The sequence below is a fragment of the Pantherophis guttatus genome, chromosome 5 (genome assembly GCF_059756535.1).
Source record: "Pantherophis guttatus breed Tessera chromosome 5, ASM5975653v1, whole genome shotgun sequence".
Classification (NCBI taxonomy): domain Eukaryota; kingdom Metazoa; phylum Chordata; class Lepidosauria; order Squamata; family Colubridae; genus Pantherophis; species Pantherophis guttatus.
In genome coordinates this window covers 49,243,440-49,387,618 of record NC_142067.1, presented here as the reverse complement: position 1 = coordinate 49,387,618, position 144,179 = coordinate 49,243,440, and the positions used below count along the sequence as shown (strand labels likewise).

Here is a 144,179-nt window from a genome sequence, read left to right as displayed (position 1 = left end):
ATATGTTGCACATGTTCAGAATCCAGTTTATGCTGGTGTTTATGTGTACTGATTTTTTTTTTTCCAGTATGCATTAATCACACCTCATAGTTATCTGGTGATGATCTGGTATCAGTAGTTAGTGTTTATAACTTTATACCCTTTATCTCTTTATCACTTGAGCAGCTGCTAAGTACCTTTCAGTGAGAGATACTATCCTGGTTTGGGTTCAACTATCCTTCCTCTCCAGATTGCAATTTTCAAAGTACTTCTAAGAAACATGTTTTAAGTAACATAATCACATAGTATGTTGTATAAAGATTTAAATTATGAAACATTATCTCAGAAAGAGAGATTACGTTTGCTTGTTTTATTGTTCTATTTTGCTGGAAGAATTTTGGTAGAAGAGGTCCATAGTACAAATTGTATTTTACTCATGGAATGCATGGGGTGAACAAGACAACAATTGAACAGGCACCTAGGTGGTTTAAAAATGAGAATAATTAAGAGACTAAAAATGAAGACATATGAAAAAAAGATTACAGGTCTAGACATGTTTTATCTTGTGAAGAGAATATTAAGAAGGAATATGAGAGCATATTTCTAATATATAAAAAGATGTCAGAAGCAGGTTAACACCTATGCCCTAGCATTCTATAGTGTTGGACACAGAATAATAGACTTAAATTATAGGAAGGCAGATTCCAATTAAATGTTAACAAAAAAACTTCCTAACAATAAGAGAATTTCAACAACGAAGCTAATTATCAAAAGAATGAGTAGGTTCCCCTTCACTGGATCTGTACAAGCACAAACTACACAGCCATCAGTCAGGGGTTATTTAATTTAGAGTTCTTCATTGAACTCTGTAGCTTAAATTCCTCCATTCAAAATTATGATTCTATGATTTTATGTTATGAACTAAATAAACTATATACACTTAATATACTAAACTTTATTGAACAATGTTTCAATTTTAGATGGTGTTTTCCCATAAAGTTTCAGACCATCTATGTAAAGCAGGTAAGTAGCTTAGTAGATTTTTTTTTTGATGTTTCTAGCCATGACCTGACTTTTTCACTGCAATGACCATTGCATAGATTGCATAGATGGTGATAGTAAGTCTGCTTGAAATACTCCTCTCTTGATATTAACCTTTACAGATCTATCACCATTGACCAGCAAATGTGTCTTCCATTGTGTCATTATCACCAAGCTATATTCAAGTTGGTCTTCCTTCTCTTGTGGTTTTCCAAAATCTTCTTGTCAGTTAGGAGCTGATCTTTTGTTCTTCTGCAGTTTCCTTTCTGCTCAGGTGGAAAGAGCTTGGTTTGAACTAGATGCTGTTGGACTGAATCAGCTAACACACCATTTAGCAATTTGAACATTGCTGGTAATCAGGCAATTGGTCTGGAGTTGCCCGATGATGCCCGTTTTGTGGATATTTCATTATCAGGTAGGCTTTGTCAGATGTTAACCAATTTTCAATTTCACTTCCTTGCGGTATGTTGTTAAACTGCTTGGCAATGAATGACTGCAGACCAATCAGATATTTCAACCAAAAACCATGTAGTTCATCTTCACCTAGTGCTGACCAATTCCTGATCTTCCTTGCCCTTTTTTCTATCATTTCTGCTGTTATTACAAGTTCTTTTATTTCAGCTTCTTTTTTTTCCTTATCCATCTCCTTTATCCAAGCTGCATTCTTGTGGTATTTCTTTGAGTTGTCCCATAGCTGTGCCCAGAACTGCACTGTTTATTCTTTGTTAAGTGTTGACTGGTTCACTACAGTGTTTTCACTGATGGATTGGTAGAAATGTTTCTGGTTCAACTGAAATTTGAGATTCTGCCTATAGTGTGCAATTTGAGTTTCATATCTGATTGTCTTCTTTGCTATGGCTGTTATTTGCTGCTTTATTATTCCCAGTGCTTCCTTAATCTTCTTTTCTTCTAAGTGGTATTTGTGGATTAGATATTCTGTTGATTTTGTATTGTTCTAAATGCTCATTTATTCTTTGTTTCAATTCCTGTTCGTTTTTATTAGAAAGCTTTGTTCTTTCTGAGAATAAAAGAGAGGAGTCAGTGCCTGGTTTGGGAATAAAAATGATTCAAAAGCTATGCTGATTTCTCTACTCCCAACTCCCCCAGGTTTGCATCTACAATTACAGCGACTTCTGGCAAGGTTTTGATTTCTTTGCCCTGTGTAGACCTCTGCAGTTCTTCCAATTCTACATTGTGTGTGTTTTGTTTTGTATTGTAAATAAATGTTGATCTGATAACCTCTGTTCTGCTATTTTTGATTCTGGATGTTGTTCTTTCCAGAACTGGTGCATTCTTTTCAGATATCCTATACTTGTTGGACTTCAGTTTTATTTGATTTCAGCCTTTATATATTTGTGGCAGATAAACAATTTTTCTTTCAATAGTCAGGCAGCTGCTGACCCTGGTTGCTCAGCCATCATCCTGAATGTAGTCCATTTATCACCTGTTGTCCAGAAATTCCAACACTTAGCACGATCCTTGTTGACAATGACCAATCTAATATAGTTTTTTTAAAAAAAATTACATCTCACCATATTGTTTATGGAAGAGATTCTTCTTCTGGCTCTTCTAATGAGGAGGAGTCTACTATGGTTGAACTTCTGGTATGATTCTCATCTTCCTCAGAGATGGCAGATAAATAGAAGAAAGTTTGGGGAAACATAGGTAAATTCTTCTTGCTGGATCCAGGTTAATTATCCCAACCTCTAAATGTCAGATTTTGGCCTAGAGATGGAATGGCGTCATATCCAGAATTCCAGTTTGAATGAGAGAAGGCATAAAAATGAAAGGTGTAAAGAAGAAACAAAAGTCTTTGGAACCAGAAGTATGTATGTGTGTGGGGAGAGCTGAAGGTAAAAGATAGGAGCAGGTATAAAAAAGAGAAAATATAAGGTTTTATAAAGGATTATGGACCATTCATTGTAGCACAAATGGAAGTTTCATCTGTAATGGAATTACCTACTAGTTTTCAGATGAATAATAGCTTTGGTGACCAAGAGGAAGGAACTAAATTGAATACTTAGCCAAAAAGAAATAAGCCGTAAAAGGAAAGAAATTGCTGCATGAAATTTTCTACAATTACAGTGAACATTTTTACAAAAAGGGAAGGGCAGTTATTTTGGTTTACAGGATACTGCTGTAAATTACTACAACTTTCAAGAACTGCTAATACAATAGTTTAAGAATTCTGTAATGATTATGCATTATACTAGTGATATGTCTGTATGCTATTTCTTAATTATTTAAGTAAAAATCACAAAAACTCAGTATCAAATCCTGACATACATACCAGTGGTGGGTTGCTACTGGTTCACACTGGATCGGGTGAACCGGTAGCGGCAGCGGGAAGCTCCACCCACCCACCTGGATGCTTCTACGCATGCACAGAAGTTCCGTGTGCACGCAAGCACAAGCATGCATGAACGAACCAGGAGCAACGGGATTTGGAACCCGGCCCTGATACATACAACAGGCTATATTAATTAAATAATTTAATGCTTCTTCTCTTGTTATCATTTTATATTTATTATGCAGTATTGTATCTATAACTTTCCATTATATTCCTTTTGGATTTAAGAAGAGGTTTTTAAAGAATAAACTAAATATGTAAATCCTACAAATCTGAAACTGTACACCAAGAGCCACATATTTCCCATTTATAGAAACAGAACTTTGACTTTGGAATTGTGAATAATTAATGTCAGATTTCCCCTTCCAATCTAATAATGTGGAAATGACTAAAAAGAAGAATCAGCAAGGAGTGGGATCATATGACATAGCATGAGAAATATTGAAGAGATAATGGTAATAACATCAATAATGAACAACCAATGTAAAAAGCTTAGCAACTAGAATCCATCTAATTATTTTCTCTGCCATTGGAAGATAATAAAGAGAAGAGAAAGGAAGACAAGAGTAACATTGACCTTTCTTGCCTCAGCCTTGCCAGCCTTCAAGCCTTACTTTTGAAGTGCTCAGCATTTAAAATGGGGTTTCTCTGTAAATAAGTAGTACAATCACAATAGCTCTAGTAATGCGTTCTTTAGGATTAGCAGAATTCTATTGTCTCCAAAGAAAGCATATTTTAGCTCAATAATTGCCTGCAAAGTAAATCTCCAAGTGATAGCAAGTCCCATATAGACAATATTGTAGTCTGCGAGGTGACTAAAACATTAGTGTCTATGAAGAGCTCCCATTCTAGAAACAACACATTTTTCTTTATTCAAGACAAAAATCTAAATTGCAGATTGTTTACCCACAGTATATATTTAACCTGTATACAATCTACATGAGGAACAGGGCTAACCAGGGCTTCTGGTTTGGTTTTTTTTATAAGATCTTTCCTTGTTGTTTATTGTTCCAGGAGAACAAATAAGGGGCAATTCAATTAATTGTCTGCCTTAATTTTATTTTGTCTAGATACCAAAGATAATCCCAGAGCATGTAAATTTAATCACATGAACTGTTGTTCTGGTTATTATCACTAGAATATGAAACTAATTTTAATTAGTTATTCATGATGTTTAAGATAGCTATTCCTTACAAATTGTCCAAATGAGGAGTGGATGGGAAGACAATAAAGAATTTAATTCTGAAAAACAAAAACAACAAACTTGAGAAAACCTTTTCTTCCTAGTCATACATTTTGTTTTTCTTCCAGGCAAATCATGGTGAATTTAAGTTGGAATTCTATCATGTATCATTGTCTTTTCAAAATTAGTTTTCTGTTTAGATTTCTCTCTTCATCTCATTACCGATCACAATATATAGTTAGAAGAGAAGAGCAAAAATAACTAGCAAATCTTTCAGCAAGTTGAATAAAGACTGATTAATAGTGGCAAGAATATTTTCATAAAATACTTCAACACTTGCTGAATGTCTAACAACAACTTATAACTTTTAGCCACCTTGTCTAATTGTAAAGGTATTAAGAATTCTATTTAAGTGTGGAATACTATAACAAAAAATGTTGGAAGGTATAAAATAATCTCATAAAATTAGGTATAGAACACTGGACCAAGTTTTGATTTTCTTCTGGCTTTTAAATAACAAATCTACTTCAAAGTTATTGAGCAATTATCAAGAGCATTGTTACCTAAATATTATTTCACAGAATAAACTTATTTGGGACTTGCATCACAAAACACCTTTTTAAAAGACATATTTGTTTTACAATTAACACATCATATTTCTAATGCTGTTAAGTGTTTAAATTCTTTTCTTTAATTCCATTCCAGGCCTTGTTCTTATGGGCTTTCTATAACATGTAGGTATGGAATCCAAAGATAAACCTTACAATAATGGCAACATGTCACAGAAAAAAAGGATTGTGATTTGTTATTCAAACTCTGTTTGAATTTGTTCCATGATTATTTAGGAAACATAAAGCTCCTACATTTCCCAGAATTCCTTGTAATGAATCATGTTACTTGGGAATATTTTGAGTTGCAATACTACTGGAGGGACATAGTTTACTACAACCTCTCTTACTTAAAGAGAAGTCTGGATAGTTTCTTCCATCTAATTCAATGCTGCAGAACTTTTTTGTTTTCTGTTAGCTGTTTTATAGTATAATTCTAATATTGCTGTCTTAGGTATAGAATTGTTTTGCACTGAAATAGAGTTGCATTATGTGTCATAGATGTCTTTTCATATAAACTTCCATGATTTATTTATGGACAGGAACTTATCTTTCTTCTTATTTTTTTATATTCCCAGGCTATAATTAAAATACTGAAGATAAAAACTTAAGTTTTGTTAGTGTACAGTGTACATCTATTCTAATGGGAAGAAAAATATTTCACATCCTAAAATCGTATGCAAACGTTTCATCCAGTTCAAATCTCCTGTAATTCCGCATCAGTTTAAATCATCAGGATCTGCAATAAATTACTAAATGTAATATGCATTTGATCCTGAATGAAATTGGCTGATTAGAGGGAACAAATATTTTATCTTCCCCATGGTGGCATCTGCAAGAGATAGCAAAAGAGGATTATAGTGATACACACAATATTATATTACAATGCAAGCCAAACCTGAACAGGGGAAGAACAGTAAAGAAAAGTACAGATTATCAAGTTTTGATTGTGTCTTGGCTTTGGATACCAAAATTATATGTTTCTTCAATTGGTACCAGATCCATTTCTTTTGGTAATGAATTAATTCAGTGACAAGATTTGTTAGCTCTGCAGAGAACTTGAACTTCCTTTCCAAGAGAAAAAGCTATTAAGTGGAATGTTATATTATTAATGTGTTTATGCCATGTCTGGTATATTTATTGTAAGACCATTAATGAAACTGCCATGAATAATCAGGCAGATTTATAGAACATGGATGCTGTTTACAACTGGATTATTGTGCAGCTGTGGAAATACTATATTTTACTACTATATATTTGGAATATATTTAACTATTTTTTACCATTTCATAAAACAGCACAGTTCTGAAGACCAATGGCTTTGGATTTTTAATATCTCTTTGTTTTTCTTAAAATAATCTTATCAGTTTTTATCAATGTATAATCTGCTTCAATAATTATATAGAAACATTATGATGAGACATATTTAAGCTTTTCAGAATATAGCCAAGATATACAGACCATTAAAACAAAGTTACTTAAGGATATATATGATTACCAACTTAAGAAAATGTTTCTTTGGCTACATATAACTATAACAAGTATAATAAACATGCCAAACATAGTCCAAAACCATAACAGTAAAACACATAGTCAGGGAATCCATCACATATCAAAACTCACAGGATGAACACATCAACATGCAGCCAATGGGAACAATCGGGTCTTCACAACCTTTCAATAGACTAGCAGTATCAGACCTAGTCAAATTTGGTGAAAGATGTCTGCAGGGAAGATACTAAAATGGAGATGATATGCCTCATAGAAATGTAGGAGACATATTCTAATGGAATGTGTAGATTACCTTGGGGAATGAGGGGAAGAGGTGTTGCCTAGGAAACAATCAGACAAGAGAGGCAGGAGCTCTCAGAGGCTTAATGGTCAGAGAAAGAAATTAAGGAAGGATTTGTCCTAATGGATCAAGAAGTTAAAAGTGGCAGCTGGGACTTTGTATTTCAAGACTTGCAAAATTCTGCTAATGTAGTCTTACAATAAAGTAAAATTAGGTCATCTAGTATGTTTTCTGTCTGGTTTACTGTGGGGTGGGGTTGGTGGGCTGATACAAATACAGTAAGTAATAAAGCTGAGTTTATTAGGTTTATAATAAATGGGTTTATTAGATTTTATTATAAACCTGGCTTGGGTAGTGGTTAGGGTGCCACCTTTTGATCACCATTGCTGTTATTTTGTCATGCTGCTGTTGTAGTCAGTCTGTGAAATTTTATTGCAGCAGCTTACTAGATCCACTGTTTTTTCATCTTCTTTGCAGAGGCAGCATTTTGTCTCTGTTGTTTTCTTCTCAATTCTTGTTTTGTAAGCATTTGTTTCTTAAGGCTTGGTATTGTACATTTAGAATTAGCCCATCTCTTTCTTGGACTTTCAATAATCCTGTACCTACTGGCCCATTGTTGCCTAGTTAGCAAATAAGTCCTGTAGCTGAGCCTTGTAGTCCTTTTGTTACCAGATGTTCAAGAACTCCAATACTTAGCACAATCCTGTTGATTTGGATGATGATCAATCCAATATGGCTTCTGTAAATTACATCTCACCACATTATTTACGGGAAAGTTACTATTTGCCTGGCTCCTCCTCTGATGAGACCTGACCAATAAGGTTGAACTTCTGGCATAGGTGTTATCTTCCTCAGAGCACACAAGCCCCACAACCAAATCAAAGTAGTGCCTTATTAGGGTTATTAATATTATCTATATCATTTTCATTACCACTATCATTACTAATTTTACATATGTAGCCTAACCAGCCAGATTTATAATCTGAAATTCCTAGAATAAATACACAATTTTAACAGCATTTGTGTGGTATAAAATTCAAGTAATTAAAAAGTGAATTAAGTTAATTAAAAAATATCTCATCAATGATGTGAAAGTATAGTGAACTATACCTCATCGTTAGATCTATTCATCTGCTATCCATATATTTCTCTCCAATTTTATTGCAAAAAGTTACTCAGCACAGACTTCACTTAAGAGCGTATGTTCCCAGAATGTTCCCAAGGTAAAGAAAAGGAGTATCGCTGATCCTTTATTTCCCATGCTGGATATCCTGGGTTTAATCCCTGCTGTGTTCAATTTGAATAACTGATACACAGTATAGAGAATATTGAACTAAGTGATTTAGTATGTTTGCTTCCCATGTTCATACTCTTTATTTCCCTAAAAGTCTATAATGTGAGAAAGTTTATGAAAAAGAGATACTGAATAAAAACTCTAATTAAATCTTAAGATTGATGGTTTGTGTTTTTTTTTAATGGAATGTAACACTTAACAGAAAAACACACGATAAAAATGCAATAGCACATGCTATGTTCACAAATTGCAATCATTTCTAATCTCTTGATTATCAGATTTCATTTTTTAAAAATAATCCCTTTCACTAATTCTGGGTATGGTGTACAAGGCAGCCAGATTAAAGAATCAAACAAATGATTAAAAAATGAATACATATTTTTAAACCTCTTTCTCTTAATGATAGCACAACCATAAATGATCAAATTTATCTAAATGTTATATTTGCACATGATCGTAATCTTTGTCCACAGATTCTCTTTTTGTTGTATTAATTAGGTTTCTATATCATCTGTCACACCAAGAATAAATTAGCATATTTATATCACAGTTTATAATCACAGGAATTTTATTAAGTAAAACTAGTGGATAAATTAAAGTCACCCTAGAAACTTACCTGAGGATGGAATGTAATCTTAAAATGCAGGACAGAATCACAGAAACAGAACTCATTAACGTTTCTTTCAACGTGCCCCATGGAAAGATAGACAGACAGACAGAGACAGACAGACAGACACATACTGTATACAGATACACATATATCTACTGTACTATATTTATTTGAAATATGTATATTTATAATTTATAAGTATATAAATTATATATCTAAGAGCATAGAAATCAGGGTCTTATGATTTATCTAAAATATATTCTCCCCCTCCCTCCCCCATCCCCCCCTCTCACACACACACGAAAAAGAAAAAAATCATATTCAGAAACAGAATCAATTGTTATTTTAGACCTCCAGATTTATTGAAAACTTTGTTTTTGCTAATGTTTAAATGTTCTAGTCCCTAATTTAAAATATTGCTTAGTGAATTGCTGTGATCTCTGCTTGGGTTTCCATTTAATTAAAATGAATCTATTGATCCAGAATCTAATTAATTCCCTGCTTGGCTAATTAACTGGTTAACTAATTGTCTGACTGATATACACTTATTGCCTATTAAATTGCTTATCCAGGTCTCTTCTTACCTTATTTAGTAGTTACCTCATTGGACCATTGATTCTCTTGATGATCATTTGGTTTATGTATTATTGAATTGATTTTCCACAAACCTAATTGGTTAATTTTGTATGGGTTTATTCCACTGCCTATCACTAACTCAGCCATTATGGGCACTAAAAGGTACATATTGTACATTAATTTGGCATTTCCCATTAATTACATATTTATTGCCTTTTTGTCTTCATTTGCCTACTCATCTAATCTATTGTCTATGTAAATATTTGTTTTCCTTAGCAATGCCTAAAAAAAGGAATAATTATTCTTTCACACTATTAAAATTTCCATTGGCCTTAATTAAAAAAAACCCTATGAAATCTACTATCAAACCAATGAAAACTACTATACTCCATATTTATTGGCTTGAGTATGGCAATTAAATGAAAAGTATAGTCTCTGCTTGAATCAAGCATGTAGAACAGAATATATGCCTGCTTCTGGTTCTCATGTGATTTATTTCTACTGAATTTTTATACAAAGACAACAAGAAGAGGGAGATGGGTGGTTTAGAAAGGTGAAAAATTGATAAAGCAAATTTAAAAAACAAACATGAAAAGAAGAGAAATGGGGAATATATACCTCACTGATAAAGAAATAAAGGGAGATTAGAATAGATCTATTTCAAGCTATTTAGCTCTCATCAGCTAGCCATACCCTTACTTGGATTTGAATTGTTGAAGTGTTTTCGATAGGAAAACAATATATATATATATATATATATATATATATATATATATATATATATATATGGTAGAAAAGTAATATTATTGCAATATATTTATCAATATTCAACTAGGTAGGATAATATATGTATATGTGTTTGTATCTTTTTGTTAATGCACATTTTAATGTCTTGTTTGGTTTTTGTTTCTATAGAAAACCTTTTTGAGTTTTACATTTTAACTTTGAATAAAAATAAAATTCTTATATTAAAAAAGAACAATATTGCTCAGTCTTTATGTCAATCAATATTCAGTCAAATAGAGAAAATACATATAATGAAACCAGAGTAGTACTCTCTTTCCATTCCAGAAGAATGAACTTTTTTGCTATAACCAGACTCAGTAAATCCATAATTCATAATATAATGATAACCGCAGGTGTTTGTCACATACAATCAATTTCACATCTTTAAACTCTAATATTATTTTCAAAATCATATTACACATTTATGGACATTAAACTGAAACATGATGGTGAGTGTCTCACCATCATGTTTTACTTTCATCAATTGAAGCTGATAATCTCAACCTTAAAAAAAAAAATCTCTGGTGTGACCAATAAATATAAAAGCTATGTTTTTCTATTGTGTTTCTCCGAAAATAAGACAAGGTCTTATTTTCTTTTGGGCTTCAAAATAAGCACTTGGGCTTATTTTTGGGGAGATCTTACTTTTTTAAAGTGCTACCGCTGGCTCCGCTCTTTCCGTCATGCTGTCTGCTCCCCAGAAGCAGCAATGGAAAGGAAAGAGATGGGGGGGGAGGAGGGAAAGAAGTGATCCCAGCTGCCTTGCAGGAGGCTTGCATAGTCACACCTGCAGCAGATGGAGGCAGAGGCATGGGGGAGGCAGGTAATCCAGACACTCTGTGGTGTTGCTTGTTGGGTGCAGCTGCAGGCAAGCCAAGAGACAGAGGGACAGAGTGGGCAGTGGGTTAGGATTGCTTCTGCCTCCACCTGCTGCCAGTGCCTCCTGCAAGCGCCCCTTGGGGAAAAAGGAAAGTGGCTGGCCGCGGAGCTACCAGCTTTGGGAAGCAGCCCAGTCAGGCAAAAGTCTGTGCTCCATTGCCCCTCAGCTGTGGACCCTAGCCAGGAAGATGGAGGGCAGAGCTGTGTGCTGCACCCGCAAAAACTTTCCCACCTCCCACCAGGTTAACATGTAACTCCTCGCCTTGCCTCAAATCTTTCTACATCATTCCTATTAAAAACAAAACAGAACAAAAGTAAATCAACAACAAATATACCCAGTGTTTAAGTTGCTTGATTTAAGTAAGTAATTGAGCAAGTAATTTTCTTTTGGAATAACATGTCTTTTTCATTAGATTTTATAACATGTTAAGACAAACAAGCAAGCAAAAACCCCTGCCATACATAGAAACCAATGTATTCTCATTTAACTGTTCTGTACATTTTTTAAAATGTAAAGAAAAAAAATATAAATGTCTCATATAAAAATAAACAAAACACAAGCAAAAGAATGGAAAGGGAAGATTGAAAGCAATCAAAAGAAAAATGCAAAGAAAAATATCCAAAAAACAATTTAAAAACTAAACAAAACCTGAAACTTCCAGATGAAATGTACCAAAATGCAGAACAGGACTTTCCCCTATAAGCAATGATAACTAATCTGTAATGCAAATATATTGTATATAATGGTAAATTACTTTTTTTCTTGGAATGATCTCAAATAAAAAAAAATATTAAGAAAAAAAAGGAGGGAAAAGAGAAAAAAAGATTTTCTTTTTCAACAAGTTGTCAACCTAGTTTATCTAACAGCTTCCATTCCGAAAGATGGCAATTTGTCAAAATTATTACCTTATTACATTCCATTATAAACATCCTACTTGCTAAGATACATGTATAATTTTATACTATAGATCAAAAAAAGAAGACTTCCTGTCTGGTTTCCGTCGCCACCAGACGGTCCTCCGTGACCGCCAGCCCCGTTGCCTGTAAAGAGCATTTTTATATCTGAAAGGCGGCTCGAAAAACTCCATTTCCTGATGGAAATGTGAGTCAGAGCAGGCGAGGGTAGGTAGAGCCCTCTGCGAAGTCCCCAGAGGTTTTTTTTTTGCTCTTGGGGATGAGCAGAGCGGGGCTCCCTATTTTCCCTCGCCGATGCTCTGGGCTTCGGGAGGACTCTGCTTTTTTTTTTGCAGAGCTAGGCGCCGGGACTGGATCAATTAATAAAATAACAGATGGTTTAATTGAAGAGAGCGAGATTTGTACCTGGGACCCTAATCGCAAGTATTTTTAATGATTTTACAAGTGTTTCTATTTGAACGGAAAAAATAAGTTTAAAATGGCGACTGCTGAGGCTTGAGAAAGCCGAAAGTGAAAGTCCTTCCGTAATAAGCTACACAGTAGCGAAATATACAGTGCCGGCTAGACTAGAAGGAAAATATCCATTTTAAGTTTTTTTTTTCTTGGAGATCTGTATTTGATCTTGTTTGGGGAAAAATTTTCTTTTTAAAAAAAGAGTTTTTTTGTGTGGCAGGATGGCGTTAAAGTTAATGAAGCCTGACAGACAAGCAGTGGGGGGGGGGGGTGCTCCCCCATCCACAATTATCTGAACAAGCTCTGAGCCTACAGACTTTGCAGAATGTTTTTAATTTAAAAGAATTTCTTCAGGAGGAAATGGCAAAATATTATGAGACTGTGAACCAGAAATTTGAAAAATTAAGGCAGGAAATTAAAGAAATGATACAACTAAAGTATGATAATCTGCAACGAAAGATTGTAACAGTGACTAATGCTTTTTCAGAAGTTGTTATAAAGATGGATACAAATATCAAATTATTAGAGTCTAAAATGGAGGAAGTTGATGATAAGATTTATAATTTGGACAATAAAATACAAAGAATTGAAAATGATGTGATAAATATTCAAGACAATAGTTTAGAAGTAAAGTCTAAAAAGGAAGCTGGTCACGAGACTTACAATGCAGAAGATATAAAGCAAGGGATTGAAAGAGAAGTTGTAACAATGCAATACAGGCTCACAGAATTTGCGGTCAGAATGAGAGGGTTACAGGAAAATAACAGAGATGATCTAAGAAAAATATCTGCTCAAGTTCTGGCTGGGATTTTAAAGGTTCATCCTGAGGAGGTATCTTGTAAAATTGACAAGGCCTATAGAGTAAATTCTTGGATTGCAAAGCAAAGGCAACTGCCTAGAGATGTTGTGATTTACTTTACAGATAAAGAAATAAGAAATGATATTGTGCAAAAATCCTTTAATTCTACTCCACAACTGTATGGGAGAAAAATCCGGATATATAAAGAACTGCTGCCTAAGATGTTAAAAGATAGAAAGAAATTTGGACTCTTGGTGACTGAGCTAAAAAAACAAAATATTTTATTCAGGTGGGATGTTCCAGTGGGTATAATATATCTCAATATTATATCAGTTAAAGATATAATATCAGTTATATCAAATATAATATCAGAAAGATATCAGTTAAATACTGTTGAAAAAGCGGAAGAATTTTACTACAAGGTCCTTAAAAAGCAAAATCAACAAGAGATAGAAATTCAAGAAAAGCAGAAGGAGATGCAAGTAATGAAGAAACAACAAGTTACAGAGGTCTCTACAGATGAGCCGCTTTTGGATTCTCTTTCAGAGGTCTCAGCTGGACTACTTAATACAAGAGAGGCGGTTCAGGATTCTAATGTAACGACTTATCAAGTCACAAACCAGCATGGAAATCAATCAGTTGATATACAATTTATAGAACCAGAAAGATTTAAGCCACAAAAGCAAAACCAACAAGATCAAGTTATAGAACAGCATGAAAAACAAATAGTCGATATACAATTTACAGAAAGGAATTCAGGATGGAGATCCAACCCACAAAAAGTCAAGAAAAGAAGAAGCAGGTCTCACAAAAACAAAAACTTTTAAACTAAACAACAGTGTAATGCCAGTTATTTAAGAGATGATTGAATATATGAAAAGATAATTGGCAAAGTATTGGTTTATTTTATCCTGAGGAGAGTGACAGACCTCTGCAGTGCTGTACTTTTGGGATGTGAAAAGGACCTTAAATTGAATGGATTGGAACTATCTTTTTTTTTCGGATTCTTTGATAAATATACTACGTTTATGCTGAGTTACAAGGCAAGAGAGTCATGGGATTGGGGCACGCAGAAGATCTGGTTGTTACCCTATTACGGTGGTTGGAATTAATAATTTGGATAAAAGACACCTCTACAGGCACTATATGGAATACAAATATAAAGTCACTCGGGTGGTGGTGGTTGTTTTTTTTTAATATGAAGATATTTGCTATTGATGGGGGCAGATGGTAATTGAAGATACCGAACATACTGTTGGAATTAGGATGTGATGTTACCCTAACATGGGTGATGGAGTTTACAATCCAGCTGAAAGACATTACAGAAGATATTATATGGATTACAAGCCTAAAGTCTTTCTAAGAGGATTTTATTTACATAAGGGAATATTTTTTAGGGGAGTGGGCAGAAGAATAAAGATATTAAGATTTATTAAGTATGGTAGTCTTGTAGGAAAGTGGGTGGAGACAGGTTAGTTTATTGATTGTTTAGTTTAAGAAAAGGGATATTATGTTTAAATATGAATATATGTAAAAGATTTGAGTTAAGAGATATAACGATGAGGGTGAAGGAAATGGGTAGACTATGAACTGAATAAATGTTAAATTAGGATTTATTATATAGTTTTATAGCGGAAGGCTGTTTTGAAATGTTAGATTAATATACATAAAAATTTGATTTATTATTATGCTAAATTAGGAGTTATTATATAATGTTATAGTAGAATGTCATTTTGAAATGTATAGTATAAGGGGGATATGATAATTTTATTAGAAATAAAGGGTCAGTATATGGGGATGGAGTAAGGGGATGGTAAAGTATTATATAATCTGTTATGAATTTGGGTTTTATTATGAAGAAGTCATAGGGGGAGGGGAGGGGGAGGGGGGGTTAGGGAGGAGGGGGAAAAAAGGGGGAAAAATTGTATTTGAAAAACTTTTTCAATAAAAAAAAAGAAGAAGAAGAAAGGAAGAAAATACAAGCATTTGTGCTGAGTGGAAATGAAAGCTAAACCATAAACACATTTGATTTCAAATGTATAGCCTGGCTTTAGTTAGAGAGAAATTATGTGTAAAATTTCTCTATAAGAATGTCTAGGGACTGCAATTGTACAGCATTAAAATATATGTCAAAACTGAACATTATTTTTATAACGAGATCCTGTTAATGGGTCACTTTATCTCTTATTGATTTTTCAGATGCATGGTATACTATTTATTAGCATTTTCAAGCAAATTGAAAATACTAATAAAGGTTTCGGATCATACACTAAGATTTTAATCTGCATAAAGCCAATCATTCATGAGCCCTGGTGGCACAGTGGTTAGAATGCAGCATTGCAGGCAAACTCTGCCCACAGTCTGGAGTTCGATCCTGACAGGGCTCGAGTTTGACTCAGACTTCCATGGTCAGTAAAATGAGGAGCCAGATTGTTGGGGACAATATGCTGACACTGTAAACTGTCCAGAGAGTGCTGTAAAGCACTATGGGGTAGTGTATAAATCTAAGTCCTATCACTGTTGCTATTGCTATCATTCAAACAGGTTATAAATCTGGAAAAGACGGATGATAGTGCTAAGGCCTTTTACAGGAGTAAGCAAGTCCACATAATTTTATTTGTTATTTTCTCTTTCTCTGTTATTTACTCTTGTCCTGAAGTTTGATTAGTCCATCCAACAAAGCATTCTTCCTCAAAGGAAGAGAGCATCTTGTTTTTCCTATGATCTAGATTTTGGACCTATAGTTAATAATGTGAAAAGGACACAAGGCAATAAACAAAGACAGCTAGAGGCAGCTGGAGTTTTCCAGTTTCCATTTAAACATTAAATCAGTCAAAAGATTAGTAGATAGCCCTTAACTTGGGAAAGAATCAGGCTTGTAAAACAATCTGTCACCATACCAGCTGTTTCATAATATAAAGGCTGCCAACAAGAAGATGTTTGTCAAACAGGACAAGACAGAATATGTAAGTGGTTTAAGAATGCAAACATATATTCAATAGTACCTGAAATAAATAAAATGTATATCTATCTATCTATCTATCTATCTATCTATCTATCTATCTATCTATCTATCTATCTATCTATCTATCCATCCATCCATCCATCCATCCATCCATCTATCTATCTATCAAAATATAATACCCAGAGTCTTTGAGAAAAAGAAACATGGCTGGAAGTATCATATACACATAGCCAAACATGTCTAGGTAAGTTTCCTTGAAGTTGCCTTCATTTTGTGTTTCTACGCCAGGAAATAATGCTCCTTAATTGTATGAGTGTAAAGTTTGATTTCCTCCATTATTTTGGCATCTTTAAGGGACAGATGCAGGGTATATAAAATCTTTGAAGTTTTATTACCCCTGACCTTCTAGGAAAGTCATGTGACTAACAGTCACTGGGAATAAAGGTAATAAAGGCAGAATAGGCATTGGTAATGAGGATAGCTAATTTCATGTCAGTATAATTTCTGCTGGGTGGACAACAGCTTAACTCAATAGTGGTAAAAAAAATCCATTTAGGTTTTAATCTCATCACAAAATTACCTTTCTCTTTCCTGCACAGCAAGGGTTGCCTTAATGTTTACCTGTGTTTTTCTTCTTTCTATGATGTGAATGAAAGCACTTGCAGGATTCAGTAAACTATCACATCTCTGTATACTTTTGCAAATGCCACATTTTTTTCTTGCATAAGAAAGAGAAGGGAAGTTTTCTAAGATTAAAAAGATGTATAAGAGGCTTGAGCACTTCCAAGTGTTAAACATCAGCAGCTTAAGATCCAATTTATCACATGAATCCCTAGGAAAGCTTTGTTTGTATATTAATCTGATCTTCTTAAATATTCTTGAAGTTGATGCAGTAAAGTATTAGCTGTAGATATTTATGTATTTCAGCACGACTTGAAGTAATTATGTTGAGTGTGATTATTTAGAAGCTTAGTTAATTTTTATTGGCCACGGCCTTTGTCCTAGGTCACATTCTGGAATCAAAATGCAATATTACCTCAGTTGAAACCAATCCTATGAAAAAAAATCTTGCTGTACCTCTCATAATTATATTGTCCCATACTTTTAATATGTCCTAATCACAATGGTATGACATGACATGATTTGAAATATTATGGAGGTTTCACACAAATTAAACAGAAACTATAGGTTTGTGCAGGGGGGTTTGTGGGTGTATGCCTCAATGGAAATTAAGATAGCAAAACTGAAACAATGTAATACAGCAGACATAAAGCAGGAAACTTTTAAAACTTGAATGTTCTTATATGGCTGCAAAATATTTTCTAATAATTCACAGATCTCTTCATCCCTTCATAGCAACTAGTACAGTTTGATTTCCAGGAAAATAGATTTGTCAATCTTCTGCTTGTTTAGCACAGATCATTTGTTTTCTGCTTCTTGAGCAAAAAGAGTGATAAACCAGAAATATGTAAGTACTATTAACAAAAACAAGTGGTCAAATGTAATTGCTCTGGTGCCATAAATTTGGTCTCTACAGCTAGTTGGACTAAAATTTGAAAAAAGTGATCTGACACTGAGTAATAAGATTTTTGGGGTTCCTCATAAAATATATTAGTCTACACAGGTTTAGCTTTCTCAAACACATTTTCCTTGCAATGCAGAGTTCCTAGCAAGCCTATTCAAAAGAGCAGTTTTATTCTTCTGAGAGGAACTACAACAAAGAAAAACCAATTGGCCTTTTACTGTTTTTTTTTCCAGTTGTAATCTGTTTGTTTAATAGGTTTTCTTTATTAGAAAGGGAATAAGCAATGAGAAGGGACATTTATTGCAGCATAGTTTAGATGAGGCCATTGATTTGCTTTATTCTTGGATCATTAAGTTTATTATTATTGTTATCCGTTTCTGTATTAACTTTAAGCAGGCACAGCTCTCTTCTCTGAACCTTTACTTTTATTCAATAACTTGCACTGAGTAGAGTTTCATGCCATGTAACCAAGACATATAGACTATAAGCTTCATTCAGGTAACAACAGAGCAGACCTATTGACATTGTAAGCACATTTCAAAAGATGCCACCAGAAAATTGTTGCTCAGCAATATTGAAGATTAAATATTTTCTAAAGAACTAATAATCTCATTGTTATGTTCTATACAGTTTTTGCTGACTTCTGGTGACTATATAGATAAAGGCTCTCGGAGCAGTCTCTATGGATGCTTATCCATAGGAATATTTATCAATGCTACTTGTAATTATTTCTAAGTATACACGCCATTCATAATAATGAATACTTACAGAATCATGGACAATGGCATGGTTAGAAAATCAAAATCAAAACTGGAATGTAGCGACAATTCAATTTTGATACAAAGATTCTAGGATTACCTAATGTTTTTCTCATATTTCATACATAAGTACCCAATTCAGCTATTATTATTTGGAATAGATTTTTAAAAGATAACATATTGAATTCTAGATTGAAACAGACATGACAACAGAATATTATTTTATACTGAAAGACTTCATATAATGATTTTGACCTGATAAATCATTTTTCTCTCTATGTGTTTGCATATGCATGCATGCATGCATGCATGCATGCATGCATACATACATACATACATACATATTCAGTATTCTTTCACACTTTTGATATGGTGGCTTCTGATGAACAAAATGAATTAATATTTATAGGATTCTCCAAGATCAAATTGTTGAAAGAGTTACAAAATATTACAAAATGTTACAGTTACTATTGTAATGTGATATAGGGGAACATATGTAACATCTCATTCTTTGTATTATTGGTAACAGATAATAAAATATACTTGAATAGATTTTTTTGGCTCCCTTTTTATGAAGTCTAGAGTACATAATGATAGTCATGAAGTATGGTATTACAGTTTTTTTCTGGAATATATAAGTATATGAGTATCATCTGAGTTTTTAATTAAATTTGGATGCTGAAATTTAGATTGCATCTACAAATACAGTATATCGAACAAAGATTAAAATACACTCTACCATAAATTATCTATCTTGTTCAATTTGTTCCATAAATAGGCAAAAATTAAGATAATATCAGGTTGCTAATTGATATATTAGAAATACTAAACTAGATTAGGCGTTATGTTCTTAAATGTTGACAAGGTCTTTGATACGATACAGATTAAATTTTTGAAACACATTTTGATAAAATATGGAGTTCTTTCTTTAAAAAAATTGATTAAATGCGGCCTTATCAAAGTGAGTGTTAGAGTGATTAGAAATGTAACTATTTCTTTACCTATTAATATATCTTGTGGAGTTTAACCCAGAATATTCCTTATAAAGTATGTTTTTTTATAAAGTTCTTTATAAGAAAAGGAATTTCTTTTCTTGAATGACTAGGGATGGTGACATGATAGCAGTGTTCCAATATCTCAGGGTTGCCACAAAGAAGAGGGAGTCAAACTATTCTCCAGACTATTCTACCCTGAGGGTAGAACAAGAAGCAATGGGTGGAAACTAATCAAGGAGAGAAGCAACTTAGAACTAAGGAGAAATTTTCTGACAGTTAGAACAATTAATCAGTGGAACAACTTGCCTCCAGAAATTGTAAATGCTCCAACACTGGAAGTTTTAAAGAAGAGATTAGATAACCATTTGTCTGAAGTGGTGTAGGGTTTCCTGCTTAAGCAGGGGTTTGGATTAGAAGACCTCCAAGTTCCCTTCCAACTCTTCTCTTCTACTCTACTCTACTCTACTCTACTCTACTCTACTCTACTCTACTCTACTCTACTCTACTCTACTCTACTCTATTCTATGGCTCTAAAATCAATCAATGTGGAGGCCTGAGATCAGAAGGTGTAGAGTCCTTGGAAGAACCGCAATGTCCAGCATGAATAAATCTGGAAGACTAAAGATATCAGATTCCTAACGAAATCTAGATTAATCAATGTAATAATTTTTCCAATTGCTAATTATGACTGTGAAACTTGGACTGGAGGATGGCAGTGCAAATTTAAATTTTAAACTTTCTAAAAACCAACTTTTAAATGTTTAACATGAACACGTTGACATAGTAGCTTCTGAAGTCCCAAATTTCTTTTTTTTTTATTAGAGAAATTTTTATAACATTCTAAACAGCCACTGGTTCTGTCTTCCTCATGAGCAATTTACTCACAGATACTAGAGAAACTAGATAAGCAATGTTTGTGGAGGGACTTCAATTTGTTCTACTTATCTTCTGAATATATATTAAGGGAAGCTAGATTGAAAAAAGAGGTAAACATGGTTTTAAAAATTGATGAAGACATATCAATAACCCACGTATTCTGATGACACTAATCTAATAGCCAATGATGCAAAATATATTCAAGGTCTAGTAATAAAAGTCAAGTAACATAATGAAAAAGGGACTAAAATTAAATATATATATATATATATATATATAAAACTGATGACCATGACTACAACTACCAGCTTTAGAATTGCCAATGAAATATTGAAGTAGTAGATAGCATTTGCTTTTTAGGACCAACATCAATAGTACAGAAGCAAACAGTCAAGAAATATGTTACTGACTTGCACTTGATAGAGAAGCTATGAAGACTTTGGAAAATATATTCAGATGTTATCTATATCTATAGTACAAAGATCAGAAAAGTACAAGTAGTGGTATTCCCTGTGATGCTATATGTCAACAAAAGTTGGACTTTCAAATAGCAGGATAGGAAGAGACTTTTGAATTTGGTGTTGGAGTTGGTGTTGGAGACAGCCAAAAGAGCAACAAAAGAACAGCCAAAAGAACAAACAAATGGATAACTGAACAAATCAACCTAGAGTGTTTGATTGAATATTTATTTATTTATTTAATTTATTTATTTATTAGATTTTTATACCGCCCCCTCTCCCGAAGGACTCGGGGCAGTGAACAGCCAAGATTAAAAACATACAATATAAACATTAAAATACATTTAAAACAGAATTAAATCCAAAATGGCTCCCCAATTTAAAACGTCTTACCCATGACCCTATAATTAAAACAAATTTAAAATTTCCACATTTAAAAAGGGGGAAGATTTAGGCCAGGCCAGCTTGATGGAATAGAAGAGTCTTAAGCGCGCGGTGGAAGGTGCGCAGATCCGGGCTCCTCCGTATCTCCGGGGGGAGCTTGTTCCAGATCGTAGGTGCCCCCACAGAGAAGGCTCTCCCCCTAGGGGCCGACAGCCGACATTGTTTGGCCGACGGCACCCGGAGGAGCCCCTCTGTATGGGAGCGTACTGGCTGGTGGGAGGCTATTGGTGGTAGCAGGCGGTCCTGTAAATAACCAGGTCCTAAGCCATGGAGCACTTTAAAGGTGATAACCAGAATAGTTTGATAACATTAGGCAAAATGACCAGACTCAAATTATCCCAGTTTGATAAGTTTGCAAAGACTTGGCTTTCTAGAAAAGAACCTCCTGGTAAGTCTGGAAAAGGTGGAGATATTTTTTTTATATTTTTAGTCATTCTGTACCCATAATTGTTGTCTCTTGTGTACACATCTATTTTTCTATGACCTTGTCAGACTCAAGGAAAGAAATCACATTATTTTCAGTGTTGGTGGAAGGCAAAGGGAATAAACTTACTCAAGAATATAAGTTGTTTTGGAGGGGATAAGGGCACAATTGGAATATATTGTATATCTTTTAGTTGTTATAGACAAAGAAATATAAGGTGGGGGGAATGGTCCCCAGGGTGGGGGTGGGGGTGCATTGTAATATTTGTTTTTTTCCTTTTCCTTTTTTATTTCTTTTTTTTTTTTGTATATAGATGTATATGTATTACGTTTGTATTATTCGTATTTTTAAAAAAATTAAATTTAAAATAAAAAGACACAAGGAAATAAATCACATTATTTTCATAGGTTGTCTTCATTGATTAAATCATCTAATTTCACAAGAAGCTATGGTTATTCATGATTCCAAGAAATCATCAGGCTATAATTTCTGGATTTGGAATATTTACCAATCCTGAGTATAAGGGCTAAACCACAGGATTTAAAGATCTCCCTTAAAGTTCTTGTAATTCCTGCTGCTGCTGCCTCTGCTGAAACAACAACAAAGACATTTGAAAATGTACTCATTAATTTAAAGACTCTGCAGAAAGCTGTATGAAATGCCACCATGTAATAATCAATACCAACAAGACAATGTGTCTTTTGCATCATTTGGTGAAGTATTGTGTGTTCTCAAGGTGGACATCAAGATAACAGGGTCTAAAATAAAGCAGGACTCTTAATGTAATTGGCATGTTGAATGGGATGTGGAGAAGCTCACAAACCTATTTTAAAAAGCTTTCCCCACATCTCATTTCAGTAATCGATTGCCTTTTGACTATTACCGTCCATTGGAGAAAAGATGCTTAATAATATGCACACTTCAATAGAGTCATTATAAGTAAATGTCCTGTGTCTTTGTTTTTGTTTGCTTTTTGCTTTTTTTGCTACAGTGCACAGTAAATAATCAGGTATATGCTAGTCAGAACAGATGAAAACAGGTTATTTGTTAAACAGCTTTTGAATTGGTGCTGCCCATTAAATGTATATATGTTTCTTTTCAAGTGTTCATTTTAAAAGAATTGAGTGCTTCTGTTATGCATAAAAACAGTAATAAAAATACCATGGCTACTCAACAGCTGGTGCCCGTCTTTACTGGCAATGGATCCACTGCAATTTGCTTGTTCTGTTAGGCTGATATTTGCCATCAAAGCAAAGCGGTTTCAGAAATGCTTCCTTTGTCTGACTTTGCTGAGCATTAGGAATGCACTACTGGACAAAACGCAACAAATTAAATAATGTCCTTGACATATATAGACTCAATGTCTCCAATGTGCAGCATATTAATTCGATCCTTCATTTGTATTCAGCAATATTTCCAGCTCATATTTCCATAGTTGTAGAATTTTAAAAACTGAAGAAATGAGATTTTTTTTTTTTTAAAAAAAAGATGAATATAGGAAATAGAGTCTCATCAAATGCCAACCAACTACTTCCTCTGAATTTAGGAAGAATTATAAAACCTTTCTGTTAAGAAGATGTGCAAATTGCTGCAAGAAGAGTGTCATATTCTTTTTTAAATATGTAGGAGGGGGGAAAATAGGGTCAAACTATTAATCAATTCAGGAATAAGCAGCAACATGTTTGTAGATACTATGACAACTGCAATATCCATACCTAATATCCACTAACCACTAAAATCATTTTTTAATATATGGCACAAAATTTCAGCATGTTTTTGTGATAGTATGTGAGATTTGGGATATGATCCCATCAATCTTGTGATTGTGGACATAATTGTGAAAAGTTGTATTTTTTATCATCTGAGAAAAGTTGACTACACTTTTATTACACTAAGTAGACAGTATATAATTCAATTTGGATTTTTTTTTATGTTAAAGCAGATGTGTGGGGAGTTCAAGATTAGGATCTTAATATCAAGCTATTAATTGTTTTATTATGTCTGTTTTATTATGTCTCTATCTGTAGCAACAGTGGAAATAATTTTATTCATCGTCATCAATGACAAGATCTTTGGGAAATCCTCAAGTATTTGGTGTGGTAACTCAGGGGTGAAATCCAGCACGTTCTAACAGGTTCTGGAGAACCGGTAGCAGAAATTTTCAGTAGTTCAGAGAACCAGCAAATGCCACCTCTGGCTGGCCCCAGAATGGGGTGGGAATGGAGATTTTGCAATATCCTTCCCCTGCCACGCCCACCAAGCCACGTGCACAGAACCGGTAGGGCAAATTTTTGGATTTCACCCCTGTGGTAACTCCTAAATATTCCCGCTCCCATGACTAAATATTCCCACTACGTACCTCACTATTTACAGATACATGCAAGTGATGAAACTTCCTAGTTCTGCTGATGATTTCAAGGGTGGATTGTTGCTATATACTCTTTATGAAAAAGTCTTTGAAGATTGCCTGTATTTAGCAGGTGAGCCAGAATATAACAGCATGGATGCTGCAGAATTGCCCCCAAATCCCACATTATCCCCATGTTGTTGTTTTTTTTCCAAAGTCAAATCACATTAGACTAGACTGCCTAACCTCTTAGGCCATCAGTGGGACATCTTATAAGAGTTCTACTATGAAACCATTTGTCATCAATAATTCATTGACTTCCTTTATGATGCATTGTATTCTAGGAAACGAAATACTATCAGAGTTGAGATAAGCTCCATCTTTCTTATATTTCCAGAGTTCATAATATATGTCTTTCTCTATCTTCTATTTTTATACAGTTGGAGTTATCTATTTAAATGCTTCATATATTAATAACTAGCTGGATACCCGTGCTTTGCTATGAAACTATGTGATTGGACTTGATAAATCAACACTTACAGCTTGAAAATTAATGAGTGGTTACAATCGGCCTCTCCTCTCCCCTTCTCTCCCTCAGCCTTGCCCCACAGAACCCTCCCCTATCCTATCCCCTTCTCTCCCTCAGCCTTGCCCCACAGAAGCCTCCCCTATCTTATCCCCTTCTCTCCCTCAGCCTTGCCCCACAGAAGCCGCCTCTATCCTATCCCCTGGTTGCTGCTGTGAAAGTGAAACTGAAAGTGAAACTCCTCTCCTTTGCTTGTGTTTTGCATTCGGAACAGGTGGGAAGGGGGAGTAGAACTCCTTAGCATCAGAGCATGGAACCAATTTCTTTTCAGGTGGGGAGGGGAAGTAGAACTCCTCAGCATCAGAGGGTTGTTTGGAAAGTGAAACAGTATTTGCTGTGTGTGAGCAAGGAGACAGGAAGGAGCCTGGCCGTGGCTTAGCTCAAGTGTTCTGTATTAAAGCTGCTTCCTGCTTTGAAAGTAAAACTGAAAGTGAAACTCCTCTCCTCTGCTTCTGCTTTGCATTTGGAACAGATTTCTTTTCAGGTGGGGAGGGGGAGTAGAACTCCTTAGCATCAGAGTGTGTTAATAATAATATAGAAAATACTGCTCTGATGGTCATTTCGAAAAATCCTTTCTTAGTGAGCACCTAAAAGCCAAGAGGAACATACATGGCAAATTTCAAGTTTGTAGGCTTTACGGTTCTGGAGATTTTGTTATTACGGCATGAGTGGTTTTTGCTTTTATATATATATAGCTGGACTATGACTCAGAATATTTTACAGCAATTTTGCACATTGATCAGAATTGTTATGAACATCAATGACACATAAATTTGCTAAAAGGATCAGTTTTACATTTTCATCTAGCTCCTTTAGGAATATAGGAATAAGTATACATTCCAAAGTATATTAGGGAACATTTGGCATGATTTCTTTGTAAGCAAGCTTTATTGGATGCAATATATACAGGAATCCCCCATTCAGTTGGCTTTATTTATCTGATCACTTCTCACACATATGACCTTGTCTATGGGGATTCATGCTATTCCATGTGTAAAAGAAGCATGATTTTTCAGTGAGTAATCATGTCTACAAATGTGCATGTGCCTCATGTAAGTAACAAGTAATGTTTATTTCTGTTGCATTAATTTGTTTATCAATCTCACAGGAAGGAGAAGGAGAAGGAAGTAGATTCTTAATCAAATTAACTTTTTAAGGGAAGTTTATTAATTTTTTCATAGGGAATGTATAATATTCTTATGAAGGATTTTCTCCATGCAACAATATCGGTAAAAAAAAAGCAGATTGTAAGAAAGAAAATAATGAATACTTACCATAGGTATGCAATGTGCATTATGATCTGGAAAGAGTCTTTTTAGAATCAGATTATTATTTAGGTAGCAAAATCAAAAAGCTGGGCCACAGCTCTATATGGTATTTTTTAAAGAAGAAAACAAAGTTATCTAGGAAGCGGTTTTATACATGAAATATTGGAGGAAAAGCTCCTCACCTACAAAGTAGAGATATAAAAGAGGGGGAAAATAAAAACTCTTTTTGTGAGGATGCAGTTGGATTATTTTACAGGTATGAAGGCAGAAAAACAGTTTCTTTGTCTCAGAATAAAGCAGAGCTGTTAAGATCAGAAAGCAATCTCAACTCTTTGTCTCCCATTTGTTTACTCTAATACATAACTAATGAAATACTTCAAGCAATGGATAATTAACTATAAAAATTATTGCCACAAGATGTTGTAGTGGCTGTCAGCATAAACAATTTTTAAATACAGGCAGAAAAGAGCTGCTAAAATGATTATTAGCTGTCACATTTAAAAGAATTGTCATGCTTAGAACCCCTCTGTACCAGGTGTTGGAGACCAATGAAGATAAACATGATTAAAGTCACTATATTTTATAAACAAGCTTCCCTGTAATTTATAGAGTTAGCATACCTGGACTGAAAGTATGATAGTTTGGAAGATTACTAGCTGACAGCAAGATGTTAAGCGTTTTCTGTATTTCTCTGCTGGCCTGTAGTGGTAATCTATATACAGTATTGTAACCAAAATGCAGTAGTCCTACTGATAGCAAATAATTTGGAATTTATATTGAATTATATATACACTAATAATGATTTTGTTTGATGCTTTGGGAAAATAAAAACATTGCTTTTGATTTAAAACTCTGCTGCAGTATAACAACAAGAATGTGCTTGAAGTTAATCATGCTATGTCACATTGTGATGTATATATTGATTGCTTAATATGTACATATCCATTCTAGTGAATAAGTCATGGCTTGTTTAGAGAATTAAACACAGTTTGACCTGTATAATATTCTTGGATTCCAAGTATGGCTTACTATGATGTAGGGATAGGAATGCTCAGTTTGTTAGCACCCCATCAAATCTCAAGGGTCCAGAATGGCAAACTACAGGAGTGATCAAATACCCAGCCTTTGGCCAAATGCAGCATCCCAAATCATTTCAGAACATCTCACAAATCATCTTCATTTAACCCTTTTGGAATTGAGGTTAGTTAAGATATAAGATATATATCTTACATTAGGAGAGAAGTAATTCACCATATTACTCCTTAATAGTCTAGGTGTATCACACACATACCCCTGAAAAACATAAGCCAATTTTACTTTTTGAGGGGAGATTTTGTGAAGCAAAATTTAAGATTTATTTATTTATTTTATATCTTGTCTTTTTTTTTTTTGCTCTGGTAACTATTAATCATTTGTCTTTATTTACAAAAAAAAAACACACAAAAAAAAAAAACAAAACACCCCAAACCTCCAACATGGACTGAAAGGTTTGGATACTGCTATTCTGCTGGCTTCATGACCATTCAGCCATTTTGTCTTCTTATGTGTTGCCTTACATGATACTGTCATATAAGTATCATCCCTGATTATAAAAATATTGGTCATCCCTAAAATAACATCCCTGGAATTACACACAGTTTGGGTTCAAAAAGCCCAGGAAGACATAATGTAGTTAGCTGGAATCTAGTATAGTGCATGAACCTATTTATAAACCATTGTTTATGGTTAAGCTTGGTGTGTGACTTATTCAACAATATGTAGCTTAGCAAATAATTGCTTTGTGCAATTTGTGAAAACAGTATTAATCACACACATACACACACAGAGAGAAAAAGGCAGAGAGAGTTTTGAGTTAGTGGCTGGGTTTTCCAAAAATGAATTCAAAGGAATATTTAAATGAGTAGATTATGCAAAGTGAGAGCAATTTGTTCCTTTCTCAGTGAGAGCATAATAATACATCTACTTTGCTGTGGTCCTTTTTATGTCACCAAGCAACTCCAAATAGATTATTACACAGGAATGTATTTTACCACAGAAGGAGGAATATTGTTCACTTCTGACTTAATGAGCTTTCCCAAATGCTTCTGTCGTCAATATACAGATTTTAATTCCACAAATTTTCAATGAAGTCCATGATAGTTGAGGAATTTGGGGATTTAAGTCTATACATCTTGAAGTAAATTAGGTTGGGAAGTTAGGCTATAATATCGTTTATGGACAGCAAACAATTGTGTTCCATCTGATGCCAATAAATATTTGCTTAAACAGGGATGACCCAAATGTGCCCTTTTGTTGTTATTGTTTTTGCTCATTTTTACAATTGGTGTCCATCATAAAGAATATTTTTTCTGTTGAAAAATCTACTCTCTCTTGTTTTTATGATTTCAAAGCTTAGGTTCATTAAATTGGGTTGGGGGCTAGGTCTACTATATGTGACCTACAAATTACCAGGTGACTGTTACATAGTATCTATATTTGCAGCCATCTAATATTTGTTTTTGTTTTGCAGGCCAATAAGCTCAAGTTGTGGTAGTAAAGTAAGATAATATAGGAGTTTGTGTTTGTTTTTATCCAGCAGGATTTTATGTAGGCTACTCATATTAATACTTCCAGTTTAAATAAATAAATTAATAAAATGAATTATGACTATGATAATCTTATAGCTGCTTTCTTTTCATTTTTCTTTTACTCCAAACTGCCTAAACACCTGTAATGAGTGACAAGCTTTGACATGAAAAGAAAAGATGGTATTTTGCATGACTTGTATAAAGAACAGGACTCTCCAGGTTGTGAGTTATAGACAACTTTAGGAAACAATGCTAATAGGACACATTCAAGCTGTGTAGACAATTCTGTTTCTAGTCTATAAAATATATGCTATTGTACTCCAAATGATAGCGATTTCAAATTTCATGTACAAAATAAACTATTGATGCTTGGAGCAGTAGGAAGGAAACCAAAAGAAAAGCCTTTTCCCCCCTAAGTACACACACTTCACAATGTAATTGCAGTTAAAAAAATCACAAGGAGCAGAGGTTAGAAGATGAAATTGTTTGGTGCTTCATCACTACCCAGCCTTTTGTCTCATACAATAACATTTCTTCACTCCTGCATTGATTTTTCTTATTCTTTTTCCTCAAGCTGATAATTTATCTCCCTAAGCAACCAGCTTTAGTTCCACAACCAGCTTCATCCCATGGAAACTTGATTGTTTGGGTGCTTAACCCTATTTCAGGTCTCAGCAAACCAATTTTGCTGTGTCTCAATGTGCAGCCTTTACTTGTGCTCAATGAACTCTACAATGCACAGTGCAAACTAGGGAAACACTTGATGGGTTTTTTTTTCTTTATTATTATTTTTGCTGAAAGGGCTTTTCTTATTTTAATGTGGTTGCTGTGTTTGGCATTTTTCATTTATATTTTGGACTTGAGTGTATTTTTATAATCTTTTCAGTGATAAGTCTAGTTTTCTCAGACATACTAGTAACAAAAATAAGTTTGAAATATTCAGTGTTGTTGAAAGTTCTTTTGGAAAAACTAGAGATTCTAAAAATAGGAATAGCTAAAAATGGATTGTATGTATGTTCTGATGGTGAATAGAACAGTCTAGTACAAAGAACGTAAGATAAAATTACTGCACTAATAACCAGGACTGCATCTGGTTCCATAAAGCTGTGGGTGAAGCCCACAAAACTCTTCCAGAATTATAATTTTTAATCTGATAAGGAAATGATTAAATCATATTCACATGCATTTAATGAATGTGGGTGTTATCAGCCAGAACAGAACTGATATCATACATCTGGTGTGATCATGTGCTTAATGACCACATCACTTAATGGTAGAGTTCCTGGCCTCAATTGGGCTTAAGTGAGGACCACCTGAACATTCTTACCACCATTGTATGTTGTACCCTATCCAGAGTCCTTTAAGACAATGGTGAGTTAGAGCTAGAAAGACACAGCCAGAAAGAATGTTCCTTCCAATGGAAAATAATTACAAGCTCTATAGAGCTCCACTACCTCTAATGGGAAATTGGCTTAAGAACAGATTTTCTTGCATCATTTCTAAATTTTAAATACACTGACTTAGCTGTCAAAAGGTGACAAAAGTGTCGGATCACTGAGGTGCAAAGTAATATGCATATATAATATGTGGAAGTAGGAGATTTTTTTAAAAAAAACCTCCAAACATAAAACTCCAAAGATCGTATATGTCACATAACATTTTAAATGTTAAAGACAAAACTTGGAAGACCTACTATCTCTGCACCTCCAAACTACCACATTGCAGTGAATAAATCAAATGTCCCTTTAATTCTATATATAGTTTCAAATGCAAGCTGGAAATCATTTCTGCCAGATATTTGAAAATAGAATGCCCACATTTGTTCCTGGAAATTCTATGACAGAATCCTTTTATTGCCAATTGAACTAATCTAAAACTGGCAACCTGAGTAAGATGAGCCAATAATCTGTCACTATAAGAGGGAATCTTCATATGATTTTTCTGAATTTCCTACTTGATATTTATAAAAGAAAGGGTTGTCATGTCAATGAAATAAAGTATATTCTAATTCTCTTTGAGTGTTGAATGTTGGGAACCTTGCTGTTCCCAGTTGGCTTAGTGCATTACTCAGAAGCTAGACTGTGTAAATGTTTAATGTCCATGTGCACAGAGGCATTTGGAGTGTAATAAAGAATAGTGAAACATGCTGATGTAATATTAATTGTCATTGAACACCTTCGTCTAGGGTGAGGTTCTGTATAAATTAGAGTCTTGCACAGAAAATGGTTTGATACACTTTTGTACTGTAAGTAATTATAAATGATTAAAGTGGAATGAGAGCATAATTAATAAAGGTTAAATAGAGCTCAAAAATTTCTGTCTCCATCTTTTCACATGCACATGAAATGTTAATGACTTATCTATGCATTAGCCTATTCCTTCTTTCTGGTTTGTTCTTGCTGCCTTATTATACAGTTCTTATACTGAAGAATCTTGGATAATTTCCTCCTCTTTGAAATAAACACTACACTAATTGACTCACATTAAATATATGTTATTATCACAGGAAAATAGGCTTACCTTATTATCATGACTCTTGGCTTAAAAACTTGAAATCCAAAAAGCCAAAGGCTGTCCATACAAGGAAGAATAATCTATTATTTCATAGTCAATGAAAATGATTTTCTAATATTTTTGTTGAGCCATCTGAAAAACATTAAAAAGAAAAATAGGCATCCCTTACAAAATTATAGTCAAGATCCAACATGGCTGAATGACTGATAGACCAAACTCCACCAACTTTCTTATATTGCCTTTTGCCTTTTGCTAGAGAAATAGCTATGAGTTCCATAAGCTTTTGGTTTTTCAAGGAGAGTTTCAAGTATTCTTTCCTAATCTTTATTGAATGAGATCTTTTTGCCATGTTGTACCCTTGAGCTTACGTGATGTTGTACTATATGTCTGATGGCTCAGATTATTATTTCTTTTAAAAAATTAAATTTGTTCCTTTAACATTTATAATTATTATTTATATGCTTCTATTTATGGATTCAAAATAGGGGGAAACGAATATGACAGGTATAGAGGTTTGATAAGTATGCATTCAACTTTGTAAAAACATGCTGTGTTTAACTTTGTGCTTTGCATTAGTTATGTCAACTTTTGTTCGTTTAGGAATTCGCTGAAAATATAATTGGCCAGAAGTGCCCAAACTTTTACATGAAACTATAAGCATGGGTTTTTTAAAAATTTCTTGGCTATATTTAAGTAATAAAATCTTAATCAAGAAAGGAGTCAATAAATATTTGATTTTGCTGCAATTTTTTAAATTTATTAAAACAATTTATAGGCCACTCAATTTCCATCAGCTCTGGCTTACAATTAAAAATAAAAAAGGAAGTGAAAAACATAAAGTCATGAATAGCTCCAAAAAACAATATGAAATCCAAGATGGTCCATCCAACAGGGGCTCAAGCTTAGCTCTGCCTCAGATGTGGGAGAATAATCAGCTTCCTGGAGGTCATCAGGATAGAAACCACTGTATTACTGGGGGGCGGGGGTGGTTTTATACAATGAGCAGATACAGTAACAACCAATATTTGGCAAGATGATACTTCTTAAGTGATAAAATCTAGTGCATACCCACTCTGTTCACATTGGATGACCAACAATAACTGAAGATAAGAAGCCCCTCAAATAACTAAGCTGTATGACATGAAGGACTTTATAGATGATAGCCCAGAAGCCAACTTGTAACTAGTGCAGCTACACAACAATGGGGGTCAAAGGGGCATATCAAAGTATGTCCAACACACTGTACCACTGCATTTTGGACAACTGTAACTTTTAAGTAGTCTTCAAGGTCAGGTCAACACAGAGCACATTACTTTATACTAATCTATTTGGGGATGAATGACTGTCTGAAGGACTTCTCAGTCTATGAAAGGGAATAGCTAGTGTATTAGGTTCTCTTGGTCACAACTATTACTTGATTTTCAAGTAACAATTTGACCCCCAAGTTGAATGCCAGTGTTCAACTTCAATGGGGAACTACAACTCCATCCAAAACCAAGGATAGAACTCCAGTAGTGGCAGGGGGATGGTAAAACCACTTAATCTTTTCAGTATTAAGCCTGAGGCTGTTCTTCCTCAGTTAGGATTGCATAGGATTTCAAAGGTATCATGTGGTCAGTCTAGGATTAAGCTACATAATGTTGCTGTTGTACAATCTCTCTGCTGCACAACAATCTCCCTGACTAAGCTCCTTGACTCTATTTCTGTGTTGGTAGTGGAATTCTCCATACTTATGGTCTTGACAGATTTCAATTTACCTTCTCTAGGAGTAGTGATTTGGGAATACATGGCCACCATAGACTGACATTGAATTGAGGACATGTAATCAATCAATCAACATAAATATTCTAATAAATAATAATTGAATGAAGGTTGAAAATTTGATCAGATACATATTATTCCATCAGGACATATGCTGCAAATTTATTCATGTTTACATGAAAGTTAATCTCATGGAACTCATCATAAGATTTTGCCACTAATCCTTTAATAATTGCTTTGGCTCATTTTCTATTAACATTTCTCTCTCTAAGGAGTGGATGTCTTAGCAAAAAAACAAGATTAAAAACAGAATTCAAATCAAGAAATACCTAATATTTTGTGTTGTTTGAGAAGTCTGTACCAATAAGTGTATATTTTTCTATTATTTCACCATCTTTTGACTAATGAGTGAATCCATTAGGAGCATAGAAACTATTTTTTGCTAGGTGAGATAACAATATATATGTGGTACAACCATATCTAATTCATGCCTAAATAATACTATCTTCTAATAGTCATGCTTGGAGAGTTTTCAGTGTTTCTTCATCTAGACACAGTGGAAAGTATAGATTTTCTTTTTAGAAGAACTAAGTATAAATGAATGTTTAAAGTACAAGGTCTATTTTGTCATATATCCCATGGCTTCAAAGCATAAATCATAATAGGCAAATAGCTCATTACAATAAATGCATGAAGGCTAACAAAAGAGCTCTGAAACATTATGAATTATATTTTTAATTGAAATGCCAATACATTATTAACTCATTAAATAAGTTAGTCAACTAAACTAACAACTGGCTCCAAGTGACCTAAGCAGAAATAGTCCTTTATCAAGTTGTTAAAAAGTTTTAAGATTACCCTAGTTAAATATTTATTTTGCAGTACCTTATAGTCTGGGTATAAAGGAAAAGGGTTTTACATGTTTTAATATAGAGTATGATTAAGAAAAATGTTGAAACATGGTGACAATTTGACAAAAGAAGCCATATTTGACAACAACAACAAGAACAACAACAAAAATGGACCGTAATGGAACACAGGAGAGATTTGTTGGAAGGTCACTTTGGGCTAAACAAAACAGGGGAAGATTCACATTTGAATGAAATGTAGCTTTTTGCAGGGTTGCCCAGCAAATAAAGTTTTTTAGAAATCACAAAAATTTCCCTAATGAACTATATGATGAATACTAATTCTAAAAATACAGTCCCTCTGAACATACAGATCAGGGGTTGGTTCTACTTACCTTTACTACCAGTTCGCTTTGTGCCTGCGTGCAATCTTCTGTTACTTGATGTGTGAAAGTTACATACTTTTAATTTAAAATTTTAAAACATTCACAAGCTCTTTCCATAAATGGTTCCTGTTAAGAGATCTAGGCATGTGGGCTAAGGTAATCCTGGGACTTTTCCATTTACTAATTGTCATAATTAGGATTAAGAGGACAGATATTTATTATATGTTATTTGTGGGGTAATTTTTTAAAATCAGTGCTGTAATGGAAGGGACAAAATTGGATATATTTCCTGAACAGTAATATCTTTATGTTCAGTTTCTTTCCTGTTGAAATCTTACATCATTCCTATGACAGTAATCAGCTTAATGGAAACTGGGCAAGTAAAAATTCAGAGCACAGCTACATTACAGAAAATGAAGGAAGATAATATTTATTGATAGATTAATTGAATATGGCATGTGGTGGATTTTCTTCCAAAATCCAGTGCTTAATAATTACTACATCTTAATTCTGTTCAGGAGAATGGAAATGATGGCTGCTAAATTCTTCCTATGAAAGATGCACAGACTCAGTCCTATTACAATTCAGCTTGAAAACATTAGCAATAATCATAACTGCCTTTCCTGTGGTTTGCTTTACCCAGTGGTAATGAAGCTGGTCCTTGGTCTAGGTTCTGAAGACTGGACAGTCTATTAAGGCCAGTTAAGTCAATGGCCCAGAAGTTCCTCAATCCCGTAATATTGGAAATTGTTGGGAGTTCTTTAATTATCTTTTTATGACTTGATTTATACATGGATGCTTTCTGCTTTCTAATAAATCTGTCATATTATATTTATATCAAATATAATCTTGAATTTATAGTGATCACTCCCAAAATCATGAATAGGGAGAAAATAATTACAAACTTAGGCAAAATATTAAACTTTGAATACTTTGTCAGCCTACAGTTTCCAATTAAAGCAGAAAACAATAAATCTACTATGACATATTCTTAAAAAAGGGGGTGGTTGGTCTTCTTGGTTGCAGCACCAAGAAGACCAAGACAAAAGCTTTAAATCACTAAGAACTTCTCATTAAAATTAAACAATTCTATATACTGTATATTTTAAAACATTCTATATATATTTTTGATCTCCATTTAGGTATACTAATCATTCTTTCTCATACATATATCATTTTCACATAAAAAATACATCACCAAGCATACAGTATATGCATACATACATTCCTCTTTCTAACACAGGAAGAGAAAGATGAATATAAAATAGAGAAAGATGAAAAGGCAGAAACTGGATTCTTTACTTTCTAAAATGACTTTGTTAAATTGTATTTTCTTCCTCTGAATATACAAACATTGTGAGCTTCCACATATTCTCATTATTCTGGAAAATATTCTGGGAAATTAGCAGAAGGTCACCGTAAGCCACAAAAAAGTTGGATTTCATATAATTAGTTCAAGCTACTGGTTTTTCTGTATAAACTTAACAAATCTATTAGCTTCCCTCTTTCTTCTTCAGCATATTAAAAACATCAAATTTAATTTTCTTATATTAACTGTAGATGAATTACATTTAGATTTCAGTAAGGCTTTTGACAAAGTTGACTAGAGCTTACATCATGATAACATGGAACTATGGATGCTCCCAGTACCAGATGGATTCACAGTTGTTTGAAAAACTGAACCAATGCATAGTATTCAATGGATATATGTCTATATGGAGAGAAATATGCAGTGGGCTATTCCACAACATTGTCCTAGGCCTGGTGTTCTTTAATATTTCCATAAATGCTTAGATGATGAAGTGATGCTCATCCAATTTGCTGATGAAACAAAGCTGCGATGGGATCTTGAAGATTCAAAATGATGTTGATAGACTTGAATATTGGACCCTATCCAATAGTGCACTCATGAGAAATGTAATGTTATGCATGTAGGAAAAGCTGGATGCAAAGATAACAATAGCAATAGCACTTAGAATTATATACCATTTCACAGTGTTTTACAGCCCTCTCTAAGCAGTTTACAGAGTCAGCATATTGCCCCCAAAAACCTGGATCCTGATTTTACCAACCTCAGAAGGGTGGAAAGCTGAGTCAACTTTGAGCTGATTAGGATCAAACCCCTGGCAGTGAGCTGAATTAGCCAGCAATATTGTGTTCTAACCACTGTGTCATGATGCTCCTATACTTGGCTCAGCTGAGGTACCTGTGGATTTCTTGATTTTGTGTGTGTGCTTGCACATGCCTTTGAGTCATTGTTTATCCTGGTGGTTGCCTGGACAAATTTCTACAGTTTTCTTGGCAATATTTTGGAAGTAGTCTGCTATTGTTTATTTTGTAAGGCTGAGGGAGGGTGACCATGCCAAAGCCACCCAACTGGTTTTGTGTCTAAAGTGGGAAGTCAGTCTTTTGGTTTCTAGCCTAGTACCTCAACCACTACATCAAACAGATAGAGCACATATTAAGCATGAACCAGAATAGAATAGAATAGAATAGAATAGAATAGAATAGAATAGAATAGAATAGAATAGAATAGAATAGAATAGAATAGAATAGAATAGAATAGAATAGAACAGAACAGAACAGAACAGAACAGCACAGCTGTGGCCAAGTGTGATAGACACACAAGGAATATGTCTCCAGTGGATAAACTCTCAGTTTATTAATGGCATCATTAATTGTATTAGTGAAAAATTAGTGGAACAAATAAGAAGGATAAAAGTAATACATGAGTAAAAATACTTAGATGTAAGACAGTACTGTGGGAATTAGATGTGCAGCAGAGTGATGACATGAGGGGAAAAAATGTTTGTGTTTAGTTGTTTTGACATGCAATGCCCTATAGTGGTGTCCTGAGAGGAGGAGTTGAAACAGCTTATGTCCAAGATGTGACGGGTCTGTAGATATTTTTTATAGTGTGCCAAAAAGCCATGTAATCTTTTGCAGCATCAGCAAAATATAGTGTTGGGAACATGGCATGTGATCTATTTGCTCTACACAACAATAATCAGATTACACATGGAATAGCAGGTCTAGTAATGGTTGCTGCAATACAAGAAGGATGCTGAGAAACTGGAAAAAGTGCCGAGAAGAATGGCAAAGCATCAAAAGTGGGCTGATTTGATTAAGCTTAATCTCACCAGTTAAATAAAGAAAATTCACCACTTGAAGCTATGTTCTCCAACAAATTTAACCAGGTGGCTATAAAGGCTGTGAAGTACTTTACAAATTAATTGCCTCTTTCCTGCATCAGAGTATATTACACACATTAGGCCTATGTGAATCAACCTTGTGTAGTCAAACTGGAAATTCAACTTTCAAAGAGGACATGATTTCATTCAAGATTCAGTGGCAATATAATTTAATTCAAACCACTTCAAGGTTTAAGTTACAATTTAATTGATTTATTCAGCCTTGTAGTTAAAATCAAGTGTAGAATAGTAAGTTGGCTAGAATGCAGAAACTTTAAAACTAGCTGATCCCATGGAACCTCACAAAATCTAGTGAACATGGGCAGTATAATTATGCAAGGCTCAATGGTTATGGTTCTAAACTTGCATAAAAGAGACAATGACCAGGAAATCTCTTTTCTAGGAAGGACCAAACTTGTCAACCCTCATGCCAATCTTCCTGGCATCTATTTACAACCAGTGATTAGAAGCAGCAAAGCCATTCCATTTCTGCCCTGGGCCCCCCAAAGATTCAACCCCCCCCCCATTCTATTGGTGTTTTGATGGTTTCTGAAGACATGGCTCTTTACCCATGCCTTTGGCCACCATGACTGAAACCCATTTTCTTCTTTTTCTTTGTTCCTATCTATCTTTGCTATCTTTGCTCTTTTTTATTTTTGTTGTTTTCTTGTGTTTTTAACAATTTATAAACCACTCGGAGGTTGCTGAGTGATTTGTAAAAATACATGTATTAAATTATTATAGGAATAATAGTAGCATTAGTAGTATGATTAATATTACTATTGATATTGCTATTATTTCTTTCCCACAAGGCATACCAAAGGATTTTCCTCAATGTCGAACAAACCTGGAATTCCAGAAAATCAAGTGCAAAAATTTTTACTGTTTAGACATTTTTTAAAAAAAGAAGTATTATTTCTAAAAAAAACCTAGGATATCTTGTATATTTGTATGGTGCAACTTTTAAATAATTTTTTTGCTGGATATTTGGAGATTGCTGTGTTGTTTCTTTTTCCTAAAAAGAAGTGCAGAAAAGGATATTTAATAAAAAAAATGTTAAAATCTGTGACTAAAACACCAGGTTAATGTCTTCTAAATTGCCTACCTATATTATTTTCACCTCATTCTACCATAAAATGAGGCAGCTGCAGGTGTTCCACTGCTTTCCCATTATTGCCTAGGAATTAAACTTCTTTTCAAATTGGATCTCAAAGTTACTCAAATTGAATATGTTTGGTCTCATATTGCAAGCTTAAATAAAATCATGCTCATTTTAACTCTTCAGTTCATACTGAATCTGAGTTGATTTCTCAGTTCATTAAGATCTATTTAAGAAATGCTGTCTATGATTCTACAGGTGGTTACAAACAGCAAAATAAGTAGTATTCCAGCAATATCTGGGTATTCCGGATTGTTGTCCGTTGCTGGGATTCTGAGAAAAGCTTAAAGTGTAATTTTTAATGATGAACTAGCAAGTGGTACTGCCAGCTGACCTTAGCTGATCTTTAAAAAATAAAGGCTGATTAGTACTGGAATAGAAGACTATCAGGAAATTGCAATGTTGTAAGCCAGTGGCCCCTGATCTATTGGGCACCAGGGACCAAAGAGGTTTTTCTGCGGATTGGAGAGGGTGTGGTTTTGCATTCTGCCTCCATCCCATGGATGGGGCTTCACTTGTTTGCGTGGCCTGGTTGCTATCATGCCGTGGACTGGTGCCAGTCCATAGATTGGGGGTTGTAAGCCATATCAACTTCCAATATCCTGATAAAAAGGATATTACAGTCACAAAGTGAAATAAGTGTTCAGGAATAAGATAACATTCAAGCATCTCTCAATGGCCACTCTCTAGAAAGTGCAACTAGAAAGATACTAGTTTTCTAGTTTTTGTGAGTTTTCATAAGTATCTGAGTCGTGGTGGCACAGTGATTAGAATACAATACTGCAGGCTACTTCTGCTGACTGCCGGCTGCCAGAAATTTGGCAGTTTGAATCTCATCAAGCTCAAGGTTGACTCAGCCTTCCATCCTTCCGAGGTCAGTAAAATGAGGACCCAGCTTGTTGGGGACAATACACTGACTCTGTAAACTGCTTAGAGAGAGCTGTAAAGCACTCTGGTATTTAAGTCTAAGTGCTATTGCTATTGCTATCTGGTAGACCAATGTGAGCATGAAATATTAGATCAGATAGCCTTGTTAGTATTTCTTCATATTTTAGTTAAACATAGAAAAACTTTTCACATTATCTTTGCTTCATATCTAGTCACATTTTTTAAATGAACAGTACTGGAATCGGACAACAAAAAAAAATTGGCTAAATTATCACACACAGCTGCAGCTAAATTTCAAATTGTTTGCTGCAATAGTTTCCATTTCAATCAATATATAAACAAATAAGAAAGTTGTCATTTCTTTAATTATGTTTGTTGACAGGATAGAAAATGCTAGAGAAAAAGACATATGTATTATGCTTAAAACCATATAAAATCACAATATTATAAAGTATCAGTGCCATAATTTAATATTTTTAATAGAAGTAACAACTGGATATTACTAAAAAGTAAGTTGATGATTATTATTTTATGCAATATTTTCTGCAACTAAAACTGATTTCAGAAATGGATTGACAGTATATCTGTTATTAATATTAATTAATTAAATTAATTAATTTATTAATATTAATAACAAAGTAATACTTGTTATAAAATGACAACAGAAATTCAAACTTTCTTAAACAGTTGTAATATAAAATCTTTATCATCATAGAAAATCTTTGTGAGATAGATATTTTAGTTTCATTTAATGATATGAATTTATTGAGGTGTTAATGGTCTCAAGAAGATAATTTGATACATAGATTCCTTAACTGTCATTTTCCACTTTACATCCAATGTAACAAATTTTACATTAAGTTTCTATGTGTATTTAATTTAATAATACTTTTAATTGTATCATAGCTTTTATTTAAATTATTTCTTGTATAAGACAGTAGTGTGTTGAATCAGGAAGATCAAATTATATCATGTTTTATGTATCTTAACAAAACTGTTCATCATATTGTTTTAAGCATAATTCTACATTATCTGAATATACTATAATTATTGGTCAACTGAAGTGTAAAAATAGGTCAGATTCTGCAGAAAGGATTTCCATGACTTCATATTCAACCCAGGGTTGTTGTTTTTTCACAAAATCTAGGCAAAACAGAAAGAAGCATTTGTGTATGTCAGCAGTTTCTATGAACTCAAGGCCTGTAAGATTTCTATGCTATGAAAATGCTTCTATGCTTTTAAGTAATGAATAATTGATAATCTAGAATTGTCAATGTTCTTTAATTTTACTTTTAAAATACAATTTAATGATAATATCTTTCCTGACAAATAACTTAATTGTATGTTGTTACACAAATGTTGCTACCTTCCTACACTATCCTATTAGCATGTGGGTATTTTCCTCTTTGTCTTGATGGCTTTTCTTTTGTAATTAATATTGTGCAGGCATTCACTTTGACCAATGCTTTCATTGATGGCAACTAAAGCAATTTGAGGTAAAAACAATATTTCATGGACTAGTCATTTAGATCGTTGTTTCTTAATTATAGTAACTTTAAAATGTGGGGATTTCAACTCCACACATCCTGGCTGAGGAATTCTGGGATGCGTCCATACATCTTAAAGTTGCTGAGGTTTGAGAAACACTGATTTAGGTGAAATCAGTTTTTCAGGAATCATGTAATAAATGTGATAACGTCATGATACAACACATCAAAATTAAAAATGTGAATTATATAAACCTCAAGAAAATGGAATTTTTGCTGATATATGCTTAATAAAATGCAAAGTTTCTCTTATAAGCTATGTAGTAATGCTTGAGATATTAGTATTTTATGGAGAATGCTTTTCCTATTAAACCATAATGAGAATAGTTAGAAAGTTATCATTAGGCACAATGGTTGGATGTGTAATTGACTTGAAGCAACACATAAGCAGATGCAGCCTAATATGGTGTGAGGTGAAATGGATTGTCTAATTTGATGAGGCTTATGGCTATAAAATTTAAGGTGTTGATAATGACACAACAATAGAGGTTCTTAGTGAAGTAAGACCATCATATTCTGGATGCACAGAGCCAGATGTTTCAGGAATAACAGTAGGTAATAACAATTGAAACTATCTCAACAAAATCTAGACTTCTGAACTGTAACTCTATAACCCTTACACATGAGATTTATGTAATTAAAAAGCAGAAGGTGGTGATACTGATATTGGTGCTTGTTCATGAATATATGAGTAAATGGATGTATGCAATTATAGCTAAGAACTGTCATTATCATCTGATCATTCTCAAAGTATCCAAGTAGAATTAAACTTCAAAAGTGTGGTATGTGAGTTAAGATGCTGGATCATGGGAGTGGTATGTACCAGGGGTGGGTTCCAAATCCCGTTGCTACAGGTTTGATCATGTGCACGTGCGGGCTCCCATGCCCGTGATACTTCTGTACATGTGCAGAAGCATCCGTGTGGATGGGCGGAGCCTCCCACTGCCGCCGCTACTAGTTTGCCCGAACCGGTGTGAACCAATAGCAGCCCACCACTGGTATGTACACCTGGTTGAGCTCCTGGAGGAAATGGGGGAATTTAAATCAAATAAATAAATATGGACTGAAGAGAATTTGGGGAAAAAATCAAATTACTTAGTGCATAGATTTCCAAACCATCTATTTACTAGGCATTAGAATCAACTCTATGCTGATTCTAGTTCCTCTCTGAAAGATACATTTTCAATTGATTTTCAGAGTGTTTTATTTTATTTTGTTTTGTTTTTCTTACATTGTTGTAATGGTAGTTTTGTGGTTATGGCGAATGTGTCTGCCTGCCTCTATATGTGTGCCACTCAGCACTCCACCCTTTTTTCATGTAACTCCCAATCTGTTAAGAAAAGGAAGCTCTTCGTTGTCATTCAATGGCATTTAATTCAGGTAAAGGAAGTCAAGAAGACTGCATACCGTGGGACAACATATCATAGCTACTTTCAATTGAACTAAGTGCAGGACCTCTTATAGCTCATCACTTGAAAAAAAAATCAGTTAAAAGAAAGAAAAAGAAAACAATTTCTTTTTCGTCAAGTTCTAATGCATCTTAGTAAATGATAAACTTAGAGGAAAGCATATTAATTTGTTCCAATGTATGTACTTGAAGTTATGGAGAATTACTGTTTTGTGAGCGACACTATAGTGGCACACTGTATAACTTGCTAATAATACATTCACAGTGAGCATGCAACTTTTTCATTTTTTTTTCTTCCTAACCTTGGAACAATGACAATGACAGCTTGAGCTTGCATGTATGTGTATATGCATATTTTGAAATTAGCTATCTAGCTAGGTAGTTAGTTGTAAATGGAATTCAAGGTTATTGCAGTGCATGTGAATTGAAAATTGGCAGCATAATAGGCTAAAAGGCTTACTGGTGCCTTGGAGAATGATAAATGCAGGCTTAATTTAAGCACTAAGAAAATGTCCTGAAGTAGACAACTCTCTGTGATGCTGGAATACCCATCTTGCTGTGTTATCCCTCCTGTACATTAAGAATAAACAATTTTATAGATGCCAATGGTATAAAATAAAGAGAAAGTAATACAACTGTGTTATTAAATTCTATATTGTGATATATATTTGTGAAATAATGATTATGACAGATTTCAGCATTTCTTAACTGTAATATAGAAAAGTTGAAAATAAAAATAACATTTCTTTGCTAGGCCTGACAGGGAAACCTTTACCTTTATCTGCTAGGAAGTAAAGTTGAATAAATTTGTTATATTAATAAATATTACCTTTTACACTGTAATTAAATTATTTTAAATATTTCTACAGTTTACTGTTTATTATTATTTAGTGAGATTTTGACATACTAAATCTTAACAATTGATAAAAGATTTCCTTTTTGTAAATAATACACTTTATTTTTGTATTATAAGAGAACCTCATCATGTACATAAAAATCCTGCTATGAAAATAGGAACCTATAAACATATTTAAAATGGTATATGAAAACATTTACTAAGATAGAAATTAAATGTACTGGTAATTAAGCATAAATAGTTAGAAACAAATCCAAGAGGCAAAGAATAATGAAGAATCTCTTACACTATATTCATAATTAGATATGGAATTGATTTTCATAAACTTTAGAATTTAGATGCTTGAACAAGAATTTATGACTGTTCAATAACTACCCACTTTATATCAATATTTAGAAGAATATCCTGCTTTCTTGTAAGAACAAATAATGTAGAATTTTTATTCCAAATTTCACTTGGTAGATAGCAAATAGATAGACGTGGAGTTGCCAAAATGTAACACTAATTTGGCATATGGGAAAAGTATTATGAATTCCCAAGTTATCGTAATAATGTTACAGAGATATTTGCAAGATGTTTATGGGAAAATGAAATGAAGATTTCTTCATTTTATCTAGAAGCAAAGGCAGTCTGCAATGATATATATATATATCAGCATTCTTAGTTTTGTGCCTGAAAACTGCTGGTTGTCATAACATTATGAAGTTGATTACTGTATTTCAGCCATCATTGTCTAACCAATGTGCATAATTAAAATAAATTAATAAATGAGCCCATAATTTCAGGCACCTACTCTGGCAATGCAAGTTGATTCAGAAGTAAAAAGTAATTACTGAGTTTGCATTACATTCACTTTTTAATTTAAAGTATAGGGTGTATTTCACTCTCAAGATTTCAAAACCACTGACATTTACTTGAAAACCCAAGAGAACAATAAAGTGGGATAAAGAAGAAATAATCTGTCATGCAAGAACCATTGTTTTTTAAATTGTTGCTGAAATGAGAGCTTATTTTTCCCTTTATTATTTATTTAGCTTTATTTTAATTTCCCAGTCTCCTATTATGCAGAGCACTTCAAGAAAGAAGACAGTAAGAATTATGACACTCTCTTTGTTTTCCCAAATTCTCAAATTATCTCATTTGTACCCTTACCAATCAGGCAACCATGGCAGCCAATCAAGAACACTCATTTACTACCAACCCTCCAGACTAGACTAATATATTCACTTGTGGAAAGGGAGGTGTCCAGAATCCTGTGACCCAGAGATAAATAAGGACAATTGATGTAAATCTTATTGATATTTACTAAAGACTCATTTCTTCTTAAGAGTTAACTTATCTTTACTGCATTCAAGATCTCATACTCTTTATACTCTCTTCATGCAAAATGGATATTTGGATTTCTCTATCTACTAACTTCTAGACTGCGAGTATTTGCAAGGGGAGCAATTGACTTTGCATGCATCACTTTGACATCACTGCAGCTTCTCCCAAAGCCTATGATCTACTCCTCATGGCATTGGTGATAAAAACAGCTTATTTACATTCTGTTCATTCCTATTCTCCAATTCAGAAAAGTATGGACATTTCCAGCGACTAAATTAAGCTCTGAAAATTGATGGCTGAATATACTTAGATAAGATTTGGGTTGTAATGTGCATTTTTCTTGCTCTATTTTCCAGTTGTCATATAATATGTGCAATACTAGATGGTTACAATGAAATGGAATGCCTAATGTTTTCATGTTTGGATATCAGATATTACAATATTTTATTGGATGATTTACAAAACTTTAAAAATGTTTTTAGTGTTATATGCATAGAGTAATAATGGAATTTGCCATAATCTCAGAGTAAACACACACTATATAATTATAAATGCCGACATTAATGTTTCTCTAGGTAAATTCATCATTTGTTTTATGTTTAATGGCCTCATTCGTAAAAGCAATAAAATGCCTTCTATGCCAGAAATTGGCTATGATATCTTAATTCAGAAGCTTTTTAAAAAATTATCTGAGAACATTCAAACTGCTAGTTTGTTTTTTTAAGTACAATTTCAATTAAAATATGAGAGTATTATGATATTGCAATCTTGTTAACCCTCTTATGAATATTTATCTAGAGACTTCAAATCCATATAGTATACTCCTTTTGGAAGAAATATCCATCTGGTTCAGTTCCAAGCTGAGAGAAAGACACTAGAAACATGGAGGCTGATTGGAATGATGGTTTAATGATGAACAGAACCATTAGTGTTTATGGTTCTGGTGCACCTGACAAAACGGAGTTGAGAATGGGGGGGTTGTACCTTCTTTGGGCTTTGTATTTGAGCTTCCTATCCCTGTGCAAGAACATGCCCTTTAATATTCTATTGGCTGTTGTCAAATTCCTATGGGGATCATGTAGGAGTTATGTAGGGGGTCATAACTACTGTAGGTAGGTAAAAGAGGAAATGCAAATCCTAGGTGTTTGTCTGAGCTAATTTTGTTGCCCTTTTGTTTGTTGCTTATCTGAGTTTCTGACTTGACCCAGTCTTTCTGAATAGATTACCAAATCTGCATTTCTAAAAGTTGGCCTCCTCAGTTTCTGCTTGGGGCAGGGAAACTGGGACTAGTTTCTGAAAAGGCGGCCCAATCTTTCTTAATGGGCACAAAATATCTCCTGGGGGCTATTAAGAAAGACTGAGTTTGCTTCCTGCCTCTAAAAAGACATGTTTCTCCATTTGTCATTTAGGAAAAGATAATATTCTGCCTTTTTAAATATTCCCCAAAATATTTCATTCTTTAGGGGTGGGGGGGTAGGTGCTGATTTTCTACACTCCTATTGAAGTTTGGAATATAATTGTTGTTTATTTGGTGTTAGGAATTTGCCTTAAGGCATAGCCTCTTGTGGTGCCAAACAGAAAGTTAAAGATAACACCCTTAAATTTCAAAATAGCACCAGTCTATATTACAAGACCAAGAGACTGAGGATGTGGTGGGTGGAGATTCAGATATAGGAATCTGTAAATGAGCATTCTTTGACCATTAATAACTTCCATTACTACAGCTGATAAATCTACAATGAATTAGGTGTCAAAATTGGACTGCATACTTCCTGGATTTGCTATTGCTGTACATATCAGACATAGTAAACTTTATTTATTGATTAGCCCCTGGGCCATATAAAAGTGCAGAGTTCCAGAAAAAAAATATTACAAAAGTTTGGTAAAACAATTTAAATGAAATTGGAATAACACACAATTTAAAATGAAATTAGAATAAAATATGATCTAAAATGAAATTGGAATAAAGTACAATAATTTGAGATACAAATTAAATATGATTAGAATTATATTATAATGTCACCCCTGCATCTACCCAATCAGTCTTAAAACTACTATTCATATCAGACAATATTACTAGGAGAAAATATAGAAAGCAGGAACTGAACTTTAAAACATCAGGATCAAACATCATTTTTATATGCTTAGGTCTACTCGGAGTGCCTTTTCATGGCATACCTTAAAAAAAAAGACTTCACTAATCAAACCTCTGTTAGATATAGGGGATGTAGATTAGTGTTTCTCAACCTTTACAATTTCAATTCCTAGAATTTTTTAGCCAGCGTGGCTTTACTCTTTGAACTCACTTTGTGAAGCAATATATGAACCTCCTGCTTCTAAGAATAAAGTGAAACAACCAAGATGCTCATATTCTTCTGCTTTACACGTTCCCTCGGCCTTCTTCTACTACCTGACCTGAAACAGTATGAGGTCTCCTGAATTGCTTTGTGGACACCAGTTGCATACCTCTTTGCAATGACAAAGAAAAGCACTATACTGTCACAGCTCTATTACTTTGCCCAAATCTAATAGAAACACCACTAACATCAATGGCTAATCAAAGTCTACTATCAAAGGCAATCAAAACCTATCAGACCCAGTAGTTTATTTTCACACAAGGCAACCATATAACAAAAACCACAAGCAGAATGTTAAACATATTTCCATTCTTGATTCTCAATAAACAGTATTATCAATTCATACATGTATGAATTTGTTTAATTCCCTTTTAACAAAGAACACTTTCACTATTACCTTGTAGGATCAAATTCTATATTTGAAGAACAATATGAAGAAATATTTTCTTTTATTTATCTGAAGCTTTCAGTATTCTGCTTCATAGTATAAAGCTGGATTTTAGTTATTTTTAAATTTATTATTAAACTTCTATGCCATCCATCTTACCTAGGCAGCTTATGAAAAGTATTGGGAAGCACCCAGACTGGCAGGGAGGAGGGATCAAGTGCAGAGTTATCCTGGAGTCACTGCACAACCACGAAATGGTTAGGACTAACTCACCTCTAAGTTCCTTGGAGCTTTATCTAATTGTTTTCAAGAGTGGGCTGCCAAACTGGGGAACTTCCTGTATTATTAATGGAAAAAATAGACTTCAGAAAGAATAATTGCAACCACTCTGGCTTCCATAGAAGACCAGATACATTGCATTGGTCAGAAGGAGGGCTGAGAAGATTTCTGCAGACACCTCACATCCTGAACCTAAACTCTTTTAACTCCTTCCTTTAGGATGGCACTATTGAACATCACATGCTAAGACAACTAGACACAACTAGACAATTTTTTCCTTATGCCATCACTCTGGTGAGCACCTAATGTCTATGCTTATTAACCCATATAATGGAGTTGTCATATTATTATTTATCCATCTTATTATCTTCTTTACTTCCCCCTTTTATTGGTATCATTATGCTTCATCACACAGTCAGCCAGGTGTTCAGACTGGATTTGACATTTTTGTCTACCTATCAAGTCCTTTCCCTTTGTTGCTTTCAACGTACACTGAGTGCGTCTGTACCAGAGATGAATTCCTTGTGTATCCAATCACATTTGGCCATATAAAGTATTCAATTCAACATAATAAAGGGGTTAGCTTGAATGATGCATGTTCAAGCTAACATACTGTAGGTCTGGTTGTTCATTCCTAACAATAAGAGATGAATAAAGTAATTCTTTGTCTAATCTCTCTATATCATCTATAAATTATATACCGTATTTTCCGGTGTATAAGACGACTGGGCGTATAAGACGACCCCCAACTTTTCCTGTTAAAATATAGGGTTTGGGCTATACTCACCATATAAGACTGCCCCTCTTCCAATGCACACCAAATAAAAATTAAAAAACATCAACTGGCTCACCTACAATGTAAAAGCAGCTGTGCTAGACCCAAAATGGCCCCTGTAACAAGCAGGAACCTCACACAGCCACAAAAAGCCCCCCCAAAAAACTTTCACACTCTAAACACACACAACACAACACAACAGGCTCACCCACAATGTAAAAGCAGCTGTGCTAGACCCAAAATGGCCCCTGCAACAAGCAGGAACCTCACACAGCCACAAAAAGTCCAAAAAACCAACTTTCACACTTCACACACACAAAATTCCACATACAGCTTTGTGAGATTTTGTGTGTTTGTGTAGTTGGAGTGAAACACTACAGAAACACACTAAATCTCAGAAAGCTGCACAAATATTGTTTTATTTTATTTTATTTTTACTTTTATATGAAAGCTAAATTTAAAACTTCCTAAACTTTAAATGGCTAGGTCTAAAAAAGAACAACTAAAAAAACCCCAATTGACTTATTTTTTTAAAAGCTCCCAAATGGGAAAAAAACTTACCCAATAGAACAGGGGTCTCCAACCTTGGCAACTTTAAGACTTCTAGACTTCAACTCCCAGAATTCCTCAGCCAGCTTTGCTTTGATGGCTGAGGAATTCTGGGAGTTGAAGTCCACAACTAACTCCTTGCTTGATTGCAGGCAGGGAGTTGCTTGCTTGCCTGAATAGATTCAGGCAAGCAAAGCAAGGCAAGCCTTGCGACTATCAGCTGAGGTAAGCAAGCTGGAGGGGGAAAACTTGTTCCCTTTTACATGGCTCTGGCCATCCCAGCTGAGTTGCAGGGAACTCAGCTGGGATGGGATCGACCATCATAACTGGGACCGTCAGAGCCATGGTTCTGGCGATCCCAGCTGAGTTGCAGGGAACTCAGCTGGGATCGTCAGAGCTGGGATCCTCAGAGTAAAAGGGAAAAAACTTTTTTCCCTTTTACGTGGTTTCTGGCGATCCCAGCTGAGTTGCAGGGAACTCAGCTGGGATCGTCAGAGCTGGGATCCTCAGAGTAAAAGGGAAAAAAGTTTTTTCCCTTTTACGTGGTTTCTGGCGATCCCAGCTGAGTTGCAGGGAACTCAGCTGGGATCGTCAGAGCTGGGATCGCCAGAGTAAAAGGGAAAAAACTTTTTTCCTTTTACGTGGTTTCTGGCGATCCCAGCTGAGTTGCAGGGAACTCAGCTGGGATCGTCAGAGCTGGGATCGCCAGAGTAAAAGGGAAAAAACTTTTTTCCTTTTACGTGGTTTCTGGCGATCCCAGCTGAGTTGCAGGGAACTCAGCTGGGATCGTCAGAGCTGGGATCGCCAGAGCTGGGATCGCCAGAGCCATTTAAGGCTCGTCAGAGCCTTTCGGGCTGGTCTGCCTGGTTACAGGAGAACTACACCCGGCGTATAAGACGACCCCCGACTTTTGAGAAGATTTTCATGTGTTAAAAAGTCGTCTTATACGCCGGAAAATACGGTACTTTTATCACTATTTCCTTGCCTTAAAAAAACTCTAAAAATTGTTACCTTTCCCCAGGGGAATTGTGGTAGCTCTTTGCTGATTTTGTTTGTACTTTCAAGGTTTACTTATAATTTATTTTATTGTTGCTTCAATTAGGTTATTTTTTTTCATTATTATAGTAATTATATTTATTACACTCAATAGAACAAAATAAATTAAAACATTTATAAATACAAATGTCTAAACAATAAAATATTCATCAATAATCAGCAGATGTAAAAGTATGGATATTACATTTCAATAGTTTACTAATTGTATCTTTTGTTTGATAGTTACCATCAAAAAGATACATAGCTGTCACAAAAGACACTATGTAAATCTATCAGATGACAAGAACCTGGTATAGACATACTTAGAGATGCCTGACATTTTCTCAATGTAAAATCTCATAAAAAGAAAATGAAGTCAAATCAAATGAAAAGAATCATAAATATAACAAGTTTAACATGCATAATGGTGGCATGCAAACTGAAGCTGAACAGATTATTTAATTGTATTAATTGATAAAGAAAATGTGGTAAGAAAAATGACAAAAATTTGGGAACTATTTAATAAAGTAAATAAAAAAGAAATACAATACTTTATTGGCTGTGTGATTGGACATGCAAGGAATTTGTCTCCGGTGCATAGGCTCTCAGTGTACATACAAGAACAAAGTAATATAATAATAAGATACCAATAGGAGAAGGTAGTAGAAAATATGAGAAAGATAATAGTAATACAGACATACTTCATGGGTGAATATCCTTAGACATAAGATAGTACTGTAGGAATTAGGTGATGGCACAAGGGAAAAAACTGTCTTTGTGACTAGTTGTTTTGGCATGTAATGCCCTGTAGTGGCATCCTGAGTGGAGGAGTTGAAACAGATTATGTCCAGGATATGAGGGGTCTGTAGATATTTTTTAGCCCTCTTTCTGACACAAGCAGTATACAGGTCCTCAATGGAAGGCAGGCTGGTTACAATTGTTTTTTCTGCAATCGTAACTATTCATTGACACCTGTCCTGTTTGGTTGCTGAAGTACAACCAAAGAACCATAGAAGTACAAATGACAAACTCAGTAATTCCTCTGTAGAACTGTATCAACAGGTCCCGGGAAAGTCAGAACTTTCTGAGTTGATGCAGGAAAAACTTTCTTTGTTGTTCGTTTTTAATGATGGCTCTAATGTTAGGTGTCCATTTCAAATCCTGGAAGATTATAGAACCCAAAAACTGGAAGATCTCTACTGTTGATACTGACTTCTCTAATATTGTAAAAGGTGGTAGAATAGGAGGCCTATATATAGGAAAATAATATCTAAATCAGAAGACAAATGCATAAAATCAAATCTTCCTCTGACATCAGTCACATGTAATTTCATCTATTACATGCTCAGTGCTGAACTGTGATAATGTTTGATAAATATCTTTGGTAGTTACAGCTTCTTACAAATATATTAGCCCTATCAGTTATCCAAAACTGATAAGTCTTTGAACATAGTTTGAACCAAAGTAACATTTCAAACATTTTAGCCAGCCCCTAAGCAAATATCGTCAGTAAGATTATTAGTAAAGTATAGTATTTGTTAAATAATTATATCAAAATCAGAGCAATCCCCACACTTCCTGATATTACTGTTGAAATTTTTAGTTTTAAAAGATCATTATACAAGCTTGGCCAATTCTTTTAAAAAGCCTACAGCAGATGGCTGTATATTAGAAGTGGATGGCTGTATATTACAATATACACGCAATAAATGGTATATATTCAAGACTTTTAGTATTGGAAAAATTATAGATGTAGAAATAGGCCTATTTGAAATAGGCCTATTTCCAAGAGAAAATATGTAAAAGAAAATACTATAATAAAATACATATATGATATATATGATGACTCCACATTAAGATAAATATATCACCTCACAAATGAAGGCAAATATATGTTTCCCAGGATCATGATGCAGGATCCAATTTGAGTCAGTCACTGGGACCAGAGATTTAGTCTGTTAACAATCTGATTCAGGTACAAGAGTTGCACATTGATTTATTTTTCAGTTATAAATTCTATAATCAATTCAATCCATCAATATTTCAAGCTCATTTAAATAATTTAAATGACCAATCTTTATACAAATGTGATAGAATAATAGAGTTGTGAAATTACCAAAATCTGATCAAAATAATGCCACCTATATTTTTACAGATAAGTTCCTCAAACATAGTAGGATAGACCAACAAGATCAAAACTTTATGTTTTGTATATTACATAATTTAAACATTTTTGACTTAATTTTTTTACAGGCATCATGGCAGGATTATAAATGGCATTCACTTGGAGAGATTTACTCATTGTTCAACTAAATCCACTAGGGATACAAAGGCTGCTGGCTGTGGTTTTGCTAAGATTACATCAGTTTCCCATTGGATTGAAATTTCTTGCTTGTAACATTGTGGTTTATCAGCATTAATTTATGCTATTGGGTAATAAAATAAATGCTTACAGAAGTATATATTTCTGTAGCCTCTGTTGGTTTAAAACATATTGGAAATGTATTAAAAGACTGCAGGCATAATCAAATGCTAGCTATATACACAAAGAGCATATTAGAAGATAAAATCTTACAAAAGCTCTAGTTCGCACTTCAGCTCTTCAAACATAATACATCTAACATTTCATTGAATGATTGCAGTAATATTTAATATGTAACCATATATCCATACCATTTTGAAATGCTTGAAATATTTTTGAGATGTCCAAACTTTTAAATAAAACTTTTGTGGCACTTTATGAATTCTTAGCAATTTTGTAGATAGTTTTAAAATTTTTGTAAACAGAATTGTTTAGGGATACTGTAGAATAGAATAGAATAGAATAGAATAGAATAGAATAGAATAGAATAGAATAGAATAGAATAGAATAGAATTCTTTATTGGCCAAGTGTGATTGGACACACAAGGAATTTGTTTTTGGTGCAGATGCTCTCAGTGTACATAAAAGGGCAAGATACATTCGCCAAGAATCATAAGGTACAACACTTAATGATAGCCATAGGGTACAAATTAGCAATCAGGAAACAATCAATATCAATATAAATCATAAGGCTACAAGCAACAAAATTATAGTCATGCAGTCATAGTGGGAGGAGAGGGGTGATAGTAACGGTAAGAAGACTAATAGTAATAGTAATGCAGTCTTAGTGAATAGTTTGACGGTGTTGAGGGAATTATTTGTTTAGCAGAGTGTTGGTGTTCAGAAAAAAACTGTTCTTGGACTTCCTGTTGGCTCCGCAAGCTTTGAAGATGCTCTTTTACGAGCGCCCGATCCCCGGTTCCGTAAAAGTCCCAGAACAGCTGAAAAACAGCTGTCTGGAGGCTTGGACCTCTCTCCCCGGGCAAAGGGGAGAGAGAAGAGTCGACAGGCAGAGGTAGAGCCCCCCAAGTGCGCTAGGAGAAATCCTGGGGCGCAAAGGGTGTGGGCTCCCTATTGAAGCCTGTCAAGCTGCTCCGGACTAGGGATGACTCCGCCAAAGTGGAGCTAAAAGCCGCGACCAAAATCTGCTGAAAATCAACAGGGGGACTTTTAACATCTTTACTTTGATTGCAGACAGAGCAAATCAGGAGAAAACAAAAAGGAAAACTTGCAAGTAACACTTTAACTTCGTTTTAAAATGCAGAAAATGGCGCCTGAGGGCGGGAGGAGGAAACTACTAGGGAAAGTGCTTGTTAAGGCTTTTTAACGTTTGCAACAGTGATACAGCTACTGGATTACACCTTAAGAGAAAGTTTTAAAGTGGAAGCGGCCAGGAAAAGAATTTGGTATTGAGGGAAAGAATTTGGTACTGACTTTAACTAAAATCTTGTTTTTATACTGTATGGAAAAGAGTTGAATTGTTGTCCTGATAGCTGGATGAATACAAAGTGGCTGAAATATGGCTGACAATAGGGCTGGTGAATCAGCAAATTCTCAAGCCGTGACTGCTCAGGCTTTTCAAGAACTTCTAGACTCTTTTACTTCTGCCTTGTTGGATACAATTGAAAGGGCTTTTTCAAAAAACAGCTTGGGAAAATATAAGCAGTTGTTAGAGGGACAGCAGGAAATTATTCAGAGGAATTTGTTTTTGGAAGATCAAGAGATGGTCAGGATTAAAAGACAGGCTGGCACAGTTGAAACAAAGGTTTTGCTGGACGTTTCCATTCAATTGACAGAAAAGCAACAAATAGTCTCTTTATTGCAAGTTGACAATCTTTATGGCAACAAATTCTGGCTATATGGACAAAGAAAAGGACTGAATGATTGTACAAGCAAGAAGAGACGGAATGGGGATTTCAAGTTAGAAAATGCGACCTCAAGAAGAGAGCGAGTATTTCAGAAACATCAACCTCAAATCACCATTTTAAAAGTTTCAAAAATAAAATTGGGGGGACTGTTGAAAGAATTTATTAAAAAAAAGGATTGGAAAAAATATAGAAAGAAGAGAAGAACAGAAGATTAAGAAAGATATCTTCCTGTGGATTTTGAAATTGGCATCGGGCAAATATGTGTTTTAATGGTATTAAGAGATTTTTAAAAATGTTTAACATAAGATTATATTATTTTAAAAGATATATGAAATAAATTGTATAAGCTTTTAAGATGCCTAACCTTTTGAAGCGAAGAGGATTAATGTTAAATTCAGAATTTTATTGCAAAATGATAATTAGTTTTGGATAGTAAAAGGGCTGCTCTCTAAAAAGTTAGAGGTATTAAGACGGTTAATTGAAAATTTGAAAGACATCCTCCTGTAGATTTTGAAATTTATATTTGGTAAATAAGTGTTTTAAAGGTATTAAGAGATTTTTAAAATGATTAACATAAGACTATATTATTTTAAAAGATATATGAGATAAAATGTGTAAGATTTTAAGATGAAAAAATTTTCTTTTTTTTTTTTCTTTGAAGGAAAGAGGATTAATGTTAAACTCAGAATTTCACTAGGGAGTAATGTTTAAAAAGAATGATGTTCGAGGGTATAGAAATGGAATTTATTCATGATTTTTACTGTTTGAAAGACTGCTAAAGTATCGGATTATACATTAAGAAAAAGGTTTTTTTTATAAGTAGGAAGAATGAATTTAATTTAATTGGTTTTGAGAATTTATAAAAGGGAGATTGATGAATTGGAGCAAGGGGAGTTAAAGAACATGTGGGAGTTTTGAACTTTATAATTAGTTAGTTTATTTTAGCATATGTTTGTTAGATGCTATACCCTGTTTTTGCTCTGGGAAGTCGGGGTGGGTGGGGAGGGTGGGATAAGGGATGGGGAAAAAGTGGTGAATAGAGAAAGTTTTAGCAGAAGAAAGTATCTACGAGTAGAATACAGGAGTTGCTCAGACACTAAAAGAGGAAAATATTTCACAGCAAAGAAGTTAGAAAGGAGAGAGGAGGAGGGGGTAGGAAGAGGAGAGGGAGGGTGAGGAATGGAAGAAAGGAGAGGAGGAAGGGAAGGGAAGGGGACAGGAGTGAAGGTGAGAAGGGGGAAAAGAAGAGAGAAGTGGGGGAAAGGAAAAGGAAGTAGGATGAGGTGGGAGAGGAGGCAGGAGAAAGTAGGAGAGAAGAGGAGGGAGGGAAGGGAAAGAAAGGAGGAGAAGAAGAAGGTTTGTTGTGGAATGAGGAAAGAAAGAGAAGAAGAGCAACTCCGAATATAATTAAAATGTCTTATTTTAATGCTTTCTTTTGTATAAGAAAATGTACAATTTCTATTATGTGGGGAAGGGGAAAGGGTGGGGAGGGAGAAAATTGTTTGTATTTCTTATAAAACTTTTCAATAAAAAAAAAGAAAAAGAAAAAAACTGTTCTTGTGTCTAGTTGTCTTGTGCAGTGCTCTATAGTGTAGTTTTGAGAGTAGGAGTTGAAACAATTTATGTCCAGGATGCTTATACTAATAAGCATAGAATAATAACAGTTTTTTAAAAATATTGCAGTGATTATGGAGAATTAGTGTAAAGAAAATTATTAGCTGATAAGCCAAACTGCACTATACAGAAAATAGATTTTGGAAATTATTATATGGATTTGCGAAGAGATATGATGTGACTCCTAGGCTTGCTAACTAGCCTCAGCCCTAGACCATAATCAGGAAGGCAAGAACAGAGGAAGGAACGTTCTGGGAAGGAAGAAGAGTTCCGAAACATGGACCCCAATTTTGGATGAAACAAGCCATCTGAGAGAAAGAGGAAAAGAACAAACTTGGCAGAAGGAGTGTTTATGAGCTAAGGGAAAAGGAAAAAGATAGAAAAGTTTAGGCACAGAATCCAGGGACATGAGTTAACAGATTGATCAGTGTGAAGTATGAGAAGCTGTAAATTTAACCAGCAAAGATTTGATTTGGGGTGAAGTGTGATGTCAGAATCCAGTGAAAGAGAATCAGAAATAAGAAAACTGGAGATTCTGTGCAAAAGGAAAATGCCAAGAGAAGAGCGACAGTAGACTTGATGCACAGGACATTGTACCAAGAATATTACATTAAACAATATTTACCAAGAAAGAATGTAGATTTGAACTATTTGTACAGAATGCTGAGGAAATTCATCACCACTGATATCAGTATCATTGTCTTGTTTTTTTCTGTCATTGTATATATGGATATTCACAGGACATTGCTGATTTCATCAAAGCATCATGGCACCATTGTGTTGCAAGGTCCATCTCTTTCATACATGCATGTGATGTCACAATGCAAATAATAATAAAAAAAACCCTGGACTTTGCATCATGGCAGTTCATTCCTGTGTTTCGCAGTCTGCTTTTCTTTGCCCACCCTACATTGATGTCCTGACTGTATGTGCCTTTTATGTTCTGTATTTATTTAGAAATATTCAGGAATATTTTTTTTTCCTTGGAAAGTTCAGAAAGCTATAAAATTGTCCATTAGAGTCTCTGCTCTGATTAAAGTTTTGCCAGAAGGGTAGAAGCTGGATGTATCTTGCTGGGACATGTCTGAGGGAATCAGTAATTTGAATTCTGGTGTAATCATTAGATTTAAGAGCTACACACAAGTTACATATGATTGGCTTTTCCACAATATTTTTAGTCATCTTGAACGTATTCTACTAAATGTTTTCATTAATAATCTATATGCAGTGAACAGAGATTCTAAAATCTTGTGAGGGAAAATATGCCCCTTGTAGGATGAGGTAGCGATCCCATTGCGAACCGGTAGTAAAGGTAAGTAGAATCCACTTCTGTTTTAGCCCAACTCTAAGGGACATATATTAAAAGGCTTTGATCCTAAAATAATTAGCTTACAGAACTTTTCAAAATGTCAGGGGGTGTCTACCCTCTTGAAAAATGTGAAGTATGTAAAAGTGAAGCAGGAGTCTGCTGAGCAAGGAAAGAAATATAGTAAATTGATATAAGCTGTTGTATAATAGGTTTGGAAAATGATGTCAGGCAAATATCATTAAAGTTAAATTATAAGGTAATAGTGTGAACAATAAAACCTGACATCAAAATTAAAATGTAGTGCTCTTATGCCTTTCAATTGAACCTTTCTTATATGATTGATGGATTGAATGATATATTTGCCATCATGTCTTTCAAGAAATGGTTTCCAGCCAATTAATAACAAATAAACTTCAATTAATTCAATCAATCAATCATCTTTCATGAACACAACGCTAAGAATATACAAATATACATGTACTGAGGGACAATTACATTGTGCCATTTAAAATTAGACTATTATACAATGTGTGTGTGTGTGTGCATCCTTAGCCAAAGAATAGTTGGCTAAGGAAAAGAACTAAATTAAAATTCTTTTTTTCAGTGTAACTGATTTAGTTGTATGGAGTACAAATTGAAAAGTGTCTGAACAATGCCTCTTGTATTTTTCCTCTTCCTGTCTTTCTGCAATCAGTAGAAATTAGGAAAAGAGATGATGTTACCCAAAAATCTAAAAAAATCCTTTTCAGAAGATTTTTGAAACCCCACACGAAGTCTGTAGATTTTCAGCCCTGTATTATTGAGTTTGAAGTCTGAGGTTTAGTAGCATAGCAAAACAGACCATTTTATGGCAGTTTATAAATAAGAAGGTAGCAGAAGCTGTAGTTTCATACCTGAACACATTGTATAATAGATTGGTGATAAATGATTAATACATTTGATTAAGTTTGGGGTGACTCAGTGTTGAATTTCTATGCACCTCTCTCAGCTCATAATCTCTTAACTGAGTCTGCCTTAGAGTTTGGTCTTCCATGGGAAAGAAGCCAATCACTCACTTTCATCAAATATATAGAATATTATAAATAAAATAAAATATAAAGATAACTAGGGTATTCTTCACTATCAGATATTGTAATGTTCATTTTGTCTTTTTTGAGTCTTCCAGCAGTTCATGTTATTGTGAAAGGGCTAACTATTCATTTCCTCACTATACATTTGATGCAGTTTTATGTTTCTCTTACTCTCCTCTTACTCATTTTTCGCTAATCTTATCAAAAATAGTGGACAGTCTTGAGAAATATGTCTAGAGATTGTTTTTATGTATCTTTTTCAATTGCAGCTTTAAAACAGTCACATATTTTCATTTATATCTCTATTTTTACAAAATTACTAAAGGGTATGTAATACAAACAGTGTAAATGTAAAAAAAAAAAATTCTTTGGAAAGTCTTTTCCATGATATTCAGTCTTCTTTTTCAACAGATTATGTACCAGATCTTACTCTCTCCTTTCATCTTGCACTTTCTGCCAAAATATTGCTTACTATAACAATCTTTTGAATATTGTCACACTCTAGACTCATTACTGCAAAGAACATGCAGATGAAATAATAAAGAATATGAAATAATTCAGGTCACAGTGGGGCTAATCTTTTGTAGAATTTAATTTTATGCTGTTTTACTAAAAATAAACTCAACTGTATGAATCAGGAGGAGCCTTTACAGCTACATTTTATATTTCCAATCAACACAACATTTTTTTCTGGTGTTATAAAAAGTATCAATTAATTACCTGGATGTAAGTGATTTAACTCATGCGTTCTTAGTGCATTCTGGGTATCCCCTCCCCACAAAACAATGGTGAGTTTCTTCAACATGGGAACAGCTTGCCAACGACAGATGGTCAGACATATTTTCATATTTTAAGAAATTGAATCTTATTTATTACCTGCCATATATAACAAAAGATTGTGTCAGGTTTGGTTGGATGTGTAATTAGATAATGATGTAGTGCTGTGTAAATTTATGTCAATGACTTTTTGTTAATGTTTGCATTGAGAAGCCAACACAAAATTTAAATGAGATAATATTTTTAAAATTAGCTAAGACCTCCCATCCATGCATTTTAGGATGGTTCCATTTCATATAATAAATTCTCACAATGCAGTTCTAACAACCAGAAAATTAACATAATTATAATAATAAGACATAATTACAAATAGTCCTCAACTCACAACCATAATTGAGCTTGGAATTTTAGTTCTAAGTTGTGCTGGTCATTAAGCGGCTTATCACATGATGACACCCAACTTTGTAACCTTTTGGCAGCAGTTGTTAAGCAAATATGGTGGTTCTGAAGTGAATGTCATGGTTGTTAAGCAAATCCATTGTCCACATTGACCATTTTTTTTTGTGGAAACCAAAAGTAAACACCAGTTTCTGGCAAAAAAACCCATTGTAAATTGTGGACATATGCCCACCGGACATCGCAAACAACCGTAAATGCAGGCTGGTTGCTGAGCACCAAAAACACAATCATGTAAATAATGGGGCAGTTGTCAGAACTTTAAATTCTCATCATAAGCAGCTTTTTGGGGGTACATTATAACTTGTCATAAGTTGTGGACTATCTTTAAATGTGATATTTTATGAATTAACCAAAAAAGCAGTTTATCGGAATGATAAAAATGTCCAGTTATTGATAACTACATATCATTTTTAAAGATATATACTTTTCCTTAATCTACACACTTGCAACAAATGAATTTCTTACATTGTACTTTATGAACAGAATGAAGATTCATGGATGAATCAAGGTTGGGGTATTTAAATGTCAATATTCTTGCAGAACCTGATTTTCAACAATATAAACAGGTTTGTTTGTTTGTTTTGAGAAGAGAACATTTAAATGGAGTCCAGTATCCTTCCTTTTTATGTAATGTTTACTAACTGTATTTGTTGTATATAATATTTAGTAATGTCACTTTTAAAAGTAGAGCAATGTTATTACATATTAATTTATAATATATATTTGTGCACAGCTTTATATTATTGGTAGTATTAAATGATTTTCCAATAGAATCTGTCTAACATGCTGTTCTGGATTGAAACTTAGTCTTAATTTATAATAAACCATTGCTAAAATAAGTATTTGCCAAATAGATTAAGCCTGCATTCTAAACATAGAATGTTATCCAATAAAATTGTGGTTCTCTACGGATAATTACCATCACTCTATACGAACAAGTCTGAATCCATTGTCTTCAGATAATGTTCTGTCATGTTTTAATTTTTTTAATATTTCATTTTATTATACAGGAATAAATACAAAAGAAAAAAAAGTGTTGATGGATACAAAAATCTCACTTTTTAACATTGCATTAAATCTTGACCACACAAGGGACTTTGATAATACTTTCAATTATATGAATCAATAGCAGGTATTAGTCCGAACAGATATCATCATTCCATCATTTTATGCATATTGACTAATGAAGTTGACAGTCAGGCTTTTTCAAAATGTTCTGAAATTACTAATAAGCATTTTAAATATCTCTTAGATAAATTACATTCATTTAAATAGCAAAAAAATATACTTAATAATATTTAAGAATCTTAGGAATTAGGTTTTTTTAAAATAGGGTATCCAAGCTCTTTATCTGAAAGAACATATAAATAATGTCTACTTTAATCATATTCTATACATATTGCAGATTTAGAATTGTGCAAACCCTATTCAGTGCTGATGATTATTCAAAAGATAAATTTTATATATATATATATATATATATATATATATATATATATATGTAGGTCTTTGGTTATTTGGGTTTTCTCCCGTGTAAAATTGGAGGTTTCTTGGCAACGTTTCAACGAAGTCTCATTCGTCATCTTCAGGCTGGTGTTCTCGGCTTCGTGCTTCTAGGAGCAATGTGTGTGATCGCAGCTGTTTCTTCCTTTTAACTGCCAGTGGGGGTGTGAAATGATTGGATGGGAGCTTGGCTGTGTTCTGATTGGGCGGAGGTGTGTTCTGATTGGTTGGGGGTTTGGCTGTGCTCTGATTGGATGGGGGGGTTGGCTGTGCTCTGATTGGATGGGCGTGTGTTCTGTTTAGGTGGGGGCTTGGTTGTGCTCGGGTTAGTCTGAGTAGCAGGGGAATTTGAGCTGGTGAGCTGTGTTGCTGTTGTTTGGCTTCGTGTTCGTGGCCGTGCCACCTCTTCATGGTGGGTGTCAGTCTGCTTCATGTATGGATTGGAGGGGTTTAAAGTGGCTAATGATGCAGCTGTGGTCTGGCTTCTGGTCCAGGGTCGTGCCTCATCATCAGTGTGGGTTTGAGTCTGCTTTCTGCGTGGATGTGTGCTGGTTACATCCTGTGTGGCTCTCATGAGTGTGGGTCTGGTGTCATTCTTTGTGTTAGGGACTCGTTTGTCAATAAGGGCGGATTTCCAAATGGCTGATAGGCGGGAAGTATCATCTTGTTTATTCATGCTGTGTGGACGTTTTACTATCTCGATGGCTTCTCTGATTATTCTGTTGTTAAAGTGTTCAGTTTTGGCGATAGTTCTGGTCTTTTTAAAGTCAATATCATGTCCTGTGGCTTTGAGGTATTGGACCAGGGAAGAAGTTGGTTCCTCTTTTCTGACTGAGTTCTTGTGTTCTTCAATGCGTGCACTTATTCTTCTGTTGGTTTGTCCGATGTATGTGGTGGGGCAGGCGGTGCATGGGATTTCATATACTCCTTGATTTTCTAACTCAATTTTGTCTTTGGGGTTTCTTAGGATGGTGGATATTTTTTGGTTTGTGCAGAATGCTGTCTTGATGTTGTGTTTGTGGAGGATCTTGCTGATTTTGTCTGTGGTGCCTTTTATGTATGGGAGGAGGGCTTTGCCGTTTTCTTGTTCTCTGTCTTGGATTTTAGTAGGGGTTTCTTTTTGGATTAGGTTGGTAATCTTATTTCTTTGGAAATTAGCATAGCCATGCAACAGACAGCATAATGCTGCTTAAATGTCTGATAAAGCCTAGAAAATAGTGATTTGGGATGTCACTTAACTATGGCTATATAAACATCTTGATTTATGTAGGAAAAACCCTGGCTATAACAGTAATGCACATATAGACCTACGAAAAAAGAACAAAATAAATATTTGACCATTACAGGGAGGAGTCATAAAATGAGGGTGTGGCTAACTGATGAAGGCAAATAAGTCAGAAATAGATCTATTTTAGTCTCCCTTAAGTCTTGCAACAGACAGCATAAAGCTGCTTAAATGTCTGATGAAACCTAGAAAATAGTGATTTGGGATGTCACTTAACTATGGCTATATAAACATCTTGATTTACGTAGGAAAAACCCTGACTAGAACAGTAATGCATATATATATACACACACACATATATACATATACATATACATATACATATACATATACATATACATACATACATACATACATACATACATATATATATATATGTTCTACTGGGTGAATATATATATATATATGGGTTCTACCCATCTACTATATGGGTGGGTTCTACTTACCTTTACTACTGGTTCGTGTATATATATTATCAGCGAAATTTATATTTTGCTGATAAAGAAATAAAGGGAGACTAGTATAGATCTATTTCAAGCTATTTAGCTCTCATCAGCTAGCCATACCCTTACTTGGATTCGAACTTGGGCTGCCTACATGTTAGGCAGTTGTATTAACCTCTGAGCCACAAGTTCTCCTCCCTTTATTTCTTTATCAGCGAAATATAAATTTGGTATAAAATGATTTGTCGTGAATGCAACTGCTTGAGGGCTCCTGGATTGGAGCTGAAAGGCGAAAGGGATGCAGTATGCTCCCTCCCACATGCTGGGGTAGACCAGGTGTCTCGATAGAAAAACACTTTATATATATATATCCATTGTAAGAACTCAGATGGCTTAAAACATATTTCACTTTGTAGGTCTAAAGAAATCATTTCCCATATTAACCTAAGAATTTGAAAAAAGAGAAAGAGAGAGCTTCCCTGCGATATTGCAAATAAGGGTCAAAATCAGACATAAATTATTTGTAGTATTTCTACAAATGTGCTATATTCTAATATATTTAATATATTTTAAATACATGTTTCACTGAGTACTCTAAAATTTACCAAGCTGCTGTAATTTAACAATTTGGATATAAAACATAATTATCAGTTTAGTATATCATAATTTTTGAACTCAACCGGATGGTGTCTTTTGATTGTCCAATGTCAATGGTTCTAATATTAAATTAAATGGAAATGAATATAAAGATCATTTCTTATTAGTTCCATGAGACACTATAATAAGTGAGAAAGTCATTTCTTATTATAATATTTCTGGCTGAAGGATTGGGATAGCACATTTTAATACAAAAAAATAATAAGAAATAAGAAATTCACTTCTGGCCTGAAATATCTACTGTAATATATATTGGTACTTGAGGGAGGCCCTTGGTGTTCTCTGAAAACCATTTTTAAAAGAATGAGAATGTTATTGTAGCATAACTGGGTATTACAGTAAGACCAATATTACATTTATCTATCAACCAGCTAAGAATTGAGATCTAAAAAACAATCAAGAAATGAATCTTGTATTTGATTCATTTTGTAAGTTTGTATTTAAAAATAGAGTAAACTTCGCATAGAGAATCTAGATATTACATACATCCCAAAACCCCAGCATTTAAATATGAGTCAAGATCTACATATGAAGACTAAATTTAGATAGCTTTTCCTATCTGTTATAGGATTATGAGATAAACACATCCAATTCATTAAAATCTTCAGCCATAATTATCTGATAGTAAAGGTAAGCTAAAAAAGACATTCAGAACGCCTATTTAAATTATCTGTATTACCTACTAGATAAAATATGTGTTTATTAAAATATTTAATCATAAACATTTTTTAAAATCTTCTGGAACCCTTATTTCTTGTCCTCCAAATTCTAAAGATTTATTCATCAAAGTGACAACATATTAGCAGATTTTGAAATTTCTGTTAATGTGTACTTGATGAACTCATAAACTTTTTCCATATGGAAGGAAATGAGTTCCTTATTATTAAAAACAAACAAGCAAACATTTCAGAATTTAAACTGCCTTAGGAAGTGTCTGTCTCCTCTCAAACAAACATATAAGGTCTTTTACATTAGGCAAAACTGTTAAATGTGACAAAAGTTAAGAATAAATCCTTACACTTAGTGTACTTATAGCATATATATTTGTGAGGAGATACTGGCGGCTTAGTTTGGGCCATCTGTATCCATATACTCCATATTTATCCATAAGCCAACTCTTAGAAACAAATGACCTTTTTTTAAAGTGAAAATCTTGCTAAAATAAAATATAATTACTAAGTTATTCTCCAGTTTACCAGAAAGCGTCAGTCAGGCTGGGGATACGCCTCGTCTAGCGTATGACCGAGTCTTGCAATAATTAAAGGCTCTGCCCTTCCAGTAGCCCCAGTTCTTCGGCTCGGTCTACGCGTGACTAGATGTGTCTTCAGCCTCTGATCGCTTTATCTGGTTTGAAATTTAATTCCTCTCAGGACTTTCCAGGTTTGATTGCCTTAAAACTGACTTTTCCTCAATTGACCTACTCACAATTGCCGCTGGTGATTGCGGCGGCTTCGCGCCCCTTAGCTGGGCTTCTCCAGCGCGGGAGATTGCTGCGTTTAAAAGGCCTTAGCCTAGCAGCTTTGCTATTGGCTGGAGTGGCTGCTCGCCGATTTAAAGTCGCCTTTGAAGCCGGACGGCTAGCGACTGTGCATCATTCCCTTTAATAAGGACTCGGCGCCGGGGCTTGTCGGAGGAGCTTGCGGACACCCCGCTCTTCTAATTATCCAACAGAGCAGCTGTCGGCATCTCCTAAGGCGCGTTAATAGCCAGAAGGCTTATAGATAAGGGCGCTTTTCTCCCCAGTGTTGTGAACGCCCCTCTCACCTAATTGTCAAACTGAGCGGCTGTCAATATCTCCTAGGGCGTGTTAATTGCCGGACTGCTTGTAAAATAACGGCACAATTTGCCCTGGCGGTTTGGCGCCCTTTTTTTCTCTTGGAAGCACCAGGGAGCGTTTTTGCCACCTTTGCCTCAATTTCCTCACGCAAAATGGCGGACGCAATGAGGTCTGACGCTAACGAGCGTGGAACCTCCACTCGGCGACCACTTGAGAGTGATCCGCTTGAGGGTACTTCACGGGATCATCCCCCTCTGGCCAAGAAGACCAGGTCTCGGAAGGGGGCTTCTTCGTCTTCATCAGCAGCAACGGCTCGCGAAGAGCAGAGGAGGCATAAGGCATTTGAAAAGGCCTTCCAGACAGCCCGCTCCCAGGCCTCAACACGGGATCCCGACAGGCCTGATTCCTTGCCTAGCTCTAGGCCTAGATCCCCACGTTCTGTGAGGGATCTTTCTCCAGATATTCCTGGCTCTCCTTCAGGATCTCCTACTTCGGATTCCCGACGCCTTTTTCAGACCCTTCCAGATGCGGGTCCATCCACTCAAGCACCCCCCACTGGACAATCTCCTACTCCACTTACCACTCCGATGGCAGATTCCTTGGAGGCCTTCATCGCTCGGGCCATTCGCCAGGGCCTGGCGGAATGCTGGCAACATGCTCCGTCTTCTTCGGCCCATGCCACTTCACTGGCCTTGCAGCACAATTCCAGCCTCAGAGAGGATCCTCACCTGGATCGGGACCAGGCGTCTTATCATGACCAGACTGATCAGGTTTCTGTTTCTGAGGCTGATGATTTTCAGGACCAGGCTTGGTCAGACGACGAAGGTTTGGGTCCGGACCCTCCGTCGTTTGTGGGCCTATTTAAGCCGCAGGTTTTTCGATCCCTACTCTTCAAGGCTATTGCCACGACTCGCTTGGGTGCTCCTCCTCCTTCGACTGCAGCTTCTGATTCTCACGACCTGGCTTCAGCCATGTATGCAGAACCGACCGTGAACCCGGAGACCATCCTGGCTCCTAAGTTATTCACGGACGTCTTACAGCATCAGTGGGCCCTTCCTGATGCGGGACCCAGTCCTAATGGGTTGGACAAGTGCCTCTACAATTCGGCGGCCCCCTTGGCTGATATTTTACAGCCTCCGAAAGTAGACGTACCCATTGTGGCCTTGGCTGATCCGGTTCATCCCACTGGTCCAGCAGAAGATTCCCTTCGTCCAGAGGACAAGAGGGCGGAAAAGACTCTCCTTAAAGGTCACCAGGCCACCGCTTGGGCCATCCGAGCATCCACCTCGGCGTCCTTTTTTAATAGGGCGGCTCTGCTTTGGATCAAGCAACTTCAATCCCGTTTGCCTCTGTCGGATTCACGGTCCCACCAGGATCTGAACAAGATTGCGGCCGCTCTGGAATATTCGGCTGATGCCACATTGAACTCGGCAAGATTCTCTGCCAGAGCCTTGGGATCCAACGTGACGTCACAACGCCTGTTATGGCTTAGAAATTGGCAGGCCGACATGCGCAGCAAGTGGCAACTCGCCTCCTCTCCCTATACTACTGGAAATCTGTTTGGGGCTGCCTTGGACCCCCTACTTGTTGAGACCAGGGATCGTCATAAAATCCTGCCACCGGCTTCCCACAGAGGCGATCCACGTTCTTCCTCGTCCTCCAGATTCCAGTCCTTTTGGGCCTCCGGGGCTTCTTCCTTTCAACCTCGTTTCCAATGAAGCTTCTCTTCCAGACCCCAACAGGACTTCCAGGTTAGGCCAGGGGCAAGATTCCCTCCTCGGCGGTTCCAGGGAGGGAGGGGAGGGCGTTTTCCTCACAGGTCTAGATAGATTTCCATCCCAGGCTCCCATTGGAGGTTGTCTCTCATTGTTTTCTGCTCAGTGGGAGACTTCCACCAACGATTCCTGGGTCCTTGACTCTATTTCTCAGGGTCTTTCCCTAGAGTTTTCCTCTCCCCCTCCTTCCCGCTTTATTCCCTGCCCTGTTTCTCGCGACAAGACTAAAAGGGATCTTGTTGCAACTGCTATCGATCACCTCCTGGCGATAGCAGCTATTGAGCGGGTTCCCCAATCACAACAAGGTCATGGTTTTTACTCCCATCTTTTTGTTGTCCAAAAGTCCTCGGGTGGGTGGAGACCCATTTTGGACTTAAAATCCTTGAACCGACACATTAGGTACCATTGGTTCAAGATGCAATCCCTTTCCTCTATTTTAGAATCAGTCCACCCTTCAGATTTTCTATCATCAATTGATTTAACGGAGGCTTACCTCCATGTTCCCATTTTGCCCGCTCACCGTAAGTTTCTACGTTTTGCTTTTAGAGGCTCTCATTACCAATATAGAGCACTACCCTTCGGGCTGTCCTCGGCCCCTCGGGTTTTTACTAAGATAATGTCCGCCCTCGTGGGCCACATCCGCTCTACCCCTCTGCGTCTCCAGTTTTATTTGGATGACATTTTGATTCTTTCCACCTCCCTTTTGGAAGCACGGGTAGATTTGGTCACTGTCCTGAATTCTCTTCAGGCTCACGGGTTCTCTATCAACTGGTCTAAGAGCCACCTTTCCCCGTCAACTCGCATCCTCCACTTAGGGACCCTGATTGACATGGTCTCTTCCACGGTGTCGCTTTCCGCGGACTGCCAGGCTAGCCTGAGTTCTCTGGCTCTCAGGTGCTTAACTGACAGCTTCACTTCCATCTTAACGCTTTCTCGGTTATTGGGCATGATGGTGTCCTCTTTTGGCATTACCCCATGGTCCCGTTTACATAGCAGGGACCTCCAGTGACTGCTACTCCCCTTCCAAAAGTTGTTTCAGGACACGTCTCCTCGTTGACTTCATCTGCCTCCTCATGTCCTCAACTCCCTTCGATGGTGGACCTTGGCTGCTTTGTCCCGTGGCTCCTTCTTCCGGGAGCCTCATCGGGTTCAGTTAACCACAGATGCCAGTCTCTCGGGCTGGGGGGCCCATCTCCTTCATCACATGATTCAAGGCCGTTGGTCAGTCTTGGAATCCCGTCTCAACATAAACCTGTTGGAGCTCCGCGCGATCCGGCTTGCTCTACTTCACTTCCAGGACCTTCTGGAAGGAAAGGATGTGCTCATCTTGACGGACAACACTACCGCCAAAGCCCATGTGAACAAATTGGGGGGCACCTGCTCATGCGCCTTGATGGCCGAAGCTCGCCTCCTGGGCCTATGGGCCGAGATTCACCTGTCATCGCTTCGGGCAGACCACATCTCTGTGCAGTGAATGTCCAGGCAGATGCCCTTAGCCGGAATCAGGTGGATCACGGGGAATGGTCAATTCTCACCACCCTATTTCGGGAGATTTCGGCCAGATTCAGAACCCCTCTCGTAGACTTGTTCGCTTCCAGGACGAACCACCAACTGCCCCGCTATTTCTCGAGATTTCTGGACTTTCAGGCGGAAGCCACGGATGCCCTCCACAGCCGATGGCCCCCAGGCCTCCTTTATGCTTTCCCGCCCCTGCCAATAATTCCCAAAGTGATCCGAAAACTACTTCAGGAACGAGCTCAACTGCTTTTGATCGCCCCATATTGGACAATGCGCCCATGGTTCGCGGACTTGATGACCCTATCGGTCGCTCCGCCGTGGAAAATTCCCACCTCCATGGTCCAATTGTCTCAAGGGGCTCTCTACCATCCGGATCATGCCTGGCTTCGCTTAACCGTATGGCGGTTGAGCGGAGCATCCTGACTGCAGCCAAGGTACCGCCCCCGATCATCTCAACCATCCAGGCCGCCCGCTGCCCTTCTACAATTCGCATATATGACGCCACATGGCGCTCCTTTGCTTCCTGGTGTACCTCAGTTTCCGTTTCTCCAACAGCGGCCTCCATCTTGCACGTACTGTCCTTCCTTCAATGTGGCCTTGACAACGGTCTCGCCCCCAACATGCTGCGCCATCAGGTAGCCGCCTTGGCATCTGTCCTGTCCTGTGGCTTGACTGACTCCATCTCTTGCCATCCTATCATCCACGACTTCCTAAGGGGCGCCACTAATTTACGTCACCCCACCATTCACCGTTACCCTTCCTGGAACTTAAACAAGGTTCTTATCGCTCTTATGTCTCCTCCGTTCGAGCCTCTCCGTTCTGTCTCCCTCCGGTTTCTTTCTTTGAAGGTATCCTTCCTGGTGGCGATTACCTCCGCTCGCCGCATTTCGGAGCTAGTGGCATTATCCATTCGTGCGGACCTATGTATTTTTCATCGGGACAGAGTGGTGCTTCGCCTGGACCCGGCCTTTCTAACCAAGGTGAACTCACCCTTCCACAGAGCGCAGGAACTCATCCTCCCAGACTTTTGTCCTCATCCCTCACATCGCCTGGAACGGTCTTGGCACACCCTCGATGTTCAGAGGGCACTGAAAATTTATATCGCCCAGACAGCAGCACATCGCAAGTCGGAGGCACTCTTTGTTGCCTTTCATCCATCATCTTATCGGGTCCCGAGTTTCGGCTTCTACCCTGGGGCGATGGATAAGGGCCACTATCGCCTTGGCCTACCGCCATTCGGACTTGGTTCCACCACACAGAATCATGGCCCACTCAACCAGGAGCGCAGTGACATCGGCCGCCTGGTCGACACAGGCATCTCTGGAAGAGATCTGTCGGGCTGCCACCTGGACCTCTCTCAGCCCTTTCATCAGGCACTATAGAGTGGACTCATTTGCTTCATCCGATGCTGCGTTTGGCAGACAAGTTCTCCAGGCTGTCCACCTCACCTGAAATCCACCGGAGCCGTCTTGCCCACCCAGGTGACATCAAGCTTTGGTATGTCCCCAGCCTGACTGATGCTTTCTGGTAAGCTGGAGAATGGACGTTGGACTTACCTGATACGTCCGATCTCAGCATGTAGATAGCGTCAGTCAGCCCCACCCTTCTCTCTCCAGTCCGGTGGTGGTTTGGGGGGGGGGGTTGGATAGTAATTCTTTCTCATTACAGGAAGACATGTCTCACGAGTCTGCACTTCGCCCTTGACGAAGAACTGGGGCTACCGGAAGGGCGGACCCTTTAATTATTGCAAGACTCGGTCATACGCTAGACGAGGCGTATCCCCAGCCTGACTGACGCTTTCTACATGCTGAGAACGGACGTATCAGGTAAGTCCAACGTCCAGTCTAAAGAAAACCAAGGACAGATTGTCCATCACTAATTATTTTGTTAGTTATAAAGAAAGGCTTCCTGTTCTCTCAGAAATGCTTTAACGACAGTTATTTGTTCAACAAAATTAATAAATTATTCATCAGATTCTGGTTATTTATAATTACTCAAATATTTGTGCCAATGAACTGCTTTCTTTCTCAGGACATACCATCAGTCATATCTCAAATAAACTTATCAAAATAAGTACTGCTTAAATTACTTAATGGCTAATCTTTAATTTACTTTAAACATTTTGTAGGACTGGATAAATATTAAACTTAAATCAGATGCTCAAGCATGTACCTTGTGATTCTGTTTAAGGGACTTACTGGGAAATTTCATTGATGATAGAGGTCACACTACCAACATTGACAGGGCAGGCCACTGTATATAAACAGAGAGCAAACTCCCTTCTAGCACTAATGAGATTACATAGTTAGGTAATGAAGCATCTGCAAAAAAAACAAAACAAAAAAACAACCAAGTTCAGAGAGCATCAAAGACTCTAATAAGTCAGTGTTTTCCATTCAGCAACTCTCTCTATTTCATTTATTTAAAGGAAAATGTACAGGTGGCTCATTGCAATCTTTTAGTTTTCCAGTCCTTCTAAAGAGCATTTCATCAATTTAAGTATATTGCCATTTGTACCTAGCCTTTTACAGTTGGAGTAATCAAGAAAAAAAATATTTGAGGATCGCAACTACTGTACATATAGTTATACCTAAAATATAAATAAATCTATGCTTGTAGGGCAAGTTTTTTTGTTCTGTCACTGCATTCTGTGTAGCTTAAGGTATATCTTTATTCAGGCCCACGTTGAATTGACTCAGCAGTGAAAAGCTCACCAGAATTCAGATTCAGAGAGCTTTTAACTTCATGTCCATTTATTATTTATTTATTTATTTATTGGTTCGATTTATATGCTGCCCTTTTCTGGAGACTCAGGGTGGCTTACAATGCATTAAGCAATAGCCTTCATATTTTTGTATATACCTGCTTAGTAGGGCTTTCCCCCCCCCCCAGAGGTATTCTTTTTTATACAAAGTCAGTTCATTGCCCCCACAAACCGGATCCTCATTTTACCTACCTCGAAAGGATGGAAGGCTGAGTCAACCTTGAGCCTGGTGAGATTTGAACTTGCAGTAATTGCAGGCAGCTGGTGTTACTTAACAGTGCTTTAGTCTGCTGTGCCACCAAGGCTCCATGAACTTAAAAAACAAAATAAATCAAAACAAAACAAAACAAAACAAAACAAAACAAAACAAAACAAAACAAAAACAGACACCCCCCCCCACAACCAGGCCAGTGTTATTTTTTGCATGCGCATATACTGACGCACACAAACAGTTCACAAAGCCAATTCAATTCAGTAGAGCACTGACAACAAAAATGTAAAATAAAACTTGTGGTGCTCCTGTTCATCACATGTTTTTCAGCTCAGTTCTATTTTTTGTCACTAATGGAATGACTGCATCAAACCTTTTTTCGTTTTTGTTTTAAAAGAACAATCTTTACATAAAAGAGGTTTTTCCACTTTTGCTTTAAATATGTGGCTTAACATTTTGGGTCTTATTCTAGTTTATTGCTTTTTTTTCTACTATACTTTTTACCAACCTAAAACAATATATTATACAAAAAGATTACTGTTTCCTTACATTGTGAATCTGGGTATACTGAAAATATCAATAGAACCTTACTGAGCATTGTAAAAAATGCATATTATATTTTTAATGATAAATGACTAGTTCAGTCGTGAATCTGCTGAGCAATTAAACTCTGTTTGCTTAGTATTTATTTAGATATCTTCACATAAAGAATGGGTTTTATTGTTTCTGCCTCACAATGCAATTATTCATGTATACACTTTCATGAATGTAGACCTTATAAATGTGAGTCTAATCTATATAAAATACAAACAAATGAAGCAGATCTCCCAGCTTTTTAACAAGCAATCTAGGCAACCATAAAGATAAGTGAATGTGCTTTTTCAAATATAATTATTTCTCCTTCATGTTAAAAATTCACTTGCAGGCAACTTACATCATTCTTCTTGTTTGTTTACCCCATTAATAATTTTATTATTTAGAGGAATCACCTTTTTCTGTGAATGTAATGAATGCTTCAAAAGAAAGGCAAACTTGGGTTCTATTGTTTCAAAGTATAAATTATAAGTTGTGAAATAAAGTGAAATAAAGTGAGGTTTATGGATATTTCAGATATACAGTTTAAGCTCCCCCAAAAGCATAGTTCAGCTCTCCCATTTTTTTCCAACTTGCTTTGTTTGAGAACAGAATAGACAGTTGCTGTGTCAAAAAGGCTGAAGAAAGTGGAAAAGTTAAATTTCTATTTGATACTTTAGGATATCATATCAACCTTGTAGAAAGCTCTAGATGAACTGTACCATACAATCAATTCATATATCCAAATTTCAAGCTTTCCATTTTCCTCTGAGAACCACTGCATATATATATTCCAGATCAACTTTTTTTTTTTTAAATTATCAGATCTTGGATAGGTTACATGAATCATTCAGTCCTATAGAATGTGTACACTGCTAGTTTATACATCTGTAAAAAATGATAACCTATATAACCTTGGGGTTATGAATATACCTCCAGTAGCATGAACGGTTTATATGTGGTGATAAAAATGGATGAGATGATGGTATTGTATATTTAAAGTACTGAGAATACACTTATTTTACCATCCACTTCCATCAAAGTAAGAAAAAAAAAAAACCCTTGAAAAACATTGTTTCAAATGATAAAACAGATGAGACAACAAATGGATTTTTTTTAAAAAAAATCTACTCTTTCAAAGTGGTTAATGCAAAAAAAAAAAGACTGCTACTTCCATCCTTGCCTTTTTCATGTGTACATCATGTAATCAGTATTAGAAATCCATCCCTTAATAGAGTGTTTAAAAGTTGAATGACATATGGAAGAATTGGTACTTGAATATAATACTGTATAACAAGTGAAATGATTTAATATATTTTTTTTCTGTTAAAACTCATGCACAATTCTTTTAAGTTTCTATTGTTGCCATGTTATGGTAGAAAGCAGGACCCTATTTGCATTGACTGAAGGCAGGCTATAGGCAACACTATCACATGTGCACCTTGAAACAAGCTTAGGCAAGGCAATTATGAGAAGAAGCTGCCAAGGAAGAAGACAAGGGTTGTTTCTATGAAAGGAATATTGACAGTGTGATAAAGAAAAAAATGAATCCAGCACTGAAGAACAAAGCAATTGGCAGGTATATTTTTCTGTCTAAACCTTGACAAAAGGAAACTTGTTTTTTTTTAAATGTTTCTTTTTTTGAGTGAAGGACAGCAACTAACTAATTAACTAAACTCTCAGCTATTGAACTATGCAACGGACGCTGAAAGAATACTTTTCCAGATGGAAAAAAAATCCTGATTCAAAACATCTAATTTAAAAAGCTTGTCCATTTTTCCTTTTTTCAGATATTTTAATTTATTGTACAAAAACCTCTTATAAAGAGGTAATCAACAAACATAATTCATTCATCAAAATCATTGCATTCCCTTCCCATTGTGCTAGAATAGCTACCCTTTTAGTACAAGCTCTGTTTTGATTTTATTGTTGCTATTGTCTCCTATATAGAAATCTTATTTCATTGACTTTATTTCAATATTTTTCTTTTGTGAATTTAAATGTATGACCTGCACTTTAAACTACCTGATGGTAGGGGCAGGAAAAGTACACAGACAGTCCTGCAATTTTGAAATGGGCATAGCAAAGAATTCTTCAATTCAAAGATTGTCCTAAGAACTTAATCTCCTGGAACTGTGAATTTCATGAACAAATTGGAAGTGCTATTCTGGAAACAGAAAGATACAATGAATTCGCTCACATTTTCGGTGCTGGGGCGAACCGGTTGCTAAATTATGTGAAGCCCACATTTGCTGCCAACTGCTCCTTTAGCAGAAGGTCTGAATCTAAGAAGATCCCCAGATTGCACATTTATTTATTTATTTATTTATTTATTTATTTATTTATTTATTTATTTATTTATTTATTTATTTATTTATTTATTTATTGGTTCGATTTATATGCTGCCTTTCTCCGGAGACTCAGGGCGGCTTACAATACGTTAAGCAATAGCCTTCATACTTTTTTTTTTTTATTTACACTTTTGAAATGGGCATAGCAAAGAATTCTTCAATTCAAAGATTGTCCTAAGAACTTAATCTCCTGGAACTGTGAATTTCATGAACAAATTGGAAGTGCTATTCTGGAAACAGAAAGATACAATGAATTCGCTCACATTTTCGGTGCTGGGGCGAACCGGTTGCTAAATTATGTGAAGCCCACATTTGCTGCCAACTGCTCCTTTAGCAGAAGGTCTGAATCTAAGAAGATCCCCAGATTGCACATTTATTTATTTATTTATTTATTTATTTATTTATTTATTTATTTATTTATTTATTTATTTATTTATTTATTGGTTCGATTTATATGCTGCCTTTCTCCGGAGACTCAGGGCGGCTTACAATACGTTAAGCAATAGCCTTCATACTTTTTTTTTTTTATTTACACTTTATTGATTTTTTTTTAAGACAAATAAAATATAATAACAATTTTGTTTGACATCGGATTCGCAGTGTTTATACATATGTACATGAAAAAAATATCTGGTGTCCTTTATACTATACATTTCTAATTGATTTCTGCACCTTTAACTCCTTCCTTGATTCTATCATTTATCCATTCGTACCATCTTCCCCACACAGTATCATGATCTGAATTTTCATCATCACTTATTTCGTGCGTTAATTTACTTGTCTCTGCACACTCTAATATTTTGCTAATTATAAGGTCGTCTGGTGGTAGGTCTTTCTTTTTCCAGTATTGAGCGTATGCCAGTCTGGCAGCTGTAGTTATGTGTATTAGGAGGTGGACCTTTTCCTTTCCATGCCCTTTCTTTACCATTCCCAGGAGAAATATTTCTGGATTCAAATCAATTTCTTCTTTGAGTATGTCTTTCAACCATCTCCGAATTTTGCTCCAGTATCTTTTTGCTTCGGGGCATGTCCACCACATGTGAAAGAAGGTGCCCTGACCATGACCGCATTTCCAACAATTTGGGTGCACATTGGGGAACATCTTTGATAATCTTGCAGGTGCTAAATGCCACCTATGTAGCATTTTATAATGATTTTCCTTGTACGTGGCTGCTCTAGTTAATTTATAATTTTTATTCCACGCCTCTTCCCATTCATTAAAGTTCAAACTATGCCCAATGTTTCTCTCCCATGCTCTCAATTGGTTTCTGATTGTATCCTCATCTCTGTCTTCATCTAATAAGTAATTATATAGCTTGGCCAGCGCTTTTTTTCCTGGTCCCATCAAGATTTTATCCAATCCGTTATATCCTAATTCTAAGCCAAATTCATCCTTATCTTTCTGGTATCTTGATTTTATTTGCAAGTAAGTCCACCAATCTAAGGTTATACCTTGGTCTCTCAGAGCATCATTTGATTTAAGGTTTCCCCCTCCGTCAACGATATCTTTATATCTGCACAGTTTCTCCATTCCCCACCTATTGGGGTAAATCAATGCCTCTACCGTAGAGAGCCAATTTGGGACTTTTGTATAGTATCTCTGCCTAATCCCCGCCCATGTTTGTATTAAGGAGTCCCTGATTTTATGCCTGTGGAAATAGGTTTTCTTTTTCTTGTCTTTGTCCCATAAATACAAATGCCACCCTCTCTGTAAATCGTGGCCTTCTAACATTAGGATTCTCTTGTTCTCCAAAGTGATCCATTCCCTTATCCATATCAACTTTGCTGCTCTGTAATACATTTCCCAATTCGGGAGACCAAATCCTCCCACATTCCTTTTTTCCTGTAGGATTTTGAGTGAGATCCTCGATTTTTTTCCCTCCCAAACGAATTCCCTAATAATCTTATTTAATTCTAGGAAAAAAATTTTCTCTAAAATCACTGGTAGATTTTGGTATAAAAATAGGATCTTGGGGAGGATGTTCATCTTAATTGCCGCAATTTTGCCTATAAGCCTTCATACTTTTGTATATACCTGCTTAGTAAGGCTTTCGGGCCCCCCAAGCGGTGTTCTTTTTTATAAAAAGTCAGCTTATTGCCCCCACAATCCGGGTTCTCATTTTACCTACTTCGAAAGGATGGAAGGCTGAGTCAACCTTGAGCCTGGTGAGATTTGAACTCGCAGTAATTGCAGGCAGCTGGTGCTACTTAACAGCACTTAACAGCATTTAACACCACATTGGGTCTGCCAGAGTAGTATAGCCTCATCCAGCACAGTAGTGGGTTTCACTTATCTTTGCTAGTGGTTTGGAACTGTGAGTGTATGTGTGCAGTGCTTCTGCGCATGCAAAGAACCTTCTGCGCATGCACAGAGCCTTCTGCGCATGCACAGAGCATCTATTATGATGTCCAGGTGGGTGGGCGGAGCCTCCCGCTGCTGCTACCAGTTTGCCCGAACCCGGGGCGAACTGGTAGAAACCCACCACTGATCCAGCACCAAAGATGGCAATGTCCTAAAGCCAGTGGCTCCTACAATCCAAAGCCACCTAGTCTTGCCAGGGATCAGCTGGATCTTATCTTCATGGCCTCACTTAAAATGCCAGTAGTGGAGATATATAATTGGGTCTAATGAGTTAAACAACATTGTAAGTGAAAAACACTCCACTTAATTTTTGACCAAATCCTATCTTTTAACTGCTCAGGTGATAATAGTCTTTTTTGATCAACTAACAGTGACTTATTAAAAAAATGATAGTTTGAAGAAAACACATGACGTACAAAGAGGACCTTCCCCAGTGATACATTCTGTATGCATTAATGCTATTACATTAATGCTGTTTTTAAGAACAGACAGAGCTATGCTGTGTATGTCATATTTTAAAGTACTCCTATGCTGGATGCTTTACCAATGGCAAGCATGGAAAATAGCAATGCTTAAGCTCTTTCAAGCCCAGGTAAGAAAAAGGCTGATGCTGTCTTATATATCAACATGAACAACTACTTCTGTCTGTTCTTAATTACAATTAATATGGCAGTATGGCTTTTCAGAAGCTCTTTTCATTTTTCCGCAAAACAATGAACTTCATTCATTGGCCTTAGTCATATTATATAGCAAGAAAAATAATGCAGGAATAGCGGTGTGTGGGTGTGGGTGTGGGTGTGTTAGCTTGTTTTTCCAGCAGCTCAGGAGTATCATTCAATGGTTCTGAAAATGAGAACTTTATGGAAACATTTTGAATTATCCCCATTTAGGTGTTTACTGATCAAAATATTATATATCATCGCCTAATAATATTACGTCAACTCATATACTTTAAAATGCTATCTTTAACTCAGAGACCTGCCAAATTTTTTCTCTGTCCTTGACAGCAGGCCATATCGCATAATGTTCTACTGCCATGAAAAGAATATTGCTGTCCCTGTCAAAGTGAACTAATTAATTGTTACAACATGACAGACGAATGTGAACAGTCAGAGATATTGTCCAGAACTGAAGAGCTTGTATGAGCAGTGAAGCTGATCCAAGGGACAGTAAAGGCCCCAGCTGATTTGGTAATCTGAACAAAGACTCCAATCTTATTATAATAAAAACGGCAATTAAGACCAGCAAAAAATGTCCATACCCCAAAGGCATTGTTTCTATATTAACTAAAGATAACTTTGATCTTTTGATGGACACCACTAATCCTGGAGAAGAAGCTCAGTTGGGCAATCTTGTCTAAGAAATGTTATAAAATGAATATATTTCCCCAGTTAATGAAAAATGTTAGGCCTCCTGTGAGTAGACATACTTCGTTTGAAATCTGCTAAAGCTGGAATAAGCAACTAGGATGTAGGGTGGGATGTTGCTGATGACTGATTATTCGGATCTAATAAATTTGTTTTCTACATCTTATGCCTTCAAACCTGTTTCACCTATCAATCCAAATCAAACCTTAGACATTCTACAAAAAGTTGTTTTCTTCTCATTCTCAGATACATTCTGTCTGGTCCTGAATGCTAGATAAGATAGCAACAATCACATCTCCCAAGCTGATTTCAATGATGACCTCATCAAAAATATTCACCTTGTATTTTATCACCTATGAAGAACATCTGAGTAGCTCCAGATTATTATATAAAGGCAACTGAACTGTCTATTCAATAAATTCATGCCACACCCACTGGTCAGTGCAAAACGATATCAAGTTACAGGAGCCCTGGCTCAAGAACCCCAGTATTATAAAATAAATAAATTCTTTTAATGCTGTTTCCAGTGTGCAAAGGTTTGCTCTTCTTGTAAGTTACTCTTAGTTTACTTTTCATCTTGAATCAAGTAGGCTTATTTCTATTACAAAACTGTCACTGAATTCCTTTGTGTGGCATGTATTTGCCAAAAGGCTACAAGAAAAGTAGATGGCTTTCCTTTCTTGTTCTCATAACTATGAGACTATTTCCTGATACATTTTTAAGTTAGGTATTTATTTTGGGAATAGAATATGCTGAATATTCTCATAATTTATTAAGGATATGGATCTCTCTTACATTTCTCATCATACTGATGCATATCTATATCACTGAGCATTTTGTCCTACATTTGTAAATGACAGTTTTACAGAAACAAAATCCTTTTTCGGTATCCAGAATTTATGCTTATAAATAAGCAAAAGCCGGATATGACTTAGCATATGATAGCATTGTTTTGACTTTGGTTGAGTCAGTATTTTCTAAGTTCATAGGCTAAAGGTAGGTATAATTCTTGCCTTTCACCTGGGTTACTTTCCTATTTTATGGTTTGGTGCAATGTTAATGTGCTAGACACAGAGACTTTTGTTTCACAGCTGGCTGCTTTCAAGCTGTGAGGCCACAGTTGCTGTCAAGCTCCAAGCCATGTTTCAAGCTGAGTTATCAAGGTTGGCTGGTTGGCTGCTGACCATTAAGCTAAGCTCCCAAGCTGAGCTCCACATAGAGTTTAAGCAGATTTGTTACTGTTTCCAGTGACTTTTGTTCCTAAGGCTATGATGTTCAAGACTTTTGATTTTGTAGCTACAGTATAGTAGCTGTTCCTGCTTTAGTTGCTGTAACATCATTTTCCATTTTCTTGTTTCAGTGCCATTTTCCTGCTTTCCCATTCTCTCAGCAGACTGAGAGGATTGGGCTGTCCTTTCGTTGGGTTTTCTGGCACAGCCAGAATACCGTTCAAGTAGTGCTAGAGATGGGAAATAAGACAAATTGGTCATTATTTTTTAATCCTGATTTTGGGAAAGGCAGAGAGAGATTGTTTGTTTCAGATTTTCTAGCAGCAGATGTTATGGTCAGGCAAATTCCTAATAACCGAAAAGTAGTTAACAAGCAATTTCTGAAAGTTATCAGAAAAGGGAGTAAGTGAACCCAGTAAAGCCAGAGTCTTTATAGGCTCTGACTATGGGTTGAGCAAGACAGTTATTATCTTTTCTCCCAGAGCTTTGAATCCACCAGAGACTGTTGTCTTTCAGTCTCATGAGGAGCAACTCTATTGCTAAAGCAATCTCACGTTCTCTCCTTGTCCAGAGAGAAATTATGAAGAGAGAGTTTATTCACCAGCTCTTCATTCTTTTTTTATTTTATTTTATTTTTTTGTTTTTTTAAAAAAAATTGATTTATATGCCGCCCTTCTCCGGAGACTCAGGGCGGCTTACAATGTGCTCAGCAATAGCCTTCATCCTTTTGTATATTTATACAAAGTCAGCTTATTGCCCCCACAACTGGGTCCTCAATTTACCTACCTTAGAAAGGATGGAAGGCTGAGTCAACCTTGAGCCTTGGCGAGATTCAAACCTGCAGTAATTGCAGGCAGCTGGTCTTAATAACCAGCTTAATAACAGGGTGCCTTAGACTACTGTACTACCAAGGCTCTTTGCAGTCTGTTGCATTCTGCCATTTCTTCTCTGGAAATTGTGTTTTATATACACTAATATATAAATATGTGTTGGGCAATACACCTGTGGTCATTCTGTTTCTCTGTTTAGGTCTGCCTGCCTATTCTTTCATATGGTAGTTTGAGGTACAGAGTTTAGTTGCCCAAGAAAGTCATGAAAAAGAGCAGATACATATGTGTGAGTGACAGAGGGGGGGGGGAGAGAGAATATTCATACACACTTGAATTTAAGTAAAAAAAGCTCTGGCTGCTTTGATCTGTCTGATTTATCATGCAGAAGTAAAAGAAAAAGCTTATGAATTCTTTAGGTGAAAGTCTATGTAAAGAGGAAACTGTTTCATATATCCTAGCAATGCAGTCAACCATTAGTAAGTATATTATGGAATGAAATCACTATCTGGGATGAGGGCAGCATAGACCTGAAGGTGGAAACATTAAGCTAATTAGCACTGTGAATTCTTGAAGGAGAACTCATTATCATATTTCAGTGTGCAACAGAGCATTGAATTAAACTACATTTGCATTACTTTTCTTTCTTACCTCTTTTGCCTTAAGTCAGTGTATTTCTTTTTTTATTAATGGGAGAACTATGCCATGGTTTGGTACATATACAATTAGACAAGATAAGAATTATTTGTAAACTCATGCTTAGGAGTGAAGTACAGAAAATGCTGATTCATGTCCTATCAATATACAGCACATACCAGCTGGTACATAGAAAGAGATAGCTCTTACAATTGGGATTTTTCCCCCCTTATGACAACCACAATTTAGATATCTGAATATCTGCGGAGGAGGACAACTAAAATAATAATTTGTAAGGAAAGTCATACATGGAATAGCTAGGACATTGAGTATGTTTAATTTCATCTAATCTCTTGCTCCATCTCTGACCGGCAGCAGCCATTTACTTGCCTGTGCTTCTAGAGCTTTCAACTTTCTGCCAGTTTCCTACTGACTTTTGTTATGGGATGCTATCAGAAAGTGCTTGCCTAACAACTATGGGATTCAGTTAACAACAGCCATCCAGACTGCATTTATACACTATTCAAAAGAGACAATAAAAAGGAAAGGAAAGGAAAGGAAAGGAAAGGAAAGGAAAGGAAAGGAAAGGAAAGGAAAGGAAAGGAAGGAAGGAAAGAAGGAAGGAAGGAAGGAAGGAAGGAAGGAAGGAAGGAAGGAAGGAAGGAAGGAAAGAAAGAAAGAAAGAAAGAAAGAAAGAAAGAAAGAAAGAAAGAAAGAAAGAACCCAGCACACATCTTCCCCAGTAGCTTATACCCAGATAAATGGGGATTAATATCAGACAAACAATCAAGCAAAACACAATATTTTAATCAAGGAACTACCAAGGAAAACTGCACCCCCATTAACACTGGCAGAGTAAGTTACTGTATGTAAACAAGGAGAAACTGTAAACTCACTAATACTGAGGATGTTACCCCGTAGGGTACCCGGTGTCTGGAAGCAAATTTAGGTCCCAAAGTTGACCGAAAATTATTCAAAATATTCAGAATGTTCCAACTTGGCCTGAATTAATGGCACAGAATGCTCACAGTATCGTGTCCATAAATGATTCATTTTTATTTATTTCTGCAATGGCTACGCTGCTTAATTAAAAGTAATTGAGGCATTTACAGTATTATTAAATTAAAAGACAGATATTAAATGATTATATAAAAGCTATACAGTAATGATATTGGCATTGACTTTCTAAGGCTTGACCCCTGGGGCCTATATGCAAAATTCTTAACAATGATATGAAAGTGATGCCACTGCACTTGGGGACTTAAAAAAGGAATAAGAATAATGTTAATAGTTTACCTCCATTCACAGCCATTGGACCTCCCTAGATTTTCTTTTTTAGATCAGCCAAATTTAGCAGGGTGGTATGTCCAGTTCAATTCCTTATGGATGGATTAACTCCTTCATAATCTCTTCACTGAACGTTAAAATAGTGATCTAATAAAATCAAATAATTTCAAGCAGAAAGCATATGTTAGAAATCATGTTTAATGGCATATGGCTATTGTGTTATTACTGTTATAGGAAAGAAAATACATAGCTGTTTAGCAGAAGAGGGCAGCATTTCAACATTGTTGATAGAGAAAACCTTATTGTTTTTTTTAAAGCAGCAGTCTCTAGAGATCTAATACATACAAAACGATAAACAATCTCTTACACTGCAAAGTAATATACTATTCAGTTAAAACGTAATCATTACTACTTAACCATTATCAACTTCAGCAGACAGCCTACAAACCAAAATCCATATCATATTGTTCAGATGTTTGTGTTATGAATAGAAAACTCTTTAATAATGCAAAATTTAGATGATTTATCGTTGGATTGTATTATCCTAGTTACATTCTGGCATTTGAAATCTGATACTCTTGGAATGAACAGTGAATAAAATGCATTTGTTAAGTTTTGGATTTAAACAAAAACAACAATAATAAGACAAAATCAACAACAAACACATGGCACACACCAAGGCAGGATAAATATTTATTATTTATTTAGTGTATGACATACAATATCAGGGAAATCTACAAATGCTAGACACAATGCAGTCCTGGCAGCCTAAATTGTTAGTTTGTTCTGTTTGGCATTTGCGTGCCTATCTTGGTGCACTGCAGGGGGTGAACTAACTTACACAAGCTGACTAGCAGCACTCAGGTTGCTGGCTCTTCCAAGCTCCTTCACCAGTTTTGCCTCACCTTGCCTTGTGTTGTGTTGCCTCATGTCCAGCCAGGTCCAGCACTAGCTGCTTCTCTCCACACACACGGATGCAGATAGTTTTACCCATTTATCTACTAACAATATTGCATGCTTTCAAACTGCTGGGTGGGCAGGAGCTGGAGAGTGAGCGACGGGAGCTCAACCTGTCTCACAGTACTGGGCTTGAATCACTAGAGTGTAGACCATTTCTGGCCAGCAGTTCCAGCATCATTAAGCCACTGTGCCCTCATGTCCCTAGGATAAATAACAGACATATTCCTAGAAATCAACCTTGGGGAACAGATCACTCCACCCCATATCATTACCGGTAAGAGCGAGTATTTTAATAGCTTTAAATGATTTTATGATTGCCTAATGGGGTCAAAAACATATGGACCTTAGGGGTATTACTGTTCCAGAAAGTAGGTAAGAATAGTGATATGGTAGCAATATATCCTACATACCACAATATGGCAATGCTTTACTGCTTGGACTGAGAATGCAATGACTTGTCCAAATTTGACTGTCAGCAGAAACAACAGAAAAAATATGGCCCTGTGGGTAGTCACATCCTGAGTATGAATGGTTTGCAGGTAACGACACATTGAGTGGTCTGTAATAGCTTTGCAAGCTTTGCCAACTACACTGATAATCAGTATAACTTGCAAAGAAGTGGAGTTACAAGAATGAAATGAAAAGTGCCCATAACTACTCACGCAACTGCATTCTGAACCAGCTGTAATTTCTAAGTGGTCTTGAATATAGACCCAAGTAGAAATTTGAAGAAATGCTGAGAGTTGCATAGCTCTTGAACATCAGATTTAGGAAACCTTATTAATGTCTACCAAGAGAAAAAATGCATTCAGTAATTGCAAACTTTTCTTGCTTTTGTATAAAATAAGAGAGAGAGAGAGAGAGAGAGAGAGAGAGAGAGAGAGAGGGAGGGAGGGAGGGAGGGAGGGAGGGAGGGAGGGAGGGAGGGAGGGAGGGAAAGCATGCAACTCCTATATTCCTTTTTGGAACATATATAGAATATTGTATATATAAGAAAACCACAGGGGCTAGTCCAAGCAGTTGCCAGGACTCAACACTGATTTGAAGGTGCAAACATAGAGAAAGCAATGTAGCATTGAATAAGTCTACCTTGCGCAAATATCCAGAGGGACAAAAAGTTATGAAGACATAAAATAAAATATACAGCTTTGTTAGATGTAAGAGATGGTCAGCTAAATTTTAAACTGACTCCTTAATGAACTGTTAGGAGAATTTAGAAGCAGTTACATTTTATGATAAACACACTAACATTTAAGAGATGCATCTCTCACTACTGCTAGCAATGAGATAATTTTTCTGGGAATGATGGAACAATTAAGGCAGAAATAAATGGTTATATTCCATCATCCACTAAGGCAAGGTAAAGAAAGAAATTGTATGTCTGTTTGTTTGCCTTAATTGAATTCTGCTTGCTTAGTTACTTGATTGGAAAAGTTGATATTTCAAAAAAATATATTTCTACACTTGTTATGCTTAAGAATAAAGGGAAATAAAAAAAATTGAAACAGCAAGATGGGCTTTGTGTAGTATATTTTGACATGTAAATTCTGAACACATATAAGTTAGTTTTTGAATGATATGTTCTATAATCTTTCAAGTTTCATAAAACTGGAAGGGACCTTGAAAATCTTCTAGTCCAACCCCCTGCCCAAGGCAAGAGTCCTTATTGAATCCAGCAGTGCTTATTCTATCCTGGAGAAATGGTTATCCAACCTTTTTTTTTTTTTTTAAGCCTCCAATGATGGAGCACCCGCAACTCTGGAAAGCAAGCGATTGCATTGATTTAATTGTTCTCGCCATCAGGAAATTTCTCCTTATTTTCAGGTTGGATCTTTTTAAAATGAACTTCCACCCATTGCTCCTTACCCTATCCTCTGGTGCTTTGGAGAACAAGTTGACTTCCTTTTCCCTGTGACAGCTTTTCAAGTATTGGAAGACATAATCCTTCTCTTCGTTAGGCTATGCATCCCTAGTTCCCTTAGCTGTTTATTATAACGTTTATAGTCTCCAGCCTCTTTATCATCGTTGTTGTTCTTCTCTGTACTCTTTCTAGGGTCTCAGCCTATTTTTTGTATCATGGGGACAGAATTGAACAGAAGTGACTAATTAATTAATTGGATAGTATCTAAATACTACCAAAACTCTAATTTCACTAACCTTTAACTGAGTAAAATGCTGCATCATAAAGCATCAGTGTTTAAAGCAAGATATCTCAAATAGGCAAACTTACAGAATATGTCCAAAATCCGAGACCCATGACTCCCAAGGAAATTAAATGTGTGGCTGCTTTAGATTATTGCAGGGTCTATCTGAAATAGATGGAACCAAGTGCAAGTGCTTCTGTTATACAATTTTGTTACATTTTCTTCAATTATTGGAACTTCAAACAGAGATGGTAGATACAGGATTGAATAAATTGGCCATTATCCCTATTATACATCTCGTGTCAAATTCTACATGAATAGATGTATTGTTTCCAGGTTAAACATACCATTCATATTAAGGGCAAATCCAAGACTGGCTTGACTGGGGTTCTTTTGCAACCCAGCCTGAGTTACTGGCACTTTTTCCTTTACATTATGAAGATGGTCAAGTGCCCCTTGCTAAATTGGTGAGAATGAAGAAACAGTATAAGACATATTTGAGGTTGTTTTTTTTTTTAAAAAAAGGGCTACTTTAGAAGAGAGGCAGAATAACAGAGTTGGAAGGGATCTTGGAAGTCTTCTAGTCCAACCCCCTGCTTAGGCAGGAAACCCTACACCACTTCAGACAAATGGTTATCCAATAAATGAACATGTGGCAGTTCATTTTAGCAATTGGGGACAAATCACTACTCTTCTAGCAAATTATAGAGGCTATCAAAAAATGATTTGCCCCTCCAATCCATAAAGTTTCCAGAAAAACACGGGAAATTTATTTCAAAGTCTTTTATACTTCTATGAGCAGGAACGCTTGCAAATCTAAAAAAAATCGTAATAAATCAAGGAACTCTTCCCATTCCAAACAATAAATATTTTGAAGTCTTTGAAGTTAGGCAAAGCCTGACCAAATAATACTAGTTATACTATTCCTCTTGTAAAGTTGGAGGAAAAGTCAGTTCCTGATTTGTCGTTCCCTTTTTTTAATGCAGGTTACTTTAGTCATGTTCCTCAGGACTAGATCATTGTCATTATTGTGTTAATGTTTAAAAAAGGATATCGGGATGTTTCCAAAGAAATATCACATTTGCTATGTATAGTTTACAATATTTTTGCCTATAGTATGGATTGTAAATTACAAATAGGGATAGAGAGAAGACTGAAATTAGGCAATAAGCAGCCTCTTTTTGACTGTTCTATATTAGATCATGATCCTATGACATCTTATTAAAATATATATGAAAATATACAAGATCTATAAATATGTATATAGCTTTATAGATCTTAATTCTAAAAAGCTGTTCATAGTCTAAGAGCTTTGCTATTTGAATGACTGCCTATTCCAAATTTTTTATTTTGATAAGATTTATCATCATTATTCTCATCTTCCCTATTATCTATCACCTTATCTTCTTATGACTATAACTTGTTGCTTGTATCTTACAATTTAAATTGTTTAGTTAGTATCCTAGTATGATTTATGTTGTTTGCTTATTTAGTATCCATGACTATCACTAAGTGTTGTATCTAATGTTTTATGATGAATGTATTTTTACAATGACTATGATAATGATCTATTGTTGTATGTACACTGAGAGCTTATGCACTGGAGACAAATTTCTTGTGTGTCTAATCACACTTGGCCAATAAAGAATTCTATTAGGCAGTGGGTATGCTCCAAATTCCCTCAGTTAACAATGCCATCTATTGGGAACTAGGATATTTGTCTTCTCTGTTACAGGATTCACCCAGGAATACATATGTCTATCATTCTGATGATATCCAGAAAGTCTTTGAAAGCCTGGCTATTCTTCCAGCCTTTATTAGGATGGTTGTCAAGTTGTCTGTTTGCATTCTTCTTCTGAACATACATAATCTATTTCTTTATATTAAATTTCATTTAAATTGTAAGCTATCCAAAACTGTTTGAGGTTTGGTTGCAAGTTGTATAAATAAATAAATTTTGGGGAACAATTCTTTGGGAGAAATAGAGTCATACAAAGATAGACAGATGACTCAATTTTAAGTTCAACACATCATGAATTAGAAAAAGGTATAATCCTCAAAATATGTTATATAACTTAATTTCTGTTTGGAATGAAATTACACAGGTTTGTATTTTAGCCACCTTACTTAATATTTATTTAAACATCTTATCAGGTAGATGGTCTGATTTAAGTTTCCACCTCCTTTCCACAAGAATGGGTGTTCAATTCTGCTATAAACTGATAGTATGGCCATGATTTCATTAATACCTATAGGACTTAAAGAAGGTCTCAAAACATTTTAGCCATTTATTTGTCTGTTTATTAAATTTATTTACAGCTCATCTCATTGTGCGGCTACTATAGGTAGCTTATAATAATAAAATGAAGAAAATGGTAAAAATGTAAAAATAACAATAGTAAAGGAATGAAACAATAAAAATAAATAGTGGAAGTAACTAATATGAAATTAAAAAATGAGACGAGGGGGAGCAGCAAGTGCAAAGGGGGTCAGCAAGAGGCTGCAATGACTACTTTCTGGCAAGCAATGACTAGAAAACCAACATGGTGGTTTTTGCCAAAAAAAAAAAATAAAATTAAAAGAGTTAGTTGGAGTCAGTGGATATATAACTTGTAATAATTAAATTTAACTTAACTATCAAGGGGAAGGAAATTGAGTAGGTTAAGAATTCCAAATATTTGGAGTTGGTGCCCCAGACTAGAGTTGTCTAGAAGATGCACATTGATCATGATATTTCACCATCACATGCAAGTATAGCAGCAGTCATGAAGTTTATCCAGAAAAATGTAGAGATTGCATTCAAAAGTTCTGAAACCCTTTACTGCAAAATGTTTGGCCCAAATTACTTTATGTTGCCCAATTTTCATAGTGCCCCAATGCCCAGGCAGCTCATAAACTTTTATTCTTTCTTTACTGACACATTTTGCAGATCAAAACAAAAGTGTTCCTGATAATTTTCTTCTTCCAATTAAACACCATTTATCACATTTAATGCAGCCAGGTTTTGCACTGCAGCAATTAAAATTCATAAATGGATAATTATAGAGAGAGGACAAGAGTACAAACATTGGCAATCCTTTTTTTCCCCAATCATTTTCACAATTAGTGTTAAACACTTTTTCAGGCTGAAATGAACCTTCTCATTCTTATTATATATATTTTATTAACTATAAACTTCTTATTAATCATATTAAAATGCAATTGTTTTCTCATAAAAGTTGGTCAGTGGTTATTAGTTTACATATTTTTAATATTTTATTAGGCCTTTATGCTACGAACATTAAAATAAGTTTTTTATTAATATTTTATTGCACAGTTTTTCTGTTCTTATTTTACTATTTTTATTATTTCATTGCATTTATATCTTTTATTTCACATGCATCTATTTAATCTTATTTTTTAAGTTCATTTTTCTCATATTTATTTATATGAATCACTGGTCAATGACTATAATAAATTTGATTGATTGATATTTAAATGTTTGCTTACAAATGTAGATTAATAAGACTAACTGGATGGTTATATGTTTTCTAAACATATCTGTCTGTTTAGAAAAGCAGCAAAAAGAGTTTAAATTTCTGCAAGAATAAATACCAATGCTGTTGAGGGCAGTATATTACCCATTTTGATTAAGATTACAATCTACAAATTCTTAAAAATGAAAATGACTAATGTTTTTCAGGCAGAACTAAAATTCCTTTTTAAAATTCTTTTAGAGATGCCACTGTGAAATCACTTTTAATTAACTATGAATGTACATAATCAAAACTATTTAAGAAAAAATAGTTTTTTCTTAAAATACTTGAAAAAAATAAAAACATTCTGTAGCAAATGTCAGCATTTCTATTATGTATTTCTTGTTATTATCAAGGGACTATATTAATAACAAGAAAAAAGTTTCACAATTGGGAACAGATATGGAAATTTCCTTTTTAATCTGAAAAATATGTTTAGGAATTAATACTGAAATTGGGCTTCAGATCCTTTGCAATCTGCATTCAAACTTTTTATTTCATCCCAGTCTTCAGACAGTAAACATATACACACATACACAAACACATACACACACTCTATTAACACATTAAAAACAGAAATAACTTGAAAACTAAGATAACTGACTTCAAAGAATACATGAGAGAAAGACCAGGCATTTGTAAACTAAATGAAAACAATCTAATTTTCCAGGCAATTAAGGCATTGAGAAAAAAATTGACTTGTATTTCTTTGGAGAATATTTATGCTTAAATGGTATCTAGGTATAACCTTTTCATCCCTTAGAAAGCTGCCTATAGTTGTCTGGATTGTTGATAGAATTGATTAATTAAGAATGCCTGTCGTCTGGTTTGGTTATTCAATTATCTTGGATGGGTATGTTTATTGAAATTCTTATAGACTCACTAGAACTAGTTATTCTAGAAGTTTCAACAAAGCCAACAGTAGAAAAACATGCTTCAGATTGAAGTGTCTTCTGTTTGATCAGCAATACAGACACAACAATGCAATTAAGTGGTACTATAAAAAAAGACTTTCGAGCTTTTTCTTATCTCTGGAGGTGGGGAGGGACAAAGGGCAGTAAAAAAAGACGGACTAGGAGGAGGAACAGATTAACACTGGATGCAGTGTGTAAAATAAAAGAAAGATGGAAAAAGACAGAAGGATGGTTAGTTTTATTGTGAAAGATTAATAGGCTTGATAATGCCACAGATGACTGGACATTATATATAGACTTAGACTTTTTAAAATAAATAGATTGGCTAATCTGGGAAATTCTGAAGTAACATGTAGAAGAGACTGTTAACATAGATTTTATATTTAGAGGAATATTTAAAATTGCTATCTCCATGGATACTGCTGCTGTGAAACAATATACTACAGAGCTGCAGTCAATAGCATATAAACAGGGAACAACAGGTCAAAATGAGCTGCACTTCTTTTGCGGCAACATAATGCCATTGATGAGCTGTTTATTAAATTTATAGATGACACAATATTGGGAGGTCTGGGAAACACTCAGAATGGCACAACAAGCTTTTGATCTAATCTGCAAAAGTTTAGAAAATTAGGCCGGGAGGAACAATGTCATTCAATAGGAACAAATGTAAGATATTATACTTAGGAAAGAAAACTATAGAATACTGTTGGAAGAAATGTCCATCTGGGTTCAGTTTCAAGTGGGGAAAAAGACACTGGATTCATGGAAGTTGCTTGGAAAGAAGGTTTATTGGTGAACAGGATCACATGGCTTGAGATCCTGGGCAGAAAAGAGAAGAGATGCTGAGAGTCCCTGGATTTTATACCCTCTCTTGGGCTTTGAGTTTGAGCTTGTGTTCTGATTAGTTGTCAGACTCCCATGGGGCCATGCAGGGTAACTTTGTAGGTTGTTTTTTGGGTCCCACACTTGGTTGACTCTTGCTGGGTAATGATGTAATGAAAGGGCTTTGGGCAATTCCTACTTTAGCTCTGCCTGAGGGAGGTAGATCTTTGCTATGTAGAATAGACTGGCCCAGGCCTTAATGACCCACTGACAAAAGTTGGGGGGGGGGGAGGGCTGAGTTTCTGCCTCCCTTTTAGAGGAAATATTCTGCCCTTTTAATATTTCCTAAAATATCTCATTTTCCTAGGAGAAGATGGGTGCTAACTTCCTAAAATACAATTACAAGATGGCAGATTCATGGTTTGGAAGTACTATATTGGAAAAAGACTTGGGTGTGATCGTTTATGTTAGATGAATATGAGCCAGCAGTTTAAGACAGCTTCAAGAAGTAGCCTTTCTGAGCTATGTTAGAAGAAACTTTGAAACTTTGTGAGGACAGACTGGAAGAACTTGAGATGTTCAGGTGGAGAAAAAGAAGACTGAAGAAAGAGACAATATCAGTTAATGTAGGGAAGATCAAACAATTCTCTGATGACACAGAGACTTGGATCTGAAATAATAGATAAATTAGTTATATAGTTATTGTTTAAAAAATTTCCAATGTAAGATCTATACAGCAAAGAAAAGTTTCCCAACTGAGTTTGTGAGTGAGTCTCTGGGATCTTTAACAATTGACTAGATGGTGATCTTTTGAAAGTTTTTTCACTGTTTTTTTTCCTGCATATTGCAGAGGGTTTGACTAGATTATTCTTATGATCCCTTTTAACTCTATAATTCTATGATTCTGACAGGTGCTTAGGATTGAAATTGCACATATGTGTGTAATGGAATGTATGGTGGGAGATTTGTACCTTTAGACTTGCAAATTTCCATTAATGTAGCCTTACAATAAAGTAGAATTTAATAAACTTGCTTGGTTTACCGGGGAGGGCTGACAGTCACTCATGCCCTTGTCACCTCACAGTTGGATTATTGCAATGCGCTCTACATGGGGCTAACCTTGAAAAGTGTTTGGAGACTACAGTTGGTCCAGAATGCAGCTACGCGAGCTATCGTGGGTGCACCTATATGCACCCACATTACACCAATTCTCCACGAGCTGCACTGGCTCCCTATTGGTCTCTGGGCACAATTCAAGGTGTTGGTTATTACCTTTAAAGCCCTACATGGCTCAGGGCCAGGCGATCTTAGAGACCGTCTTCTACTGCATAGCTCCCAGCGACTGGTAAGATCCCACAGAGTCGGTCTCCTCTGGGTCCCGTCAGCTAAACAAAGTCAGCTGACAGGCCTGCGGGGAGGGCCTTCTCTGTGGCTGCCCCGGCTCTCTGGAACCAATTACCTCCTGAAGTCCAGACCGCCCCCATCCTACTGGCCTTCCAGAAAGCGGTGAAGACCTGGCTTTTCCGGCAGGCCTGGGGCTGTTGATCTTGCTACAGTGATATTGTGAGACCCAGCCACGAATTGGAATGTATGGGTTTTAATGTTCTCTTTTAAACTTTTGTATGGGATATTGTTCACATTGTTTTATTCTCTGTTATAAGTCGCCCAGAGTCCCTTGGGAGTTGGGCGGCATAGAAATGCAATAAATAAATAAATAAATAAATAAATAAATAAATAAATAAATAAATAAATAAATAAATAAATAAATAAATATCTTAGCAATTTTACTTATTTTAACAATTAAATTAAATTAAATTAAATTAAATTAAATAATTTTAATTATTTGGGTTTTCTTTTTTACTTGGTTATATTATTTATATTTTAAAGAGTAGTTTCATTTTAAGCAAGTTTTAATTAAAGATATCCCATACTGTCTGGCATATACCATATTGGAAGCGTATGCTTCATGCTTCTTTGATTGGCAAGCTAACAACTAATAAATGTTCTATTTCACTTATATCTTGACATCTGATCTATTATGGAATATACCGTAAATTAATTATAATGTACTATGTAGTTTCTTGCTTTGCAAAACAGCATAAATCCCAACTGTTCCTGGCAACAGTAATTTTATTTAATTAAGTTATAAATTACCTGCTAATTTAAACACTGTGATATTGTCTTGTAGAAAAAAAAGTTTAACACTTGGTTTACTGCTGATTTATAGGAGAAAATCTTGCAAGGAATCTGCAAGAATCAATAGCATGCCATCTGAAAGATTGGGTTTTTTCATAATGTAGGCTTATACAATATTATTAGTACTGTTCTTGTTGATGCTGCTGCTTTCATTTTTGTTGTTTATTTTTGACATAGTTTGTCATCCTCCCATGTTGGGTGAAACAAAATCTCTCCATAATAAGTGGTAAATTTGTAGCAAATATATTGGTAGGTATTTGGATGTTAGAAAAGCAGATAATTGGCTTTTGGGGGTGGGTGGGTTATAATTATTTTACCTTTGAACCCCTTACATTCTTTAATTTTGCTCATAGAATGACATTGAAAAACATTTTTAAAAAAATTAAGTAAATTGCAGTTAGGTAAGTTTCCTTGAGGTAAATCTTTGGCCATTTTAGAATTTCAGTTTTAGTATAATCAGTAAACAGTATCTACAAATAAATATTTTAGGTATGTCTAGCTTACTTGTCTTGTTTGTGCATACTGTTTCTCACTGCTTATCAGTAGTTTCTCTGGGATGAAGACTCTCTCTGGGCTGATAGATTACTTAATTTTTGCTAGATTTAAGATTTTGATTAACAATTAAAGAATAATCTTAGCATTTTATGTTTGATAACTCATCAATAAATGAAAAAATAAACCAAAGGAATATTAAGGATAATTCAAAGAATGTGATGCCGGAGGACCAAGATAGTGAATACTATTTGTTTATTTGTTAGAGTTCTATCCTACCTTTTCTCTAGCCTTCAAGATGAAATATATTGTATTCCCTACCACCTTATCTCTATTGTTCTCTCATGCTGCTTCAATATATTTCTTTCCTCTTTGCAGATATGCTGTCACTCATTGTTGCTTAGCCACTGCCAATTTGCTCAGGAATGGTATAAACTTCACTTTGAAGGTTGATACATTGTTGGCAACTGCCTAGGCAATGTGGCACCATAGACTCTTCTCAGTTTGTTGCTGATATATTTCTATCAGAGAACACTTTGAGATTGAACAATGTAGAATGAGTCCCAGGAGAAAAGCAATATAGTTTCAGTCCTGGAACAGTGTGGCATCTTTTAAGGAAGTGACAGCAAGTGGAACCTTGAATTTATTTTAATATTTGATTTTCTTTCTTATACTTATGATCTTTTATATTCCTTCCACTACATTTTTTTCTCATTTTTTTCCTTTTGTGTTATATTGTGTTGAGGACAACACAATACAGGGTGGTAAGAAGGGCTTAGTTCTGTATTTTTATTGCATCTACAAATGGCTGCAGATCAGAAAATTATCTGGTTCTGTTGAGGAAAACTGGGTCAGAAAATTAACTGCTGGAGGATACCATTCTAATAGCTCAGAGATGGACACCAGCTAGGCAGTTCCAGCTGAGATGACAGTGCATAGTTTTCTAAAATCCATTTAAATCTTTAGGTCATGAGGAAGTAGACTGGATTCTCTGTGCTGTTAGCTTGTGGATAGAATCCTTGTCTAACTTGTCTAGTAAAAACTGCTAGGGAGGTGATGGAAGGCTGATTTGGTAGCATTGACTATATCTTTGAATAAGAAGTGTTTGCTCCCACCTTAATAAAAAAAAAAATCAGTGATATGTCTCCTCTTCAAAAGGTCATCTACCAATTTAGCTACTTGGTACAATTATCAAAGAGTCTGTAATTTTCTTTTTATAGGGAAGGTATTTGAAGAAAAATAATGGGATGTAGTTATAGAGATTACTCAATGAAATTAATTATCTGATCCTTATGAATCAGAATTCTGTCCTGACTATTGGAAATGACATTGGGTTTTTTTATAGATTAATTTTGTTGGGCATGGGATTAGAAAAATATGACCTTTGTGGTAGTGCTGGATCTTTTGGTGGCTTTCAATACATGATATCAACTGTGACTATTGGGAATAAGGAGCCTTAGTGAGACCACACTTGGAATACTGCATCCAGTTTTGGTCACCACAATATAAAAAAAGATGTTGAGATTCTGAAAAGAGTGCACAGAAGAGCGACGAAGAGGGGACTGGAGATTAAAACAAATGAAGAATAGTTGCAGGAATTGTGTATGTCTAGACTATTGGAAAGAAGGACTATGGGAGACATGATACCAGTGTTTCAATATCTCAGGGGTTGCCACAAAGAAGAGGGAGTCAAACTATTCTCCAAAGCACCTGAGGGTAGTACAAGAAGCAATGGGTGGAAACTAATCAAGGAGAGAAGCAACCTAGAATTAAGGAGAAATTTCCCAACAGTGACAATTAACCAGTGGAATGGCATGCCTTCAGAAGTTATGGGTACTCCATCACTGGAGGCTTTTAAGAAGAGACTGGCCAGCCATTTGTCTGAAATGGTATTGGGTCTCCTGCTCATACAGAGGTTAGACTAGAAGACCTCCAAGGTCCCTTCCAACTCTGTTATTCTATGTTGTTCTATTCTATGTGTGGTGACTTACCTCTTCTCACCTGATATCTGCAACTTGCTGTACATCAGGCTGTTTGAAATTTCATTTTTTTTTTCATCATGCAGTGGCAATTAGGTATTTACCTGAACATACAAAGATTTGTCCATGTAGCACTGCTACTAAAATAAAGAAGCTGCCTTATAGCTTCTGGCTGCAGGTCAGTATGCTAGTTATTACTTTAAACCCTAAAAGGGCTAGGATTTGGATATCTCAAAATTGCCTTGTCTGCACTGAATCTGTTCATCTGATGAATCCTGCAGAGCAATATAAGAAAATATCATTTACAACAACCCATTATTTAGCTTTTCTGCTGTTAGCAAAGCTTTTAAGGAATAACTTCTTCCTAACCCTCTTTGGCATCCAAAGAGCCATGAAGTCATGGTTCATCATGACAACCTTCAGCTACTAAGCTGATGTAATGTTGCAGCGATTTCTGTTTTGGTGTTGTTTATTTTTAATCCTATGCTATTGATTCATATAAATCAATACTCAGAAAATAAGCTACTCTTATTTTTATACACAGCCACAGGGACAGCAGTCTAAATATAAGTCATGCACATTTTTGATACAAACCTGGGCCTATTATTCATAATTTTAAAAATCTTCATTTCCTGTATGTATACATAACTCCATTTCATAACAGCAGACCACTGTATCCTATTTATTTATTTATTATTTAAATTTATATACCGCCCTTCTCCCAAAGGACTCAGGGCGGTATACAGCCAGAATAAGAACACACAAATAGAAAATTTAATAACAATTTAAAATATATATTAAACAATATGGCCCATAACTAATTAAAAACCCATTTTTAAACCTCAAGAATTAAAGAATTAAATTAAAGAATTTTTAAAGAATTAAAAATTAAAGATTCAAAGTTAAAAGTTAAATGTATGTTCAGATCAATTGTATCCTTTTCTTTCTCTCAGTTTATTGACAAATAACATTTCTCTTTCTCCTTCATTTATTCATTTGTGGCCTTTGTCAGTTATTTCTATTACATTCTACATTGCAGTGTTCCATATCCCATTACAGCCACTAGGTGAATTCCATGATACCCCTCGTGGAGGTAGGAATAGAGACTTTCACATAATAAAGCAAAAAACAAACAAACAAACAAACAAACAAAAACCATATAAATTAGTTACTAACCTTCCCCAATCTGTCACCTGCATAATTTTGCCAAGAACAGTATCAGTTTGGGCACATTTTATATATGTGCTTACATTCAAAAATTAAAAAAAAAACCAGTTTTATCCCATGCCAACATACTGATGCTTGCAAAGAGATAAGTGCAGTATACTGAGACAAACTGCAATAGCTCATCAAAATACACTTCTCTCTTTATTTGAACATTTTCCAGGTATCTAATGAGATGGCTGGAACTGCTGCCTAGTCAATTTTGAGTCTATTTGTAATAAATTTCAAAGCACATGTTTTTCCCCTTTTCCTGGTGGTCTAACATTTTCTAGTAACTAAACACTGCAAGCCAAATCTAATTTCCACAGAGGAAATTACTGAAGAATTGAAGCATATCAGTTTTGCTGGTTGCATCCTGCAAAGTTTCAAAGTCCATCTGTGCTCCTGCCATGGCATGATTCAAATCTCATCCTCTTCAAATCCAGGAACAAAGTTGTTTAGTTGACTAATGCTTATCTTCTGATCTTTGCTTCTAGAAAAAAAAAAGTCAGTACATCTGTCAGATATAACATCAGTTTTCATCTTCATCTCTTGAGCAATGAGCGAGTTTTCTGATGATCTGCATGGTTGCCAATTTCTTGATGCTCTACAGATTTCCTGCGTACTTAAAATTACTTCAAAATCCATGCACAAGTGGAAAACACTAAACCTGAAAAGCCTGGTGGTTTTAGCATTGCAAATTGTGTTGTGGACTAAGCCAAAAGTAGATTGTCTGATTGGAAAAAAAATCTACCATTTGTAACAAGATTCATGTAATTTGGTACATGTTTAATTCAAAAGGAAAAGGACATGTAATAGTTTAAAAATTGATATCAATGACAAAAAAATGAATCAGGGTCATTTTTTAGTTTCTAGTTGCTAAATATTTTAGGTTGTTATTTATTTATTGTCAGCATGTAACATAATGTCAGTCTTCTTTCATCTTGTCATTGTAAATGATTATAATGTTTCTCATTATTCATTTGTGCCATACACATCATGAAGGAGTTTTAAAAATGTATTCTTGTATTTCTGCATTATAGAAGTCTTCCTGAAGATCAGGATACTATACAATTGATATGCATGACAATGGCTACAACTCCCAATGTATGCATCACTCTTACTGTATGTATTGCACAGGAATTTAACTACACTGGAATATTAAAATCACTAAGTACAATTCTATGATACCATTGATTCTTTGTTATACACAGGTTTTGAAATGTATTTTACTTATTTAATTTATATGCCACCCATCTCACAATCCCAGGCTGCTAGAAAAATAAATATTGGTGGTTATAGAAATATAACTCCTAATACAAATTTGCATGCCATTTAATTGCAAAGTTCAGCCATTACATTTTAACAATACTGCTAATGGCTGTGGACATTCCAAAATGTTTTTTAAAACAGATACTCCAAAATTAACCCATGTTAAAGTGTACAAAGTAATGTTTTGGACAACATCTTTATTTAGTTTAAACTATCAATGGGCTGTAGAAAGTTCAATTCATATTAAGAGAACACAGATGAGTTATTGAAAAAACAATTGACTAGAATACCAATAATAGAGGAACAAATTACATATAGTACGTATAGTAGGCATTTAAGATTTAAAGATTTTTGCACTTTTGTAAATGATAGCAACAGTATATATGTTGCGCTTGTTGGTTTGAATGTATGTGTTATATATTCAATATAAAATACTGTACATGTGAATATAAATTCATACTTAATATTAAACAGGTTTTTTTTAAAAAATATTTTTAATTACATTGTTATTTTTTAAACTGTTCCATTGCAGCAAAACAATGAAAACACAAATAACACAGCAAGGCCATCGTTCCTAATCTAGAGCAATACAAATTAAAAGCCAATTAACAGACAATTCCAAAATTTGGGAAAATAGAAAGGTCTTCACCTAGTGTTTCAATTATGCTAATGTCAATTGAGCCTTTTTGGAAAAAGAATTCTATAAACGTGTGTCTGTGGTGGGGTGGAAGGGACATAGCAAAATCTCTCCCTCTTTCAGAGACCCCAGCTCACCAGCTTTGGTGGGGACCATTATGAATTAAATTTTGATATTTGCAGTATTTTGAATCTTATGTTATCTAATTACAAACTGGACAAAAATATAGTTGTATCTTCTGTCTCATATTTGGAATTGGGTGAAAAAGTTTTAATAAGATTTAATTGACTTAAAAGTAAGTCACCAGATGTTTTAGTTTAAAACAATTTTAGATTGCTATCATTTATTATGAGACCTAGATTGGTGTAGTGGTTAAAACACTAGGCTAGAAACTAGGAGACTGTGAGTTTTAATCCCACTTTAGGCATAAAGTCAGCTAGGTGACCTTGGATGAGCTTACCCATTCACTCTCTCTCAGCCCTAAGAAGTAGCCAGTGGCAAACTACTTTGAAATCTTGCCAAGAAAACTACAGGGACTTGTCCAGGAAATCATCCGAAGTCAAGACTGACTCTAAGGCAGGAAAAAAAAGAAATGTTTGCTTTAGATCAATTAGACCATAGCTCTCATAGTGAGAAAATGCTGACTTTTTTAACATATCCAGAGTGTAAGGTATAAAATTCTAGCTGTTGAATGGAAACTCCCAAAAGATATTACTTCATGATTGATTTCACAGATATATGAGTATATTTTTAGTTTTAATTTCCCTGTACTTTGCTATGTATCATTCATTTTGAATCTTCCACTTTTGAAATCTTTCTCTTTGGGCTACCCGCAAATCATAATGAACATCTACCAATCTGTTGATCTTCTGCATCTAAACTGTACATTGTATGGTAATTACATGTTTGTGTTAACTCATTGTTAATACAATTAACAGATCCTTTTGTCTCTGTGTTATCTAACTATTGGGTGTTACAGTTGGTTTTTGCACTTTTTTGTTTTATTTTTGTAGTGCCTTCAAAACAATCTTGACTCCTGGCAACTGCCTAGACTAATCTGCAGTTTTCTTGGCAAGATTTTGGAACTGGTTTGCCATTTCCTTCTTCCTAGGGCTGAGACAAGTTGACCGCTTTAGATTGGCTTTGGTGCCTACAGTGGGACTAAAACTCATGGTCTCCCAGTTTCTAGCTCAGTGACTAAAAAAATATTTCTATCTTGAAATGCTAAATTAAGACTTATAATAGTTTAAAAGATGCTTTTTTCAGTAAAAATTTCTGAAACAAAATTGTTATTTAGCAGGGTTCAATATATACTTTAAAAAGGTAAAGGTTCCCCTCGCACATATGTACTAGTTGTTCCCGACTCTAGGGGGTGGTGCTCATCTCTATTTTTACCATTCCTTTAATTTTTCAGGTCAATTTTCTGAATGATTAAAACTAAGCTTTTTCAGACTGTCTATCTATAATGTTTCATGAAAGTAAAGCCAAATCAAATAAAAAACCATAACAAAGAAACTATAAAAAAACCCTAAGAAATGAAATAAAGACTATACTTAAGCATATGTATAAACAAAACTTAATCTTCCCAATTATTGCAAGTGAATGTACATTGTAAATTGTAAACTGAACTGGAAATGTAAAATATTATTTATGACATTGCTTATTTTACAATTTAATGTGGTATTTTCCATTAGACATTTCTAACTAAGAAACATTGACTGAAGCTATTTAGTTAATATAGAAAATTTCAAATAAAACAAAATTTATTGCCTCCCTATATGCTAAATATCCCCCCTCCCAAATTGTTCTGAGTCCAACACTTTAGCACCTCTATTCTGGGGGAAGAAGAAAGACTTCCAAATCAAATGAAGCACAAAAATTGGGAGTAAAAACCATACACACATATATGTATCTTTGCAATTGTTCAACCTCCATGAAATATTCCATTTATTAAAGTTAGGGAAAAACTTCAAAAGGCATACTTTACAAATAGTTAAAGTCGCTTTGTTCTTTGCAAGGCTGACATGCTTGGGAAGTTATTCTCAGTTATCTTTGCATGTGAGTGCCTATACAACCAATGCCTGTCCATGCACATATATACAGAGACAATCAGAAGCCTTGCAAACAGCACAGCTGTTTTAACATTTTAAAGCAGTGCTTTATCTGTGCTCATTTGCATTGCAAATCACTGCTTTCAAAGGCTCTGCACAAGGACATTTGTTTTTTATGAAGAGAAATGTTACATTAAGGTATGAGGGGGAAAAAAGAATAAAATCCCAGTGACTGGTGACTTCAATGTTACAAAGCTCATTTATTGAAAACAAAGCTGTCAAGAATATAGTATGTTTTTCATAATTCTTTTTTAATTTAAATTACAGGCAGAAGAAATTACAGTGAACAGAAAATAAAGGCAGATACAAATCTAAATAAATGAATATGTGCTTTAAAGCCTGATTCCCAAACTGAAATGGGTTAGTCCAGAGAGATTTGGTTTTCAGTTCAGGTGAAAGAGAACTTGAAGAAAAAGCCTTAGTTCCAGCATGGATTCTGAGAGATATATAAAAATCTCAAAGTTCTTTTTTTACATGTTTTGGCTCAGCCATGCCCAGTACTCCAGTTACCAGCCATTACTATAAACAACCTGTGACTTAGTGTTAAATTTCAGTTAGAGTAACTCCTTCAAATCAAAAATTCAATCATGGGAAATTACTCATAGCATACTCATTATATTCAATAGAAACATAGTATTTCTCACAGCAACTTCCCACTCACTGAAGTGAAATAGCAGATGGCAAATAATATATCAAAGTTATTAGTGCATCAGTACTATAATAAATTAGTGACTTATGATGTTGAAGGTTTTACTTTTCATTTAATTCTCATAATATTACCAGCTTAGTTGCTTACTGGAATATAGTAGGCGTAGTATACTTTGCCTTCAATGATAAAGTTTCTCCTGAATATTTAATAGAGAATAGATAAACATGGTTTATTCTATTATGAGATGACTGCGGGAATATCTGAGTATACATTAAAGGCTCTGCATCAATCTGGACTATTAAATGATGACACCCTGGATTCCTTTCTTGGCCTTATGGTCATCAATGTATTATAATTACTTTGTTAAAAATAGTGGTTAAAAATAGCTTTTTAAACTCTTGCTTTATTTCACACATTTCTTTCCCTCTGCACTTGCTCAACTTACTTTTAAATTTGTCCTGCAAAATAGAACTCTTTCTTACCTGTCATTAAGTGGGGAAAAGCAAACTATTATACACAGACATTTTTATTTCTTTCAATAAGCATTCTTTACAAACACTAAGGTTCATAAACTTTGATATTTCAAGATGCTTCTCCAAACAAATGCCTTTGCATTAGTTAGTAGAATTCCTACTTGGGAAATTAATTACCCCATGATATCCTTAATGATCAAATTTTGTTTCATATGATGCTTTCGCATTTGAAACTTACATCACAGAATGGGTCAACTCACACCAGAAATGTACAAGCATTTTACATATTTTAGATATTGCACAGAATTGTGAAAGATAGGATAAAACTTCCCCTTGCAAACTTAAGGAATGGAAGGGTCTCTATAAATAATGAGATTAAGTTGTTCAGGCTGCAGCATTACTTTACTAAGTTAGATAAACATCATGATGTGTGTACAGATTACAGGCAAATTACCTTCTCGGTGTGTGGTTTTTACAAGACCATTAATAGTAACTCAAGATACATGCAATGAAAATAATATGTGCCCATACAAGACTTGTAGTGTAGTTGTAAGATAATAAATTCACTTTATGTACTGTACTTGACATTGGAAAAGTATATATCTTTTTCCAGAAGCAGCAAATTGGACAAGCAACATTCTAATGCTATATGTTCCAAATCTTTAAAGGAAACATTTTAAACCCCAACTTAGGTGTAGACTAGGTATTAATCATGTATAAAATGTTATTTTTTCTTTAATTTTTCAGTGTTGATTTATAGTAACTAAGGATTGGCCAATAGTTTATTATTTGCTTCTTATACAGCATGGAATAAATGTTTTCAGGATGCATGAGCTAACAAAGAAGTTGTTAAATAAGTATTAACTTTGTACCTAATTTTATTTTCTCTCTAATCTTTTGTAATTGTTTTAGAATGGAATGGAATGGAATGGAATGGAATGGAATGGAATGGAATGGAATGGAATAGAATAGAATAGAATAGAATAGAATAGAATAGAATAGAATAGAATAGAATAACAGTTGGGAGGGACCTTGGAGGTCTTCTAGCCCAACCCCAAATGAAAAGAAAACTGTTTGGTACTATTTTATTAGATTAAAGCAAGGATTCCCCCAACCCCTGGGTCCATTCGGAACCAGGTCACACAAGTGATGGGCAAGCACACTTGTGCATGTACCCACTGTTTGCACAAATGGAGCAGTGCACAAGCACACAGGCCTGCCACTCTCACAGAACCATCCCCTCTACCATTCTAACAAAATGGATACCTATGCAACTTTATATATATATAAAAAATGCTTAACCACTCAATCAACTGCAGCACAACCAACATGACATATGGAATAGATAATATTACCATGCATCAAAAACTTCTTGTAAATAACAGATGATTACAACCATACAACATCACCCCCGCAACAGTCCATCAAACCAGAAAGATTGGAGACTACTGGTCTAAAGATTAAGACTGGTAGAAGTAAAAGGAAGGAATATAAAGGTGGTTTATTTTATTAAGGTTAAAATGAAAGATTAATAGAAGTAAATAAAAGAGTGAAACATTGGTTTAGTAGATCAAAGTTAAAATAAAAATTTCTATTATTTCTGGTTATTTTAAAGGACTTTTGCTGACAGGAGGACTAAAACAATGATGTGTTTTGAATGGGTTTGTTGATAAGATATGGGATATGGGAAGAAGATATTGTAATTTAAGAGGTGATGAAAAGTTACTAAAATTGTATCTGTAATGAGGGTTGGAAGTCACCTTTTATATGTTTCTTTTCTTTTTCTTACATTTTTCTTTTTTTTAATTATTTGGCTTGTTTTTTCTTTTTTCCCTTTGCACTTTTTACTTTCTTTTTTCTATCTTTTTTTTTTTAGTTTATATTGTTTTTACTGTAATAAATATAATCTAATAAAATTACTTGAAAAAAATAAAAAGAAATTTCAGGCATTCAATAATACATGTATGGTTGTATTCATTTTCTCCAGAAATACTAAATAGAAAAAGAAACTCATGGCAAGAAAGAACCAACTTTTATTTGTAAAAAGTTTTATAGTAGTTCTAATGATACCAAAAGGGGATTTGACTGCTCTCTTGTTAATAATTTACTACCTTCTTATTATTATTTTTATAGTTAATCATTACCATTAATGGTAATGGGTAGTACTGGCACAAAGATGTTTACTTAAATAAGCATCAATGATTTTGATCAGATATGAAGAAAATATGTATTATTCATGTTTTAAGAATTAATAAAAAGATGCTTCTTTTCAGTTGCTTACATCCTGCATAAATTGACTGTGAGGTAGTATCTTATCAGGTACAAAAACCAATCATATGGAGACTTTGCAGCTAATAGTTAGAACAGCTGACATAAATATTTAGGAAAGAGTGCACAATTATTTTTACTATTTACTATTTACATAATATTATTAACACTATAATTACTATACACTTTTTATATAGAACCTTCTAAAATGGCCAAAAAGGAATTAAAGTTTCTAACGCAAAAGCTTCATTAAAATTTGATAAGTAAGAACAATATCTAGTTTATTCTTAAAAATAAAAATAAAGTTTTGCAACTTTAGTCTAAGGGAAGACAAAAATCATTTTACTTGGACTTGCTCTAAGACAGTGATGGTTAACCTTTTTGGTGCCGAGTGCCCAAAGCATGCGCACACACGCATGAATGCACGTGCACGTGCCACAATCCCCAAAATGCAATGTCAGTGCCCCCGACATGCATGCGCCCTGCACATGTATGCATGTTCCCTGTGCATGCACCCTGGGCCCCCGTTTTGGCTTCCAGGTTGGTGCAGGAGGCTTTTCAGGCCCAAAATGGGATGCAGCGGGGGGAGGCAGCTAGGACTCAATGGGGGTAGAAACTGCAAATATCGGAGAAGGCACAGAAGGCAGGAGGCAGCTAGGACTTGATGGGGGAAAAACTGTGGAGATTGCGTCCTAGCTTTCTCTTGCATTCCTGTCTTCCGTGCTTCTCTGATCTTTGCAGTTTCTCCCCCCCATCGAATCCTAGCTGCCTCCTGCCTTCCATGATCTCCAGTTTCTCCCCCCATTGAGTCCTAGATGTCTCTTGCCTTCCAGGATCTCCAAAGTTTTTTCCCCCACCAAGTCCTAGCTGCCTCCTGCCTTCTATGATCTCCAAAGTTTCTCCCCTCATTGAATCCTAGCTGCCTCCTGCCTTCCATGATCTCCAGTTTCTCCCCCCATTGAGTCCTAGATGTCTCTTGCCTTCCAGGATCTCCAAAGTTTTTTCCCCCACCAAGTCCTAGCTGCCTCCTGCCTTCCATGATCTCCAAAGTTTCTACCCACATCGAGTCCTAGCTGCCTCCTGCCTTCGTGCTTTCTCTGATCTTTGCAGTTTCTACCCCCATCGCATCCTAGCTTTCTCCTGCATTCCTGCCACAGAGAGGCACCTGTGGAGGGTGTAACCTGTGGAGATTGGGGAAGGCCTTACCCCCGTGCATTTGTGGCAGAGACCCGAAGACCAGCTGGCTGATGGGAGGTGTGCGGTGAAGCTGGGCTGGGACGACAGCTGGCATGCCCACAGAAAGGGCTCTGTGTGCCACCTGTGGCATGCATGCCATAGGTTTGCCATCTTGGCTCTAAGACACAGCTACAGTAAAAACTGCCTTTTCACCCACTTAGATTGAATTTGGAAATTCCACCACAATTTGGTACAATGGGGAATAAATTTCCTTGGCATAGCCTTTCTTCCAAGAGTTCTGTAATAACAGATAATTATGAAAGACTGTCACCACTCAAGCTGAGCCTCCTGATACCTTCCTACTTTGCCCGGATGACTCATACTCCTAAATTCTCTCTTTTGTCTACTCCTAGAAAAACAAAACAAAATAAAAAAGCTATTTTGGCTCTTCCTATCCCAAGACATAAATTAGCAGAATTTAACAAACTTTGTTAAGTTGTGCCAAAGAGTATTAGTAGTGCCCATGGGGAAAGCTTTAATTAGAAATTCACTAGTAAAACCGTGAAATCAAATCTGTAGGAAGGAATTCTTTGTCAATGGAAAATAAAAGAAGATAACACAATAAATAGGTTGACTAGCATGGCTAGTTACTTATTACCACTTGAGTATATATTCACTACAGAAAGAATGATTGGAGGTCATTTGGGGGCTTCTTGGATGTTCACATGCAGCCTTCATTTCAATCATTTTCGAGCATTTATCCCACATTTTATGGAAAGTAAGGTCCAAATGAAGTCAGCATTTTTGAAGTCTGATGGTTGCTTTATACAAATTGTCTATTCATGATGTCCTGCGTATTTCTAGAGTGTAGCCAAGATACCAGAAATCAATTAGAGACATAGATGCTTATGACCTTTGCCAGAATTGTAAGTGTGCAGTTTTCTCCAGTTCTCCTTTGAGTACAGATCGGATCACACAAGATAAGCTGAATAAATAAAAAAACCTGAATTATATCATTCAGACTCTCAACATGTTTGGTTATCAAAAGCTTTTATGGAACTCTGTTGCACCAGATCAAAAATAGGCTCCATTGCACTAATAGAAACTGTACATGCAGAATTTTGTAAGGTTGTAAGATTTAGCCAGGAGGAAAGAAACATAGTCTGTTTCTTTGTTAAGAAATAATATATTCCTGTTACTCTACTCAAGGCAAATCTCTTACAATTTTTTCAGTGAAATAATAGAGAAAAATAGTTCAAGCATATTTATTTGTTCCCCCAATGATCCTGAAAGAGAAAAAAAACTACCTATACTAAAAAGAGAACCTTATTGATTTTAAGTGTTACTCTAATGTGATCTTGATAGTCAGAAAATGTGGGTTAACTTATAGAATGGCTGACAAAAGTTCTTAAGAGACCAAGAAATTTAGTGGTTAGAAATCAAGTAAATTATTTTTCATCTAAACTTTGCATCCTTACCCATTGTCATCTGGGACAGGTATTCAAGTAACTGACAGAACCTAGTAATTGCAGAATTTTTTGGAGTAGATGAGCATATGATGAAAAAAGACAAAATTACTATATGTAGACAAGACTTGGCTTGGAGAAGGTCACAGGCTATTATTTTTTACATCTTGCTTAAATTTACTATGGCTTAAGCAATTCAACTGCTACACATTTTTCTTTATGTAATTCATTGGACAAGGACAGTACAGAGGATGGCTGGAATAGCAATCTCTAGAGACTTCCATTTTCTGCTATGATAGTTGTTTAAATAAATTGTACCTTATGGCTTCTATAAGCCCCTTGTTAAACCTTGCAATTTGAGGAATTACTCTCCATCTATCATTGAAATATCTGGGTAAAGCCAGGCAAGTTCACACAAAAATTCACACTACAAATTTTTCCAATTTTAGGTCTGTATCCTAATCCAAATTAAATCAAACTATTATGGCTTTTGGGACATAAAGCACAACAGTACAATACAGAGACATATAATTATTGATAACATAAACTTTTATTCGCTTTTTAAACAAAGCGAATAAAAGCGTATAGAACATATTATTTGTAGTGTCTGTAGTACAAATATCAATAGTAATCAGAAAAATTATGCTAAATTTCAACTATAAATTGGACAGATACGACAAATGAGATTACAAAATTGGACAACCCAGAAAGGTGTTTCAGGGTGCTGGTCATATTGAAACAGATAGACATTGTGCTTTCTACCAGGATAATTCTTTAAACTATAAAACAAGATAAACATATATCTTCCTTATTTCCTACATAGAAAGCAACAAAGAGCATATGGCTTAAGAATTCCACCCAGTCATGCCTAGATGGATGTAGACTCTCTTGAAAGGGCTGGTTTATTGTAGATTGCCCCCATAGAATTGAAAAGAGTAGTTTTCTGGTTTCTGTTCAGATTGTATAAATCTTTTGCCTTTTGCTGTAATAATCCACACACTGCATCTACTCTCTAATCAGGAATGTTGCTGATTCAAAATTCAGTTCAATATTGAAAATTATCAAATGCTTTTACCTTTTTCTTGGGATACACTGAAGTAGGGGGGGAAAAAAAACCTCTTATAGGTAGGATGCCAAAATGATATCAGGTTCCTTTTGTTGCCTTCAAATGCTATATCTGGATAAGGCCTGAAGACGGCTGTGGGGAGGAAAATTTCCCCAAATTTATGCAACACAGGAAGGCAAGGGAGGACTCCAGGGAAGATTATAAACTTCATTTCCAGTTGTAACATTTTACAAGCGTTCTCAAAAATGAGGAATTAAGTTGTTTCATTTCCCCCAAGCAACTGGAGAAGGAAAAAAATACAGTAAATCAGTTGGATTGCTAATCTATCTATAGGTACAACTGTATACAGCATTGATATATTTTATAACTAGAAATGTTATAGCAAGCTTTACTCATGGGAAAGCCACCAATCATATGTAGTAAGAATTTTATTTTTCATAGAAATAGAAATAGCAATCAAAATTAAATTACAGAGGAAAGAAAACTGATGTATGTATATATTATCAAAAACCCTTAAACCTTCTTGTGTTATTATTATATTTAGAGTTTCTCTTCTAAATTGCAAAGATAATCAATTGTACTAAATGGGATTATTCTGAATTTTGCATGCAGCATTACAGGACATTAAGCCTAAATACACCATAACATTATCTCTTATTCAATATAATAGATATACAAGTAACTAAACATATGACTTTGTACCCAGCAGCCATGTAAAAGATATAGCAGCAATGAACATTACTTCATTTCTGCTAAATACTATTTCTATTTTTTCCCCTGCCTGAATCCATAATGAGAATAGAATTGTTAATAAATAAATTAAAATAATTTGGTGCTTTAACAGGTTTCAAAATTAATAAACACAAAACAAAGATGTTAGCAAAAATATGAACATACAAGATCAACAGAATTGATGAATAAAATGGGTTTTAAGTTTGAGAAGAAGGTGTTATACTGGAATATAACTATGACAAATATGAATTTTATGTGATTTCAAAATAACTAAGTTAAGTCATGGAATAAAGTTAAAACGTAATTAAGATAACTGTCTTACCTAGAATATTTTTTATCCAAGACAATACCTGCTTTAACAACAGATGTACCATTTAAATCGTGGCATAAAGTTATATCTAAATTTGTATGGAAAGGGAAAAGAAACATGAGTTAAATATGTCATAAATATAATACAAGGTGCGAAGGAAAGAGAAGCATTGGGTTTACCAGATTTGAAATTATATTTTGCTGCCTGGTGTTCAGGGTGAAAAAAAAAAGGTGTTATTAAGAAATAGCAAGTTACTGAATTTAAAAGATCATAATTTGAGCTTTAGATGGCATAGTATAATAAAACCAAAGTGAATATATTTTTAAAATCATATCATTAGGCTATTCTTATAGTATCGAATAAATATAAATTTACAGTTATGATTTATGGTTTTGATGGCTAGAAAAAAGTAAATAGAAAAAAAGTGAGCTTTTTCTTTTCTTTGTAATCATACAGTAAGAATTAATTTTATAAATGCATTCTTCCCTCCCTCCCTCCCTCCCTCCCTCCCTCTTTCCTTCCTTCCTTCCTGTTAAGCTTAAGCTAATCCAGTGGTGGGTTCCTCCTGGTTCGGCCTGGTTCACGAGAGCCGGTAGCGGTGACGACATGACGTCACCGAACCGGTTCTCTGTCTTCAGGAGCTGGGCCCTCCCGCCCGCCCCGGCGTTATGCCAACCTTATATTTCTTCTTTTTTCGCCCAGTTGAGAGGTGTGGCAGAGCGGATTGCTGCACCTCAGCTGGGCAGATTCGCAACGCGCTTGCGCAAAGCGCAAGTTTGGCACTCAGGCGAGCAAACCGAGCATGTGTATGGTGATCGCGCGCAAAGCACTTGCACAAAAAGAACCGGTAGTAAAGCCGGTTAGAACCCACCCCTGACTTAGTCCATTACTTCTTATTAACCATCACTTGCCAACTAAATATATCAAGTAGTCACAGAGTTCAAACCTTATGTCTCTGAAACAGTGCAAGGGATTGGACTCGAAAGAATTCAAAGTACATATTTGGTACAGAAATGGTCTGAAAGGTGGAAGCTTCCATAGTGGAAGTATGGGAAGAAAAACCTAGTTGCATCATTTTGTGAATTTCAACATCAAAAGCTCTACTATCATCTATCATAAAACTATCACAAAAGCTCTATTATCATCCTGCTGCCCAAAAAAATCCTCCATTATGGAGCTGAATGACTGCAGACTGGTTTCTCTGACATTTGTAGTTATGAAAACCTTTGAAAAGTTAGTGATGGCCCACCTGAAAATCATCACGGATCCATTGCTAGGCCATTGTTTGCTGACCACACAAATAGATCAGCAAATGATGCTGTTAATATGACACTGTACTTCACCTTGCAATATCTTGAATACCCAAGGACTTACACATGAGTTCTTTTTGTGGACTTTAGCTTGGCATTCAGTACTATCATTTTAGAAATTCTTCACTCTAAACTGATTCAGCTAGATGCCTGTCCATACTTGTAGGTGGATTATAAACTTTCTGAGAGATAGGAAGCAGCAGGTGAAGCTAAGTAAAATCACACTGAATAGCCAAACAATTAGCACAGGCACCTCTCAGGGCTGTGTGCTCTTTCCACATTACTCTTTTCTCTCTACTCCAATGACTGATTCTCCAAAGATCTCTATATTAAAGTACTGAAGTTTGCAGATGATACAACTGCCATTGGTCTCATTCAAGACAGTGATGACTCTGCATATAGATGAGAGGTTGAGCAACTGATCTTGTGGTGCATCCAGAACAATACACTTAAAACTGTAGAGATAATAATGTACTTTAGAAGGAGCCCTCCAATTCTACCACCTCTTTCTATATTAGACAACACAGTAACAACAGTAGAGTCCTTCTAATTTTTGGGTTCTATGATCTCCCAGGATTTGAAATGGACACCTAACATTAGAACCATCATTAAAAAGGCACAACAAATAATGTTCTTCTTGCACCAACTCCGAAAGTTTAAACTGCCCCAGGAGCTTTTGATACAATTCTAGAGAGTCTATAGAATTATTAATTCTGTCATTTGTATTTCTATAATTGTCTGGTTAGGCACAGCAACACACAGGACTATCAACGGATAGTTAAAACTACAGAAAAAAATTGTAACCAGCCTGCATTCCATTGAGGACCTGAATACTGCACAGATCAGAAAGAGGGCTGAGAAAATATCTACAGACTCCTCCCATCCTGGACATAAACTGTTTCAACTCCTCTCCTCTGGATGCTGCTATATAGGGTTTTGCATGCCAACCCAACTAGACACAGAGACAGTTTTTTCACCTTGTGCCATCACTCTGCTGAACATTTAATTCCCACAGTACTGTTTTATGTCTAAGTATATTTACCCATGTGGTATGGCTGTATTAGTGTTAATCTTCTCATCTTTACCATTAACTTGTCTTATTGGTATCATTATTATGATTATTACTACTTTGTTGTTTTGAATGTATGTTGAGATCTTATGCACCAGAGACAAATTTCTTGTGTGTCTAATCACACTTGCAGTAATATTCTCTTCTCTTCTCTTCTCTTCTCTTCTCTTCTCTTCTCTTCTCTTCTCTTCTCTTCTCTTCTCTTCTCTTCTCTTCTCTTCTCTTCTCTTCTCTTCTCCTCTCCTCTCCTCTCCTCTCCTCTCCTCTCCTCTCCTCTCCTCTCCTCTCCTCTCCTCCATTCCATTCCATTCCATTCCATTCCATTCCATTCCATTCCATTCCATTCTATTCTATTCTATTCTATTCTATTCCTATTCTATTCTATTCTATTCTATTCTGCATGACTTGAAAAATTCTTAATGGTTTCAGTAAAAGTAGCACCTTAACTTTGGATAGATCTATTGTTAGTTCTATATCCTACATGGAAAAAAACCCACTTCAATTTCAGAAAGATCAAAGAGATAAATGTGATTGGAGAGGGAAATGAACATTTTCTGTGTGATCACCTACCCAACAAAATATGACAAATAAGATAACCATCCTTGTTATTAAAATTTATATTAGTGAAAAATTGATTTTTAAATAGGCATTTGGGAGTTAAACAGATGTTTAATATACCTATTTATGTAGGTATGCTAATATGATTGTGATTTTATTATGATGCTTATTAATATTGTATGTATTGTATATTACTTTTCTAAGCTACTTAAATAATGAGGTCCTTGGGGCTCTCTGAGCTTGGTTGCTTGCTTGCAGACATTTTATTACCAAACTAGGTAACATCATGATGTTACCTAGTTGGGTAATGAAACATCTGCAAGCAAACCACTAAGCTCAGAGAACCTCAAGGATTCCACAGTATGACCCTGAGCCAGATATATTCTCTTTTACTGGTTACAAAAATTAATTTTTGATTAAACAGCATGTAGGTACTTACTATAAATAAACAAACAAATCTCTCTTATAAATCATGACACAATTGTTTCAACACTGTTTTGATGCAGTGTTTACAATCTTTGGCTATTTGGAATATGTTAAGAGATTATCAAAGTATGCAATCAAATGCTGACCCCAGAAGAAATTAATTTATAAAATCTAGAACATTAAAGAAATATAGCCCAATGTTTCTGCATTCAAAATACCAGTTTACTGTATTTCAGTTACTGAAATACAGTGTTACTGGTATTTCAATCATCCATACTTTATTGTAGGGGACAATAATTTCATCTTAGAATAAACAACAGCCCATTTAGGCATCACAATAAACCAGGAATGAATGGCAGTAGTAGTTTGTTTAATTATTTTACAGGTATTTGTACGAATGAGAAATAGAAAGAGACAGATACATTAGTGATGGCTAACTAATTCACGATGACTAATTTGTCTCTTGCATACATTATAAATCTCATGTGCAATCTAGATAAATTTGTAGGTACTGCTGGAGATAGACCATTCATTCTATAATGTCCATTGGTATCAATGCTGTGGAGCAAACTATCTGAGCTTTCTGGAAGTAATCTAGGACCTCCTTGAAATCCAGGACCTCCACAATGTATTCTCTGCATTGCTATCAGTTCTATGAGCAGATCAGTTATATAGACAGAACTGAACAGTCTGAATAAGATGTCAGAGTTCCAGGTAAATAAATGCCAATTATTTGGCAAAATAAATAATTCAAGCTTCACCTATGCATTAATGGGATGTGAGCTGTTGGTGACTGATTATGAAAGGATCTTGGAAACATGGTCCAAAGCAGAGGTGGTATTCAGCAGGTTCTGACCAGTTCTGGAGAACTGGTAGTAGACATTTTGAGTAGTTCAGAGAACTGGTAAATACCACCTCTGACTGACCCCACTCTCATCTATTCTCTGCCTCCCGAGTCCCAGCTGATCGGGAGGAAATGGGGATTTTGCCGTATCCTTCCCCTGCCACACCCACTAAGTCATGCCCACCAAGCCATACCCATAGAAACGGTAGTAAAAAATGTTGAATCCCATCGCTGGTCTAAAGCAGTATTTTTCAAAGTTGGCAACATTATGATATCTGAATTTGAATTACAAAATTCTCCAGCCAGCCAAGTTTGAAAAACACTGATATAAATTTTAATAAATGTGTCACCCAATACAGGGTGACATAAAATCCTAGCATTCACATTAGCTTAAGAAGGGAACAATTAAGCACGTATAATGATAGGGCTGGGTAGTGTTTTGGTTTGAAAGACAAAAGAATGTTTTGGTGTGTGTGGAGACACAAAAGAATCTGCCATTTTTTTTAAAGCAGCTGGACAATCTCAGGAAAAGGTTCTGTTGCTTTAAGTAATGGCAGACACCTTTGTACCCCTTCCCACAATAAAGCACCTTTTTGCCTTTGAAGTGAAAGCTCTGCACTGCCTAATAATAATGAAGAGACACCTGGAGCTCTGTGCTTAGTTCTAATCCCTGCACCTTAATAATTGTATTATAGAACTAGAAAAAGTTCAAAAAAGGGCAACCAAAATCAATAGGGCGCTGAAGCAGTTCCCCTGCTAAGAAAGATTATAGCACTTGAGGCTTTTTAGCTTGGAACAATTGAAAGAAAGAAGAGACATGATAAAGGTATATCGAATCATTACAGAACAGTAGCAAATCCCCTATGCAGAGAGATTACAGCCACTGAAGCTTTTTAGCTTGGAATGAAACTGGGTAAGGGGAAACATGATAGAATTGTATAAAATCATGCATGGCATAGATAATGTGCAAAGAGAGGGAGCATTTTTTTCTCTCCTTTTCATAGCGTTATAACTGAAGTCATCCCCTGAAAAGCATGGAGATTTAATACTGACATAAAGAAATTTCTCCTCTCCTCTACATTGCATGGTTAAACTTATCGGGCAGCAACCGCAGCCAATCTGATTGGCTTTTAAAGGGGGACTTTGAAGGGTTTCATGGAAAATCAGGCTATTAATATCTAGCAATAATAATAGCTTTTACTTCCTTTTAAATCAAAAGTGTAATCCCTTAAGTGCAGTTTACCGGGAAGGAAAAGTACAGGTAATGCAGCTCTTTACCCTACAACCATTAAATTTTCCCAGTAATTGTGGGTTAGGGGAGAGTTGCCAGGAAAGGTCAGGGTGTTCATTTCAGGGGAGGGCGATCTCCAATTTTGTGGATCAACTTCCTGTCAACTCCATCTTAAAAAGTGGGGAGTCAGTTTGCCGGCAACTCTCAAAGATCTGAGACTTGCAGTGGGGTACCCCAATGCAGTGGGATACCCCAAGGCTCTGTTTTAGGCTCAGTATTCTTCAACATCTTTGTCAATGATTTGGACGAGGGGATAGATGGGGAACTCATCAAATTTGCAGATGACACCAAGCTGGCAGGAATAGCCAACACTCCGGAAGATAGGCTTAAGATACAGAAGGATTTTGACAGACTTGAACATTGGGCGCTATCTAACAAAATGAAATTCAATGGTGAAAAAAGTAAGGTTCGACATTCAGGCAAGAAAAACAAAATGCATAGGTACAGTATATGTGGTACCTCGCTCAATAGTAATAACTGTGAGAGGGATCTTGGAGCCCTAGTGGACAACTATTTAAATATGAGCCAGCAGTGTGCGGCAGCTGCCAAAAAAGCCAACACAATTCTAGGCTGCATAAACAGAGGGATAGAATCAAGATCACGTGAAGTGTTAATACCACTTTATAATGCCTTGGTAAGACCACACTTGGAATACTGCATTCAGTTTTGGTCGCCATGATGTAAAAAAAGATGTTGAGACTCTAGAAAGAGTGCAGAGAAGAGCAACAAAGATGATTAGTGAACTGGAGGCTAAAACATATAAAGAATGATTGCAGGAACTGGGTATGTCTAGTTTAATGAAAAGAAGGACCAGGGATGACATGATAGCAGTGTTCCAATATCTCAGGGGCTGCCACAAAGAAGAGGGAGTCAAGCTATTCTCCAAAGCACCTGAGGGCAGGACAAAAAACAATGAGTGGAAACTAATCTGTGCCAATCACCACCCATCTTTTAGATTGCTGTGGTATAGGAATTTGTTTAATATGTTTAATTTATATTTTTTCGTTACAAATAAAACTGGAATTTCTTGTTAAGAACATAAATAATCTAATTAACCTACTCTTAAGGTTTTCCTATCTTTATGAAGGATCTATTCTAAACAATTTCTTTTATCGACCACAGTTTTATTTCCTTTTTGAAGCAGTGAATTATGTTTTGTACAAATCAGTTTTACTCTAGAAATTCTCAATGCCCAATTTTAAATCCTACAATATGGTACTCTTATAACACTACCTTGAATTTGTATTTGACAGGAAAAAAGTTTCCAGGAGTATTATCTTGGATTCTAGCCATTGTCCAAAACCAGACACACAAACCAGCTATAATTTGAAAGTGAAGTACAGTATATATAAAGTCATTTACATATATATGCATTTTATTTTTGATGACATGCCTTTGGAAAATATTTTAGATTGACTGCAAATCCCTTTTCCTTAATAGTGAAGTAAGTTTTATAAAATTCAAATTGGCTTTAGATTTTAATGTAATTTATCTGACAATCAGTTCTCTACAGATTTGTACGTTTGATATGTTTCCATGCTTTCTTTCTCTCAAGAGTTCATAATAGTTTTTACAGCTATCATGTGAGGTAATTTAAATAAAAGGAAGGTCAATTATGAAGCTCACAGTGAATCTGAACCATTAACCAGTCGTTAGGGTTTCTATTATCCTCTAACTCCTTCAGATTGCCTTTTAGAACGTAATAACTTTCCCTGCACAGCTCTGCCCCTAAAGATCCAAGGCAAGACATTTTTTCAGCAGTAAAACCCCTGGAAAAGAAGATTCTTATTCTTAGAACTGCAGAATATAGCATTGTAGAAGGTCACACATTTTAATTGCACCTAGGATGCTACTTTTTATTTCTCCCTTATTGCAGTACAAGAATATCACAAATTTCACTGAAATCTGTTGAATCATATCATTGAAATGTTCCTGCTCTACTACTTGGCAAATTTTGTTCATAATCAACATAGTCCATCAAGTAATTATTTCTTTTCTTTGACTACCTCAGAAGGTTGTTGTTGTTTTTAGTATATTCACACTTGTTTCTTTGTCTTTTATATCAGACTTTACCTCTCTTTTGATATATTTTCATATTTTGAAATAGGTTTTATATTGTCTTTTTTGAATACACTCAAGAACACAGGTTGTTTTTCTATCTCACAAAGCCAGAAACCTTAGGAGGATGATATTCTTTTCATGGAAATCTCATTTTCTTTAAAACAAAACAAAACAAACAAACAAAACATATCCCATGTTTGTGTGTGTGTGTGTGTGTGTGTGTGTGTGTTGATAGATAGATAGATAGATAGATATAGATAGCAGAAGTTGAGTCATATATATATATATACATATACATACATATACATACATATACATACATATACATATATATATATAATTTGTATGCCACCCTATCTCCGAGGACTCAGGGCGGCTCACAATGACAATCGACCAAGCGACTGTTAAAAAACAACAAATATACACAAGAATAAATAAGTTTTTAAAAACATTTAAAATACACTACTCCATCAGTCCAGGCCGGGGGACATAAATAGCCAGGTTTTCAATTCACGGCGGAAGATTTGAATTATATAGTATAGTAGAGCCTATATTATCATTGTACATCATATATACAATGAAATTGGTTTTAGCCTCACTGGTGCAATCCATGACAAAAAAGATGAACAACATAAATAGTATAAAGAATAATCCCTATGCAAGTAATTAGTGGGGGGAAAGAAAAAGAAAGAAAAAGAAAAACTAGTCATACATTTCTGTGTGTGCGTGGAGTGATTGTGATTGTGTTTAAGAGTCTGACAGCCCAAGGATAGAAACTATTTTTAAACCTATTTGTTTGGCTGGCTATGCTTTGATGTCTTCTGCCTGATGGTAGAAGTGCTAAGAGACACTGACCAGAGTGTGAATCATCTCTGAGTATCTTTCTTAGTCTGCTAAAGCAGCGAGACCTGGCAATGTCATCCAATGGTGTTAGATGCAACCAATAGTTTCTTGTGCCAAATTGATCACTCTCTGTAGTGCCTTCCTGTCCGCAGCAGTTAAATCAGTGTACCATACTGTAATGCAGTATGTGAGAACACTTTCTATCGTGGAAATTTTGCCCAAAATTGGAAATCTGAGCAATTACCGACAGAAAACAAAATAATCACAAAAATTACAGAATGCGCAGAAATGGATAGGCTTACAAAGGAACTACAAGAGAAAGATGATACTGATTACTATTTAGTGTGGCAAAGATGGTATAGCTGGCTGGAGGAAAAGATAGGAACATAAAAATAACTTTGAGTACCTAATAGGAAATGTAAAGAACTAAACAAAGAGTGGATTATAACGTTCTATATGTAAATATGTAAATGTACATATGCATTGAGAAAGATAAGAAAAATCGAAAAATAACCCACTGATGTGATAGCTTTAAGAGTCAGTCGTAAGACTGAATTGATGTTTGTTTTGTATGTTGTTTTAATGTATTTATGTTTGTTTGTATTTTTAATCAATAAAAAATATTTCAAAAAAAAAAAGAGGTCATCAGATGTTGTTCCACCTGATTTTTTCGCAGGAGTCTAAGGAAATGAAGTCTCTGTTGGGCCTTGCCAATCACCAGGGACATGTTGTTTTTCCAGGTGAGATCTTGACTAATAAGCACTCCCAAGAATTTAAAAGAGGAAACCCGCTCCTCACAGCCCCCCTCAATATACATTGCGGCAGGTTCCTCTCTGTGCTTCCGGAAATCTAGCACCATCTTCTTTGTCTTACTAGTATTTAGATGTACTGTAAGTTGTTTTTGAGCACCATGCGGATACCTTCTGGACTTCTTCCCTGTATGCTGATTCATCCCCTTCAGTTATGAGACCCAGCACCATTATGTCGTCTGCAAACTTTATTATCATGTTGGATGGATCAGAGGATATGCAGTCATGTGTATACAGCGAGTACAAGTAGGGTCTGAGCATACAACCCTGAGGGGTTTATCTAAACTAGGGATATCTTACCTGTCTCTGGGAATGTATTTTATTTATTCCAAAAGTTTTATTTTATCATTTCATGTGGTAGCAGAATTTTTAAAATGCTATTGTGGCTTTTACAAACTATCCAATCTTGTTTCTCTCTGAGATCAAAGTTTCATCAAGCATTTCTGAACTGGACGAATTTTTGAATTAGGCTTGAACAAAATCTTAAGTTTTATTCAAAACCAGTACAGAGTATCCGTCCAAAAGCCCTGCAATAAAAAGTTGAGAGGCTGAAGGCTATGTAGTTGGCTGGATGAGCATAACATGAACACAGATCTCACTACTAAAATTGCATCAAATTGACTTTTAAAGCAAGATTTTATATTTGGAAGCCATCAAGTTCATATCATCTGAACATTTTCTAAAGTTCAGTAAGTAATGTTTAATTTAATAGCATTGCCCTTAAGAGAGATTTATGCTAGTAATAATGCAGATTTAAAGGCCCATTAAAGCATTACATTGTAATGACTGGTTAAGACATTTAATTAGTACATCTAGCAACAACTAAGAAACTATTACTATCCATTTTTAAGGATGGTTCTATCTCACATTATCCTACAATTTCTGAAAGTACCTTCCCTTCAGTATTATAACTATACTTATGCATTTTGCAAGTATGTTTAAAACATGGTTACATTAATAGAGCCTATAATCACATAATAATGTCCATTACTTATTCAAAAACCATTGGATAATATTTGTTCTAAAGTTTAAAGATAGCTGTTTAGTAAATAAGAACAATGATAATATTTTGAATGTTTACAGAAATCTTAATTTGGCAATATCTGATTTAATGGGAATTTTGAAATTGCTAGATATCATTGTGAAATTATCTTGTATTATGGAAATCTAATGATTGAGTCCTATCATGGAAAATATCTTGGAAAACATGTCTATAATTTTTTTTCTTCTCTTCAGTTCTGACTGATTCTAATAGATTTGTGGACAAGTCCCTGCAGTTTTCTTGGCAAGATTTTTTTTCAGAACCGGTTTGCATTGCTTTCTTTCTAGGACTGAGAAAGAGTGACTGGCCCAAGGTCATCCAACTGGCTTTGTGCCTAAGGCAGAACTAGAACTCAATCTTCCAGTTTCTAACTTGATGAATTAACCACTAAACCAAACTGGTTGTGTTTTATAATTGTGTCTTATCAACAGTATATTTTATAATGTGTCTATATATACAAAAATCAGAATGCAAGTCCTGGTTTTCCTGTTACACTCTATGAAGGTGAATGCTAGACTTGAACTGAAAGTTATTCATTCCAAACATTAATTTATTAAAATAAAGGGATAAGGTTATAAAAATTTCAGCAATTCAAATAGGTCAAAACATACAGTCATTATACCTCCAATATTCATTAAGGTAAGTTTTTTTTCCCATTTTTTAAATTGCATTTCTGTGACTCAGTGAATTGATTGGTTTTTCTCTCTGATCACAGAGTAAATTTAGCAGATTGTTTATAAAGCCGTCTTCTGAATCCTTATCAGACTGTGACTGACCATTACACAAGGGAAACAAAAATAGTAATTACTGTTGAAGAATTCAACTGTTCAATACCAACAACAGAAAATCAGCTGAGCACAAATTGGTCAAACAAACTAATTTTCCTCTCAGCACTTTGAGGAAATAGTCTTTTCACCCTCTCCTTTTGCTCCATTCTCTTTCTTCTACATGTCTTGATTTTCTAGCTTCACATTACAAAGATTTTCAATCAGGGTATCATTCAGCGCTGCAGTAACATATCTGTTTTAGGGTAGAAAGTTGTAACAACAGAACTTGTTCTCCAAAATTATGTACTCTACCATCAAAATATAAGGTACTTTTACAGTACTTCCAATATTACTATGATGTGTCACACCTTTAAAATGCTTTAAGACATTTAAGATATTTCATAAATCTTCCCAAAAGTTTATTTGTTTTAAGCTTTTCTTTGAACAACACATTTCCACTTCTGAAAGATGCCAGATTTAGATTTCAGTTGCTCACACCTCCTTTGGGAGTTGTTTTAACTTTGATGAGTTTAGGGAATTTTATATTTAGCAACAAATACAATATCAACCAACATCTGTTTAAGTTATCCATTGTTAAAATTTGAGTAATATTAAAATTCAACTTCTTTTCTTCTGATGTTACAGTCTGATGATCGACACAAGTTTGATATTAGGACAATAGCAATAGAATTTAGACTTATATACCACTTCACAGTGCTTTACAGCCCTCTCTAAGTGGTTTCAAAGTCAGCATATTGCCCCCAACAATCTGGGTTGTCATTTTACTGACCTCAGAAGGATGGCTGAGTCAACCTTGAGCTGGTCAGAATCGAACTGCTGAACTGCTTGCAGACAACAGTCAGCAGAATTAGCCTGCAATATTCCATTTTTAAAAAAAATTGATTTATATGCTGCCCTTCTCCGGAGACTCAGGGCGGCTTACAATGTGCTCAGCAATAGCCTTCATCTTTTTGTATATTTATACAAAGTCAGCTTATTGCCCCCACAACTGGGTCCTCAATTTACCTACCTTAGAAAGGATGGAAGGCTGAGTCAACCTTGAGCCTTGGCGAGATTCGAACCTGCAGTAATTGCAGGCAGCTGGTCTTAATAACCAGCTTAATAACAGGGTGTCTTAGACCACTGTACTACCAAGGCTTTTTCTAACCATTGCACCATTATGGCTCTTATAACTCATTGAAGAACTCTAGAAATGTTACAAACATTAGATGTCAAGTATTTGCAAGTATTTGTGTCATATAGACACCAGTGGAGGCAGAGAGTGCCTCCACCCCTATGTGGAAAGGAGAAGCTTACCCTGAGTATAAAACCCCTCCAACCTTTTCCACCTTGCTCTCTCTCTCTGTTTTCGCATTTGTTCCCCTTGAGACTTGATCTCTGATCAGGGTAGTCACACACACTGTGTGCCCCCTATCCTATAATGAATACTAAGACAGCCTTTGTACATAGTTAATATGCTTTATTATATGAATAAATACATTTAAGACATTTATTCATGCATCTGCCTGTGGACTCTTCTATGCTCCTGGGTGTTTCTACGATCCCAATTCCACAGAATGGTAGCAGAGGGAATGGTAGCAGAACTCCACTCCAGGAGCTGTTGAAAAGGCAAGATGCCCTCCAAAATAACCTGTAAGAGAAGCTCTCCTGTTGTGACCAGAGACCTTCAACGGAGGAGAACTTCACACCAGCCCCAGTCTGAATCGCCGATAGAAAACATTGAGGGGGGTTTCCATCCTGCTACAGTCTGGCAGCCAGAGGCCACCCAGATGCAGCAAGAGATCCCAGGGGCTGAGCCAAGCGATGCTGGAGAAGGCTTCTTCAGCACTGACAACGAGGGGGCAGAAGCACAAGATGAAAGCCTGGAGAGGCAAGTGGCTGAGATGTCAGAAGAGGATTGCTGAGCAGCGCTTGCCTCCCTCCTGAAGACAAGGGCAGCAGCCAGAAAGAGGCCTGTGGAGGCAGCACCAGAGATGCCTGCCATTCCGGTAAGGATTCCCCTGCTTGGTCTCTCTAAGATGGCGCCTGCCGCCAGAGAGACTCTCCCCCCACCCAGTTTCCCACCACACAAAATGGCCACCAGCCCCCTTCTGGAGCCAACTTCCTCCAAGATGATGGCTCCCCTGGGCACTTTGCCAGAAACACGAGCTAGGCCTACCCCAGCTCCACGGTCCAGGCCTACAATGCCAGCCAGACAGTTCAGCACTCCAGCAGCCCAGAGGACCACTCCGAACCTACAAGCCCCTTGCCAGGCCAGGCCTGCCACAGCAAACATCAAAAAATCCATAGAGACCCTGGTCGCTGCCCTGGAAATTAGGGAGCAACCACCCACCGGCCACACCGAGGTCCCAGACCCAGCTGCCCATTTAAGAAGGATCCCAAACCCAGCCTCCCACCCCCAGAGGAACCCAGATGGGCCTGCAGCCTTCCACCCCCCACTGCAGAGGCACTTACCATTCACTGAATGCTTCACGGAGGCCCACACTGAGGCCTCCGCACCTTTCCAGTCCTGCTGGGATGATCCGGAGCTGCAGTCCTGCTCCTCTGATGGAGAAGAGGAGATCCAGAGACATTTTCACACCAATCCAGCCCAAAGATCTCATCTGATGGGCCTCCAGTCTCCAGAAAGATCTCCAGGTCTTCTTCCTGCTCCTCCAAGGCTTCCCCGCCACATAGCTGATTTTCGGGCCTATGCTGAGGCTTCAGTCAGACCTGACTTCAGAACCCAGAGAGGGAGATCAGAGCTCCAACAAGAAAAGGCTTTGGATCATGCTCCATTTCCTGCATGTGCCCAGTTGTTTCAAACTACAGAAAGACTAAAAGAAGGAGCCAGACCTAAGCAATCGATCCCAGGCTTAAAGATCCCAATGCCTGGAGAGCGGTTGGAGGGCCAGTCTCGCTGAATCTGATCGAACACTGGTAAGGTCGCATATTAAGGCCTACCTAGTGGCGATAAAGACAGCAAAGTTTAATTACTTTTCCGCCTCTATTGCGTCATCGGGGAATCGTCCGGCTGCCCTGTTTAGGGTGACCCGCTCCCTACTCCATCCGGGAGTGCGGGAGAATCCCTTGGAAGGCAGGGCGGAGGATTTTGGACAATACCTGTATGACAAAATCGCTCAGATCTGGGGGGATTTGGACTCTGACTGGGTAGATCAGGGCAGGGTGACGAGGAATAGTCTTGAGAATGTTACCTGGGAGGAGTTTAATGCTGTGACTCCCGATGATGTGGACAGGATTTTGGGGAGACTTAGTGCGGCCACATGTTTACTGGACCCGTGTCCCTCCTGATTGGTACTGGCTTCCTGGGAGGTTACATGAGGCTGGCTCCAGGGTGTTATCAACGCTTCGTTGAGTGAGGGCCACTTCCCCGCTACCCTGAAAGAGGTGGTGGTGAGGCCTCTCCTCAAGAAGCCATCCCTGGATCCGGCAATATTGGCCAACTACCATCCTGTCTCCAACCTTCGCTTTATGGTGAAGGTTGTTGAGAGTGTGGTCGCGTGATAGTTCCCACAATTCCTGGAGGAAACATCAGCAGCACATGGGGAACACATTTTTCAATTCAATGTGCAAACTGCTTATTTACACGTACATCTAAAACAAAAAATTTACGTCAGAGGTGCCCCTGGATTCCAGCAGCGGGAAGGCCACACCTGGCTTCTGAAGAAAAGTTTGTACGGCCTCAAACAATCAGGCAGAATGTGGTACAAATGCCTGAGTACAACACTCAAATCACTGGGTTTCCATCCATCTCCAGCTGATAAATGTACCTTCACAAGGGATACCAAGGAGGGCTGGAGAAAGTCCTGGTGTATGTCGATGACCTTTTATATATAGGGCCTGACAAGGGGGGTTGTAATATATTTGCCAGGACCCTACAAAAAAGATTCACTCTAAAGTCTTTAGAATATGTGGACAAGTACCTAGGCGTACAAATCATCACTACACCAAAAGGTTTTGCTCTCTCCCAAAAGGAGAAGATAGAGGAACTTTTGGTGAAATGTAAAATGGAAGATAGCAAGCCAACTGCTATCCTAATGCAGACTGACTATTATGGATTGGCACACAAGGATAGCCCAGAGTTCCAAAATAATACTCTATTTAGGTCAGTGGTTGGCTCATTATTATATATAAGTAATTGGAGCCGTCCAGACATTGCCCTGGCCGTGAACCTGCTATCCAGACAACTGGAACATCCTACTCAGTTCCACTGGTTGGCCATTAAAAAGCTATTAAGGTATCTCAAGACCACAGCAGATTATGTGCTTCGTTTGGAACCTGAGGATAGAGACAAGGCCCAATTAGAATGCTTCGCGGATGCGGACTGGGCCGGAGATACCAAGACATGTAGGAGTACTTCAGGCTTCTTAGTACTGTTAAATGGGACACCTATCCATTGGCATGTGGGGCAACAGAAATTTGTTTCGTGCTCCACCACTGAGGCCAAATTTGCATGCTTATCAGAGGCAGGGAACGATTTGATATGGTTTGATGCCTTAATCTCTAGCATCTGGACACCACCGACTTTGCCCATCCAAATTATAGAAGACAACACCAGGGCCATAGGCATTGCCAAAGCCTATCCAGTGGAGAAAAGGTCCAGACATATTGATATCCATTATCAAAATGTTAGACAACTAGTAGAGATGGGGTTTATATCTTTAACACACTGTCAAACCAAACATCAAACAGCTGACATTTTCACAAAACCTCTACCAGCGGATAGGCACAAAGATCTGTGTAAAAAGTTATGTCTCACAGGGTAAAATCTGTTGTGCATTGCATTAGTGTAATGGCTCGCAAGAAGGGGAACTGTGTATTTGCAAGCCATTGGCACATGTGTCATATAGACACCAGTGGAGGCAGAGAGTGCCTCCACCCCTATGTGGAAAGGAGAAGCTTACCCTGAGTATAAAACCCCTCCAACCTTTTCCACCTTGCTCTCTCTCTCTGTTTTCGCGTTTGTTCCCCTTGAGACTTGATCTCTGATCAGGGTAGTCACACACACTGTGTGCCCCCTATCCTATAATGAATACTAAGACAGCCTTTGTACATAGTTAATATGCTTTATTATATGAATAAATACATTTAAGACATTTATTCATGCATCTGCCTCTGGACTCCTCTATGTTCCTGGGTGTTTCTACGATCCCAATTCCACAGTTACCTACATTTCTGCAAGTGATTTCTCTATTGTCAGAGCACCATTTAAACAAAAACATCACATAATTTGGATTTGGTTTCAAGGTTTTTTTTTCCTCATGAAATATATATTATATTTGTTTCCATCAGAGTTCTAATTTTATTGTCTGGGGAAATCCATATGATCACCTTCTGTTTTGCAATTAATTACCTAACCATTGTGCTAGCTTACACATAAGTTACTGAAAGGAAAATAGATTTTATTTGTTTAGGAACTGTTAAAGGATTCTTTACCATGAATTTTCTAGTCTATTTTTCCTATTTGAGGGGAGAAAACCACTTGCATTTATTTTATATTTCCCTGAAATTATAATATGTTTATCCTTTGGATATTTTCATTTTCTTAAATTAACATAGAACTCTTATATCTCAATGTAAAATATTTTACTACACATATTTCTACACTTTCTCAAAATAACCAAACTGTGAAGATTTATGTGCGTATTCAGTGTTTTCTTTTTCAGATTAAAACTACATTCTAGATCTAAAGGAACATATTTCTTCCCAGCTTTTGGTGTCCCAAAATACTGAATTGTATTGGCTGAATTAAGATAAATTGAGATAACTGCTGCTTTTTAAAAGTATTTTTATTTATTTGCCTACATGTATATTTGTATATTTTCTTTAATTAGTCACAAGATAAGCAAACAAAGGGTATTCAACAATGAATGGCAGAATAATATGAAATGACTAATGTGATATTTCACATTTGAATTTGAATATTATTCTATCAGATGCAATTAAATAAAAAAGCAATTAGGAAATTAAAGGAATTTTATTCTAAATTATGCAGCTTTCAGTCTGTGCAAATATATTGACAAATATGTTTTCTATTCAGAGCATAATTCATTAATAATGGCTAGACTTTGATCAAGAAAGGCAGCAGTGTGTGATCTCACTAATTGAATAAAATAAAAACATATTGAAATGAATAAAATTCAATAAACTGTCAGGATTTGTTATTTGATATTTCACAGCATCCCATATTTCATTCATTTGTACTGCACTAAACAATAGACAATGGATTCATTTTACAATATAACTATTCTTCCACTCAGTAAACACTGAGAATATTTGCTTGTTCTTGATATTTAGCTTCTGTTAATGAATACTAAAATCACATTTTCTAGTTTCTTGCAACTGCAACACTATTGGCTGATGCTTACCTTGAGATCCACCAAGACAATAATGTTTTTGGAGTCACTGCTGTGCAGAATGAGCTCATGTACTTATACTTTTATTTTTTAAAAAAATCCTGTCTTATTTTGCGTTTGTCCCTGTTGAAATTCATATGACTGCTTCTGCCTATTATTCTGTCTGGTCAAGATCTTCCTGAATCTTAACAGCATAGAATAAAATCTGAAGATCACATCTTAATTTGCAAAACATAAGCACAATTTTATTGTTTATGCAATATTTTGAGCCCTTAATAACTGAATTACATATTACATACCCAAGAATTAGCCTTGACATTTCAAGGTCTAAATAGCTTTCTGTTTTACTAATTCTGGATAAAAAGACACTGATGGAAAACTCATTATAATATTTAAGTGTAGCATGCCTTAAATTACTTTTTTTAAAAAAAGTAAAATCCTTGTTTAAAAATAATGAATGGGTTGCTTTGTACATTTGACCTTTGTGTTTCAATATATCTTTTAGAATCTAAGTTTTAGTGAAAATTATAAAATAATTATAGCCATCTAAATTATTTCATTTGAACTGCTTTTTTTCCTTGGTACTTTAAGAAACCAAATAACAACGGTTCACAAATAAAAACAATATAGTAGAAATATGAGACAACATTGATAAGTATTTCTTGACAAAAATATTTCCATTCAAAGTTAGCTATTCTGAAACTAAGATAACAATAACTACATCAGTATTCAGCACTCATATATAATGTTTATTGACTATATTTAACTAATTATTCTAATGCCAAAAAAAAAAAAAAGGCTTTTACACTGTACCGGAAAATATAAGGTATACTTTCTTCTTATGAAAGTAAAGTGCTCAATGCTACGAAATATTTGGAATAATTATCAACTATAGGGAATTTTCATACATTCTTTAATGAAATCCTTGCCAAGAAGTTGTATGTACATTTTTTAGTGTTTCTATCATTTCTATTACTCAACGTCTGCCAGGATTTTTCAACCGTTGTGTTCAAAGATGTTCCATTTATGGCTAAAAGAATAAAAGGCTGAATTAAGGAAAGCAAAATAATTTCAGCTTAAACAGAGACTTCCTGGTCAATCAAAAGCAAATAAAATATTCTTTGGTTGTTAAAAACATCCTTTTAAAATCAAATAAACAATAGATACTCCAATTTATCTTAATCTTTATCAGTGTTTCTAAACAACCCTAAGCCAGCATGAGGAATTTGGGGAGTTGAAATCCACACATTGTAACATTGTTGAGATGTTAGAAAAAGCCTTGGCTAAACCAAAAAGCATTATTTGCCACATCTAGGCCCTCACAGCCTCTAAACATAGTCACAGCTGAGAATCAAAAGCATATTGATAATACCCTGCCTCAAACTGAAGAAAGAACTCTTCAAGCTATACTTGTAAGTGTTAGAAAAACACTGCAAATGTGAAAATATCTGAAGTTTGATCTCTCCTCTTTTGGCTGTTCTCTCCATTTGTCTTTCTGAATCAACCAGAACAGCCTATTGAGGAAGGAAAAAAACCAGTATAAAACAGTCTCTAGTGCAGGGATGAAATTCGGCAGGTTCTGGAGAACCGGTAGCGGAAATTTTGAGTAGTTCGGGAACTGGCAAATACCACCTCTGGCTGGCCCCAGAGTGGGGAGGGAATAGGGATTTTGCAGTATCCTTCCCCTGGAGTGGGGTGGGAATGGAGATTTTGCAGTATCCTTCCCCTGGAGTGAAGTGGGAATGGAGATTTTGCAGTATCCTTCCCCTGCCATGCTCACCAAGCCACGCCCACCAAGCCACACCACGCCCACCAAGCCACGCCCACAGAACCAGTAGTAAAAAATTTTGAATTCCACTACTGCTCCAATAGCTTTTCAGAGTATTGGGAGCATGTTATCAGAATTTTAAAATCCTTAAAAGGTTATGTGCTTCGCCCCAAACCTTCTTGTGATGCATTCTAGATTCATTTAGCAATATATCAACACTCAACTAAGCACAAGAAATAAAACTGAAAGAAAATTAGAAAAATGAAGTAAAGATATTACCAGTTTTTTTAAAAAACCTATCCAGATATCCTTAAGTTATTAGTTATCATTCCATTTGCTATTTCAGTGCAATAAAGGCTATTAAAATGTGGCAAAAATAAAAATAAAAAAAGAATTATCCTAAAATACATCTGAGATATATTAACAGGGAGTGTCTATTTAAAGCAGAACATGTAAAGGAAGCATTACAAGTATTCTTTATTCAAAATACTTATTGTTATCTACAACATTAAGATATATTTTTAATTTTTAATTAGAATAAGACCATTTCTATTAGGACTTGTACGTTTCTATCCTTTACAAAATATTACAGCTTAAACAATTAATGTATTTGGATTAATAAAAGCTGTACAATTCATGCATTTTAACTGTACTAATGGGAAAAAAGAAAACCATTAATAATTGCTATTTGTGTTGCTTAGATACTAAGTTATTCCATTTAAAAAAAAAATACAGGTATTTGTAAACGGAATAATTTTAAACTAATTGCAAAATTTGATTGTGAAGTCTGGTCCAAGGACCCTTTGGTAGATACTCTCAGTTCAAAATTAAGATATTGAAGATATTTGCAAAAAAATAATCAATGTCAATCTTTTCATTATTTTTATTTATTAATTTGTTAAGTGTTTTCCATGAAAAATATTATATTATTTATTTTATTTATGTTCATATCTAGTGGCTTTAATATTGCTATTTTATAAGATTTAATTTATAGTCTGCAAATGTGTCAGTTTTAATTTTTAACTAGAGAACCATGCTCCAATAGTCATATTTTGGAGATATTTTTTACAAGAAACAAAATGGGCATGGGTGGACAAAAAGGCAGCGAGAAGATGAGTAATTCTTGACTTCCAACTGGCTTCCTTGGAGTTTCCTTTTGAGAAGCTGCCAGGGAGCATCAAAAACCTCCTGCCTCCCTCCCTCCCAGAAGGGATTGTGAGACTGGCTGGAAAACTGTAATGGCATGTTGAAAATGAAGATCATGTGACCACAAGAGTAGCTCAGCAGTGTAGCAACAGCCAATAGCACTGAACAGCTATAACACCTCCGAATTTTATTCCCCAGAAGTCATGGGTCTTGGATTTTTACACATTTTGTAAATTAGCTTATCAGAGGCACATTGGTTCAAAAATAATTGCCACATGATGCACCATTTCTTCCAGTTAGAGGTCATGACAATGAAAATTTTACTAGTGTATAGCTATGGTAAATATCAATAAATGCATACAAACAAAAGCTCTTTTGGGGGTCCTTCATCATTTTTAATCGCAGGAAGAAATCCTGAGAACAAAAAGTTTAAGAAACACTGATTGATGTATTGCAACCAATAAAATATGTTTAAAAAATGAATACATACTATACACTATGCTGCCCTTTTATTTTACCCACTAGTAATTTCAAAATATTTTGATAATACATAAAATTCATTCACTCTTTTCTGTTTTGCTTTTGAATTTCTGTTTTCATAACTTTAAATTTAATTGTTCTGCCTCTCTACAGAGAACCTGCTTAAGTTATATACAAATATAACTTACTGTAGATAGCTTAGATAGCATATGGAACCAGCTTTTTTTACTAAGCTTCTTTAAAGATTATAGCAGTGGAATACAATTATTTTATACTGACTAAGGAATGAACATTTCTTTTATCCAATAGAGGTATCCTCTTCCATAAAAGTGGAACTTTGGGAAATACACATGGAGTGGTGAGGAGCATGTGCATACCCTCCTAGCCATCCAGATTTGTCAAATCATTCCTAGCGATCCCCAGGCGTGTGCCTTTGAGTGAGCTTTTATTGTTATTATTATTATTCCCAGTGACCGGAGTAGTTATTACAGTTTTCTTGGCAAGGTTTTCCAGAAGTAGTTTGCCATTGCCTCCTTCCTAAGTTTGAAGAGAGCAACTGGTTCAAGGTTGTCCTACTGGGTTTAATTTGCCTAGGTGGGGCTAGAATTTACAATCTCATGGTTTCTAGCCTGAGGTTTAACCAATGCACATTTCTTAGGGCAGTGGTTTATAGATAGTACATCATATGCATTGCAAATCTCAAGTCCATTGCTACAAATTGTAATGAAGCATATTCATTCACAAAGATAATTGTTTTGTATAACAATGATAAAGTCTTTGAGCTGACTTTAAACTAGGAGTCTAGAACAATGTATATATAAATCTTTGTTCAAATTCAAGATACAGAATTTTACTTATATTAAATCATGCTATTGTTCCACTAAAATTAATTTAGATTGGGAGGCATCTTCTCCTTAATTATAATACAAAAATTATTAAAGTATGACCATTATTAGGAGGGAAATTTGAAAGTAAATCTGTTCTCCTTGAAAATAGCCTTGATGATAATTCTGTGCATGAATATGAGTGCAGATACTAGCAAACAACTTGTATGAAGTCCTTGTAAAATCAAGAAATTCCAGTCAATTAACCCTTTGCACACTAAAGAAGTATAGAAAATAGATCTATAGACATAAGCTTTAGCAAATTGGAAAATATTGTTGTGCTTACAGATTTAAGTTTCAGAGCAGAGATTAGTAGATTTTCCCAGCTTCCTTTCTGCTTTCCTTGTGCTCCCTACAAGTGGAAAAACAACACCAATTACTTTCCAGAACTTGTGGTGAAGTGAGGTGGCAAATTCTCAATACTCCATTTTATAGCAGCAAATCAAGTTGTTAGTTTTTTTGTCACAGGACAAAAATGTGTGTGTGTCTGTGTGTGGGAGAAACAACATCTTTCCTCTACTTTCAAATTAATTTCTTGTATTCAAGGAAGTGAACATGTGAATTCTAGAAATATTATGATGCAGAAACTTGTGAGTTATATGGTATGTTTGGATATACAGAAATAACAATCACTTATTTCAAGCAGAGTAATCTATTGGTGTATTAAAGCCAGAAAAGGATGTGATGTCATTTCCAGAATGGATAACACTAATGATGATGGTTTTGTTCTTCCGTTTTTAAGAATGTTCAACATTTTTTATTCTTATTACCTTATGGAGCATAATCATATTTCACTTTCTATAAAAGGTGCACTACTCTTATTTGAGCAATTAAAATGGCAGATTTTACTAGATTCATTGGCTTAAAATTAAGGAAAACGAAACATGGAGCTGAGAAACAATAGGCAGTTCATGAACCAATTAGTTTTCTAAGAGGTCACAAGAAAAACTGAAAACTGAGGGCTGAACCAATAGACTGAACTGCCACTGGCACTACGTTTTGAACAGAGATGGGCTGCAAATTTTTAAACAACCGGTTCTCTGCCCTAATGACTGGTTGGGTGGACGTGCATGGGTGGTCATATAACTGGGTGGGCATGGCTGGGTGGGCATGTGACTGGGTGGGCATGGCCAATTCAACACCATTCACGTCAAAGAGTGCCTTGCCTGGCTCCTCCCCTCCCAGACACTCCTTGTCATGCCCAGCCTCAACATATCTATAGTTCTGTAAAAATGTTCACTTTTTTTCAACTTTATTATCTGCATCCACATATTATAGATGTACTTTCATGAACCACTGAAAGGAGGAAATGGCTCACATGCTTTGCCCAAGAGTGTGATAGGCAGGTCACAAAATAGGTTTTTGAGGGGCTGCCACAAAGAAGTGAGGGGGAGGGGCAATGTATTTTCCAAAGAAGCAGAAGGCAAAATAAGAAGCAATGGATTGAAACTGAACAAAGAGAGAAGCAACCTAAAACTAAGGAGGAACTTCCTGACAGTGAGAACAATTAACCAGTGGAACTGCTTGACTCCAGAGGTTCTGGGTGCTCAATCACTGGAAGTTATTTTAAAAAGTTTTTAAGTTTAAGTTTAATGCGATTTATATGCCGCCTTATCTCCAATGGACTCAGGGCGGCTCACAATAGTAAAATGCACAATGACATTAAAAAGACTGGACAGCCATTTCTCTAAAATGGTATAGAGTGTCCCCCCACAAGGTCCCTTGTAAGTATTATTCTGTTATTCTGACACCTTTCCCAGGCCCCCCACTCAGATTTTGGCATCCTCAGTTTTCCTGCCTGAGCAGGAAACTAGAAGATCTCCAAAGTCCCTTTCAGTTATTCTGTTATTCCTGAGCTAAATAGCTAAACTGCCTCTGGACAAATGAGTTAAAGAGCTGTCTCTAGACATCCATTTTAATAAGATATTTAGAAACCTGCAGTTGAAAGTTCTTCATGTCTCCTTACCCTGAAGACCCAATTTCATTTGGAATTTAATCCCTACATGATGGCCCTTTTGGCATTTCTCTTGATACTTCTTCAAAATGCACCCCCAAGAAGCCACATCTCCCTCTCTCCCTACCACCCTTCCCCCCCTCTCTCACACACTCAATTTAAGCAAATTCCATTGTCTTGGAGACTTCAGAATCATAGGCTAGAAGATGGTACCTTGGAGGCTTTATACTTCAACCTAGCTTTGGCTGCAAGAACTGCGGGCAACCTCCCTGGCCACACACTTCCTCCTCCTGCTGCCTCATGTGAGGTGGGAGGCCCGAGAAAAAGTGCCTGGTCTGGGCACACAGCCCTCCATGACAGAGCCCTTCCCAGGGAGCAAAGCATGGCTTGGATGAACTGATCTGTCCCAAAGGTGAGCTCCAGAGCAGTAGTGGCGGTGGCGGCGGCAGAAGGCAAGCTTCAGAGTAATGGCAGCAGTGGCAGAAGGTAGAAGCAGAGTTTCAGGGCGATGGCAGCGGAAGGCAGAAATGGAGCTCCAGGGTGGAGACAGCAGAAGGCGAGCTCCAAAGTGGCAGCAGTGGTGGAAGGCAGAAGCGGAGCTCCAATGTTGCAGCAGCAGAAGGCGAGCTCCAGAGTGGCAGCAGTGGCAGCGCTCCAAGAGGGTAGACAGATGTCTGGGACCTGCATGCACACACCGCAGCAGAGAAGCAGTCTTGGCTCTAATGCAGCATCTTCCCTCAAGGCCGCCTGCCCACCCGCTGGCCAGCAAGGCCCAGAAGCAGCATGTCCCCTATCACAGGCTGGATACAGGACCCGAGGCAAAGGGGAAAGCGAGCAGGTCCCACGGAAGCCAAGTCCCACGGAAGCCAAAAGGCCGCTCTTTGGTTGAGTGCAGTGGGTCTCCCTCCTCTGCCATCAGCATTGGCCTTACCTTCAGAGCTTCCATGTGCCTCCGCCGGCCTGAACGCCCTGCCCTTCAGATCCCAACAGGGCCAGTGCATGGCTGCTCATGAAGGTAAGGCTGATGGCAGATGGCCTTGGATGGAGATGCTGTGCTGGGGCCGAGATTGCTGCTCCACTGTGGGGTGCGCATGCAGCCCCAGGACATCTGCCCTCCCTCCTGGAACACCACTGGGTGCTGGCCCCATTGGAATCTGTGAAGGGCAGGGCACTCGTGCTGGCGGAGGCAAATGGAAAGTCTGGAGCTCCTCGAGGCCTTTGGGACAGATCAGGTTGTCCAAGGCTTTGCTCCCCAGGAAGGGCTCCGTCATGGAAGGCTGTGTCCCCAGACCAAGCACTTTGTCTCAGGCCTCGAGAAGCAGTAGGAAGGTGAGAGAAACAGAAGGCTTTGGAGACAAGCACCCTTCCCAGCCCTGCTTCTCCAAGGGGGTGGCTGGCCGTGCTTACCTCTGCCTCAAGGCTTCTGCTGCTGGAGCAGGCGGGAGCAGAAGGCAGCTGGGTAAGTCTAGTCTAGGCAAGCGAAGAGGAGCGGAGATCGGTGAAGGAAGGCAGTTGAGGTAGAGAGTTGGACCATGGCCACTGCATGGTAGGCTGCAGTGGAAGGCAGGCAAGCTTTCTGGGCCATGTGGGAGGCAGCTAGGCCAGGATTTGAGCCTTACTCACAGGCTCACCCAGGCAGATCAGGGCCGTTCATCTGGATTGTGGGGAGAGTGCCATGTGGTATGCAGCTACAGCGGAAGGCAGGCAAGCTGTCTGGGCCACAGAGACCATGTGGTCAAGGCAAGCAAGGGAGCTAGAGAGAGAGCAGCAGCAGCTATGCTGGGCGAGCAGGCAAGATGAGGAGTGACTAAGTGGGACAGGTCAGGGTGGATGGGGCGTGGTGAGCCAATGATTTGCTGGTTCGCCGAAATGCACAGAATCTTAACAACCAGTTCGCCTGAACTGGTCTGTACCGGCTGCAGCCTACCTCTCATTTTGAATGAAGAGGGAGTGTGGAGCCTTGCCTTACCTGTTCTCAGCCCAGCTGTGCTCTATTGCTATAGGTGCAGAAAAGCTCGTTTTCTTGCCAGCCAACAGAAAGGAGAATCCCTGGCTTATTTTCTTGACCTCTGTGATATGTTTATTTATATATTTTTTCCTACCTTCCAATTGAATTCACATGGGTTGGATATGGACAGCCAAAGGGCCCAATATGGTCCAAGAACAAAATGCCCAGATCTTTCATGAGCTTTGTGTTATCCAGACCTCTTGTAGCTAAACCATATGCAAATTTATATAACAAACTCTTGACCTTTGAAATCACATGTGAATGCCATACATGCATATCGTATAAAAACTACTGCTGTACTTCATAAATGTATTAAATCAAACTTTGTCTTCATTTTCTTTTTTGACCAAAATGTAATTCAAAACCAAAGTAATCTTTCAGTGGACTTCCTGGGGCATTAATCAACTTCTCTGATGATAAAAAATCCTATGGCAACAAGCTTAACAACTATTCTGCTTTTTAAATAGTCACAGCATTCCAGATATTAAATTTGAGAGATTTTGTCCCTATCCATTAACTATATTCAAATTAATTCTACCCACGTGGTTTTGTTTTCCTTTATGCAGACTTTTTCCTCAGAAGAAATATGAAAGTTAATCAGTGTATATTGGTTTCCCACAGTTACTTAATCAAGTGGAAAAAATGCTCTTAACTTGTTGGAATTTGACAAGCCAGAAACTGCCTTTTTGCCCATTATGTTTTAAATTCACTCTGCTGAAAAGAACAGCTAGCTCGTATGAAAGCTAGCTTGTTTGTTGAAATGTATCCATTTTGATACATCATTTCCTTTAATTGCTTCTTGATTTTGCTGCATTTACTTCAACAAGTTGTCCATTACATCATTTTAAAAGGAATATTTTTTTTGAAAATAAAACCCTTCTTATGTTAGTTATTTTCAATCTCCTAACATCCTTTCAAAGTGGATTACACAAGAGGCAAAAGGCCGCCATTTTAGAAAAGGGAGAGATACCTTTTGTGATGGTGCCATATCTATATGCTGCTTTAGAAGGCTGGCCAAGAGGTCCCACTATCAAAAACTCTTATTGCCATTAATAATTTGCAGTGCAATTCAGACTTGTAATTAGTTCCCACCCATCCTTCAATCTATACTGCACTGCACTAATTTAGTACAAGATTCTGGCATCTTGTAAGTAGAATGGTGATCCAATGGCATGCAGCAAAGAAAATCAGTAAGAAGAAGTTTTAGAAGTGCTTGACATTCTTTTGGGAACCCTCACATCTTTTTTCTTATCTGAGAAGCATAAGAGATAAGGAAAGAACTACTATGTTCTTAAACGGAATCAACACATTTAATATTTTGAATTGAGACAGTTGTTAGAAAAAATACTATTATATCAAAAAAGAAGAGAAGTGACTGTCATCATGGGATAACCTCAAAAAATGAGATGGCATAAGAACAGGAGAATAATTAAATAGCTTTAGTGTGAGGGAGACCAAGGTTGATAATGATTGTTGTATGTAATGATTACAGACTGAACGAGTGGTCACTGGGTGCATAAGAGTTAAAGTCGATCTCTTCCTTTCTATACTGAGTCTGAAATATTGACTTAGAATTATTGCAGAATCCTTTGAGATTGTGCTGGACTACAAATTTCATAAAGAAATAAGAAAATAAGTAAATTGGTTTGCTGACTAAGTTAAATTAAAAAGAAATATTGAGGAATGTATATATTTTACATTTTAAATTTACAATCACTGACTTCAGTGGGATTATTTACTTCCAGGAAAATGTATCTAGGTCCACAGTTTTATTTATTGCATTTTATGTTAGTCTTCTCTAACTGGCTATCACCTTTTTGCTCATTTCAGAATTCTCAGTTGAATGCATTCTTGCTGAAATATTAGAAATACTACAAACAAGAACACTTGAGAACAATAGATTGACAAAAGTTGTTTTACATTTTATGAAATTTTATTTATACTTGCTTACTTGTATTTCCTGAAAAGTTTCAAGAGTAGCACATTAAAAAGGATGCTCTTTTTCATATTTATACCTTTCACAACTTAATATAATTCCAAAATATTTGTAATATTAACTGGATATTTATCAGAACATGTTATCTCTTATCTCTTTAATATTTTATTCTGCACTGATATACAGAATTTAAAATGATCATCCTGCTGTAGTATTCTAATCTCTGTGAATTTGTTGCAGATAATGTGTAGGATGTCTTATATTTTTATAGGCAACTTGCTTTTCAATATATTTGTGTTTTACTGTTTCAATTTGCTCTTGATGCATAATATATTGACCTTTCGTACTGTTTATGAAGAACACACTTAAGTCAAATGACTAACCTTATTCTGTCACCACAAGTGAATAAATAATTCTTGGTGACATTTATTATCTTTGCATGAGTGGAAAATTTCAAAACCTAACTGATATATATTCATTCCTGAATATGTCCATTCTTTATTATTTATGCTGTATCATGATCAGGATTATTTTGTATGCCTATTTTATTTTTCAAAAAGAAACTTTAAGGGAAGAACTGTAAGTAAATGCAAACTCCAATGAAATTTAGGCAATATGTCCAAACTTTGCAAGGACAAAAGTTATCATTCGCAATATTATGACTCTTAACTGCATCTATATCTTCTTATAATGCATGTACATCCATCCACACACACACACACACACACACACACACACACACACACACCCTATATTCCTTACAGTATGTGCTGCCCTGCTCACTGACACACACACTTAACTGTGGTTTAGTGATTTTATTATTATTCCGCAGCAATTCCCTTCACCAAAACTCAGAACTTTCCCAATTAAGTCCAGCCACAAGTCGACCAAGGTTAGTCCACAGAGCAATGGCCCAATAGTCCACAAAGCAATTGAAAGTTGCTCAAACAAAATAACTCCCCCAGACAAACTTAAGTCCACACACAACAACCACATGAGGCAAGAAAAGTCCAGTCTCCCCAAGGCATGAATCAATTCCAAAAAAGGTGTCAATCCAGAGTGAAGCAGGAAACATGAGGACCAAAAATGCACAGCTAGAAAACAACAAAATTCCCAGCAATGCCTCCATCTATCTGCTGTGTTAAATAGCCAGCTTCTGGTGCAGTCCACAAAACGTGTGGAGTTTCCTCCTCTCCAGTAGTCTGGCTGACCTTTGCTGCTTCTGTCTTTTCTCTGCCCTATGTATTCTCAGATCAAGGGCAGAAGGCAGCTCCTCCTCCTCTTCACTGGTCGTCTGAAGCCTCTTTCGGATGGCTGTTCAGAGCCATTAATCAATTCAGTTCCTGACATACCAGGAATGAGCTCATTTGCCCCTGAGCTGACATCTGAGAAGGAAGCTGTGGAGTCATCCAAGGAAGACATCATAAAATATCCCTTTTCTCATGCCAGTGTTTCCTTCAAAGTCACACCACTGAAAGTTCTTTTCTGATGCTATATATTGTATTCATTTATTTCGTAAATATCCTTCCTTTGGTGGTTCTGAATTAAGATGTTTTCCTAAATTTAATTGTATTATCTTCATGAGGAAAATAGCACAAACTGTGTGTAGGATGATAGCATTTTTTTTAATTTTTATTCCCCCCCCCCATCATTCTGTTGTTGTTCTTTTTTTGAGGACATTTATTTTTTTATTTATCTTTTTTTTTTCCCAAAGAAAAAAACAATCTGAAATTCTGATGGGAGTGCTACAGAGCTGTTACCCTTATTCATTGAGACAGAAAAGGCAGGTGCTATATTTTATACTGCTATTATTTTCCTAGGAATCTAGACATCATGATGAAACTCTCTCAGCTGGACTTTTTTGATCTGGAGTTTAATAGAAGATAGAAGGTAGACTGCAAATCAATATAAATATGTGAAATCAGTGAGAAATAAAAGAAGTAACAATAAAGTAAACATTATAGTAAACAGTTAGGAGGTAATTTTTTTCAAGATGGAACAAAAGGTTCTCCTATTATATTTGTTACTGAAAAGCTACAACTAAAGCTCAGTATCACTATATTATGTTGTTGTAGATAACAGGAAGTCAGAAATTCAACATGGTGTGAGGGAGCAGAGTCACTACAATTTGAGTTTCGAGTTTCGAGTTCTGGAAGAAACAATAAACAAAATAATAAATGGAATTGGTTTTCTTTATATAGATGGTGTAAGATGCATACACATCATATAGAATATTACTTTATATAGTGCCTTTCTGTGATATAGATATAAAAAAGTATCAACATGGTTCCAGCATACTTCAATATAGATTACCGCTTGATGGATCTAAAGTATTACCACTCTAAGGATCTGCTCCCAGAATAAATCAATCTAGGCATTTGCTGGGCTTCATATTCAATAGATTTCATTGCCAGTTGTCAGAGACTACCTTGCATGTTTTTCTTATTTATGGATATTTTAAGCATAATGGAAATACAGAATTACTTCATGCTTGAGACTATTCCTCTCAATGCACAATAATATATTTTCAGGCATATATGATTGATTTACTTCAAATATTCCATATGCTAATTGTAAAACTGAAAAAAGAGCACATTTATTGGCATTTATTGGTTAAATACATTGCAGAGTCACAATTATATAAAGCAGGTTATAGCCTGTAAAAGTGTAGAAGTGAAACTGTTTTATTGATTTTCATTACCCTAGCTAAAAAGTCAAAGATAAAGAACTATGAATGACACTTAAATTGTTTTCCTTCTTCACTCCAGAAAAATAATGGACCCAATAATAGATCAGAAAGATTGTTTTAAAAGCAAAGCAGAGGAACAAAGCAATAGTAGCTCATCTTCTAAACATAAAAAAAATCAAGAATTAAACTATTAAAATATTGCTTTCTAAGCATTTAAAAAAAAAATTCCTCAAATCTAACAAGCAGAAGAGTGTAATTTCACCACACTGTTGGATTACAATAATTTTGGCATACCTCACAGAAGATAAGAGCAGAATAATAAAGAAAGGATGATTATATCGATTGCTTATATCGAATATTTAGGCCTTTTATAAAAGTTATCAAACCTCACAGTTTTTCACACTGTACATTAATTTCTTTTTTCACTAGAGGAAATAGAGGATTAGCTAGCCACTTTCATGATTCTGAGGAAGGTTTTTTTTTTTCTTGTGGTTTTGGTAGTTTGTTTGTTTGTTTGTTTGTGGGGAGTGACATCTCATGTTTTTGCCCAACATCACTAATATACCCATTTGGCTTATTGGCCTTTTTGGAAAATATTTTAGTTTTACACTAATGAAATTCTTGTATGGAAATGTATGTACCCTGTTTCCCCCAAAATAAGATATCCCCTGATAATAAGCCCAATCGGGCTTTTGAGAGCATGGCAATAAGGCCAAGCGCTTATTTCAGGGTTCAAAAAAATATAAGACAGGGTCTTATTTTCTGGGAAACACGGTATGTATGGAAAGAAAGAGATTGCTAACTTGCTACCTTTGTTTGCCTTGGAGAAGAAGGGGTTATAAACTGCTAACATCTGATTTGCCAATATGGTTTTCAGCAACAAATGTTTTACCTGATGGACAGATTAACAGCTAATGTGGAAGTGAAACAAATGAAACCTGCTTTATTATTTCTTTAATTAAAAAAATCCACCATAGCTGTTGATTTTCTCTATTTAAGAATCAAGCAAATTTTATTTGTGTCCTCATTGAACTGCCTAGCTTCACTTTAGCTTCAGTTGTTGAAGCTTTATATGATTAATCAATAGTGTTAGGAACTTTAATCTGCAGTCTCTGTCTTGTGTCATCATTTAGAAGGAATGTTGAAATGTTCTTCCCATTAATTACATAGCCAAGATCGGAAGAATAAATGGAATTCACTGCTTTCATCTCAGTAACCAAATAACATGATGTGATAATTGTACGTCATTTCTGACAAGCAGAGTGTCATTTGATGGCCTTGGTACCAAGCGCTATAATAAGCATCCCATCTGACATCAGGTTATCATGCAAATCATTGTGTAGATATACTACTTGGTTAGCGAAACCTTTCAAGTCTTTAAGGAAAAATTATCTGCAGTGAAAGGTTAATATAGGACTATATTGTGAAATCACAATTCCGTGATTGATTTATCTTAAATAAGTCTGAAAGCAAGAAGATGAGAATCAGGAAACAAACTATGCAGGATTAAATCATAATTTCTAGCAGCTTAGTTAGAAAGATAATTGGATCCATACAGGGCAAGATAGAACAGGATAGGAATCTATGTGTTTATTCAGGAAATCATATAAAGTTAGTCCTTGAGTTACAACCCAATTGGAACCAGAATTTCCATTGCTAAATGAAACCAAATTTTACAACCTTTTCTGCTACCATTGTTAAGTGTTTATGGAGATTCTTTTTTAAAAAAAATAATCTTTATTTACATTTTTCATTAAAAAAAGAAAACAACACACCATATAAATAACATACAGAACAACACAACAAATAACAAGCATACCTATAAGTAGTATCTTAATAACCTAATATTCGGTACAGTATATCTATATTATATTCCGGGGGAGACAGAACAACTTGTATACCTTTATAGATCAATTAGGTCAATCTGACATATATGTTTATGGAGATTCTCAATCATCCAGGTCATGGTTGTCCCAAAGTGGTTTTTCAAGAGGCAACCGGACTTTCTGATTTTTTTTTGAAGATGTTTTGCTTCTCATCCAAGAAGCTTCTTCAGCTTGAGTTGCAGAACCTTCTTGAATGAGAAGCAAAACATCTTCAAAGAAAAACAAAAAAGTGCAGTTGTCTCTTGAAAAAGCACCATTGGGACTATGGTTGTTAAGTAAATGATGTAGTCGTTAAATGAATCATGTAGTTCAGTGATGGAATTCAATTTTTTTTTACTACCGGTTCTGTGGGTGTGGCTTGGTGGGCGTGGCTTGGTGGGCATGGCAGGGGAAGGATACTGCAAAATCTATATTCTCACTCCACTCCTGGGGGAAGGATATTGCAAAATGTCCATTCCCACCCCACGCTGGGGCTAGCCAGAGGTGGTATTTGCTGGTTCTCCAAACTACTCAAAATTTCCGCTACCAGTTCTCCAGAACTTGTCAGAACCTGCTGAATAGCACCCCTGATGTAGTTGGTAAACAAATCCAACTTTTCCCATTGACCTGGCTGTGAAAGTCACAAATGGCAAGCACATGACCACAGGAAACTGCAACCATCATAAATACATGCCAGTTACCAAATTTTGATCACATGCCTATGGGGATGCTATGATGGTCTTAAGTGTAAGGACTAATTGTAAGTCACTTTTCTTCAGTGCTGTTGTGATTTCAAATGATCGCTAAATGAATGATTGCAAATTGGCAACTACCTGTAGTCAAAAGGAACTAAATATAAAAATAATATTCTGAAAAAATATCAAGGATTCAGTTTTATTGCTATATCTATAGTCCATTGTGGGAGTTATAAATGGATTTTGCTTTATTTAATGAATTACTGCTTTAATTCATATTTTTTTAAAAAAATATTTATGAATTTTATACAATTAGGAGCTTTGATTATTAAAAAAAGATTTGTTGACAGCTTTCCTTTTCAACATAAGATCATATTTATTGCTGTATAATGAAGAGAAACTATTGACATAGAACTATTTTTACTTAACAATAAATTGATATTTTGATATTCAAGTGCATCTTGAGAATTAATTCACCCTTGTGATCCAGATATTATTAGGCTTATTACAGTCTATTAGCATACAGAAACTTTATATAATGAAATGAATTCCGTTCAATTATAGAAATCCAAATTGTCTTGTCTATATCCTCAAAAATCCATATTTGCAATTCAGCCTAGTTAAATTAATATGTTTTTTTAAATTTCTTTTATTTTTTTTTAATTTGATTTATATGCCGCCCTTCTCCGGAGACTCAAGGCGGCTTACAATGCATTAAGCAATAGCCTTCATACTTTTGTATATTTATACAAAGTCAGCTTATTGCCCCCACAAACTGGGTCCTCAATTTACCTACCTTAGAAAGGATGGAAGGCTGAGTCAACCTTGAGCCTGGTGGGATTCGAACTTACAGTAATTGCAGACAGCTGGTGTTAATCACAATCAGTCTGCTGAGCCACCAGGCCCAGGTGTTAAAATGTTAAATATGTGTTAATCCATACTTGATATCTATGACAAGTTATGAAATAAAATTTGACAATCCCACTTAAAATTGCTAATTTTGATCTGATAAATGATTAAAATTTGTTTGGCAAGCTTTGAAATGAGAGCATAATAAAAGTTGCTCTGTTAGTTCTATATGAAGAACAATATAGGGACGTAGTATTTATCTGTGTATCACCTGTCTCACATAGTAAGCAAGAAAAGTATTCTAATATATGTCCATCAGTAATGCAGAGAAGGCAATGTGTCAAATTGAGCCTGGGATTTTCAATAACACATGAGAGATGAGAGGCAAAGAGTGAAACTATTTTTTATGACCTGTTCAACTTGATTTTCTTCACCATACCTAAACGGTTCTCCTCACTCACTTAATGACTGCATTGCTTCAATATTTGGTCAATAGTTTGAGTATAAAAATAATATCTGCAGCAAGTAGTTCACTATTATAGTGAAACCTAGATATTTTCATTTGCTACCAGGAAGCAGAGAGGCCTATAACCCCCACTTTTGCTCAGTCAACTGCTGTCAGAAAGAAGGAATAAAAATTATATTAAAAGTGATTGCAACACTGACCTTTTTGGCAAGGATGCGATCAGAAACATAATCATCTTCTCAGAGTCTGGGAAAATGATTGAAGCCTTATAAATATTACAGGGCCATAACACCTCTGCATGTCTTCTGTATAAACTTGGCATTGCTTCAAGAGGTAGTTAGCAAGATCCCTATTCTAACAAACATACAATAAATTGGATGCTAAAGTACGTAAGTTCAGCTTTTAAGATTCTGAAAACTATTCCTCTTTTTCCTTTTCATAGTGTACATCTGATTAATATGAGTCTGAGAATTTAGCCTTTAATGGTGAGCAACTGCTTGGTCTTGACTATAATGACACATATTTTTCAACATATACATTACAAATTGTTAGTAAAACAATGAATGCTGCTACTGTGTCTGTAGTAACCCAATGGTCCTTTTATAAAAACATTTTTGGCAAAGAAAAGACCTTGAAAGTGCTATCAACCTCTATCGGCTCTTTATTTAGAAAAGAAAGCCATTAAGCAAACCAGAAATTGATTCTACTATATATTATACCATTTAACTTTATGTTTCAGTTCATGAATTACTGTTTGTATTTTTCACCATAAAGTATCCAGCAGTTGTTCCCAGAGAGAATAAATTCAAGAGACTGACCAACTGGCATTTAGAAAATATATGATAAAGGTGGCACTGCATCAGACTGACTATAAGAATTATAGAAACAATAAGATAGGCAAAGATCTTTATCCCCATGTAGTCGGCAAAATCAAGAATCAATAACCTCACAATTTAATGCTAGTCAGAGTAGAAATATAATCTTGAAAACTGTAGTTATTTTTGGTCTCTGCTTTTCCAAGCTAAGAGAAATCTAGCTAGATCTGTTTTGGTGGGAAAAAAAATACTTGACTTGAGCCTATTTTCTTTATTACATCAGTCCTTTGGTGGTAATATTGGCCATGCAAGTGATTATAAAGGAAAGCAGGAAGAGAATAGCAGACACCCTACAGATATTACTGTAACTGCATCTACATGAGAACATATAGGTAGCTCACACACATTTTGGTGAAGATTATCTTCAGCTGAAAGAAGGTTGACCAAGGCATAGGATAAGCCTACAGTTCTGAAATTTAAGCAATATATTTCTAAAGCCTCTCTTCTGTTTAACACTTTGGGGCTAAAAATTATTTACCAAGTATGATCTGTGTGATTTTAACTACCTATTTAAGCAGGGGTGAAATCCAGCAGGTTCTGACAGGTTCTGGAGAACCGGTAGCGGAAATTTTGAGTAGTTCGGAGAACCAGCAAATACCACCTCTGGCTGTCCCCAGAGTGGAGTGGGAATGGAGAATTTGCAATATCCTTTGCCCAGGAGTGGGGAATAGGGATTTTGCAGTATCCTTCCCCTGCCATGCCTACCAAGCCAAGCCACACCCACCAAGCCACACCCACAGAACCGGTAGTAAAAAATTTGGATTTCACCACTGTATTTAAGCCAAAATAGAAAGAAATGCTATGTAAGACTGATAGTTATACAGGTCAGCAGTTCCCACCTTTGCAGTTTGGTGGCCCTGTTGGTGGGGGAGAAGGGAATTAGGCAATGAGAGTGGCATGCTGGCATGCATGTGCATGCACACACAGCTAGACTTTCGCAAGTTAAGCTGCACATGTATGTGCATGCACACCAGCACAGTGCTTGTGTAAGTTGAGCTGTGCATGCGTGC

The 144,179-nt window shown here is 35.9% G+C and overlaps 3 long non-coding RNA genes across 3 annotated transcripts; 2 read left to right on the top strand and 1 right to left on the bottom strand.

The window, feature by feature from the left end:
* The first annotated feature begins 56,453 nt into the window (after window positions 1-56,453).
* LOC117670951 (uncharacterized) lies at window positions 56,454-100,354 on the top strand. Its single transcript, XR_004592737.2, has 4 exons — window positions 56,454-56,514; window positions 59,688-59,770; window positions 97,041-97,122; window positions 100,285-100,354. It is a non-coding gene; the product is annotated as an uncharacterized LOC117670951 (long non-coding RNA).
* LOC117670998 (uncharacterized) lies at window positions 72,534-78,310 on the top strand. Its single transcript, XR_004592746.3, has 3 exons — window positions 72,534-73,289; window positions 77,431-77,613; window positions 78,037-78,310. It is a non-coding gene; the product is annotated as an uncharacterized LOC117670998 (long non-coding RNA).
* Window positions 96,152-130,157, bottom strand: LOC117671199 (uncharacterized). Its single transcript, XR_015734464.1, has 2 exons — window positions 130,119-130,157; window positions 96,152-96,490 (listed from the first exon to the last, which is right to left on the bottom strand). It is a non-coding gene; the product is annotated as an uncharacterized LOC117671199 (long non-coding RNA).
* Between the last annotated feature and the right edge of the window lie 14,022 nt (window positions 130,158-144,179).